The sequence below is a fragment of the Hypanus sabinus genome, chromosome 2 (assembly GCF_030144855.1).
Source record: "Hypanus sabinus isolate sHypSab1 chromosome 2, sHypSab1.hap1, whole genome shotgun sequence".
Lineage (NCBI taxonomy): Eukaryota > Metazoa > Chordata > Chondrichthyes > Myliobatiformes > Dasyatidae > Hypanus > Hypanus sabinus.
In genome coordinates, this window is record NC_082707.1 from 5,217,582 (window position 1) to 5,361,760 (window position 144,179).

Here is a 144,179-nt window from a genome sequence, read left to right on the forward strand (position 1 = left end):
GTTGAGGCACTCATGGAACCATACTTCCACAACTATGTGTGGTTTTTGGCTCCTTAATTTGGAAGGGATGACATGGCAGAGAGTTCAGCGAAGATTCAAAGAATGATTCTAGGAATGAAGGGGTTACCGTATGAGGAGTGTCTGGCAGTTCTTGGGCTGTATTCCCTGGAGTTCAGGAAAATGAGGGGGATTCTCATGGAAACGTTCCAAATGTTGAAAGGCCTGAACAGTTTAGTTATGGCAAAGTTATTTCCCATGGTTGGCGATTCTAGGACAAGAGGGCACGACTTCAGGATTGAAGAATGTCCATTTAGAACTAAGAAGTGGTGAAATTACTTTAGTCAGAAGTTGGTTAATCTGTGGAATTCGTTGCCAAGAGCGGCTGTGGAGGACAAGTCATTGGATGTATTTAAGACAGATATAGATAGGTTCTGGATTACCAAGGGTATTAAAGGGTATATGCGGTGCAGGCAGGGGATTGGAGATGACTTGAAGAAATCATCTGAAGTGTGAGTTTCGGGAGCTAGGCAGAATGCTGAAGAACAGCATATCAAGGGTGGCGCTCTCAGGATTGCTGCCAGTGCTACGTGATAGGAATGGTAAGAATTGTAGGAGATGGCTGTTGAATGCGTGGCTGAGGAATTGTAGCAGGGGGCAGGGCTTTGGATTTTTGGATCATTTGGGATTTCTTCAGGGGAAGGTGGGATCTGTCCAGATTGGATAGGTTGCAATTGAACGCGAGAGGGAGCAATATACTTTCTGATAGGTTTGATAGCATAGTTCGTGAGGGTTTAAACTAAATTTAAAGGGGGATGGGACCCGGAGAGATAGAGCAGTGCAAGAAGTGCATGGAGTAAAGATAGATCCAACATATAAAGAGGCTTTGAGGAAAGAGAAGCAGAAAAAGGGTGTAAAGGTAGGAAGGTAGAAGGGCTAAAGTGTGTGTACGTCAATGCAAGGAGCATGAGGAACAAAGGTGGTGAACTGAGAGCTCGGATACATACATGGAATTATGATGTAGTGGCCTTTACGGAGACTTGGCTGGTACCAGGGCAGGAATGGATTCGCAAAATCCCTGGATTACAGTGCTTCAAAAGGGATAGATAAATGGGGAAGGAGATGACAGATGCTATTACTGGTTAGGTATAATATTACAGCCGCAGAAAGTGTGCGCAATGTAGCAGGATCCACTTTTGAGTCAGTATGGGTGGAATCCGGAACAGGAAGGGAGCTGCAAATCTACTGGGGGTATTATATAGGCACCCTGATAGGAGCAGAGATACAGAGGAGCAGATTGAGGGGCAGATTTTGGAAAGGTGCAAAATTAATAGGATTTTTATCATGTTTGACTTTAACATCCCTAATATTGATTGGCACTTGATAAGTTCCAAGGCTTTAGATGTGGCAGAGTTTGTTAAGTGTGTCCAGGATGGCCGACTAGAGGGAATGCCATACCAGATCTAGTATTAGTTAACGAGCCGGGTCAGATCACAGAGGTGTCAGTGGGTGAGCTTCTGGGGGACAGTGATCACCACTCCATGGCCTTTAGTATTATCATGGAAAAGGATATAATAAGTGAGGACGTGACATTTTTTAATTGGGTAAATGCAAATTATGAGGTTATAAGGCTAGAACTTGCGGGTGTGAATTGGGATTATGTTTTTGCAGGGAAATGTGCTATGGACATGTGATCGATGTTTAAGGATCTCTTGCAGGATGTTAGGGATAAGTTTGTCCCGGTGAGGAAGATAAAGAACGGTCGGGTGAAGGAACCATGAGTGACATGTGAAGTGGAAAATTTAGATAGGTGGAAGAAGGCAGCCTACATGAGGCTTAGGAAGCAAGGATCAGATGGGTCTATTGAGGAATATAGGGCAGCCTGAAAGGAGCTTAAGAAGGGGCTTAGAAGAGCAAGAAGGTGCATCAGAAGGCCTTGGCGATTAGGGTAAAGGAAAACCCCAAGGCATTATTCAACTATGTGAAAACCAAAAGGATGACAGATGTGAAGGCAGGACCGATTAGAGATAAAAGTGGGAAAATGTGCCTGGAGGCTGTGGAAGGGAGCGAGGTCCGCAATGAATAATTCTGTTCGGTGTTCACCACTGAGAGGGAACTTGATGATGGTGAAGACCAAATGAGCGAGTTTGATGATCTGTAGCATGCTGATATCAAGGGAGAGGATGTGTTGGAGTTGTTAAAATACAATAGGACGGATAAGTCACCGAGGCCTGACGGGATATTGCCCAGGCTGCTCATCGAGGCCAGAGAAGAGATTGCTGAGCCTCTGGCTAGGATCGTTATGGCCTCGTTGTCTGGACTGGAGGGAGGCGAATGTTGTCCCCTTGTTCAGAAAAGTTAGTAGAAATAGTACAGTTAATTATATACCAGTGAGCCTTACATCTGCGGTGGGAATGCTGTTGCAAAAGATTCTTAGAGATAGGATCAATGGGCATTTAGAGATTCATGGTCTGAACAGGAATAGTCAACGTGGCTTTGTGAAGGGCAGATCGTGCCTGACAAGCTTGATAGATTTCTATCAGAGATAGAGATTGAGGGGGTGACAAGGCAAATAGATGAGGGTAGTGCGGTGGATGTGACCTACATAAATTTTAGTAAGGTTTTTGACAAATTTCCACACTGTAAACTTCATCAGCAAGTCAGAAGGCATGGGAATCCAGGGACGTTTGACCAGGTGGATTCAAAAGTACCTTGCCTGCAGAAGGCAGAGGGTCATGGCGGAGGGAGTACATTCAGATTGGAGGATAGTGACTAGTGGTGTCCCACAAGGATCTGTTCTGGGACCTATCCTTTCGTGGTTCTTATTACCGACCTGGATGTGGGGGTAGAAGGGTGGCTTGGCAAGTTTGCAGATGACACAAAGGTTGGTGGTGTTGGAGATAGTGTAGAGGATTGTCAAAAATTGCAGAGAGACATTGACAGGATGCAGACGTGGGCTGAGAAGTGGCAGATGGAGTTCAACCCGGAGAGTGTGAGGTGGTACACTTTGAAAGGACAAATTCCAAGGCAGAGTACAGAGTAAATAGCAGGATACTTGGTAGTGTAGAGGAGAAGAGGGAATCTAGGGGTACATGTCCACAGATACCTGAAATTTGCCTCACAGGTAGATAGGGTAGTTAAGAAAGCTTATGGTGTGCTAGCTTTGATATGTCGAGGTATATAGTTTAAGAGATGCAATGCAATGATACAGCTCCATAAAACTCTAGTTAGGCCACACGTGGAATATTGTTTCCAGTTCTGGTCGACTCACTATAGGAAGTATATAGAAGCTTTGGGAAGGGTACAGAGGAGATTTACCTGGATGCTGCCTGGTTTAGAGAATATGGGTTATGATAAAATATAAAGGGAACTTGGGCTTAACTCTTTGGAGAGAAGGAGGATGAGAGTAGACACGATAGAGGTGTACAAGATATTAAGAGGAATAGACAGAGTGGACAGCCAGCGCCTCTTCCCCAGGGCACCGCTGCTTAGTACAAGAGGACATGGCTTTCAGGTAAGGGGAGGGAAGTTTAAGGATGATATTCGAGGAAGGTGTTTCACTCAGAGAGGGTTTGGTGCGTGGAATGCCCTGCCTGAGTCAGTGGTGGAGGCAGATACACTAGTGAAGTTTAAGAGACTACTAGACAGGCATATGTAGGAATTTAAGGTGAGTGTTTATATGGGGACAGGATTTGAGGATCGGCACAACATTGTGGGCCGAAAAGCCTGTAATATGCTATTCTATGTTCTAAATGGATCAGCACATGACTTAGATAGCGGAGCGGACTCGGTGGGCCAAATCGCCTGCAGGCTGCAGGGACAGACTACAGGGAGTTAGTAAGGAAGTTGAGAAGCGGGACTACAAAGGTAGAAATCTCGAGATTACTGCCTGTGCTACGTGAATGTGACTATAGGAATAGAATGAGATGGAGGATATACGTGTGGCTGAAGGATTGGAGCTGGGGGATGCACTCAGATTTCTGCATCATTAGGATCACTTTTGGAGCAGGTGTGAATCTTTACAAAAAAGAGGAGTTGCATTTTAATCCAAGGGGGACCAATAACCTGGCGTGGAGTTTGGCTGAAGCTGATAAGGAGAGTTTTAACTAGAATTGTTGGAGGATGGAGCCGAAATAACGAGATTGTGGAACCGTCTGTTGGGTCACAAGTAAAGAAAGCTTGGAGACAGTGTGTGAAGGAGGATAGACAGGTGAGAGAAAAAGAACGCGCTCAGATCGACGGTTAACGAACGGAATATTGTGAACAAAGCAGATGAGATTGAAGCGTAGATCTTTACTTGTAGCCATAATTGAGACTTTGATCGCTCAGGGACAGGAATGGTTACTTTTAGAGTCGGGATTTTGGTGTTTCCGAAAAGGACAACAAGGGAGGCAAAAGAGTTGGGGGCGTGGCACTGTTGATCAGAGATAGTATCACGGATGCCAAAAAGGTGGAATTCATGGAGGGATTGTCTACGGCGTCTCTGAGGGTGGAGATTAGGAACAGAAATGGGTGAAGAAATCTACTGCATATTTCTTATCGGACGTCCCATAGTAACAGGGATATCGCAAAGCGGATAGGGAAATAGATCCTGGAAAGGTGTAATAATATCAAAATTTTCGTGGTGGTAGATGTTAATTTCCCATTATCGATTCATTGCATCTCTCCATAGCAAGGGGTTTAGATGGAGTGGATTCTGTAGGCGTGGTCAGGAAGCTTTCTTGACACAATCTGCAGTTAAGCCTAAAAGAGGAGGGACTATAATTAATTTGGTATTGGGAAATGAACCCTTTCAGGTGTCAGATCTCTCAGTGGGAGAGCACTTTGGAGATAATGATCATAATTCTATCTCCTTTAAAATAGCATTGGAGAGAGATCAGAACAGACAAGTTAGAATAGCGTTTAACTGGATTAAAGGGAATGATGAGACTATCAGGCAGGAACCTGAAAGCTGGATTGAAAGCTAGATATTAAGAAAGACGATGTGCTGGAACTTTTCGAAAGCAACAAGTTGGATAAGTCGCCGGTACCGGATGAGATGTACCCCAGGCTACTGTGGGAGGGGAGCGAGGAGATTGCTGAGCATCTGGCGATGGTATCTTCATTATTAATGGGGACGAGAGAGGATACGGAGGATTGGTGGTTTGCGGATGTTGTTCCATTATTCAAGAAAGGTAGTACAAGTAGCTGAGGAAATAATAGATCAATGAGTTTTACTTCAGTGGTTGGTAAGTTGATGGAGAAGATCCTGAGATACAGGATTTATGAATATCTGCAGAGGTATAATATGATGAGGAATAGTCAGTATGGCTTTGTCAAAGGCAGGTCATGCCTTACGAGCCTGAGTGAATTTTCTGAGGATGTGACTAAACATATTGAGGTAGGAAGAACAGCAGATGTAGTGTATTTGGATTTCAGCAAGACATTTGACTTCAAGCCTTCAAGACATTGAAAGCTTATTGAGAAAGTAAAGAGACATGGTATATAGGAGGTATTGCTTTGTGAATCCTGAACTGTCTTGCCCACAGAAGGAAACAATGGTTGTAGACGGGTCATATTCGGCACGGATGTCTTTGAACAGTGGTGTGCTTTAGGTTTCTGTTCTGGGACCCTTACTCAACGTGATTTTTATATGTTACCTGGATGAGGAGATGGAGGGATTCGTTAGTAGGTTTACTGATGGCACGAAAGATGGGGAATGTAACATCTGACAGGAAGACATTGATAGGATACAAAACTGGGCTGAGAAATGGCAGATGGAGTTCAAACCAGATAAGTGTGATGTTGTTCATTTTGGTAGGTCAAATATGATGGCAGTATTAATTGTAAGACTCATGGCATTGTTGAGGATCAGAGTGATCTTAGGGTCCTAGTCCACAAGACGCTCAAAGCATCTGCTCAGGTAGGCTCTGTGGTGAAGTAGGCATATGGTCTATCGGCCCTCATCAATTGTGGAATTTAATTTAGGAGCTGTGAGGTGATGTTGCAGCTATATAGGACCCTGGTCAGACTCAACTTGGCGTTTTGTGCACAGTTCTGGTCGCAGCATTAAGGGAAGAATGTGGAAAGCCATAGAAAAGGTGCAGAGGAGATTTGCTGGCATTTTGCCTGGATTGGGGAGCATGCCTTATTGAACTAGGTTGAGCGAACTAGGCCTTTTCTCCTTGGAGCGACGAAGGATGAGATGTGGCCTGATAGAGGTGTATAACATGAATATAGGCTTTGATCAACTGAATAGTCTGTCGCTTTTTTCCCCAGGGCTAAAAAGGCTGCCGCAAGAGGGCGCAGTTTTAGGTGCCTGGGAGTAGGTACAGAGGAGGTGTCAGGAGCAAAAGTTGAGAGTGGTGAGTAAGTTGAATACTCTGCCCGCAAAGGCGGTCGAGGCGGATGCGATAGTGTCTTTTGAGAGACTTTTTGATAGGTACATTGTGCTTAGCAAAATAGAGGGCTACAGGTAACCCCGGTAATTTCTAAGGTAGGGACACATTCAGGACAACTTTGTTGGTGGAACGGCCTGTATTGTGCTCTGGCCTTTCTAAGTTTCAATGTTTTATTCTCCAGTCTGCACCAACTGGGCGTACAACCGGAATACACAGTACAACAAACATTGATTAAAACTAATCATATTACATAGATACCTGAAACAAATCATCAAAATACATTACGTAAGGTTCTCAGTAATATTAACTGTAATGTTAAGTGTTAACTGTTAAAAATAAAATGGGTTTTGTGAAGTGTTGCAATGAAATGGCTTCTCTGTGATGTTATCTGATGAGATAATGTTCTTTGGAGCTGAAAAGTTTGAGTTATACGTATGGATATCGGGGAAACAACCAGTGGAATCATGTTATTCTAAATGTATCTGTGGGAATTTACTTGAGTGCGAAGGAGATCGGGAGAAGAACCGAAGAGGAAGGAATTACTGGAAGTGCTCTGGTAGACCACCGTGGTCGGTCCCAGTGCGAGGGACGCGGAGGTCGAAGGAAATCGAATGGTGGACTGAGGATATTGCGTGACGTCCACCTTTGCACACGAACTGTCTAATTATTATTCTTGGCGCCTTTTTACTTTATATGTGCTTCTCTACTAATCCCATAGTCCCAGAAATATTTATCAAGAGCAATTGTTTAATCTTACATGGTGTACTGTCAAATATTTTACATTGTGTGTTTTACTGGGGTGTATTACACAGCATTTACAAAAGCTTGAGACAGAGTTTGGCGGGCAGACGGCGGTTTCTTGCAGAAGAACGTGGGTTGATAGAGCGGAGTGTTACAATTATAAAACATCTAAGAATTCAAGAGAATTAATGCGCTTGTAACTCCCGGTTTGGCTAGCGGCTTAATTAAGTACAGTTGTGATAGCCACAACTGCATTTCTGAGATGGTGTGCGGCTGCGAAGGAGTCAGAGAGCAATGCGTGCTTGTTACGGGAATGCTTCGAGGTTTGAGTGGGGTTAAAGATTTTGGCAAAGTGGTGATTGGACAGCGGAACATTGATTTTGAGACAGGTACAGACAGAATGTTGGTACACACAAGTGAGGACAATAAAACGGTGGAGTTGCCAGAGGAGATTGGTATCGCAGTGGAGGCGGGAGCATGGCGCTTGCAAATTGTCGGGGAGGGAGGGGCCGGAACTCAGCGAGCTGAGTCGCCAGCGGATGAGTGAGGGGTTCTTAAGGAACTAGTTCTCTCGTTACTGAAGATTGAAGTGAAGGAGTGTCCAGAATTGTGGCATCAACATCTCCCAAATGATCCGCCACCCGTTTCTGCCCCACTTTCCCCTCTGCCTTCACGGTGATGACAAACTGACACATGACCTTCACCCCGGGGGCATAAACGCTCTCCCACTCCTCGTTCCCGTCCAATCCCTCATGCACCTGTCGGGACAAAGCATCAGCATCAAAATTAATGCTTCCCGGCCGGTTCTTCAGCCTGAACTCTTAGGCAGACAATGCCTCCAACTGCTTTCTGTCTGTGGCATCAGGTTTCGACGAGGTCAGGATATACGTTAGGGGGCTGTTTCCATTACTCAGCTTATCTACCACCACCAACTGGAATACCAGAAATTCAATCTTGCGAATGGTATAGTTTTTTTTTTGGAAAACGACAGAGTTCTGCTAACAAACGCAAAGGGTCTCAACACGGTTCCCTGATCCTCATACAGGAAATCCCCTAAGTCCTCTCGGCTGGCATCCGTGTACAGCATATAGCAATAGGGGTCCGCAAAAGCCAGATCCGGCGCCTGCGTCGGCAGCTCCTGAAAGGCATCTTCACATTTTGCATTCCATTTCGATACAAAGGGCAACGACGGGCTAAGGTGCTCTCCCATCCTCCTGTCCTTTCCCATTCCCTTTCTTCCCCAAGGGAAAGTAACCGCACAGAAGTTGTTTCAACTGTTGGCGCACTTTCGCGTAGTCACTTATGAACATCCGATAGTAACTACAGCCCCCGAGCGCGCAAATTCTGGGGTCTTGGTCAAGTGGTCACCGATCTACCTTAGCCGGACATCCATCCCATGAGACTACATGCTCAACATTGCTAACAGACTTTGGCAGAACTGGCATTTGTCTAGGGAAAGATTTAACCCTTCAGCTTTCAGGCAGCTGAGAAATTTTAGCAACCGCGGCTCATCTTCTTCCTGGATCCAAACACTGTGAGGCTATCCAGATATACCAACACCTCAAGTAAGTTCAAATCTCCCACAGTCCTCTCCATGACGCGCTGGAAATTTGCAGGGCCTCCCAAGATGCCGTGTGACATCCTTTCGAACTGAAACAGTCCCAAGGAACATATTGATTACGTCTTCTCTTTGTCAGCCTCACTCACAAGGTTCTGACAATATTCAACTCAAATCTGGCACACTGAACCACTTGAGGCAGGACATCGCGTCTTCCATCCTTGGGAGTGCATTCTAGCCAGGGTGGTTGCGTCTGTTCAGACTCCGATAGTCCATACACATCAGCTACTTCCCATTCCTCTTTCTACTATTGGCCACTGCTATTGGGGCCGCATACCCGGTGGCTCATACTCCTTCTGGCGTGACACCTGCTGCCAGCAGATTCTCCGTATTGTTAGTCCCCTTGGGGGATCGGCCCCTCATCACAGCCATCATTTGGGGGCGGGCACATAACTGCTGAAAACAGACGACATATCTCTGTTCTCATCTCTGGCAGAATCTCCTGTATCACTCCCGGATAGGCTACCGGTGGAACCACAGGGGACCACTACCGAGGGCTATATCCTGCGGACCGAGGCCTCAAGCTCCACCGACGAATTCTCATCATCCAGTACCTCTCTGATCAGCTCAACATAAGTTGGACAGTTTTACGAGACTGTCCGAGACCCCAAATAATCAGGCATTGGGACGGTGCGCCCCTGGCTATCAGGTACACTCTTAATTGATTCATCACCTTTGCCTGAATACCCCCTCTGCGCTGTAATCAATTTAGCCGCCTCTCTAACCGAAAAAATATAAGCAGAAAGCGTCACCCCCTTCTCCGGAAGCATGTTCTGAATCCGCGCCACAAGCTCATATGGCTTCCTGTCAGGTGAAAAGCATTGTCCAGTACTTGATGTAATTGACAGCTGTCGCGGACTGTCAGAAGACCATTCAAATTTTCAACTGATATCTGTCATTTACGTCATCAGAGCACTGCCACTCATCTAACAACTGAGAGGTTCGCGCCGCCCAAGTCTCATACTCCTCTTCCCCTTTAGCCGTGGGCGTTATTCCAGAGAATAGGCGGAGCTTTCCAGTGTTGGGACTTTGAACTGACGCATTTTCTCATTTATTCGTCAGAGAGCTAATGGCCAATACGAACTCAGAAATCTCACTCCTCACCGTGGGATGTGGACTAACTAGACATGCGAATTCCGACCACTCCTTCGGCTCACTCTTCAGAAAGGATAGAACCCTGTCTTTGAAGTATCAGCCCAGTGTACCGCAACGTCAGCGCTCCTCTGCATTGAAACGAGAGAGGCGCCCGTCAGTTTATAAAACCTCCTCCCACAATTGCAGCTTTAATAGCAGTATTTAACAGGGGAATTAACAATTCATCCGAAGTACAAATATTAAACCCACTGTTTCAATGCTCAGGGTAATCACACAACATCCAAAAAAATCAACGCCAAGCGTTGACCCAAAATTTAAATTCCAGTTTGGCTAGCGGATTTATATCAGGGATAATAACCCCCGGACGGCCAGACGTAAGAAATCTTGTTTGGGTGGATGTTACGCGATGTGCCCTCTGTTACCACGAAATAACAAACTGTGCACAACATGCGATTGGACGATTGAGCTTAATACTTAATTTGACTATATGATTAGTACAGGAACAAAAAAGAAAAAGAAAATGACCCATTCTGATGATACAATTTAATGCGAAAACTTTGGATCTTATTGATAAGACCGTTCGACAGCACCGATACCCTACGATCGTCGCTGACCTTCGGACCGTCGCTCCAAGAATACTCCTTCCGTTAATCTACTAGCTCTCTCTATTCGCGCCTTCTCCCCTCATCTCCCCCGGGCAAAAGATCGCGAAATCGCTGCTTCCAGTATCACGCAGTTGAGAAACTGCTAGAAAATTCATCAGTCTAATGAAGAAGGAGGCAATTAGAAGTGTGAGAGGACACTGACTTGGTTTCAATAACACTTTCAATTGTGACCTTGAGAGAGAGTGTACGGAGCCAGCTGAAACACGAGCTGGGAAGTCTCCATGGTAATGGCTCAGAGTGTTTAATCTAACGGACGGATGGAATTTCGAAGGGATTATAAAAAGGTTGAGGCTTTTGGTCTGATAGCAGACGGCAGATGATGGTTTTGAACATCCGGTGGCATACTTTTCCAAAAAGTTTAATTTGCACCAGAAAAATTACTGGACAATAGAAAAAGAATTGCTGTTCCTCATTTTTTCATTACAACAATTTGAGATTTACGTCCGTGCTGCACAAAAGCCGTTAGTGAAGTACAATGACCACAACCCTTTAGTGCTTTTAGATAAGATTAAAGATCGAAATCGGCGTTTATTAAACTGGAGCCTGTGTTTACAGCAGTTTGATATCGAGATAAGATACTTAAGTGTTACGGACAATGTCATTGCGGATTGCCTATCCCGCTGTTGAAAAAATGCTGAAGAACTGTGTAAATGCTAAATGTACGCTTTGTGAACTAGAATGTAGTGCTTGATGTGTAGAATCTGTGAGTGACCAAAATTTTGCTCTAAGATAAAAATTTTCCCAAAAGGGGGAAGGTGTCACGCAGGTTGCAAACTGCTAGAAAATTCAGCAGTCTAATGAACAAGGAGGCATATTAAAAGAGAGAGAGGACTGTGACTTGGTTTTGATATCAGATTTAATTACGACATGGAGGGACAGAGAGTACCGCGCCAGCTGAGGCACGAGCTGGGAAGTCACCATGATTACCGGTCAGAGCGGTTGAGTGGTCGGACGGCTGGAATTTCGAATGGATTATAAAATGGTTGAGGCTTTAGGTCTGATAAAGGCAGAGGAAACAGGACAAGGGAGAATTGCGGAAACTACCCGAGAAACCACTGGTGGAGGCCACGGACCAACTAAATTCGACCCGTGATTACCAGTCTGAGTAAGAACTTGCTTGTGGGGGTCTGCTGGTGGTGAACCCGTGCCGTGGGTTAGTAGACTGTTCCCTATAAGGGGCTCTGTTCATCTGTGTCTGTGTGGGGTTCACACGAAGTGACTCTAAAGAGTTCGGAAATAAGAACAACTAAAGCTTCCAACGTAAACAGCAACACAATTAACCCTCTCTCTCTCCATCAATTCAACACGACGCAACACAAAGTGAACTGAACTGCTTAAACTTACCTGAAACCGTAAGACTGATATCTACCTCTAAGACTATTATCTTTGTATCCACACACACACACATTTACGGAGATGTCTCTATATTTTATAGTTTATAACCTGCATGTTATTATCAGGTTTTAATGATATTAATTCGTAGCAGTAATAAATATAGCGGTAATTTATAGTAAACCAGATTTCAGGTGTGTTCCATTTCAGCTGGTCCTTTTCAACTCGTCACGGGATTGTAACACCAGAGACAGAAAAAAAAAACAACATCCCGCTTATTGGCTAGCATGTCCCGTTATTTCTATTCATTACCCAAACATTGCTGCTACGGTGAAACCTTTACCTTAGCAGTGGACCATTACAGAAAAGCCATTACATTGGTCTCAGCAGTGAAACATTACAGAGAGGTCAATCTGTTAGTAGTGAAACTTTATATCGTGCTAAACAGAAAATGCCCGAGAAAAAAGCCAATGAAGTCCCCTCTCCGTTAGAGTTAAAGCTAAACATCAACTTGGACGCACGTAGATAGGGCTGGAGAGCTGTGGAAGGAGACCTCTTATCTCAAATCGCCGCTGCCTTTGCGGCGAGACCCACGAATACAGAATGTTTCGGGAGAATACCCTAGGAAAACTCTGGAGCTGGACTCCGGGAGTTAAATACTGATTGGCTGTTCATGTGTCGCCTCTGCACCAAACTGTATCATTCTCCAGAGTTACTTTGGATTCATCAGCTGCATGAATGGACTGCGGGGGAGGCTGGCAGCACGGGTGATGTGTTGCTCTCTCAGATCCTACTGCCCTGATCTGTGTACTGGTTAGCGTATATAACGTTAGCAGCTAAGCATTAACGTCTGTGGTCGACCACGATCAAAGAACGGCTTTAATCTATCTGGAGTAAACGATTTAACTTGTCATCATTCGTTCCTAACAGCTGACAGCAGCACGGGAAAATTTGCAGACACCGGGATTCCAAAGCAAAAGTAGAACCATAGAACATGATAGTATGTTCTAGCGCAGAAACAGGACTTTTGGCGTTTCTTGGCTATGCCGAAAAATTGATCTGCCTATTTCAACTGACTTGCATCTGGCCCATATCCCTCCATACACCTCTCATCCATGAACCAGTACGTTTTTCTTAATTAATAAAAGTAAGCCTGCATTTACCACTTCATCTGGCAGCTCAATCCACACTCCCACTACGCTATGTGTGAAGAAGCTTCCCACCACCAATGTTCCCTTTAAACCTTTCCCCGTTCACACATAACCTATGTCTTCTGTTCTCTTTGTCCCCTAGCCTCAGTGGAAAAATTTAAAAAAAACTGCTTGCATTCACTCTATCTATAGCCATAATAATTTTATATATCTCTATCAAATATCCTCTTATTCTTATACGCTCTAGGGAATAAAGTCCTAATCTCTACAACATTTCTATGTAACTCAGTTTTCTAGCCCAGGCAACATCCTTGTAAACTTTCTCTGCACTCTATTAACCTTATTAATATCCTTCCTGTAATTCGGTGACCAGAAGTGCACACAACACTTGTGCAACACATGCACAATTCTGGGTGAACTCAGCAGGACAGGCAAAATCAATGGAAAAGAGTAAATATTCGATGTTTCAGGTCGCAACCCGTCATCGGGAGTCGAAGGGAACGGGGAAATAAGTCAGAATAAAAGATTGGGGAGTTGTGTAAGAAGTATAATGCTGCAGGTGATAGGAGAACTGGTTTAAGCCAGTTAGAAAATTGGGCTGCACGATAGCAGATGGAGATTAATGCTGATAAGTGCGAGGTGCTTCAATTTGGTAGGAATAATCCAGATAGGACATACTTGGTAAATGGTAGGTCATTGAACAATAAAGTAGAACGGAGTGCTCTAGGAATAATGGTGTATAGTTCCTTGTAGGTGGAATCTCGTGTGGATAGGGTGGTGAAGAAAGCTTTTGGTATGCTGGCCTTTATAAATCAAGGAATTGATCAAACTATAAATTTATAAATCAAGGAACTGAGTATAGGAGTTGGGATGTAATCTTACAATTGTACAAGTCCTTGACAAGCCCGAATTTGGAGTATTGTGCACAGTTTTGCTTACTGGCTTGTAGGAAATATTTCAACAAAATAGAGAGTGAACAGTGGAGATTTACTAGAATGTTAACTGGGTTTCAGCACCTAACATACGTGGATAGGTTAAACAAGATATATTTTTATTCTTTGGAGCATAGAAGTTTGAGAGGGGACGATATAGGTATTTAAAGTTATGAGGGGGATAGATAGGGTTGACGAGGATAGACATTTCCCATTGACAGTAGGGGAGATACAAACAAGAGGACATGGTTTGAGAGTTATGGGGCAAAAGTTTAAGGGTAATACGAGGGGGAATTTCTTTACTCAGAGAGTGCGAGCTGTGTGGAACGAGCTTCCATAGAAATGGTAGAGGCAGGTTCGGTATTGTCATTAAAAGGAAAATTGGATAGGTATATGGACCGGAGCGGAATGAAGGGTTATGGGCTGAGTGCGGGCCAGTGGGACTAGGTGAGAGTAAGCGTTCGGCACGGACTAGAAGGTCCGAGCCGGCCTGTTTCCGTGATATGATTATATGGAAAACGGGAAGGGCAGGGGTCTTAAAGTACAGAGCTAAGAAGTAGATTGTTGAAAGAGATAAAGGGCTGTAGAAGAAAAAAAAATCTGATAGCCGAGGACGGAGAGCCAGTGAGAGGTGATGGGCAGGTGAGATTGGTGAGCGTGAAACAAGAATGGGGAACCGTGAAAGAGTGGAGGGGTTTCGACATATTTACGTTTACGCAATCGGTTTGGAGTTGGCGCACAGAGAATATAAGCTGTTTCCCCTCCTGCCTGAGTGTGGCCTCTTTGTGGCAGAAGAGGAGGCCATTGACTGACATGTCGGAACGCGAATGGAAAGTAGTATTGAAGTGAGTGGCCACCGGAACTTCCGGTATTTGTGACGGATTGAGCGAGTGTACTCGACGAAGTTGTCTCCCAGTCTACGTCGGATCTCGCTGATATACTGAAGGCCACAACAGCAGCACCGGATGCTCTCAATGACGCCAAAAAGATTAGCACCTGCACTTATGCCTCATTTGGAAGGTCTCTTTACCGCCAAGACTGGAATGACGGTGTGGTGTAGGGCCAGGCGTGGCACTTGTTCTACTTGCAAGAATAAGTGCCAGGGGGGAATTCAGATGGGAGGGAAGAGTGGAGAAGAGGATCTCGTAGTGCGGAAAGTGGAAAATTTGTGAAGAGGAGAGATGTACTTGGTGGTGCAATCGCGTTGGAGATGGCGGTAGTTACAGAGCAATATGCACTGGATGGCCAGACGTGCAGTGGTAGGCGAGGACAAGTGGAACCCCATCCCTAGGATGGCATCGGGAGAAAGGCGTGAGATAGATTGCGCGAAATGCAATATATGCGCACAGAGCAGCTTTGATGGTGGTGGAAGAGTAGCCGTTTTCGTTGATAAAGCTGGACATCTCAGTTCTTCAGAAATAAAAGCATCGTCCTGAGAGTAGAGAAGGTGAAGTCGGAGGAACTGAGGGAAGGGGATGGTGAATAAGAAAAACAGATCTAGCACATAATTCTCCGTGTCTTCACCAAACTGAGCTCAAAAGTAAAGAAAATATATCAGTGGCAAAACACACTTAAGGTGTACACATAATAACGTTCTTTTGTGTGTGTGTGCCATACTCAGCCAGAACCTCGGCGACCACTTATTTTTTCAACTGGTTGTCTTGGATTCTCTGAGTGGTCCCCCACGTCCTTCTCGTAGCGCTTTTTTCTTCACGTGGCCGAGTTGCAAACTCGACACTAACCAGGCAGAGCGTCCGGGCGCAGCTCTACTGGATTCGAAGTCGAGAAACTTCGCTCCGGAATCCTGCGCTGATGACACTGCGCCACCTGTTGGCCGTAGTAACGTATAACTTCCGCATAATATCTGGCTCCGAAAACGATTTTGGAAATTAGCAACAAAAAGTATATATTAACTGTTATAAAATACCTTCTAAACTACCAAACGCTTAGCTTAACACGACCTAGGATAAAAGGAGGAAATGAAATAACAGACAAGGCTTTTAAGGACATACTTTCTTTTACAAAAACAAGTTTCCGTGCTCCACGAGAACAAACGCAATTCTGATAGGAAGTACACTACATTAAATTTAAATGCACGTAAAATGCAGAAAAAAAAGGTAATTATGACACATCACGGTGTCATATGAAGACGGACTCAAATATCTCGCTGATCTTGCACACAGCCAGGAGCCTCACTTTTAATAGCATATTCTGTCTTCAAATTTGACCTACCAAAATGAATCACTTCACACTGATCTGCGTTGAACTCCGTCTGCCACTTCCCTTCCCAGTTCTGCAACCTCTGAAATGTCCCACTGTAACCTCGGACAACACTCCAGGCTTTCCACAATTTCCACAACTTTTGTGTCATCAGCTAACTTGCTAATTCACCATTCTGCTTGTTCATCCAGGTCATTTATAAAAATCTGAAAGGACACTACAGGTCCTTGTGGAACACCACAGCTCTCTGTACTCTATGCGGAATACGAACCATCTACAAGCACACATTACCTTCTCTGGACAGCCCAATTCTGGATCCATAAATCAAGGTCTCACTCGAACTCATGCTTCGTTATTTTCTGAATGAGCCTTGCATGGGGAGCTTTACCAAAGACCATTTTGACAGCCATATGCAAAACATCCTCTGTTCTTAGTTCATCAATGTGATTTGTTACATCCTCAAATAATTCAATCAGAATATGAAGGCAAGACCTGCCCTTTCTAAGCCAGACTGACTATTCCAAATCAGATTAACAAATACCTCAACACCTCATCGTTACTAATATACCCCAAAGGTTTCCCAACCACCGAGGTTAAAATAATAGGCCGATCATTTCCGTTCATTTGCTCTATTCCCTTCTTAAAGTGTGGGGTAAACTTTACAATTTTGCTGTCCTCATGGACCATGCCAGAATAAAGAGTCTTGAAAGATCAGTACCAATGCATTTATTGTCTCTTCAGCAAGCTCTATAAGGACATTGTGATATAGTCTATCTGTCTAAGATGACTTGCTTCCCTAAAGACTTTAAGTATTCCTAGCAGTTTTTCATTTGTATAGCAATGATGCTCACTTCTGGTCCCTGACACTCACGGAGATCTGGCACACTGTCTGCGTTCTCCACAGTGCAGTCAGACGTAAAGTATTAATTAAAATCATATACCCATATATGTTTCACTTTCTTCCATCTTGAGGCTCCGTGTTTTAAACTATTAACTCTGATGCACTTTACTTTTTAAATAATGATTTGCACTTATCTGGTACTACCATAATATTCATTTATTTAGAAAATCGTCCTGCCATTTAAGTTATTTGCTTAGCTTTACTGATGAAGTAACGTCTAATTTCAAATAATCTATTATTATAAAACTTTTTTTTATCAACTTAAACTAGTAATCCGAGGTACAGGCTGAGTCATGCATGCTCATATCTCAAGTTCTGCGAACATTCGGATGATACCAGTCGCAGATATTACAGTCAGGATCATGTCTTTCAATGTCCTCTTTTAACTCAGCATGTTTCTGATGTTTTTCACTGATTGATTTCTCTGTGTACTTAGAATGCTTATATCTATTAAGAAAGTTGTTCTTACTTGTTTATCCTCTGTTATGTTTATTTATTAAAACATGTCTTTTTCTCAGTCCAAGCTGGGAAATCCTGAGGTGCAGGCCTAGGCAAGTACACAAATAGCTCAAATACTAGCAACTTTCGGACAATATTAAGAGGTGCTTAAATTTGGGGCTCATCATCATCGGTGTTGATGGTGAGCCCTAGTTGTTTAATGTTATTTTTATTAATATTGTTGCTAATATTTGTTAATGGATTTATTGTAAAGTTACTTATGTTGTGTCTGTGAGTTTTATGTGTGTCTGTGCATTGTGCATCTTGTTCGGGAGGAACGTTGTTTCTTAGCGCAGTAGAAATGTATACTATCGAGTAACCATAAACGTGAACATGAACTTAGAGTTACTTACTTAGAATGTTCTGAACCAGCATGAGAATACACAGCAGCAGCATTCGACATTTTTGTATAGTCATGAAAGAGAACGTGACTAACAAATCTCTGTGGAAAATACTGCTCAGTTCAATTATAAATCAATAATACTGATGCAAAAGTCTGTTTCGCCAGGTACCAGACAAATCCTGTGAAAATAAAAGGCCTAACAATTAGTTCAGTAGGGTTTAATGCAGATTAACAGAATTGAAAAACTAATAGCAGCATATCTTCCCATTTCACACAAAACAACATATCTGCAATTTAAAGAGATGAGATCTGTCGGAAAATGTTGTTGGAGTTGCCTTTTGCTGCTGGGGTTAGTCGATCGAATATTTCCGATTATCATATTGAACAATTATCCTGACGTGGCTACGAAAGAGTTGCTTTCAAGGGCCAGAGAAAACAATCCAACTGCAGATGAATAAAATGGAGAAAATCTTACCAAAAAATATGTAGCATCTCAAAGGTGACATGAACGATAGGATATTAGTCAGTGGATTCCTAATCCATCTTTTATGCACCCAATTCATTTACCCAGGAGCATCTGCTTTCTATGCACTGCTTAACATATTATTTATCCAAATTGTTTTATTTCCATGTAAAAACAAGCTCCTTGGCTCACATTTAAAATAACAGCTGATATATTATTCCATATAAACATATAATAAATATATAACAATTACAGCACGGAAACACGTCATCTCGGCCCTTCTAGTCCGTGCTGAATGCTTACTCTCACCTAGTCCCACTGACTCGCACTCAGCCCATAACCCACCATTCATTTCCTGTCGATATACCCATCCAATGTTACTGTAAATGACAACACTGAACCTACCTCTACCACACAGCTACCACTCTCTGGGTAAATAAATTCCTCCTCGTGTTACCCATAACCTTTGCCCCCTAACTCTAAAACCATGTCCTCTTGTTTGAATTTCCCCTACTCTAAATGGAAAAATACCTATCCATGTCAACTCTATCTATCTCCCTCATTATTTTAAATACCTCTATTAAGAACCCTCATCCTTCTACGCTCCAAAGAATAAAGACTTAACTTGTTCAACCTTTCCATGTAACTTAGGTGCTGAAACCCAGGTAACATTCTAGTAAATTATCTCTGTACTCTTTCTGTTTTGTTGACAGCTTTCCTATAATTCGGTGACCAGAACTATACACAATAGTCCAAATTTTGTCTTACCAATGCCTTGAACAATTTTAAGATTACATCCTAAATCCTATACTCAATGCTTTGATTTATAAAGTCCAACATACCAAAAGCTTTCTTCAACAGCCTATCCACATGATATGCCACCTTCAGGGGACTATGCACCATTATTCCTAGATCACTATGTTCTACTACATTCTCCAATGCTCTGCCATTTAACTTGTATGTCCTATTTGGATTATTCCTACCAAAATGTAGCACCTCACACCTCTCAGCATTAAACTCCATCTGCCATCGTTCAGCCCACTCTTCCAAGTGGCCTAAATCTATCTGCAAGCTTTGAAAACCTACTTCATTGTCCACAAAGCCAACTACCTTAGTATCATCTGCATACTTACTAATCCAATTTACCACCCCATCATCCAGATCTTTAATGTATATGACAAACAACATTGGACCCAGTACAGATCCCCGAAGCACAACACTAGTCACCGGCCTCGAACCTGAGAAACATTTATCCACTACTACTCTCTGGCATCTCCCATCCAGCCACTGTTGAATCCCTAACGATTAAACCTTCCTAACAAACCTTCAGTGCTGAACCTTGTCAAAAGCTTTACTGAAATCCATATAGACAACATCCACGACTTTACCCTCGTCAACTTTCCTCGAAACCTCTTTAAAAAATTCAATAAGATTTGTCAAACATGTCCTTCCACGCACAAATCCATATTGAATGTTCCTAATCAGACCGTGTCTATCCACATCATTGTATGTACCGGCTCTATGAATACGTTCCATTAACTTACCCACCACTGACGTCAAACTGACAGGCCTATAATTGCTAGGTTTACGCTGACAACCCCTTTGAAACAATGGAACCACATGAACAATACGCAAATTCACCGGCACCATCCCCGTTTCTAATGACATTTGACATATATCTGTCAAAGCCCCTGCTATTTCTACACTAAACTCCCTCAAGGTCCTAGGGAATATCCAGTCAGGACGCCGAGATGTATCCACTTTTATATTCCTTTAAAACGCCAGTACTTCCTCCTCTTTAATCTTCATAGTTTCCATAACTTCCCTACTCGTTTGCCTTAATTACCACAATTCAATATCCTTCTCCTTAGTGATGACCGGAGGAAAGAAATTGTTCAAAATCTCCCCCATCTCTTTCGGCACAACACATATCTGTCCACTCTGATTCTATAAAAGACCAATTTTACCAATGTTTGCCTCTCACATTCAACTATATGATGTTCTTGTGTACCTGCTATATTCAGCGCATTTTCCCGTTAGTGAAATCGCCGTCTTTCTGCAGTATAATGTTGGAGAACAGAGCGATCTTGCATAAAAAGAACAGAATATCAGAGAAATAGAACACAGATGGAAAAGACAGCCAGTAAGGTGTATGCTGTGCTTGCATTCATCAGCTGATGCTTGTGGTCATTTGTCGTGACGTCGTGTTTCAGTTGTACAAGTTGTAAAGTTATCGGTTAGCCTGCATCTCCGTGTAGGTTTGCTTTCCACAGAGCATAAGACATGTGATTAAGCTGCTGTGGTGCAGAAAGTATTCAAAAAGATTGTCCCTTTTCCTGATTGACTCATGTTATCAGAAGAGATTGGATTGGCGAGGTATTCATTTATTGTAGCAAATAAAGCGTAGATATATTTGTGGATAAAAAAGTTATGAGCGACCTAGACTGTCTTTATCTTCAATGGTATGGGAGGTCTTTAGCTCGGTACTGAATTTTGATGCGAGAATGGAGAAATTTAGAAAGAGTCAAAAGGATGCATATTTCACCCAAAAGGTATTTTATTTCTGGAATGACCTGCCAACGGAGGCTCTAATGCTGGAGACAGTAGCATCTTTTAACGGACATCTTGATAATTATTTGAATAATTAGACCCCAGAAGTATACGTAATTAATGCAGCAACAGACTAGTGTAAATAGGAATGATAGACGTCACCAAAGTGGTAGCCTTGTAAATGTTGGAAGTTATTTTGCTCTCGGACTACACAGAAACGCACATAAAAATATAAAAGAGGATATCATTTTTTCATGTATATAAAGTAAACGATCTAATTACAATCTGATAAATTGACAGGCTTAGTGGTATTATCCCTCAATATATTCATGGTATTCCTTTATCAGCCCAACATGTAATTGCATTCGTTACATTATTGGTCAGAAGGGCTATTTTGTTGAAATTAAAAGATTCGTCTGCTCTTACTTTGATACAATGTTTCTCTCAGCTGATGCTATGTCTTAGTTTGGAGAAAATCAGAAGTGCAACTTTTGTTCGTCGATTGGATTTTGTGAAAGGAAGGGGTTTATTTGCCCGCTACTATCATCTGATTTGAGTTAATTAATATGATTTCCTTCCGATTTTTGTTTAAATGGATTTGAGGTGACGGATTGACGTTTTCCTTCTATGGAATCTTGTATGATATCCAGCTCCGGGGTTGTGCTCCCAATGTTTTTTTTTTGTTAGTAGGGTTTATTTTTCCTCTTAGTAAGTATGGGTCCTTTTTTTTTCAAAAAAATCTTTTTAACACAATTTTCTTCTTATTATTGATATATTGCTTTATTTGTTAATTAATTATTTGCTAATTTGATTCTTCATTGTACATAATGACAATGACTTAATAACCTTAATGTATTTTTTTATCTTTAATAATCATTAATAAAATGACTTTAAAAATGAGATAAAGTAAACGATCGACGAGGATGGATAAAGGACAGCTGAAAAAGTGATGCCATAGAGGTTGTGTTTTGGAAGATATCGGAGTGTATTCTTATAAACATTTTACCATAAGGGAAAGGGGTAGAGTAAAGGCATTCAGCCCATCGATTCTGCCCTGCCATTTCATCATGTGTGATCTCGGATCCCACTCCACTCGATATACTTTCCTTCTCAACAGATCGTTTGATGCCTGACCGATTCGGAAATGATCAATTTCTGCCTTACCTATACGCACGGACTTGTCCTTCACCGCAGGCTGTACCGAACATTGCTCAGATTTACTACTTTTTGGCTACACCATGCCGCGTTACCTCTGTTACAAAGGATCGTCCCTCAGCTCTGAGGCCGTGTCCTTTGGTTCTGTATACCACAACCACATCTTCTCCACATACGCCCTATCTAGTCCTTTCAACATTCGGTAGTTTTCAATGGGATTCCCCGACCCCCATCCCGCAATCTTCTAAATTCCAGTGAGTACAAGTCCAAAACTGCCATACGCTTCTCATACGTTAACCGTTTCATTCCCTGGAACATCCTACTGAACCTCCTCTGGGCACTCTCTACTGACAACACATCCTTTCCGAGATAGGAGGCACAAAACCGTTGACAATACTCAACATGCCACCTGAGCAATGTCAAATAAAGGTTCAGCATTATCTACTTGCTTTCTTATTCTATTCCCGTTGAAATAAATACCAACATTACATTTGTTTTCTTTACCTCGGACTCAACCTGCAAATGAAAATTCTGGGAGTCTTGCACGAGGACCCCTGTTCCTCTGTATCTCTGAACCTTCCACCTTTTCAGCATTATCATACGCCACCCAACCATGTATTCCAGCAGCTAGTTTTTTTGTCCCTTTTCCCAATTTGTCTAAGGATGAGGTTCTAGAGTACTTGGATGGGCATGATAAAATAGGCCAATGGCAGCATGGTTTACTGAAAGCAAATTTTGTCGGACTAATATTTTGGAATTCTTTGAGAAAATAAGAAGTAAGGGAGACAAAGCAGAGTCAGCGAACGTTGTTCAATTGGATTTTCAGAACGCCTTTGTCAACTTGCTGCACATGCAGCTATTGCATTAACGAAATTTTATTTGCATTGATGACGATTGGCTGATTGGCGAGAAGCAACAAATGCAAATAAAGTTATCCATTACTGGTTGGTATTCAGCAGGGCTCAGTTTTGTGTCAGCGACATTTCACGTTACATATTAATGATTTCGATGTCGACATTGATGGCTTTGAGAGCAAGGTTACCGACAAAACGAAGTTAGGCGGAACGCTAAGTGGTGCTGAGGAATCAGGGAGTCCAGAGAAGGACTTAGATAGATTGGGAAAAGTGGAAAGAACTGGAACATAGAATATAGTGTAGGAAGACATGGCCATACATTTTTGTGCAAAGAATAAAATCTTTTAAATTCCAGTGAGTAGAAGTCCAAAACGGCCTGACGCTGATCATACGTTAAACCTTTCATGAAAACACTTTCATGTTAACCTTTTTATATTTTGCATGAAAATGCAAAAAATCAGAGGTGCAAAGGGATTTTCCTTAAGATACGTTGGAAAGCCTATACTATTCAAGAGATAAGGTAGAAACTGCTTACAAATTACGTCAAAACTGAATCCCGAACTGCGACCTTCCGGGCATTTGAAGTTTTATTTCCGGCTGAATTATACAGGATGAATGATGTCGGACTGAGTTGCTGTGTTTAAATCCGTGTAGCATTTGGAACAAGGTGGTCGAACTTAATGCACATTTAGACGTTGGTCAGTATGACGATATAGGCATTATTGAGTCATGGGTGAAAGAAGGCCACTATTGGGAGTATCGGAATGCAAGAGAGGGAATTTGTTGAATGGCTACAAGATAGCTTTTTAGAGTAGCATGTGCTTCTGCCTACTAGGGGTAAGGTGATCTTAGCTACTACCGTAAAGTAACCCTCAGGATGCAGTGATCACAATATTATTGAATTCATACTGCAATTTGAGAAGGAGACGCATAAGTGACATGTATCACTATCGCAATAGAATAAACGGAATTATAGCAGAAAGAGAGAGGAGCTTGCCAGGGAAGGCTATGTAAACTACCAAAATTCTGTTGGAAATTCGATGATTGTGAAGTTTTTAAAATCCAACAAAAGGCAGCTGAAGCTAAAAGGAAGCTTTAAGACGGGAAAAGTTAAACCATGAGGACCAACTAGCCAAAATATAAGGATAATATTTTTTTTCAGTAAAAGAAAGAGTAAAAGGGAGGACAGAGTTGATATTAGACTGGAAAATGATGCTGCTAAGTTAGTAATGGGGGACAGACAAATGGCTGATGAACGTAATGAGTACTTTGTTTCAGTTTTTATTGTGGACGACACAAGCATTGTGCCTGAGATCTTAGAGTGTCAGGGACAGGGGCAGGTGTCATTGCAATTGCAATGGAAGTGTTTCCAGGACAGGGGTCAACAACCTTTTTTTCCCCGCGGAACGGTTTAATATAGAAAGTGATTTGCGGACAGGCCTACCGGGGAGTGGGGGCTGTCTTAATGACGACCGGAATATAGACGATAAGACAACTACAAGTCACTTATGTGACTAAAACCCTCAATTTCCTTTCTAAATTGGTTTATCGAACGAATTTAATATTAAACACAAAGCTCATAATTTTCCTCGTTTGAACATATAAAATCGTTGCAAGGTGCCGAAGCAGCTTAGAGGACATCATTGCCTTATTGCAACTGGGCCCGAACTCCAGCCTCCGCCCACCCGCCGCCAGACGTCTTGGCCACTTGCGGCTGGTCGTGGGTGGGGTGAGTGGACAAACTACGGTCCGGAGGACCCGTACCGGGGCGCTGGGAGTCGCAGTCCGGAGAGAGCGATCGACCCAGCGAGGAGTGCTCGCTCCGTAGGTCGGAAGTTAGAATCTATCGGCTGACAAAAGTTTGGCTCGATGGATGACTTTCAGTAGATCGTAGCGAGGTAGCTGTTCTGCTACTTACGAAACCCTGAGCCCGAATTGGATGGTCTGCGAATATTTTAGCACCGGGTTCTCCACGAACATTCCGTGTACTAAACGGGTTTAGAGGCGGCGCCCATCTGTCCGTGCACCAGGACAGCATCAACAACATTTTTGGTCGGCTGCGCGAGGAGGCCGGTTACCGGAGGCCAAACAGTGATCCCTGGCGCGAGGGTATCGCTGCGTTTAGGAGACTGATGATTTCACGTGGGTAATGATTTCGTGTACGTATTGACCTCACGTTTGTTCAAGTTCAACATTGGGAGTGATAGGGAAGGCGGAAAGCTGCAGCTGATTCATATCATTTCATTTCGTCAAATCATATAGTTTCCGAGCGGCCCGATAGCACATGCTTTGCTCGTCGGTACCAGTCCTCGGCCTGGTGGTTGGGGATCACTGTCCTAGGATATCTGAAAGGTCCTAAGATGTATAAGTCACTTGGGCCAGATAGAATGCATCCCTAAGTCCGGAGAGATGACGCAGAAGAGATAAAGAAAGGGTTAGCCATGATCTTTAAAAGAAACACTTGATTCTGGTATGGGCTCGGAGGCCTGGACAAGTGGAAATACTAATAAATGACCTTTCACTTCTAAAACTGCTCGTTTTTTCTAACAGTGGGAGAGTTTAAAAAGTGAGCAGACTGAGAAGGTAAGGTAATTTCTTCGGCAGTTTGAACGGGGCACGACTGCGCAAGCGCGTGAAGTTCGGCCTGTCAGAATAGCTGCAGAGTTTAAAGAACGAGCAGATTAACGGAGTGAGCGTTGCAAGAGCGGGCGACGGAGTGGTGGAAGTCAAAGGGCGCAGAGGCGATTTATTAGGATGCTGTCTGATTTAGAGTGCACGCATTATGATCAGAGATTAAGGGAGCTAGGGCTTTACTGTTTGTGGAGAAGGAGAATGACAGTAGACATGATAGAGGTATACAGGATATTAACAGGAATAGACAGAATGGACAGCCATCGCCTCTTTCCCAGGGCACGACTGCTCAATGGAAGAGCAAATGTCTTTAAGGTAAGACATAAAAAGAAGATGGATGAACTCAGCAGGTCGGGCAGCGTCCAGAACTGCTGAATTCATCCAGCTCGTTTGTACGTCCTGATTTGACCACAGCGTTTGCAGTGTACTTTGTGTTTGCTTTATGTTAAGAGTTGGGAAGTTCAAGGGGGATATTAGAAGAAAGTGTTCTACTCAGAGAGTGGTTGATGCGTAGAATGCACTGCCTAAGTCGGTGGTGGAACGAGATACACTAGTGAAATTTAAGAGACTACTAGGCAGGTATATGGAGGAATTTAATGTGGGAGGTTATATGGGTGGCAGGGTTTAAGAGCCGGCACACAATTGTAGGCCGAAGGGCCTGCATGGTGTTGCACTATTCTATGTTCTATAATCCAGTCTTCAAGACGAAAGCAATATAAACTAAATTACAGGCCAGTTAGTCTAACCTCAGTGGTTAGGAACTTGTTTGAGCCTTTTACAAAGAATGACGTTGCGGGGTACTTGGGAACATGATAAAATACATCAACGTCAACATTGTTTCTGTTTCAGGAAATCTTTCCTATAAACTCAGCTAGAGTTCTTCCAGGAAGTAACAAGCGTGGAGGAGAAAGAAGCGGCAGTGGATGTCACTTGCTTGGATTTCCAGAAGACATTTGATAAGGTGCTTCACATGATGCTGCTTAACATTATAAAATTCTATGGCGTTACAGGAAATATATTGCTATGTATAGAGGAATGGCTGACAGGAAGGATTCAACGAGTAGGAATAATAGTCAGCTTTTCTGTTTGGCTCCCAGTGACTGGTGCTGTTCTTCGGGGATCATTTTTACATTGTTTGTCAAAGATTCCATATTGAAATTACAGACTTTGGTGAGGTTTGCAGATAATACGTAGATAGACGGGAGGGTGGTTAGTACTGAGGAGGCAGTGCGATTGCAGCAGGACTGTGACAAATTGGAAGAATGTTCAAATAAGTGGCAGATGGAATACACTGTTGGGAAGTTACTGATAATGCATTAGTGTGATAAGGAGCAATAGCGTGGACTATTATCTAAATGGTAAGATCATACATGTACAGAGGTGCAAAGGGATTTAGGAATCCTCGTGCAAGACTCCCAGAATGTTAATTTACAGTTTTAGTCTATGTAAAGAAGTCAAATGCAGTGGTTTGATTTATTTTCAGAGAATAGAATATTAATGCCAGGAGGCAATATTAAGGTTTTATAAGATACTGGTCACAACACATTGTATTATTTTCAGCATGTTTAGACCCGATATCTCAGAAAGAGTGTGTTGTCATTGGAGAGAGTCCAGAACAGATTCCAGAAATGAATGTGTTAACACATCAAGAAAGTTTGACGGCTTTGGACCTGTATTCATTGCAATTTAGTAGAATGTGGGGGGATCTCATTGTAGCCCACTGAATGATGAAAGAGGTAGATAAGTTGGATATGGGGAGAATGTCTCCTCTGCTGCTGCTATGGTTGGGGGTGGGGAAGTGGAAATTGGACTCCCAGAAGAGTGATCGCTCCTTTCGTATTTCTGACTTCCAGCCATATTAACAGCAGATGATCCCTTCACGACGTACTCCGTATCTGCAGCTATGACAGCACGCCTGACTTGTATTGCCACTTCGCACTTTCTTTGCCTCTCTCCACTTCTGTTTCTGCCCTTGTAGCTGTGGAGCCTTTGTGATGATCGCGTCATTGTAGCTACACGTGCTTACCAATCTCTAATTTCATCACACTTTTTTTGGAAACTCCTCTGAAGAAAGTAAATATATATCAAACCACCAATCGGACTGTATTTATGCCCTAACCACTGACTATACTTCCTCTCAGTCGTTCTGTAGGTTCCTTTACACCCAAATTCCATCATCGACTTGTCATTCCGGTCAGCTCACAAGGATGTTATATCATCGAGCTCAGGTGTAACCCGTCCATATTGCGTAGATCATGCATTCCTCATAGTATAAATTCAATGATCCGTATATATGATGAAATTTACCTTTCTTTCAAGAAGTATGGGATATTACAACTCCCAGTCCCAGAAGACAGGAAAGTACAGACCAACTAAATTGACCTAAATGGTTGGGATGGTATTGGATTTTATTTTTCTTAAGGATATGGTTTCGGTGCACTTGGAGGCACGTGATCAAATAGGTTGTTTCCTTAAGGAAAAATCTTGTCTGACAAATCTATTAGAATTTGTTGCAGAAATAACAAGCAGGATAGACATATGAAAATAGTATTGCATTTCAGAAGGCTTTTGAGAACATGCCACTCCTGAGGATGCCAATAAATCAAAAGCCCATGGTATTAAAAGAAAAATATTAGCATGGATAAATCATTGAGTGAATGGCAAGAGGCAAATTTTGGAATAAAATGAAGTTTTTATGGTTGGTTGCTGGTGAGCAATTGTGTTCCACAGAGGTCTGCGTTCGGACCGCTTATTTTTAAATTTTGTACAATGACTTGAATGAATGATTTGATGGCTTTCTGTCCATGCTTGCGGATCAGCCGAAGATAGCTCGAGTGGCCGGTGTTTTTGAGGAAGCAGAAAGTCTCCAGAAGGACTTAGACATGTTAGAAGCATAAGCCTTGAACTTGCAAATGGAATACTGCGTATGCAAGTGTATGGTCATACTCTTTGGTAAAAGCAATAAAAAACATAGATTAAATTTTAAATGGAGAGAATATCAACACCTGCTGTGCAAATGGACTTGCGAGTCTTTTTACAGGATTCGCTAAAGGTTAATTTGCATGTTTAGTCTGTGGTGAGGAAGGCAATTGCGAAGTTAATTTCAAGACAAATAGAATCTACGCTCAATTATGTCAATTCAAGTTTTATTAAGCACAGGTGCGGTCTCATCTGGAGAATTGTGTACAGTTTTGTACCTCTATCTAATAACACCATTTGAGAGTTCAAAGGTGTTTCATGAAAGCAATTCTAGGGATTGAAAAGCTTGTCATATAAAGAGGTCTCTACTAATTGGAAATCAAAGGAACAAGGGATGACCGCATAGAAACCTGTCGAATGTTGAAAGGCCTTGATAGCTTGGATGTGGAGTGATGGTTCCAATGATGAGGAGTCTACGAACCGACACCTCCTCAGGATAGAAAGCCTTATTTTACAACAGCAGAGAGGAACAATTTCTTCAACAGTGAGTGTCGAATCTGTGGAATTCGTTGCCACTGACGTCTATGTAGGTCATGTCTCAGGATACATTTAAGATGAAGTGTGATTATTTCTTGATTCGTCAAGAAGAGGTGGGCTAGGTGATGATGGCGCTAAACGGCGATTCCTTTGTTCCATCTTTGGAAACAGCTTTATTTCTGTATTTGATATCTCATTTTCACTTTCCAGGTTCTTCGGAAGACCCCGACACATAGTTACACATTGACTTCTGTTCTTTGCGGGTAATGGACCGGCTGTCAGGGCCTCACGACCAGCTGCTTTTCGATATGCCAAGGACGCGGCCTAGAAGACAAACGCTGCTTCAGTGTGCCGGATTTTCGTGGATCTGGAGGCGGTCGAATTCAAGGCTGGTGTCGCTGCCTCCGACGGATGCATCGTGGAGAACAAGGCAGATCGAGAGCAGCAGGCCCATTGTCCAAAGGCACCGAGCTCGGAGAAAGCGATGTAACAGAATTTTAACACCATAAAGCAGCGAGTTGTTTTGTTATGTTTCGCCTGTCGCTGTGAAACAGGGACACGTCATGTTCCCTTATTAGGGAGGGAGAGAGCCTATGGTACAGGGAAAGATTGAACAGGTTAGGATATTATTCCTTGGAGCGTAGAAGAACGTGGGGAGATTTGATAGAAGTTTACAAAATAATGATGGGTATGGGCAGAGTAAATGCGAATCGGTTATTTCCACGTAGATTAGGATAGATAAATACGAGGGGATGTGGTTATAAGGTGAAAGGGTAAAGTTTTATGGGGAACATAATGGGGGAGCTTCTTTACTCCAAAATTGGTGAGGAGTGCGGAACGAGCTGCCATTTGACGTGGTAAATGTGGGCTTACTCGTAAGTTTTAAGAACAAATTGGATAGATACTGTTACGTATTCAGGCAACAATAAATACATGAGTTCGGCAAGGGTTTTTTTTATAACAAACAACACGTTTATTAAACACAGAAAACAAACCCCCCAAAAGTAAACAAACACTAACGTAACCGGAAATTAACTGCTGTGCGGCAGCTCAAACAGTTCTTAAAGCGATATTGCAAAAACAGTTCTTTAAAATGGTATTGCCAAAAGTTCGATATGCTCACGGTCCATTTAAAAAGGAGAGGCTTTATAAGACGATTTAAATTCTCTTTCACGTCGTTTTGCTTCGATCCTCGACGTCGAACTTCCCACGAAGAATTTACGAAACGGAACGTCTTAAAGGTACTGATCTTTCCTTCCTCACTATGCTCAATCGTTACTGGTAATCCCAGGGATTAACGCGAGAATAGTCAACGATATCCTTCCGAATAAAGATCAAACAAAGGCCGGACCCCTTCCGTCATAGAAATCGATTCCCCTCGATCTTTAACTCCCGAACTCTGATCTTCACTCTCCACTAATTCTCGAACTAGTAGAATTGTAAAGAACCTGCTGGCAATGACCTTCTATACTTTAGGCATTAGATAAAACTTCATCCTTCAACTAAACTGCGTCATCACATTAAAACACGCAGCGTCATGAAGTCAACTTGGCAAATCCAGCCACGAACTGCCCCTCCTCACAGGGTGTTGTCTTCCTTTTATAACCTGAAAAAAAACTGTCACATAATCTCTACTGTCGGGAAAATGACGTCACTCCTTCATCACAAGACCATTACCTCAAGTCCAGTATAGCTTCAACCCCAGTCACGAGACAACCGTACCACTGTCATGTGTCACGAGTACGTAACACCTCCCTCCAAAAAAAAAAACATTTTTGGTCGGACAAGAACAAAAAATTTAGCAATTGCTTGCAAGAAAAACATAGGTATAAATTTTATAAAATACACAATATACAATATCATCATATAACAGCTTATAACTCACAAAACAGTACGTGTTACAATTGAAAAAAAAAAACACACCATAAAAAATGGCATTGTTCATTCAACATCTAGATAGACAATCAGCAACCACATTATCTTTACCTTTAATATGAGTTATCACAATATTGTACTCTTGTAACATCAAACTCCAATTTAATAATCTTCTGTTTTTGTTATTCATCTTAGTCAGATAAACAAACGGATTATGCTCAGTGTAAACATTAAGTGGTTTTTGAGTTGTACCAAAATGTACCTCAAAATATTCCAAGAGATAACAATTCTTTCCCTATTGTCGAATAGTTTCTTTGATGCTTATTAAATTTCTTACAAAAGTAAGCTACTGGGTGATCAACCTCATCACCCTTATTTCTTTCAATTAATCCTGCTCCTGCAGCCTCATCACTAGCAACTACAGCCAATGAAAAAGGTTTTTCAAAGTCAGGTGCCTTAAGCACAGGTTATTGACATATCATTGTTTTCAATTTTTCAAATGCTTCTTGACAAGGCACTGTCCACACAAACTTCTCATTCTTCTGCAGAAGGTTAGTTAATGGAAGGGCAACATCAGCAAAATTCTTACAAAATTTTCGATAATATCCTACCATTCCCAAAAATCTTCTGAGAGTTTTTTTTTTCCCCCATTGGAGTCGGAATCTCTAAAATTGCCTGAACCTTTGCCTGAACAGGAGCTACCTTACCTTGACACACAACATAACCAAGGTAAGTCACAGTGTCATGTTCAAATTCATTCTTAGCTAAATTAATAGTTCAGTTAGCTTTTGAAAGCCTTTCAAACAATTTCTCCATCGCAGTAATGTGTGCTTCCCAAGTATCATTTCCTGTCACGAAATCATCAATATAAGCATCAGTATCTTTCAATCCCTGAATCACAGAGTTAATCATCCTCTGGAAAGTACCTGGGGCATTCTTCATCCCAAATGGAAGAATATTATACTCATATAACCCAGATTGAGTTACAAATGCAGAATTCTCTCTACCTCTGTCCGTTAATGGAACACACCAATACCCTTTCAATAAATCAATCTTTGTAAGGAACTTTGCTTTTCCAACTTTATCTACACAATAATCTACTCTAGGTATTGGATGTGCATCTGTTTTCGTTACAGCATACACCTTCCTATAATCCGTACAAAACCTAATACTACCATCTGGGTTTGGCACCATAACACATGGCGAACTCCAATTCGAGTTAGAATGGCTAATTATATCATTCTCTAACATATATTCAATTTCTTTCTCAGCAATTTCACTTTTTGCTATGTTCATTCTATATGGATGTTGTTTAATAGGTTTGGCATCTCCAACATCTACATTATGAGAAGCTATGGTAGTCCTTCTCGGAATATCTGGAAACAACTCCTTATATTTAAAAAATAACTCCTTCATCTGTTGTTTCTGCTCTAGCTGTAAATGTGCTAATTTCTCATCAATATTTTCAAGAATGGTTGAATTTGTTAACCTAACAGAAAGAATGTTGGATTTAGAATGAAAGTCAGATGAATCATCTATCATGTTCCTAGTTAAATCAAACTCATCCTCACTAACCACAACAGTTACAGTATCAGATTGTTTCTTAAAATATGGTTTTGTCATATTTATATGGCAAAGTTGTGTTGACCTTCTATGATCTGGAGTTTATATCACGTAATCCACATTATTGATTTTAGACACAATTTCATAAGGACCATGAAATCTAGCTTGTAAAGGATTTGTCTGCACTGGGAAAAGAACCAACACCTTATCTCCAGGCTTAAACATCCTCATCCTAGCTTCTTTATCATACCAAGTCTTCATTTTCTCCTGAGGCAACTTTGAATGTTCCTTAGCTAAGCTACAAGCTTTATGTAACCTGTCCTTAAATTTCAAAACATAGTCCAACAAATTAGTGTGTACTTCCTTACTAATCCATTGTTCTTTCAATAAAGCTAAAGGTCCTCTATCTCTATGCCCACACACAAGTTCAAATGGACTAAAACCTAAAGATTCCTGTACCGATTCCCTTACTGCAAATAAAAGGAAATTTATACCCTCATCCCAGTCACTTTCATTTTCCACACAAAATGTCCCAATCATATTCTTGAGGGTAGAATGAAACCTCTCCCGGGCACCTTGCGATTCTGGATGGTATGCAGACGAAGTGATTTGCTTAGCTCCCAATTTATAAACTAACTGTTGAAACAGTCCAGGCATAAAATTACTGCCTTGATCAGTTTGTATCTCCTTAGGTAATCCAAAATAAGTAAAAAAAAACATAAGGGCCTTTGTCACAGTTTTAGCTTTTATATTCCTAAGTGGTATTGCCTCTGGAAACCTAGACGAAGTACACATGATAGTCAACAAATACTGATAACCAGTTTTTGTCTTTGGTAATGGACCAACTCAATCTACAATAACTTTAGAAAATAGTTCACCAAATGCTGGGATAGGTTTTAATGGAGCTACTGGTGTAAACTGATTTGGTTTACCCACAATATGACAAGTATGGCACGTTTTACAAAACATCGCCACATCTTTTCTTAGACCAGGCCAGTAAAAATGTTTTAAAATCTTGTCCACAGTTTTCCTTACCCCTTGATGTCCACCTAAATGCACACTATGAGCTAAAGTCAAAATCTCATTTCGATACACTTTCGGGACAACTACCTGGTAAACAACATTCCAATCCTCACTTGCCGGAATTTTAGGCGATCTCCACATCCTCATCAACACTCCTTTTTCCAAGTAATATCCTACTGGCACATTCTCAATTTCACTATCTGGTAAAACCTGCTCTCTTAATTTTATAATCTCAGAGTCTCTATTCTGCCCTGCTATCATCTCCTTCCGAGACTGAGATAAATCTTTATAGTCAGACTTACTCCCAGAATCTTGTTCAAACAACGAAGATAAGAAAGTCTCTGACACATCCTCAAAACTCGATTCCTGAGTTGAACAGTCCTGAGTAACAACCCCATTCTGCACATCAATCTTTTTAGCCATAGCTCTAGTCACAACACAGGAAAAATCTGTGTTAGAATTCAACTCTGGTTCCTCTGAATCCATTGTCAAATGAACTTCAGGAAAAACTTGTCCACCTGCCAAGTCATTACCTAACAATAAAGAAATAGCCTGCACTGGTAGGCTATGCTGTAATCCTACTTTAACAAATCCTGTAACTAACCCTGAGTTTAAATTTACTTTATGTAAAGGTACAGGCAATAAAATCACTCCCAACACCTCTTATGTAATTTACCTCCCCAGTATCAGACTCTACATTAAACTTCAACACACTGTCTAAAATCAGTGATTGAGAAGCACCAGTGTCCCTAAGGATTTTTGTTGGCACCAGAGTAGATCCTTCTTTCAAGGATACAAACCCTTCAGCTACAAAATGATCATATCCCTTTCTAACTTGGTCACACTCTAACAAAGCCTCATTTGTGTTATCAAACCCTGTAACTTTACAGGTGATTCATGATGTTGCACACAAGCATCTGGAACTGCTTCCTTCTCTTTCTTTTTCAATCTGAAACAGTTAGCTATTACATAGCCAGGCTTCTTACAATAGTTACAAATAAGACCAAAGTGTCTTTCCTTCATAGGCTTACCTTCCTCCTTACCTTTCTCATTAACCTCTGATTTAATTTTTGATTTACCTTGAGTCTCCATGTTACTTTTCCTCTTAACGTTTCTGCCCTGAGGAAATTTATTCTTATGGATTAAAACATACTCATCAGCTAATCTAGCACAGTTCTGCAATTCATCAGTATCCCTCTCATTTAAGTAGGTCCTTAATTCACCAGGAATGCTTCTTTTAAGTTCCTCCATTAAAATCAGCTCTCTCAATGTATCATAGTCCCCATTTACATTTTTAGAAGAAACCCATCTCTCAAAACACATAGCTTTATCATAGGCAAGTTCCACATAGGTTTTTTTCCGCAGACTTTTTCAAACTTCTGAATCTTTCCCTATAAGCTTCTGGGTCTAATTCGTATGCGTTTAGGATATGCATCTTCACAATTTCATAATCAAGTGCTTGCGCAGCAGTTAAATCTGTATAAACTTGTTGTGCTTTGCCTTTAATTACACTCTGTAACAAAACTGACCATTTATCTTTCGGCCACTCTGACATCCGAGCAATAGTTTCAAAATGTTGAAAATATCTTTCCACTTCTGTTTCACTAAATGGAGGGACCAATTTAATTTCTTGACTAGCATCAAACGGTTTTCTTGAACCAGAAGACTTATTCCCAGACCTTAATTCCTCCATTGCATATTCAATTTCCCTCTTCTTTAGATCCGTCTCCAATTTACAACGCTCCAATTCAGCTTTACTTTGTTCCAACCTCATTTGTTCGAGTTGCAACTGCTTCTCCTTTCTTTCTAAATCTTTTTATTAGTATTAGTAATATGGACAGAATACAAATGATATATTGATAAAGAAATTACCAACATACACATTCCATTACATATGAAAAAAAAACATACATAATAGTTACAATATATATGAGTTTACCAAGACCTAAGCCATAAGATATATGTATGGACATAGTAAATCTAAATATTTCATAATGTATAATATAAAGAAAACCGAAAAGGAAAGAACAAAAAAACAAAAAAATTCTAATGCAAAACTAGCTAATCTAATAACTATAACTAATAAGTAATATAAAAGAAAAAAAAAACAAAAAAAAGAGAAGGAAAAAAAAAGCGGGCTGTTTATAATATTTCACAAAAATAAGTATTCATCAATGCCGGCACTTCCGGTCCTCTCAAAATACATAAGCTAAAAGCTGGGAAATCAAATGAACTTGGCACAGGGTCATATTACATCATATGAAAATGTTGAATAAATGGTCTCCATAACTTTTCAAATTTAATAGAAGTCTCAAAAGTACCACTTCTAATTTTTTCTAAATTTAAACATAACGTAGTTTGAGAGAACCAGTTAAATACAGTGGGAGGATCAATTTCTTTCCAATTCAACAATATAGATCTTCTAGCCATCAGAGTTAGAAATGCAATCATTCGACGGGCTGAAGAAGATAAATGCAGTGAGTCTAACATTGGTTAACAAAAAATTGCGGTAATAGGATGAGGTTGTAAATCGATATTCAAAACCGCAGAAATAATATCAAAATATCTTTCCAATATTTCTCCAAAAATGAACACGACCAAAACATATGAGTTAAAGACGCAATTTCAGAATGACATCTATCACAAATAGGACTTATATGAGAGTAAAAACAAGCTAATTTATCCTTGGACATATGGGCCCTATGTACGACCTTAAATTGTATTAGTGAATGTTTGGCACATAACGATGATGTATTAACTAATTGAAGAATTCTATCCCAATTCTCACTAGAAATACTAAAACTAAGCTCTCTTTCCCAATCCTTTTTAGTCTTATAAAGAGGCTCTGAACGTATCTTCATAATTATATTATAAAGTTTTGAAATAAGCCCTTTTTGAAAAGGGTCTAATTCAAATAAACTCTCCAAAGTATCTGAAGGCACAACATTTGGAAACATAGAGAGTACAGAACTTAAAAAATGTCTAGTCTGTAAATATCTAAAAAAATGAAATCTCGGCAAGTTATATTTGTTGGATAATTGCTCAAAAGACATGAAAGAATTATCTAAAAATAAATCAGAAAATCTTAGTAATCCCTTAGTTTTCCAAGCCGAATAAGCTTGATCTATAATGGAAGGGTGAAAAAACAATTAGATACAATAGGACTATTTAAAACGAATTGAGTCAACCCAAAAAATCTCCGAAATTGAAACCATATACGCAAAATATGTTTAACTATCGGGTTGTCAAATCGTTTCGGCAATTTAGAAAGAGCAAAAGGGAGAGAAGTCCCTAAAATAGAACCCAGAGCATAAGCTTATACCGATTTAGTTTCTAAACTCACCCAACAAGGGCCAAAAGATCCACCCCCAGCAACTGCTTCTCCAGGTTACTTATTGGAAACGACTCTAAAACCGAATCATCAAAAACACCCGAATCCACGGAGCGTGACGCGATTTTCCTCTGTATCACCGGCTTTGATGTAGACGTCAAAATACCTTTATGTTGCAATTTATGAGCTGTCTCAAACAGCTCAGATTTTTTTTTCAATTTCGCCAACAACCCCGCATCTGGCGAAGCCAGAAACTCATCAATATTATTTGGTGCCGAATACCACTCACAAGACAATCACAGAAAAGAATCGAGTATTCCCCTTTTCCAAAAAAAAAAACACGATTCAAAAGTTAGCAAGTATATAAACTGACCATCCAGTCCCGGACGAGCCCCCATATTTATGTTACGTATTCAGGCAGCAATAAATATATGAGTTCGGCAACGGTTTTTTATAACAAACAACACGTTTATTAAACCCAGAAAACAACCCCCCCCCCAAAAGTAAACAAACACTAACGTAACCGGAAATCAACTGCTGTGCGGCAGCTCAAACAGTTCTTAAAGCGATATTGCAAAAACAGTTCTTTAAAATGGTATTGCCAAAAGTTCGATATGCTCAAAGTCGATTTAAAAAGGAGCGACGTTATAAGACGATTTAAATTCTCCTTCACGTCGTTTTGCTTCGATCCCCGACGTCGTACTTCCCACGAATAATTTACGAAACGGAACGGCTTAAAGGCACTGACCTTTCCTTCCTCACTATCCTCAATCTTTTCTGGTAATCCCAGTGAGTAACGCGAGAATAGTCAACGATATCCTTCCGAATAAAGATCAAACAAAGGCCAAACCCGTTTCACAGCAGAAATCGATTCTCCTCGATCTTTAACACCCGAACACCGATCTTCTCTCTCCACTAATTCTCGAACGAGCAGAATTGTAAAGAACCTGCTGGCAATGACCTTCTAAACTTTAGGCATTAGATAAAAACTTCATCCTTCAACTAAACAGCGTCATCACATTAAATCACGCAGCGGCATGAAGTCAACTTGGCAAATCCAGCCACGAACTGCCCCTCCTCACAGGGTGCGTCTTCCTTTTATAACCTGAAAAAAAAAACCTGTCACATGATCTCTACTGGCGGGTAAATGACGTCACTCCACTGTCACAAGACCATTACCTCAAGTCCAGTCTAGCTTCAACCCCAGTCACGTGACAAGGGTACTTCTGTCATGTGTTACGAGTACGTAATAATACATGGATAGGAGAGGTCCGGAGGGTTATGGACTGGGTGTAGGTCAATGGGACTAGCGGAATCAATTTTAGAAACAGACTATGAGGGCCAAATGGCTTTTTTTTCTGCGCTGTAGTGTTCTTTAGCGATGTCGAACTTATTTCAATTACACGCTCTGAACATGGAGAGTCCCAGGCCCGGCTCCGAACGCAGGAGTGTTAGGAAGCCCATTTCGTAAAGAGACTCAGAGGTAAAGAAGCAACAACAAAAGCACCAAAGATCTCATCCCTGGGAGAGGAAAGATCTTCTGCTTGAAGATGGGCTAATGTGTAAACAACTTGAAATCAAGACGTAGGACAGAGGACTCTAGCGAGAGTCTGTCGGTAGCCCATGCCCTAGTACGTGTGTTGGGCTTAAGCGGGTCGTCTATTCAAAAAATAATCAAGAGACGAGAAATGTATTTCAGCAAATGTATTTCAAGGACCGATGCATACATTGAAGGAGCAATGGTCAGAAAAGCTGCATGTTTTGTAGAATAAGCCTTACAAAATATAACGTCCTAGAAGATTAGCTGTGTAAAGTAATGAGATATTTACTGACAGCGTCAAATTCAAATTAAAGCCATTTTACATTTTGCATCACTGGCATCTGCCAAACTGTTCAGAATTTATGTTTTGTTTTCTGCTAAAGGAAGGATCTCACTTCAAATCGCAGAGGGGGATTGAATGCCACTTACAACTTTACATGAAATGAATTAAAAAAAAAACATAAGGGGAAATTGCACGGTGGTTGCAAAAGACCATAAAATGTTTAATCTAAATTATTGTAATTCGCATTTCTTCATGCACAATTATCCAATTTCGTCATATTCTTCTCCGAAATTTTCGTCAAGCGACACAGGGGATTCTGAAAAATGAGAGACAATTCCTGAGTGTATTGCAAAATATGCTGCCACAACACAATAAATAATGAGAAGTTAACTGTCTAACCCTTTAATTATCCATTCGGCTCATTCTCAAAGATGAGCTACCAAGAATTTTTTCTTTCTCTCTCTTAAACGGTCGGCCCTCTATTCTGATGTTGTGCTTTTTGGTTCATGACTCACACCCCTCCAGAGACTTCTACCGAGACTTCTCAGCATTCGATATGTTTCAATGAAATTCGCTACCCCATTCTTCAGAACTACCCTGTATATTCCGGAAAGACAAAGAGCTCTTAATGCGTTAACCATTTCATTCCCGGAATAATTCTCATGAACCTCCTCTGCAGCTTTTCCAAAGCCAGTGCATTGTTTCTTAGATCAGCAACCTAGAACTCCTCACAATACTCAGCACGGTCTGACTAATGCCAGTAAAACCCTGCCATTATACACCATTATGTCCTTGTTCTTACTTAGTGCTTTACAAAATACTTCATCCCATCAGCAGCCGGAAAATACTCTCAAGCCCATTCGAATTGCATTTTACAATGTAATGCTGAGACATGGCATTGTATCTTTCTCGTTCTGCTCTGAAATCATGAACAAAATTCTGCTCTCAAACTTCTGCAATGGAGGTTCCCAAGCACGGCTGCGGAAGTAGGATGGTTCGATATTATTTTAACAAACCCATCCTGAAATCCTTCAGAGCTAGAGAAACGTGAACAGAAGCCAAAAAGCCCTTATACCTGCGAGATAAAGGATCTATTTCTAGAGGGGATACAGCCGGGGATTACCTGAAAGACTGGCACAGTACTGACAGCTCTTACAAACTTTGTCAGCAGCCTATGTCCCAGCAGGGTTGATGGGCTTAATGAACTGTTAATTAATTAATTAATTAATTGATTTCACGACAGGATTGCACAGTAGCCGGAGCGAAATTATAGGGGTGATAGTAGCTGTATCAGTTCCTTTTATATTTGGTGATATAATTGTTGCATTAGAGCGCTTCTGTCGGAATAACTTTGGCAAGAAAAATCAATTGATGTAGCAACAATCCTTGCATAATGCTCATGAAACGTATCACTGCTGGGGTTGGAGTTATTCAGTCAAAGGGACTCCTATTGTATCGATGCTGTCGTCAGTCTGCATCATTGTCAGAGTAGCTGGTATCCAGGTAAATATAATGCATTCATTTTACTAATCATTTATATACTGCGGACAAATTTTGGAGCTCTCTTCGTCGCAGATTTGTCCGTCACCTTTCTACCCTTCTGGTCAAACGGTATATGTGTAAATCAGTATGTAGTGTCTAACTAAAGCAGGGATAATGCTGAGCCTGATTTTGGGAATGAGACCAATCAGGTGACTAACTATTCAGTAGGAGACAATATACGGGGAAATGCCCAATTTCAAGTTTGAGGTAGCCATGGGTAAAATGATCACTGTCCTTGCCTGAGATCATTAAACAAGACGTAGCAAAGTACAAATTGATTAAGCAAGAACTGGGGAGAGTTAATTGAGAACAGCTATTTTAGGGCAAGTCCATGTCGCAGATGTGGAGGGTGTTTAAAGACTAACTGCACTAATAACACCCCAGTAAGAGGGAACTCCAGGATAGTAAGACAAAGGAACCTCAGATCCCGAGAGAGCTAGTATGTTTAGACAAGCAAAGAAAAAAAAACTAAAATTAAATGGATCCCTTCAAGGCAACCTAGAAAATGGGCTCTATAGTTTTGTGGTGTTATATATTACCTCTATGTCTTTCTGTATTTTATGGCAATCTAGAGAACACAATTCTTTGAGTTGTGTCTACTTACGTAATTTGTGAATAAAATGAACATTTGAATCTTTTAAAATAGGAAATAACTAATGAAGGGGATTAGGAGATCCACACAGAATCATGAAATGGCAATGACAAGCAAAACTGAAGAAAAATTTAAGATATTTTATATAGACACCAAGATCAAAAGGATTACTAGGGAGAGGTTTGAACCTCTCAAAGATACAGGCGGAGATATGTACTTGGAGGTGGAGGATGTGTAATTGATTGTGCGTTGGTATCGACAAAGGAGAATGACGTGAAGGATAACATGTTTCCTAATATGCTATAGCATGTCGATAGGAAAAGAGACGTATTGTAAGAACTATTGAAGAAGACGGCGGTAGATAATTTCCAGCAAGTACGCAGAGAGATATACCACATATTGAGAGAGTTACGATGGCCAAGGTTTTCCTGTCCTTTCTAGAGCAAATGATGTCAAAGCAAACTGAAATTAGTTAATGTTCTGCTATTCAGTAGAGGGCATAGGAAAAACCTTGGAAACCATAGACCTGTGACCGTCACGTAAGTTGCAGGAACGATATTGGAAAACATTCATGGGGATAGGATTTATCAGCACAGTCTAATTGGGAAGAGCTATCTTGACTTACTGCTAGACAGGCTATTCACATTGGACTCATAATTTCGCATAGGCAAAGATAATAGGTTGAGGTAGAGCTGAGGAAGTTGTCTGTATTGGATTTATAGTGAGGCGTTTGACTATGCCTTACATATTGTGCTTATCAGGAAGATTCAAGTGGATATGATCAATACTGTTTTTGGTTGTTTTCGTTCGGAGGGGCTTGTCCATTGCACACAGGGAAACAGAGTAAAGTGTTCCTTGGAACATTTAGGCTGGAAGTTTAAATATTAATTTAGTTTGGCATAAAATCATGAAACAAAAGTTCGTCTGCTGCACTTTTGCACGTTCTATGGCCCATTGAGTTGACTACGGCTAATGGTAATCGGATATGTAGCGATTATGCAGCCGTTGAAAGTACACTTCTTTTTTTTACATTCTTTCTTGCGAGGCTGGGTTAATATCACAAGACATTTCTGGCAGTCTCTTTATAATGCATCGTCCAAGGTAGGCAGGGATAGTTTCTTCGATCATATCTTTAAATCTATCGCCCATTGTAATGAGTTATTTTTGTGTTTGAGCAAAGTAATTGCATTTTAAAGTCTACAGTAAAGCATCCGAGATAAAAGCTGCAATAACAGTAGTAGTTAATGCGTACATCTTTGAAAATAAACGTGATCGAATTATGTACATGCTAACGAGATTTGAATGCAAAAACTTCTGTATTTCGATTGCGATATTCCTGATGAAACTGTTTCGATCTGAAATATTTTCTGAGCTTTTGTTGTTGTCCTTTTTGTTCTTTATTTTTGTGGATATTGTCAAATGATTAGATTTCCCGATGTTTTCCATACTTATTTTGGTAGTAGACTCGATGGGCAGAAAGGCTAAAATCTGTGTGTTGCTGTGTGTCGTAATGTCCTGGCGTCTGGTTCCATGACCATGACTTATTTTGCTGTCTCCTGATGAGACTATTGTAGGATAACATTTTATTGAACTTACCTTCCATGTTTTCATTTTTGTAGCCATTTAAATTATTGTCGATATCATATTCCAATTTATCGGCTGAGCTGATCGATTGCGAATCTCCTGATGAAAGAAAAGCCTAGATTTGATAGAATATAATTCACTCCCATTGAAAGATAACTGATGCATAGAGTTTAAATATAATTACCGATTCCAGACCAAGTCTCCTGAATGGCGATCTCCTCATAAATAGGTTCAGCAATTTTGTGTATAGAAGGCCGTGACTTCTTATCGCCTGACATACCAAAAAGGGAAATTTATCCGGTGAACAAAACAGTCAGAAAATTCATCTATTATTGTCCTCTTTCAGCAGAGGGAGGAGAGAGTAACAGAGAGAAAGAGCGAGCGAGAGAGAGAGAGAGAGAGAGAGAGAGAGAGAGAGAGAGAGAGAGAGAGAGAGAGAGAGAGAGAGAGAGAGAGAGAGAGAGAGAGAGAGAGAGAGAGAGAGAGAGAGAGAGAGAGAGAGAGAGAGAGAGAGAGAGAGAGAGAAAGGGAGGAGCAACGCGCACCCTTGGTATGCAAGCATCGTTATTTATATATTAAGCACACATTACTTTGTTAACATCCTTTCATTTTGTCATTTCATTAAAATATCCTAGAAACATTCTTCGCACCCTTCGTTTGCGTGATAGGATTAAAAATAAAAACAGCTATATTGCTCCTGCTATCATCAAATTCATCTGCAGAAGTTTCAAAGTCCAGGATCCACTCCTCAGGGAACCATCAACGTTTACATCATCTCAACCACACTGAAATATTTGACTGTTCTAACTGCTCTCTGTTAAGCAGACTATCTTAAAGATGCAGAGGTATTCAGGATTGTCTGCTAAACATTGGGTAAGAGGACTAGTACTTTCTCTCTGTAATAAAGGACGATAAGAAGTGGCTTGTTGGAAGGATGCAAAGTAATAAGAGGCATTGATCAAGTGGATATAATGAGTATTTAACCCAGGGCATAAACTGGATTTACGAAGGAGCGTAATTTTAAGGTGAGTGGGTGGAAATATAGGTCAGTTCTTTTTCCACAGAGCGGCGAGTGATAACTTTTAATACGGCTGGTGGTGGTGGCAGATACATGAGGGATACATACAAAACACTTACATAAATATGCTTATGATGGAAACAAAAATAGAGGGCTATGTGGGCTTGAAGGTGTAAATCGAAATTACAATAGGTTAAATTGTTGCAACAACATCGTAGGCGGAAGGGCCTGCACTGCGCCGCAATGCTATGAGTTCGGTAAGTAATTTCATCCCAATACCCAGAATGTGTTCCTTTATGTAACAACCTTCGGATTACTTCCATACGTTTTTTTTTTTTTTTTTTTCCGTTCATCCAGCGAGCAGATAAGACTGACAGCTTTATTTCGCTTTACATGCGCTGCATGCAACATAACGGTCCAAGCTCGTTGTATCACCGTCATCTATTTTCTTGCTCATCGTAACAAGGAAAAATACATTTACATTCCACGCCTAAATAGTCGAGACCGGAGTATTCTCAACAGCAATTTAAAGTGTATTTATGCTTTTTCAGACTCTCAATTTATGGAACATACCGTATAGCTAGTAATCGACATGACGAATTTTAAATTAGTTCACAGCTATTCCTCAAGGCTCATGAGAAATAATTTACCAACCATGCTGGAACTGTCCTCCTTTGCTTTTGATCAGGTAGAGAGAAACGATGACCAGAAGAGAACCAAGAATGAAAGGGATTGCGTAAATGAAGGATCTCAGATTACTAAAAGTGGGAGTATGTGGCTGGTGATCTGAAAGAAAGACGTTAAACAAATGTAACTATATTTTGTCAGGAAAAGCATCGAAGCGCCTAGTGCCGGAAACCTCGGTTCAATTCCACTGCTGTCTGAAAGTAGATTGTACCTACTCCTCCTGATAGCATGGGTTTTCTTAGACTCTCCGGAGATGTGGAGTTTAGTAGATGAATTGGTCACCTGACCGTAATTGGGCGGTGCCGTTTTGCTGGGCCAGAAATGCCTGTGACCGTGCGATATCTCATAGTAAATGAAGATTACAAAACATGCCTTTCAATAAATCACGGATTCAGCTTCAGAGCAGACAAAATTTGTCAGTCTGTATTAAGTGACATTTCCATGCGTTTGTCAAAATTTGATATTAATTCTGAACATTATGATGTTAAATGTAAACTTAAAAGTACTTCTCAGTGAGGATAAAGGCATATAAATATTAATCTCAGCCAGGCTTGTTCCGGGAAGTTCGAAGTACGGCAAACATCTCAACTCGAACACCAGCGGCAGAACAGGGGTGCAAATAGAGTGTAAAATTTAAAGAGGTAAGAGATGGGACGCTGGATTTAAAGCATGAGTTTGAAGGAAAATAAATGCTCAAATAAAATTACAGATATGTAGAGGAAGAAAACTGCGTTGAACATCGATGTAGAACGGCACCGGCAGCGAAGGACTAAACATAGGAACATAGAACCACTGCAGCACAATACAAAAAGATCCACAAAGCAAAGCAATGTCCCTGTGGACAACCAATGCAGGAAAAGTTAATTTTCTGTTACCTATTCGAAGATATCAAGGTTTCTTCTCGGGGAGTGTTACGGTGATAGATATATGACGTGAAAAAAAAGAACTGGAATTGACGGCAAGTAGAAACATAATTCGATTACTGACCTGAACATATCACACTGACTGTTTCTTTGTGCCCACAGTCATGTCGATTCAATGCAGAAAATTGGCAATCCCACAGAAAATTCTCTTTCCCTTTGCATTTGACCTCGTCCATCCAAATATTGCCGTTTCCAGGGGGGAATAGCATCCCCACGGAAGCCAGGACTGGATCCCCACAGTTTAATTGGCGACAGACGACAGCAGCATCGTATCTGTCCCACGAATCGTCGCACACCGTTCCCCACGTCCCACTGAAGAAAACTTCAATTCTTCCAGAGCAATTATCGAACCCGGCCACGAGCCGCAGGTCTGAAACAAAAATGCACATGATCTTATTTGAGAACTAAATTGTATTGGAAGTCCTATGTACTCACTTCTCCCTCTCAACTTCCAGGGATGAGTCATGTGTTTAATGTTTTGGGATGGGAATTGTTACTGGATGCTTTCAAGCAATAAAATAGAAGAGCAGTACGTTCGATAGAATATGTTGATCCAGTCTGATATTTTCAATAATTTCATTCGGTAATAAATGGAATCAGTATTGTTGAAAAGAAATAGGCATACAGGTGTGCAATATCCTATATTGCCCTGTCACTCTGGAATTCTGATCTTAGAAAAGGATGAACCAGGAATTGAAATGGCGGCATTATATTCTTTGCATTCTGGACTGAAGTAATTTTTTGACAACACAGCCATACACCGGTAATGTCTCGCACACAATTTCAGTCCTTCTGCAGCTAAACATTGCTATACTCTCAAAACTTAGTCAATCTCTAACTTTTGATTGCAAAGCGTTGAGCAAGAATGTTCTATTGTTTTTTGTTAAATCAGCGATTTGGCCTAAATTGTACTTAAATATTCCATTGCACTGACGCGACAAGAAATGCAGTGACGGTAGAAAATTGAAATTGTGGGAGAAAGAGTCTGCATCCTTCAGCGATCAGGAACAGAGGAATCTCCTCATAAGAAGTAGCATGAAAAAAACGCAAATGCATATATGTTAAAATATCAGTAATTACTGGAGGATTTTTGAAACGGGTTGATTATCTTCTCATTCTTGCCCTCCTCAATTAGCGGTTTCACTGGTCGCATTTCTGTAAAACATTCAATTCATAATTTCAGTGAAATATCCCAAATGAATGTCCTTAAATTTATAAATAAATAATATAATAAATATAAGAAATAACTTTGTCAGAGTTGAGAAAAAATGTCAGTTATGCTGTCAGGATTTGAGGATATGAATTTTAGGGAAAGGGTGAGCATGTTAGGCAGTTACACCCTAGAACGTACGAAAATGAGGTGAGATTTGTTAGAAATAACGACCATTATGAGTTGCTTACAGAGGATTCATTCAAAAAGGCTTTTTTACTCAGGTTCAGGTTGACTAGAACTACGGCTCATGGTTTAAGCGTGAAAAGGTGAAGTCTCTAAGGGAAATGTGAGGGGATATTTCTTCACTCAGAGTGTGGAACTACTACTCTGTGGAATTGTTGGAAAGGGTTTATTTGAAATTTTTAATGAAATTTGTTTCGGTCCGTGGATGGGAAGGAAACGAAGGGCTATGATCCGGGTACGATCCAATGGGGTGAGTGAGATTAATACTTTGGCTCTGGTAGGTGGGCCGAGAGTCCTGTTTTGCAGTCTATAACGCTATGGCAATATAGTTACCTGAACAACTGATCCCAACATCCTCCTGGTGTCTGCAGTTGTGCTGGCCCCATGCTGAAGATGGGCATTGCCATAAAAGTGAGTCGCCCAACCGACATCTCACGTCGTCCAGCCAGATCTGTCCAGTCCCTTCTCCAAATGCAGCGCTGTTGTCGACTAATTTTGCGGAGCCGCAGTTAAGCTGGGAGCAGACGACTTGTGCATTCTCCATGCCAAACGAATCAGAGCAAACCGTTCCCCATGTTCCATTAAAGAAAACCTCAAGTCTGCCCTGGCAGGGATTTTTGCCATCTGCCAACCTTATCATCCTGTGATCTGAAGATCAAAGAACAAACCAGATTATTGATTATTGCTTCATGCTAATAATTAATTGTGATGTGGGTTTATGGTGATCCGGGACGTGCAGTACCTCTAACGATGGGGCTTATGATGTCCGAACTCACCTTTGGACACTCAGCTATCACCAAAGACTCGAAGTAACTGTTTGCAGGCGACACTGGTCAGACATTGGGGCATCGCTTCGACAGGCAAGCTAAACCAGGCGATGAGAGCCGGCGGGACCCGTATCGCAGAGAGATATTCGCATGCCTGCGCTGGCATGTGAAGACAGCTCTGGCAGAGTGGACGTTTAAGATCTACAGAGCGATCGAATGGCCAGGAAGGGTGCAATAGTTCAATTCAAAGCCAGTGTATTATGCCTGAACAATGTGATGAGGGAGGATTGCTCGTGTAGATTGGGAACACAGGCTATACTGTGAGATGGTTAAGGGACAGTGGAATGCTGCAAAGCCATTTTCACCGTGCTCAATAAAAGGATATTCCGCTTAAAAGCAAAGACAGTAAGGGTGGGGAGAAGAAGCCTTGGATAACTTGGGAAATGAAGGAAGGCATCAAGCCAGATGCTAGAGCACTTAAAGTTGTCAAGACTAGTGGGAAACTGGAAGATTGGAAAAACTGTAGAAAGCAACAAAGAATCAGGAAGCGACCAATGACTAAAGGGAAGCCAGATTATGAAAATAAAATAGCACAAAATAAAAACGGACAGGAAAACTTTTATAATTATATAACGCGTAACAGAGTGGCTACAGTGAACATAGGTCTCTTGGAGGACAAGAAGCCGGAATTTATTTTGTGGAATGACAAAACGGTAGAGGCTTTGAACAAATATTTTGTGTCAGTATTCATGGTGGAGGATACGTATGGCATGCCAAGAAGAGAAGTTATAGATGCAATGGGAGATGAGGACATCGATACCACTAAGGAGATAATACTGAGTAAACTTTGTGGCGTGAAGATAGGGAAGTCCCTCGGTCCTGATGGAAGGCATTCTCGGATACCGAAAGAAATGGCAGAGGTTAAAGTGAAAGCTTTGTTGAAAATTCTCTGCAGCCTGGGGAACTCCCGGCAGATTGGAAAAAGACGAATGTCACGTCACTGTTAAAAATAGAATGTAGGAAAAAGGTAGGCCAGCTATGTTAACATATTTAGTTGGGAAAACGTTTGAAGATATAATTGAAGAAGAAATAACGTGGCATCTGGAAATAAAGGGATCCAGCAGGCAGACGTTACGTGGGCTCAGAAAAGTCGGGTCCTCTTTGAGGACATAACGAACGCAATGGATAGAATGGAAGAGATTAGCATTATTTACGTCGATTTCCAGAAGGAGTTTGATAAGTTACCAGATAAAAGACTTATGCATAGAGTTGGAGGTGACGTATTAACATGGGTGGAGAATAGGTTAGGTAATAGAAAGCATCGAGATGGGATACGTGTGTGTTACTCTGATTGGTAAACAGTGGAGAGCAGTGTGCCTGAGGTGTAGAGGTCATGATATGTATTACGGATCCGGAAGAGGAGACCAAGTGCAGTGTATCTAAGTTTGCTGATGGTACCATATTGAGCGGAAAAAACAAATGTTGCAGAAGACACAGAGCGTCTGCAGAAACACAGAGATAGGTAAAGCGAGTGGGCGAGGGTCCGGCAGATGGCGTTCAATGTTGGTAAATACGAGCTCATCCACTTGAAAAATGGAAGAGCAGATATTATTTATATAATAAAATCCTGCAGCACGCCGCTGTGCAGCCGGTCTTAGGAGTGCTTGTGCATGAATCTCAAAAGTTCTTTTGCAGGTACAGTCGATTATCAAGAAGGGAAATGGAATACTGGCCTTATTTGCTCGAGGGATAGAATTTAAGAGCAATGAGGTTATGTTGAGTATTGATGAGGCCAGAGCTAGAGTACTGCATGCACTTCTGGTCTTCCTCACTGGAGGAAGGATATACTGAATGTGGAGGTGGTGCAAGGTAGGTTTACCAGGTTAATTTCTTTCCACTTAGCATGATTAGTTTATTATTATTTAATTATTTATGGTTTTGTATTGTTATATTTCTTCACTATTATAGGTTGGTGCTGCTGTAACGGAACCCAATTTCCCCTCGGGGTCAATTAAGTATGTCTGTCAGTCTGTCTGTCTGTAATTGCAGAGATGCAGGGGTTAAACAAGGAGGAGATATTGAGGCACCTTGGACAGTACTCCCTGGAATTCAGAAGAGGAGATCTTATAGAAATATATAATGTTTTGAAAGGGTTGATACGATAGAGACAGGAAAGTTGTTTGCACTGCTAGAAGATACCAGAACTAGGGGACATCGTCTGAAGATTCGGGGGAGTAAATTTACGACAGAGATGAGGAAGGGCTGATTTTCTCAGTGAGTGGTGATTCTGCGGAATTAACGGCCCACTGAATTAGTAGAGGCTCCCGCATTAAGTTTATTTGTGACAGGTGGGATAGATCTTTGCATAGCATGGGACCTAACGGCTTTGGAATAAATGCAGGACGGTGGAGCTGAATGCATGGCCTGAACAGCCATCATCTTACTGAATGTCGGAGCAAACTTGACGGGCCTGATGTCCTACTCCTGCTTCTATTTCTTGTGTTCTTATTCTCCTATGTTCAAAGGTAATGACCAGGCACAGAACTGGTCATTCTCTGCAACTACAGAAGACCAAAGCTTGTGCGAGTACTAGTACCACTGGACACGGACTTCCGAGTTCGAAAGAATAGAGTTGTGTCAGTGCAACGACTTTTCAATTAAAATAATACTCTCCCGCACAGGTTTCCTGTCATTGTTGGAAGGGCAAAGAACAACCTTAGACGATAACGAACTTTAATCTCAGAAGCGTAGGAAGATTTATATTTTTGATTCAAATTTCCAGTCTTTGCACCGTCAAGTTGTGAACTGCAGTCTTTTGGACCAAATGTATCTTAACTGCGTAATCAGATTTAATGCTGCGTTTTACTGAATATATTTCCATAAAGTCGTAACCTATACTAGCGGAATTATAAATATGAAAAATTCTGTCGATGCTAAAACTCCAAATCTACACACATAGTTTTCTGGAAGAACTCATCAGATCAGGAAGCTTCAATTGAATCAGTCGACATTTCAAGCCCAGACCTTCCTTCAGGACATTTGCAATTTTCCAGTCTTCTGGAGCCATTCCAGATTCCACTATATGTTCAGCAAACTCTTTCTGAACACTGAGATGTACACCATTTGGTCCAGGTGGCATGCACCTTTAGACATTTTAATTGCACAAGAACCATCTCTCAATTTTCGGTAAGTTCAAACACTTCATGACCACCGTCCCCTTGAACTTCCACCATAGCGCTAACGTCTTCTGCAGCGAAGACTGATGAAAAATGTTTATTCAGTTCGTCTGCTATTTTGTTGTTGCCTGTTGCAACTCTGCAACATCGTTCACCCAGTCTCACCTTTGTATAACACGTTATGCATCTGAAGAAAAGGTTCCTAGACTCTTTAATATTATTGGCTAGCTTGTGTGCTTATTCCATGTTTACCTTCTTAATGACTTTTTACTTGCCTTATGTTGTTATTTGAACGCTTGCCAATCCAATAGTTTCCAACTATTTTTTGCTCTATTATATGCCCTCTCTTTGGCTTTTATGTTAGCTTTGACTTTTCTTGTGAGCCACAGTCGTGTCATCTTTCCTTCTCCTCTTTGAGATTTATCTATCCAGAGCGTCCGAAATTCTTCCAGAAATTCCAGCCATTGATGCTCTGCCGTCATACCTTCAAATGCTTTTTCGAGTCAATTCCGAGCAACCTCTCCCTCAAATCTCTGTAATTCCCTTTACTCAACTGAGATACTGATACATCTGACTTTAGCTTCGCAATCGAAAATTTCAGGATGAATTCGGTTGTATTGAGATCACTTGCACTGAACTGTTCTTTGATCTAATGTCTCAAATCAGCTCTGGTTCATTGCACAACCCCCAATCCACAATATACGATCCTCTAATGGACTCAGCTACGATCTGCTGTAAAAATGAATCTCGTTACCGCTCTAGAAATTCCCCCTACTAGAATACAGCAGCAACCTGATTTTCCAAATATGCCTGCATTTTGAATTACGATTTTAATACTGTACTTTTGGCATTCATTGTCCATCTTCCGTTAACATTTGTAGGCCACATCCTTATTACTGTTTTCGGGTGTGTATACAAATCTCATCAGTGCATTTTTACCTTTACAGATCCTCAGCTTTATCCACAATGATTCAACACCTTCCGACTCGATGTCTTCTCCTCCTAATGATTTGAATTCAGTTTTAACCAGCAGAGTTATGCCACCCAATCTGACTCCCTGCTTGTCCTTCAATGCAATGTGTATCTTTGGATATTATGTTCCAGCTATAATCGTCTTTCAGCCATGATTTTATGACAGCTAAAACTTCCTACCTGACAATCTGCAATTGTGCTGCAAGTTCATCTACCTTATTCTGTGTACTGTGTGCATTCAAATAATCTATCTTCAGTGCTGTATTCAACCTTTTTCGAGTTTGTCCACCATTCACGTTGCAACTCTTCCTGGTGATTGCAATTTTGCCGTATCGACAGCGTCCCCCTCACCTGACTACACATTTGCTCTATCTGCAAACCAGTGACGACATCTCCAGCACTATTATCCGCCTTGCTTCCGATACATCTTGCACTGAAATATATGCAGCTCAGGAAACTAATCACACCATGCTCCTCCCGTTGATTCCTAACTTTGTCTGATTTCTTCCAACATATGCCTCCACATCCTCTCCACTTACTTTTCTGGTACAGTGACTCCCATCCATCGACACCTGTGGTTTCAGCCCCACCTTGCAGGATGAACAAATCATTCTGCTAGAATATTAATCCTCCTCTAGTTCAAGTGTAATCTATCACTTCTGTACAGGTCACACCTCCCAGAACACAAAGATCCATAAGTCCTATGTCGCCCTCTTACACAATCTCCTTAGCCACGTATTAAATTGCATGGTCTTCCTGGAGATGCCCTTACCTGCGCCTGACACGGGTAGCAATCCTGAGATCACAACGCGGGAGGTTCTGCTCTTTAACATTCACATAACCCCCTGACATCCCTAATCAGAATCTCGTCACTCGCCTTGCAAATGTCATTAGAAACTACGTTGACAACGTCATTCAGTAGTTCTGCTTCTCACTACATAATGCTGATATATCTTAGATCCTGGCACTTGGGAGGGAACATACCATCCGGTAAACTTATTCTCGCCCACGGTACCTTCTCATTGTTCCCCTAACTAACGAATCCCCTATCACTGCAGCATGTGTCTTCTTCTTCCTTCTGTTCTGAATGACAGGGCCAGACTTAGTGGCAGTATGTACAAACCAAAACGGCATACAACTGGATCAGCAGAGTTCGATAACAAAAAATCCATGCACCAATTCGTGCCGATGAAACCTTGTCCCGAAATCACAATTTCTGCACCTTCCTCCAGCAAGGGCAAGTGAGAGGGAGAGGGGCCTCGCTCAAATGCTGAAAGACAATGTCGAACATACCGCTCACGTCTTCTCCCTCGAGAGGATAGATCAGTATCCTTTCCCTTTGGATTACCTCAGGAATCCAAACGAAAAAAAAAACATAGTATTACTTTTCGGTTTATTTGTGGGTAACTCACTGAACCTTTGTTAGTTTTGTGGTAGAGCTGGGGGGTTTTCAATAAGAGAAATAATGCCAATCTTATCGATTTTCATTCCGAAATTATCTTCCAACGGTATGTAAAAAAAAATCATCACAGTGAGAGAAAAACATGTCTCATGCATTAAGAAACTCCTCACCCGAACAGATAACTCCTGCGTCTTCTTTGTGAATGCAATCGTTCTCTCCCCATGGTCTCGCCGGACATTGCCACAAGGCTGTATTATTCGCTGAACACCTGAGGTTGTCCAACCAGATTGGACCTGAGCCTTGACCAAACCAACTGGTCTTGGTGGCATCTACAGCATGTCCACAATTCAGTTCCTTGCAGACAACATCAGCATCTATTAAATCCCAAGCATCATCGCAGACGGTCCCCCAGATTCCTTTGTAATAAACCTCTACCCGTCCGGCACAACGACTTCCACCATTCACCAGCCTTACTGGAATATCATCTGCAGCACGAAATAATATCATTAAATGAATTAGCTTTCTGGAAACAACTGGACTAAGTTTTACAATCAAGCAGGATGAATAGATAATTGTCAAGAGTAACTCCATTACTCTGCTTAATATAAATTCGCAAAACATTGCTCATTTATAAGAAATGAGAGGTCTGCGTTATGGATACTTAAAATCTTTAAGCCGAAGGTGAAGTTCAAGATTGTTTAATTTCGTTTCTAGTACACAATTGAATAATAAATTTTCTGCGGTTGCGATGCACCAGTTAAAAACTAAAAAAAAAAACATAAGATAAAGTACACAATAATAAACCAGCAGAATAAATATAAAAGTGTCTATAATGTGACGCAAGGCACAGGACTGTTTGTACATAGGTTACTTTGACAGGAAACGACAAAGCAGTGGGATCTAGGTGTGCAAAAGGGTCAGTTGGTGACTGGAGTTGTTGAACAGCCTGACTGCTTGCGAAAAGTAACTAGTTTTGTGTCTGATGTACCTGACATGGATACTACGTAGCCTCCTCCTGATGGGAGTGGAGTAAACAGTCAATGAGCAACCACCTTGAGCAAACTGTTCCTTGAGCAACTGAGGGTATTTGCGATGGATTACGGATTGATCATATTCATTCAACATTCCTCTGCACTTTTTTGAAAGTGCAATCCCTCTGTCTTCATTTATTTGTGATTAATGTGATGGTGAACTTGAATTAGATCAGTTTGGGCCGATGTTCAATATTACGTGTTTCAACATATTACTGTAAGTAAATATAATTTTAGATTGTGTATACATAAGAGGTTCTGCTGGAGGAACTCAGCAAATCAGGAATCATCTTTACAGGAATACAGCGTGTTCGTTTCTGTCTGGACTTTTCATCACGACTGCCTAGCGGAAAGGCTATCAGTAACTGTATTAGGCAGATATTTGCCTCCCTTACATAAATGGAAACGGGGAAACAAAAGGGCTAAAGTGGTCATAAATTAACCTTCGTTATCATAACTCAGTGCGGAAGTCGCGTCTTTTAAACCTGATTTCATTGTTCAAAAGGCAAAAAAATGTCACAATTGCAGTTTGATCTTGAAGTCCACAGCAAATTGATCCATGTGAATGACATATTAGCAAGAAGAATACACACTCTATGAATGTACAGAGTATATACTTTATGAAGGAACAGAATGTTCTTACCAGAACAAAACACACCAACATCACGCAGAGGTAAATGGTCCGTTTGTGTGTAAGTGCAGTTCCAGAGATAGGATTCACTTCCAATGCAACTGACGTTGCTCATGATCACAGGCCCTTTCCCGTTTCCATACTTCTCGTGGTTGTAAACATTTACTGCGGAGCCGCACTTTAACTGTCTGCATACCACATCTGCATCTTTGAAATCCCACAACTCATCAGTTACTCTTCCCCAGACACCGCTGTAATAAACCTCCACTCGGCCATCGCATCGGCCCTCTCCAGCAGTCAGCCGCAAATGCCAATGATCCACTGTAAAATATAATTGGTAATCGATGTCCTTCGACCTTCAGCATCAGCATATTGTAAACAACAATTACACATCCACATGTGTTCAAGCTGGTCAAAATTAATTAAATTAGAAATTGTTGCAGATATGTTATGTGACTGTTACTGGAAAGAAACAGAATAACATGCTTATGCTCTAACGTACTGTAAGAACATGTCCGAACTGCGGTGGCAGAGGAAACCTGGCAGACTCAAGGAATGTGATGATTTAGATCATCTTGAAGGGAAGGTTGGCCGGAGATTCATGAATCTCTGATGGGGCTGTTACTAGAAATATGCACAAAGGTAGCAAGTCAGGTTACTTTGTTCCGTCCCTCAGAAAATAATTGCTGAAGACAAAACTGAATTTCAATAGTATCTGCTGTACTCTTTCCACAATAACTTCATCCATGGAGGACAACCTGCTGCTGATGTGAATTGATTGGATGAATAACTACTTTGTCATTTTAGGAACATTTGCTTAACAGAGATATTTACAAATTTTAAACGCTGCAGCTGCGCCGAAAACTCCTTGAAATGGCTTTTGTACGCATGGGATACAATTATTAAAATTAACTTGTGCATTATCTTGAAATTATTGTTAATTAACGGCCAAGAATGCAACTTGTATATTGCCAATGTGGATTATAGATAATTAGTATTCAATAATCATTTTCTTGCGAAGTTTCCACACGGAGCATTCTTCATTTATTATCATACGTAACTACTTAACGTTAATATAATTTTCACTTGATCTACATTCTTATTTATATATTTCTTTATTTTTATATATATTTTATTTTTTCAGTTTAACATAAGTTACAATAATTCATTAATTAATAGTGAATAAATTGTTCTCAATATTTGTAAATCATGGATGAACCACTGAGATTTTCGGTTTTATTATAAAAGCATATCAGCAGGTGCATTCTTAATCATTGCTGTATATTGGTTAGTGAATTTCAGAATTGTTTCCATGTCGCAGCGTCTTAGTTTTTCCAGTAATTACACAGTCACAGTCCCGTAATAACTTTAACGCCTTGTCACATGAGAATGTGTTCAGAGATGTCTTGTAAGCTACATCTTTGTAAATATATAAAACCAAGGGGAGGGATTGCTGGGAAATTCCATGTTTCACAGGTAGAAACTCGTTTGAGGTATGCCAAAAGACAGATTTCCACACTGCTGTATCTGTTTCAGTGAATATTTTATGTAGTGTACCAGCGCTGATAAGATATTTTCTGAAGATCACAGAAATAATCTAGACCACGTGACTTCAGACTGTATTCAGGATTTCAGTTTGTGTATAAAATTTTTCAATTGCCAGTCACTTAAAGTCGTTCTTTTTTTGCTTGTAAAGCAAATCATGCAAAAACAGTTTTGCATGTTAATTCTACTTTGCACAAATATATTGGCCTTGGTTGCAGATTACATAACAAGCCGATTATAGCGCACGACTATTCTATATTCTAAAATTACGGAAATCTTTTATTTTAATTTGCATTGTCTTGCAAGTTGCAGACGAGTTGCATTTGTTGCTGCGCACAACTAAAGCTGTTTTCACAATTAAGAACCCATATTAAATTACACACCTCGTCTATATTTGATAACTTCATGCCACAAACCCAGATTCCCTGGCACTTCAGCTGCTCAGTACGTTTGATAACAGTTTCAATATTCACTGATGTTTAAAAACATCCAACATGAACTAACCAAAGTCTCGGGGCAGCCACCTAATGTTTTCATACATGCCGGCGCCAGTCTACCATGCCCACAATGCTGGGCAGAACCACTGAAGCAGCAACAGCAAAAACAAAAACACAATAGCAAAGCACCTTCCCTTATTACGTTCAGCCTACACTCTGCCGCACAGGCCTAAATCGCTACGATTTCTTTAAAGAGAAATCTTGCCTGAAAAATCTGTTAGAATTCTTCGAGGAAGTGACAATCAGACTGGACAAAGGAGAGGAAGTAGATGCCCTTTACTTGGATTTCCAGAAGGCCTTTGATCAGATGCCATACATGAGGCTGCTAAACCTGATAAAGTACTTTAGCGTTCAGGAAATAACCTGGCACGGATGAGGAATGGCTGACAGGTAGGAGGTAGTGAGTGGGAATAAAAGGGACCTTTTCTGCTTGTCTGCCTGTGACGAGTGGTGTTCCTCTGTGGTTTTAATTGAGACCGGTACCTTTCAATAGCTACAGTTAATGTCAGAGAAATGTGTACAATATACATCCTGTGGACGTTATGAACAAACGTGGAGGGATAGATAGTACTGATGAAGATAAACGATTGCAGCAGGACTCAGACGAATTGGAGCAATGGGCAAAATAGTGGAAGATGGAGAACTGTGTTAGGAAATGTATGATAATACATTTTGATAAAAGGAACTATAATGTGGACAATTATCTAAATGGGGAGAAGATTCAAGCATCAGAGGTGTAGAGGCACTTAGGACTCCTCGTGCAAACCCCTTTGAAGATCAGATTACAGATTGAGTCTGCAGTAAAGTAGGCAATACGACAGTGGCGTTTGTTTCTAGAGGGATAGATTGCAAATACAAGGAGATAATGCTGAATCTTAATAAGGCACTTATTAGACCGCACGTTTAGTAATTTTGAACCCCATATCTCAGAATGGATGTGTTGTCATTGGCGAGAGTCTGGAGGAGATTCCGGAGTAAGGAGGCATTCGTTTCGCCTGAGAACAGTGAACCCGTGGAATGCTCTACCGCACACTGCGACAGAAGCCAAATTCAAAGGCATAATTAAGACCAGAACACCATAAGATATAGGAGCAGATTTACCACCCTCTGACTAAAGAAATTTCCCCGCATTTCTGTTCTAAATGGACGTCCTTCACCTTCCTGCGACGGGAAATGTCATTGGCAAATATAACCTGTTCAGGCATTTTAATAATCGGATTTTGTTTCTATGAAATCCAGCCCCCTCATTCTCCTGAACTCCAGGGAACACTGCCCAAGCGCTGCCAAACTTCCTTTCTTCGGTAATCCTTTCATTCCCGGTATCGTGAATCTTTTCTGAAGGCTCTTCAATGCCAGTATTTCCTTTCTGAAATAAGCAGCACGAAACTGCACACACTTCTCCAAGTGTGATCTTTCGCCTGCTTTATTGAGCCTCAACATCACTTCTTTGCTCTTACATTCTGTCCCTCTAGAAATGAATGGCAACGTTGCATTTTCCTTCTTCACCGCCGACTTAACCTGTAATTTAAACTTTCGGGTCTCCTGCAGAAGGACTGTCACGTCCCTTTACATCTCTGCATGTTAAATTATCTTCCCTTCTAAATAATAATCTGCCTGTCTATTTCTTTCACCAACGTCAATGACCGTACACTTTCCAACATTGTATTTCATTTGCCACTTCCGTTCCTGTTCCGCTAAACCATCTAAGTCTCTCCGCAGGATCTCTGTTCCCTCAGCACTACCCAGTCTTCCACCTAGCTTTGTATCATCGACAATTTTAGCCGCAAATCCATTAATCCCATAATATATACATCGTAAAAAGCAGCGGTCATAACACCGATCCCTATGGAACTCCACTGGTAACCGGCAGCCAGCCAGAGTAGGATCCCTTGATTCCCACTCTCTGTTCTCTACGGATCACCGAATGCTTCACCCATGCCAGTCGCTTCCCTGTAGTTCCATGGACTCTTAACTTGCTAAGCAGCCTCATGTGCGGCACCTTGTCAAAGGCCTTTGGAAAATCCATGTACGCCGCATCTACTGCATCTCTTTTGCCTATCCTGCACGTAATCTTCTCAAAAATCGTTGTAATTAGCCAGGTAGGATCTTCCTTTCAAGAAACCATGCTGGCTTTGGCCTACTTTGTCATCTGCCTCCCGGTACTCCGTCATCCTACCCCCAACAATCCATTCCAACAGATCCCCAACTACTGATGTCAGGCTAATAGTAGTATAATTTCCTGTCTGCTGCTCCTCACCCTTCTTAAATAGAGTAGCATTTGTAATTTTCCAGTCAACCTGTACAATGACAAAGGCTATCAATTCCTAACAAATCATTGAGAATGCCTCCGCAATCTCTCCTGCCACTTGCTTCAGAACCCGAGGGTGCATTCCATCAGGTCCAGGAGATTCATTCGCCCTCAGACCATAAAGCACGCTGACCAGCTTCTCAGTCGTAAATTTCACTGCACGTACTTCACTTTCAAAAACCCTCTTGAAAATACTGCAGATGTTTCCCACTGTGAAGACTGATGCAAAATATGCAGTCCGTTGTTCTGCCATCTCTGCGTCTCTCATTACAATATCTCCAAAGTTGTTTTCTATTGGTCTAATAAATACCGTCAACTCTCTTTTCCACTTCTTATATATTAAAAACAAATTTTTAGTGTCTTCTTTGATATTAATCTCCGGCTTTTTTTCATAATTCATCCTTTCCTTGTTCAGGACCTTCCTAATTTCCTTCTGCAAGTTTTTAAAATCTTCCCAATCCTTTATCTTCCTGCTGGCTTTGGCATACTTGTATGTCCTCACGTTTGCTTTTACTTTGTCTCTGACTTCCCTTATCAGCCACGGTAGTGTCCTTCTTAAATTCGAAAAATTCTTCTTACTTAAGGCGAAATTTGATTAATTTCTGATCGTTCAAGGCATCAAAAGTTATGGCGAGAAGGCAGCTGTATATGGATTCAGGCATAATTGAATGGCGGAGCAGTCTAGATGGGCCTATTGTTTCTCTTTTATCTTATGGTCTTATTGTTTTACACTTGTTCTCACACACACAGGAAGTCTCTTGGACAGACTGTCTTTGGGCCTTCAACATCCATTGCTGGGCAATGGACCCTAGGACTCACAGATATTAGATTTTGAATCGCAAGTCTCTGGCTGGCCTGTGCTCATAGTCTCAAAGACACTTCACCATGAAATGTAACTACAATCACGAAACGATCGATGAAAGTACGCTTTTCACCTGGATAGTCAGGGACTTCATTCTCATAGATATTCCCTGTATCACTTCCCAACGCTCTGCTTACTTTACCGTAACACAATGTTTTTTTTTTCATGTTTCCAGAGCTGATGAAGGGCCATTCAATGCGAAGCCGTACACCTTTTCAGCCAACTCAGGTGCTACACGAGGGGCTAAGTTATCAGCAGAATTCCTTTTTTTCAATTTCAGATCTCCAGTAACTGCAGTTTTCTTCTTTCCGATTTTCTACTTCTTATTCAGGACAATGCAGAATGATTCAATATCCTGGAATCCCAGGTGCATACCCCTGTATTACGCAGACGGACTTCCAGGATATTTAACCTCACATAATTTTCTATCAGCCCGGAGCACAGTTAGGAGGAATTCATTTAGCCAGATGAATTCATGGAATTAATAGTCACAGACGGTCGGGGAGGCAAAATCATTGGACATATTTAATGCAGAGTTTAAATGGTTCTCAGTAAGTGTGTCAACTGCTGTGGGTAGAAGACCGGAAAATCTGGCTTGGAGGGATAATAAATCAGCCATGATGGAATGGAGAATAGGACTTGGTGGGTCGAATTGCATAGTTCTTCTCCATTATCTTACGTTTTTATCAGGTCTGCTGTTTACACGCCTTGCAGCTCTCAAGGTATTTGAATATGTAGAGGAAACGGCAATTTCCATCGTCCACCAGTAGTTACTGCAAGGCAGCTATTTCTATACATTTTTATTATTTTTCTCAGCTCAATCTAGTAAAATCTGACGTAGAGGCATAACCAAGAAAATTCATTTCTCAACGTCTAAAAACGTTCGAAATATTCAAGTGGTGTTCCTTGGAGCGACGGAGGATGAGAGGTGACCTGATAGAGGTGTACAAGATGATGAGAGGCATTGATCGGGCTGATAGTCAGAGGCTATTCCCGGGGCTGAAATGGTTGCCACAAGAGGACAAAGTTTTAAGGTGCTTGGGAGTAAGTACAGAGTAGATGTCAGGGGTAATTTTTTTACGCAGAGTATGGTGAGTACGTGGAATGGGCTGCCGGCAACGGTGGTGGAGGCACATAAGTTATGGTCTTTTAAGAGAATTTTGGATAGGTACATGGAGCTTAGCAAAATAGTGGGCTATGGGTAAGCCTAGTAATTTGTAACGTAGGGACATGTTCTGCACAACTTTGTGCGCCAAAGAGCCTGTATAGTGCTCTAGGCTTTCTATGCTTCAATGATTCTATGTTTAATATTGATTCTGTCTGGAGATATATGTAGATTTTGCTGTGTAGATTTTGGCAGCCAACCAGAATGGGATCCGTTTATTCCCAGTCTCTGTTTCCTGCCAATCATCCAAAGCTCTATCCACGTATCTAACTTTCCCGCAATTCCATGGGCTCTTATCTTGTCTAGCAGCCTCATTTGCAGTACCTTGTCAAAGGCCTTCTGAAGACACAAATACACAACATCAATTGCATCTCCCTTGACTAGCCTACTGGTGATTTCCTCGAAAAATTGCACTGGGTTTGTCAGGCAAGACTTTCCTTTAAGGAAACCATGCTGAGTTCTGCCTCTCTTGTCATATGCCTCCAGGTACTCCGTAAACTCATACTTGACAATCGACTCCAACTGCTTCACAACCACAGATGTGAAGCTAATAGGTCTATAATTTCGTTTTTGCCTTCCTTGCCCCTTCTGAAATAGCGGAGTGACATTTGCAATCTTCCAGACCTCCGGAACCAGGCCAGAATCTATCGACTTTCGAAAGATCATGGCTAATGTCTCCGCAATCTCCACTGCTACTTCCTTCAGTGCACGAGGCTGCATTCCATCTGGTCCAGGAGATTTATCTACTATTCAGCTTACAGACTACTTTCTCTGTCGTAATTGTGACTGCGCATATTATTCTTCCCGACACCCTGAATGTCCGGTATATTGCTGATGCCTTCCTCAGTGATGAATGATGCAAATTCCTCGTTCTTTTCCTTCGCCATCTCCTTATCTCCCATGACACATTCTCCAGCATCATTTTCTATCGGCCCTATATCTACTCTCTGCAGTCTTTTACTCTTTTTATACCGGAAGAAGCTTTTAGTATCCTCTTTGATATTATTTGCTGGCTTCCTTTCATAGTTTGTCTTTTCGCTCTTAATGACCTTCTTAGATTCCTTTTGTCAGCTTTTAAAAACGTCTCTATCATCTGTCTTCCCACTAATAATTGCTCCCTTGTATGCCCTCTGCTTTGCTTTTACATTGGCTTTGACCTATGTTGTCAGCCATTTGCATTCTTTTTCCAATCGAAAATCTCTTCTTCTTTGGAATATATCTGTCTTTCTTCTTCCTCAATTCTCGCATAAACTCCAGCCACTGCTGTTCTGTCGTCCTTCCCGCTAGTGCCCCTTTTCAGTAAACCTTGGCCAGTTCCTCTCTCATGCCACTTTAATTTCCTTTACTCCACTGAAATACAGAGACATTGGATTTAGACTTCTCTTTCTCAAATTTCAACGTGTACTCAATCATGTAGTGATCACTGTCTCCTAAGGGTTCCTTCACTTTCATCTCTCTAATTACCTCTGGTTCGTTACACAATGCCCAATCCAGTACAGTCGATCCCGGAGTGGGCTCAACATCAAGCTGTTCCTAAAAGCCATCTGGTAGATATTCTACAAGTTCTCTCTCTTGAGATCCAGTTCCATCCTGATTTTTCCAATCCACTCGCTTGCTAAAATCCCCTACAATGATCATAACACTGCCCTTCTGGCAAGCCTTTTCTATTCCTTGTTGTATTTCGTAGTCCATATCACTGCAGCCGTTTGGAGGCCTGTAGATAACATCCATCAGTGTCCTTTTAGCCCTGCGATTTCTTGGCTCAAACCAAAAAAAATCTGTACCTTCCGATCCTATGTCAACTCTTTCTAATGATATAATATCATTTCTTAACATTAAAACCACGCCACCCCCTCTACTTATCTGCCTATCCTTCCGATACACTGTGTATACTGGGACGTTCAGATCCTAGAGACATGCATCCTTTTGCCACCTCTCAGTGATGGCTATAATATCATACCCGCCAAACTGTAACTACACAACAAGATCATCCACATTACTTATGCTGCGTGCATTTAAGTATAACGCATTAAGTCCAGTATTTGGAACTTTTTGCATTGATTGCACTACAACTTTATTGCACTGCAACTCATTCCAATGGCTGCAAATTTGCTCCATCAGCTACCTGCTTGCCCTTCCTGACATCCTTACTGCTCAGTACCTTAGATCTATTTCTGTTTTCCCTCTCCTCCGCTCCATCTTTCCGGTTCCAACTCCCCTACAAAACCAGTTAAAACTCTCCCAAACAGCTCTATTAAACCATCCCTCCAGGATATTAGGGTAGGTACAGCGCAAGTGTGTGTTGGCTTTGCTATGTTCTTACAGTTGGGTTCTGTCTGGCAGACTGTATTAACACTTGGGGTAAATTCTGTCAAAAATTTTCCTTTTTCGCATGGGGATGTATTTCCATTCCTGATGGATGCCCCATATATTTATTTATTTTTATATTTATCAATCGGGTTTATTGGATTGTAACACTTACCCAACAGGCTGGTATATGTCTAGAGAGAAAGGAGATCCATCCACTCACCAACCCTACCACCCGTACACGCAGGTGCTATGAGAATCAAGTTTATGCGGTGTGCACACACACCATGTCAAACCCACACCAGATACCGTTATGGAATTCAATTTAAAGATTTTACTAAAACATAAAAGAATTCTGTGCAATACAATATCTATGAAGGAAAAGAAGATAATATAAAAGGAGCCAACTTGTTAAAGTTCAGTCAGTTTAGTGCACATCGTTGGAGCTCAAACATCGAACCATTCGACCCCCGTCACATTCCTCCGACATCCACGTCTCGCACCTGGGACCACCCGGGTGGTCGACCGAGCAGTGCAGCGCACGTCCACCTTCCTCGGTGTCTTCTTCCCGACTACCATGAAAAGACCACGAAACCCCCGCTCCCAGACGCACAAGACAAAATAACATACCGCATTGGTCAACAAATGAATACACACCCTATATCAGCAAGTATAAAGCTAAGCAATATTTATGTTTAATATTCTGTATGTTTCTAGTCCGAAATCCATGTTTATACATTTCCGAAACAGTTCTAGTATTTGGATTAATTGCTTTAGCTTAACTGATGAAGAAGCATGTAATTTCAAATCTCCATGTATAAAAGGTCTGTTAAGGAAAAACTCACATCGTTGTTTCTGATTTGATATTACGAGTATTAGTATTATTATTAATATTACGTTCAAATTATTATTATTATTATTATTATTATTATTATTATTATTATTATTATTATTATTATTATTATTATTATTATTATTATTATTATTATTATTATTATTATTACGGTAAGCTTATCCCACACTTAATGGCAAATCACCTACCGGAACAGATGACGCCGGCGTCATTGTTGTGTGTACATGGTTGGTTTCCCAATGATGAAATGCGGCACTCACTCAAACGCATTTCATTACCGCGACATTCTGCGACGTCTTTCCAAATCAATCCATTTCCCTCACCAAAGAATGCTCCCGCTTTCGCTGATAAAACCTGTCCACAATGGAGATGATTGCAGACGACGGAGGCAACTTTTACGTCCCAGAAAACACCACAGACTGTTCCCCATGTTTCACCGCGTAATACTTCCACTCTCCCCGAACACCTGTCCATGCCAGCAGCTAACCGCAGTCCTTTTTGACCTTATAAATAAAAAGAATTGTGGAATACTGTTAAACTGTCTACTAATTCCACGCACCGACCTTCCCCCCCACCACAGCTTTATTATTTCCTGTCACTTTATGTACAGACACTCACGTGTCCAGAGTGCATTTATTGACATACAATCAATCCATATATAAAACCTGAGATATTTTTATATTTGTTGTGTTTTCTTTCATTGTGTTTATTTTCCGTCGCAGCGGTTCTGACAGAACACGTAATTCCTTCTCCATTACTGGAAATGACATCAAACAACCTTGAATTTTGAAGCTTGCATTGAATTTCTCTCTGCCTTCTAGCTACCTTATAACTGTCAAAAGGCCAGTCTGGATATTGTTTCCTGAACTTGAACAATGCATCACTTTTCCTCTTGTCAAGCATGAAGCCTGTACCCCACCTTCTGCTGACTATTTCAATGAAATAACACATATCCAGTATCCCATGCAAATTCTCGAGATACTACCTCCGTATTTCTCTTCTGCATTTCCATGAGAACATCTACTCCAATGTAGCACAAAAAGTATCCCTCGCTCATTTAAATATTATTCCACCCCTTCTGCTGATAGCTTTATACACGATTGTGCTGAAAATCAGCTGCGGTCAGCATCTCATACATGCTGAACCCGAGCATGTGTCTTTGCCTGGTACTAGATTCTTTATTGCCTCTCCTCTGGACTTCTTGCCCGAAGTACTGTTTCCAGGATCCTTCATGGACAGTACTAACAAATTACGACCTTAAACTATTGGAGCAGAATTCGGCCATTGGGCCAATAAAGTCTGCTCTGCCATCTCATTATGGCTGATCCATTTCTTTCTCATCTCCATTCTCCAGGTATAATGAGAAAATATTCTCACCGGCCTTGGCGGGATTGTAACAGAATTTGACTTCATCCATGATGACCAGACACTTCCAGGCTGTGAGGAATTTGCTATTTGGTATCAGCCATGACTCTGTCGTTTCTTCCTACAGTTCTTATACAGGCATGAATGATTTCACTTAGATCAACACTGAACTGATCACTGAAATTTCAAGGGCATTACAACCTATGTGCTCAGAATAATGTATTTCTTAATACATTTTTCTAGTTGCACAGTTTGTCTTATTTTGCACATCAGTGGCTCATGAGCTCACGCAAGACAATGAATCTTAGCGCTGTACTTGGAACTTTGTTAATAAAGGTACTCTGAACTTTGAACTTTGAAATGCGCATTTCGTATATAGCCCGTCTCGTCTGATCCATAGAACAATAGAACACAACGGCACAGTACAGTCCCTTCAGCCCACCATGTTGTGCCGACCCATTATAATCCTGAAAAATTAACTAGCCCTCACTACCCCCTAATCCTCCATGTTTCTTTCATCCATATGCCTGTCCAAAAGGCTCTTAAATACCCCTAATGCTTTAGCCTCTAGCACCATCTCTGTAAGTCATTCCAGGCAATCACAACCCTCTGTGTAACAAACTTACCCCTGATGTCTCCCCTAAACTTCCCTCCCTTAAACTTGTAACTATGCCCTCTGGTGTTTGCTATTAGTGCCCTGGGAAACAGGTACTGCCTTTCCACCTGATCTATGCCTCTCATAATCTAGCAGACCTCTATCAAGTCCCCTCTCATTCTTCTACGCTCCAAAGAGAAAAGTCCCAGCTCTGCTAGCATTACTTCATATGACTTGTTCTCCAAACCAGGCAACATCCTGGTAAATCCTCTCTGCACCCTCTCCATACCTTGCACATACTTCCTAGAATGAGATTTTCAGAATTGAACACAATACTCCAAGTGCGGTCTCACCAGAGATTCGTAGATTTGCGACATGACCTCTCAACATTTGAACGCAATCCCTCTGTTAATGAAGCCTAGCACTCATGGGTCTTCTTAACTACCCTATCAACCTGTGCAGCGACCTTGAGGGATGCATGGATTTGAACCCCAAGGACCCTGTAAATCATCCAGACTCTTAAGTAACTGACCATTAATCCCTTACTCAGTATTCTGGTTTGTCCATCAAAAATACATCAGCTCACATTTGTACGGATTGAACTCCGTCTGCCATTTTTCTTCCCAACTCTGCAGCCTGTCTATATCCTCTTGTAACTTTCCAGCGCCTACAGATCCATCCACAACTCCTCTAATCTTCGTGTCATCCGAAAACTTACTCACACATCGGCCCATCTCTACATCCAGGTCATTTATAAAAATCACAAATAGCAGAGCTCCCAGGGCAGATCTCTGCGGCACTCCACTAGTCAACGACCTCCAGACAGAATACTTTCCTTCAACAACTACCCTCTGCTTTCTTCCTTTAAGCCAGTTTTTTTTTATCCAAACAGCCAATGTTCTACTTATCCCATGCCTCATGACTTCCTGGATGACTCTCTCATCAGGGACCTTGATAAGTGCTTTGCTAAAATCCATGTGGACCATATCCACTGCCGTACCCTCATCAATTTCTTTTGTTACCTCTTCAAAAATTCAATCAGGCTCGTGAGGCACCATCTTTCCTTCACAAAGCCATGTTGACTATCCATGAGTAGGCTGTGCTTCTCCAAATGTTCGTAGATCCTATCCTTAAAAAATCGTTATCTGTTGTTTTCAGACCACCGACGTAAGACCCACCGGGTCTATAGTTCCCAGGTTTCTCTCTATTACCTTTTTTAAACAAGGGAACTGTATTTGCTATTCTCCAGTCCTCTGGCACATCCCCTGCAGGCAAAGAGGATTCAAAGATCATAGCTAATGCTCCTGCGATCTCTTCACTTAATTCCCACAACAATCTCGGGTGTATCATATCTTACCCTGGGGATTCATCAATCTTTATGTTTTTAAGAAGATCCAGCACGTTTTATTCCCTAATCTCCACCTTGTCCAGCACACAGGCCCGCTCTACTTCGACCTCATCTTGATCAAGATTCTTATCACTTGTAGATACTGAAGCAAAGTATTCATTTAGCACCTCCCCACCCTCCTCCGCCTCCAGGTAAATGTTGCCCTCTTTACCCTTTAGCAGTCCCATCTTCATTCTCGTCATCCTCCTAGTCTTCTCATATGCATAGCATGTCTTGGAGTTCTCCTTGATTCTACATGGCAAGGCCTTCTCATGACCTCCTCGAGCTATCCTAATTTCTTTCTTTAGCTCCTTCCTGGCTACCCTATATTTCTCATAAGCCACTCCTACATCCTGCTTCGCATATCTAACATATGCCTCTTTTTTTTTTTCCTTTTGACGAGTTGCCACACATGTTTCGTCAGCCACGGTTTCCTTTTCCTACCATTTTTTCATTGCGTCAGTGGGACAATGCTATCCTGAGCCCAGCTCAAGTCGTCCTTAAACGTCTCCACGTTACTTGTTTCTTTCCCCGTTGAACATCTGTTTCCAATTTACTCTCGCTGGCTTCTGCCTCATCCCTTCAAAGTTAGCCCTTCCTGAGTTAAGCACTTTACCATTTTGTCTGATTTTATCCCTTTCGAAAGCTATACTGAAGCTAAGGGAGTTGTGGTCACTCTCACCAAAATGCTCCCCCACCAAGAGTTCTGTCACCTGACCAAGTTCATTACCCAGAACTAGATCCAGTGTAGCCTCTCCTCTTGTCGGCCAGTCCACCTACTGTGTCAGGAATCCTTCTTAAAAACACCTGACAAATTCAGCCCCATCTATACCCCTTGCTCTATAGAGGTGCCAGTCAATATGAGGGAAGTTGAAATCACCCATAACTGCTACCCTGCATTTCCAGCACTTTTCTAAAATCTGCCTGCGTATCCGCTGCTCGGTGTCCGGAGGGCAATTTGGGGGCCTATAGACTACTGCCAGCAGAGTGCTTGATCGCTACCTATTTCTGATTTCCACCCAGGCGGACTCCGTGGACACTCCTACTGCAACGTCCTCCCTTTCTATTGCAGTGATACTATCCCTGAAAAGCAATGCCACTCCCCCCCCACCTTTTCTTTCCCCCCCAGCCTATTCCTTATAAAACACCTCAACACCGGGACCTGCATCATCCAATCCTGCCTTTCGTCCAACCATGTTTCATTAACGGCCACAACATCGAAATTCCACGTATTAATCAATTCTCTAAGTTCATCCGCCCTCTTCCCAATACTCCTAGCATTGAAAGAGACACTTTTCAACCCCTTTAACTGGCTATAGTTATGTTCTGTCCCCTGCCTTTCCATCCTCATCAACCCAGACTTGATGTTAAGTTTTGTGTACAAGAGTTCGAAATAAACCGCGAAAAATATTGCAAACTCTTTGTTAATAGTTTTATCCGCTCTCTAAATCCAGCCGTATCAACAACTAAAGTACTTACCTGAACATATAACACTCACATCACTTCTATGCGTGCAGTTATGTTTATTTCTTGAAGTGGTTGGGCAATCCCAGAAAATAGTCTCATTGCCGTCACATTCATAGGACTCCTGCCACACGAGACCGCTTCCCTCACCAAAGTATGCCCCTCCGATTACTGAGATCACGTCCCCACATTTCAACGATCTACACACTACGCGTGCGTCCTGGAAATCCCAATTTGAATCGCACACAGTGCCCCACGTCTCTCCATGCTGTATTTCCAACCTTCCAGAACATTCGTCATATCCATCAACCAGTCTGGGCATTCTGTGTTCTGCGGTAAATTAGCAGAAAGTTAACTCAAGAATCAAGGGTTATTTGTAAGATTAACCCAGCACAGTAGCTGAATTCATTTGGAGTTTCAGAATACATAGCATTTCAGAGAAAAATAGAAAACCTACAGCACAATACAGGTCCTTCGGCCCACTAATCTGTGCTGATCATATCCTTAACCCGGAACTACCGAGGCTTACCCATAGTACTCTATTTTACTAAGCTTTATGTAGCCATCCAGGAATTTCTTAAAAGAGCCTATCGCTTCTGCCTCCACCATCATTGCCTGCAGCCCATTCCATAGCCTCACCATTCTCTGCGCAAAAAAAACTGTCCATGACAGTTCCTCTGTACCTAGCTCCAAGCACCTTAAAACTATGCTCTCTCGTGCTAGCCATTTCAGCCCTAGGGAAAAGCTTCTGAATATCTACACGCTCATTACCTCTCATTATCTTGGACACCTCTATCAGGTTACATCTCATTCTCCGTAGCTCCATGGAGAAAAGGCCGAGTTCACTCAATCTATTCTCATACAGCATGTTCCCTATTCTCAAGCAACATCCTTGCAAATCTCCTCTGTAACCTTTCAATGGTTTGCAAGTCCTTCCTGTAGTAATTCGACCATAAATGAGCATAGTACTCCAAGTGGTGTCTGACCATGGTCTTTATCTGACCATGGTCTGCAACATTACTTCTCAGCTCTTAAAAACAATCCCACGATTCAATAAGGCCAATGCACCAGATGCTTTCTGAAACACAGTGTCAACCTGCGTAGAAGCTTTGAGTGTCTGATGACAACAAGATCCCTCTGATCTTCCACACTCCAAGAGTCTTAGCATTAAAAATATATTCCGCCATCATATTAGACCTACCAAAATTAACTACCTCGCACCTATATGAGTTGAACTCCATCTGCTGCTTCTCAGCCCAGGTTTGCATCATATTAAATTCTCATTGTATCCTCTGGCAGCCAGTCACACTATCCACAACAATCCCAAATTTTGCGTCATCAGCAAATTTACTAACACATCTCTCCACTTACTCATCCAGGTCATTGATAAGAGTCACAAAGAGCCAAGGTTCCAGAACAGATCCCTGAGGTGCACAATTGTTTACAGTCCTCCATGCAGAATATGCCCCGTCAACTCCATTCTTTGCCTTCTGTGAGCAAGCCAGCTCTGGATCCTCAAAGCATTGTTCTCTTGTATTGCTTGTCTCTTTACCATCTCAATAAGTCTTGCGTGGCGTACCTTAACAAATGCCTTGCTAAAATCCCTATACACTGCACATACGGCTCTACCTTCATCAATAAGTTTAGTCACATCCTCAAGGAATTCAGTAAGGTTCGTAAGTCACGGCCTGCCTTTCACAAAGCCATTGTGACAATTCGTACTCAGATTATACCTCTCCAAATGTTCATAAATCCTACCTCTAAGTATCTTCTCCATCAAATTACCAGCTACTGAAACAAAACATAATGGTCTATAATTTCCTAGCCTATTCCTACTCCTTTTCTTGAATAGGGAAAAAATATCCGCAACTCTCCAATCCTCCGGAACCTCTCCTGTCCAAAATTAATGATGTATAGATCATCGCCAGAGGTTAAGCAATCTCTTTCCTCGCTGCCCATAGCAGACTAGGGTACATTCCTTCCGTCCCGGCGACTTATCCAACTTGATGCTTTCCAAAAGCTCCAGCCCATCCTCTTTTTTAAAATCAAGATTTGCAATATCCTTTTCCGTAGTGAATTCTGAAACAAAGTATTCATTAAGTATCTTTGCTATTTCGTCCGGTTCCATACACACTTTTCCACTGTCACACATGATTTGTTCTATTCTCCACATCTTATCCTCTTGCACTTCACATACATATAGAATGCCTTGAGGTTTTTCTTAATCCTGTCCGCCAATGCCTTCTCATGGCCCCTTCTGGCTCTCCCAATTTCATTCTTAAGCTCCTTCCTGTTTGTCCTGTATTCTTCTAGATTCCTATCATTACCTGTTATTTTAAACCTTCGTAAGCTTTTCTTTTCTTGTCGACTAGATTTACAAACGCCTTTGTACACCACGGATCATGGACCCTAAGATCCTTTACATGTCTCATTGGAAAGTACCTACACAGATCCCCACGAAAATGTCTCCTGAGCATTTGACACATTTCTTCATTTTGTTTCCCTGAGAACATTTGTTTCCGATTTATGCTTCCAAGTTCATGCCTGATAGCCTCATATTTCCCCTTACTGCAGTTCAACATTTCCCTAATTTGTCTGTTTCTATCCCTCTCCAAAGCTATGATAAAGGAGATAGAATTGTGATCACTGTCTCCAAAATGCTCTCCCATTGAGAACACTGACACCTGACCAGGTTCATGTCCCAATACGAGACCAGGTACAACCTCTCCTCTTCTTGGTTTATCGATGTATTGTGTCAGCAAACCATCCTGAATACATCTAGCACACTGAACTCTATCCAAAGCCCTTACTCTAGGGAGCTGCCAGTAAATATTTGGGAAATTAAAATCTCCCACCACATCAAACCTGTGATTATTACTCCCTTCCAGACTCTGCTTATCTGTCTACCTATATGCTCCTCGATGCACCTGTTACTATTGAGTGGACTATAAAAACACCCTGTAGAGTTATTGCCCCCTTCTTAGTCCTACCTTCCACCCACAGAAACTCCCTGGACAACCCTTTCATTACTTTATCCTTTTCATCAGCCGAGACGCTATCACTGATGTAGAGTGCAAAGACCTCTCCTCTTTTGCCGCCCTCCCTATCCTTTCTGAAACTTTTAAAGCCGGGTACTTGAGGTAGCCATTCCTGCCCCTGCACCATCCAAGGCTCTGTAATGGCCACATAATCATAGATGGAAGTGCTCAGCCACGCTCTAAACTCATCTGATTTTTTGTTGATACTCCTCGTATTAAAATAGACACATCTCAAACCATCGGACTGCGCGCTCCCTTCTCTATCACCTGTCCATCCTCCCTTTCGCACTGTCTCGAAACTTTTTCTATTGGTGAGCCAACATTCCTTTCCACCGTCACTTCAGTTCGGTTCTCACCACCCCGCCCCCCAGTAATTCCACTGTAAATTTTCCCGAATAGCGTTAGCAATTCTTCCTGTCAGGATATAGGTCCCTCTCAGATTCAAGTGCAAGCCTTCCTTTTTGTACAGGTCACAAGCGATACAGAAATCGTCCCAATGATCCACAAATCTGAATCCCTGCCCCCTGTTCCAATCTCTCAGTCACACATCTAACTTCCACCTCATTCTATTCCTATGCTCTCTGTCACGTGGTACAGGCAACAATCCCGAGATTACTGCCCTTGAGGTTCTGCTTCTCAGCTTCTTTCCTAACTCTCTGTAGTCAGTTTTCAGAAACTCCTGCCTTTTCGTACATATGTCGTGGTATCACGACCTCTGGCTGTTCTCCACCCCATTTCAAGATACCGTGCACGCGATCAGAAACAACTCCGACTTTGGAACCTGAGAGGCAAAGTACCATACGCGTTTCCTTCCTGCGTCCACAGAATCGCCAAATTGACTCCCTAACTATAGTGTCTCCTATCGCTGCTGCCATCCTCTTATTTTCCCTACCCATCTGAGCCACAAGGCCTGACGCTGTGCAGAGTTTCCCTTCCCACAGGTAGACCGTCCCCACCAACTGTAACTGTAATCAAGTAGGAATACGTGCTTATTGTTAAGAGGAACAGCCACTGGGTACTCTCTAGCACCTGCGTCTTGTCCTTCCCTCTCCTGACTGTCACACCAAATTCTCTTGTATTTTTCTTTCGATGTGCTGTGGAGTGTATTTTGACTGTTTGTATGCAGATCTGGTATAGAGGGGCCATTTCTGAATATCGAAAGATGTAGGGAATTTGTCAACTTAGCAGGGGCTCTATCCTCTATCTCACCGAGGGCATCTTTAAAGAGCGATGATTCCAAAAGGCTACATTCCTCACTGTCATCACCATCACAAGATTTTTTCGCACTGTTGAGGGTAGTGCACCAAAGAGGATAATCATAAACCGGAAATTATGAGGGAAGCAGGAGGCACACTCCTTACTGACGATCAGGCCTGCAGCATTCACTGACCTGTACCAGAAATCCATATACGACCTCCGGAGGGTTTTCTGTCATGTCAAGAGACAGCACTACTCAACCATCGACTGCCTATATCCTATGCTGGTCAACCGTCTGGCATATTTCCAAACTCTTTACTCCCTCCTTATTGTAATCCTCTTCCAGCGAATATTTTCCTGTATGTATCACGGTGGCATGATATCTGGTCTGCCGCTAACACATATGATCTCTCACAAATACCGAACACAGTCAGCATGTCTCTTCTAAAATGCTGCATCTGGCTTCACAACTACTTCTGCTTCCAGAAATGTAAATTGGACTATTTATTTGTAATAATTTCTCTGAGACATTACACAGCATTTAGTTAAGTGTTTAGAACTAAATGAGTTACTTATATTACACAATGTTTTCCCTTTGACAGCGCGTGTTTGTTTTAAGTGCTCCGATTTCCTCCCACAGTTTAAAGACGTATTGGCTTTCAGGTTAATGTATCATCATAAAATGTCTGTGCTTCCCCCAGGGTTAATGAGTTGTGTGACTGTGCGGTGTGGCTCATTGAACAAGAAGGTTCGTCTAAATGAATGAATGAATGAACGAATGAAGAAATAACTAAGTAAATTAGTAATTAATAAACAAACAAAACATACCAGCAAGCAAACAAACAAATAAATAAACGCCCAATAATGCCTCCCTTAACTGTATTTAATGCATGGTTAATCACACTGCTGTGTTGACCTCTGTCTTCTGTGTTGAGGTTAAACATCTTCTTTCCTCTGCTTCGTTTTCCTGCATCTTTACATTGCATTCAAAATTAGTGACTAGTCCAGAGATTGATTTTTAGAAATTGCTTCGTTACAGTTAAAGGTTCACCTGAAGCTACGAACCAACATATTGATTGGAAGACTATGTGTTAATTTAGAAGGGTATTTTCTTATTTATTTACGCCCGTCGGTGTTCTGGAGAAAAGCCGCTAAATTCTATTTTTTCCTAGAATATCAAACAGGAAATTACCCGCACAAACCACGCCAGCTGCTTCATTTTCCTTATAGCATGGATGAGCTAACTGTCTCCTTTCACACGTCCATGGGTCATTCTCGGGACCATTACAACGAAATTCAGTTTGCAGAACTTCCCACTGTGAATGACCAAATTTTGAATTTCCTGATGACGATACAGCGTTACCGCAGCCGACAAATTTGCACACGACCTCAGCTTCATTCATATCCCAATTACGACCGCAGATACTGAAGAATACAGGTGGGTAGTTGGTTGCCTCCACTCTCCCAGCACAAGGGCTGCCACCATCTGACAGAACCATTTCTGTTCTACCTATTGTATATATAAAAATTGCATCGAGTTAGTACTGCTCAGATAGTGCCAAATTGAGACAGTATTCAAATGGTTCAGACAAGCAGCTTTATTAGCTGACGGAACTACATGTGCTTTATAAATAGAGATAAAATGATAGATCAATAAGACTCCACAACATAAGAACTAAATTTGTCTACACGGTTAGCGATTCTGTTCCAACAAATGGCTGATATATAATCCTCGCATACCCCATTCTCCTGTTTTCTCCACGTAACCTTCGATACTGTACCTAATTAAGAAACTTCTAACCTCTACATTATATTCCGTATATCTAATAATATGGCCTCCACAATAATCTGAAGCAACATACTCCGCAGATTTACTGCACTTTGGCGAAAAAAAATCCTCCTAATCTCGGTTTTAAATGGTCGGTCCTCTATTCTGAAGCTGTTGTCTCCGATCGTCGGCTTGCCCGCTATTGGAAACATTTTCACCAAATGTACTTATCTAGGCTTTTCTTTATTTTGGAAGTTTCAATACGTTTCCCCCTTCTCACGCATTCTTCTGACTTCCAGCGGGGGCAGAGCTATCATGCGCTTCCTACCCTTTTATTTCCGGGATCGCTCTCGTTAAACTGCTCTTGGCGCTCTTCAATGCCAATACATTTATTGTTAAACAAGTGTCGAGGAAATGCAATAAGTGAGGAGTGACTAACGCCTCACATATCCTCAGCATGACATCATTACTTTCATGCTCCATTCCTCTGGAGATGTTTGGTAAAATTGCATATGCCATGTTGAGATCCAGGTCACCGAAAGAGTACGGGTGAACTATACTCCAACAAACTGTCAACACAGTTATTATTTTCTATGTTTTCAGAGACACTGTCGACTTGAACACTCGGCCTCTCAATTTTTTTTTCTGGATATGGTGCCGTTTTGTGGACCAAGGGATGGAGCAGGTGGAGCCACCAGCGGAGAGGAAAATCGAGCATTTCGAATCCAGACTGCTCCACCTTAAATTTTGCTTTTATTTTCACAACGCCCATTTCAAATGTGATAGGGAGATTGATCATATCAGCATATCAACTAAGGACTAACAGGTTGTAAGCAAAATCTTAGAGTAACAACATTTCCACAAAATAAAATCACAAATGTCTATTACAAACAAAAATGCCGGAGATGCTCAGCAGGTTAGGTACCATATGGAAATAGGCTCGTTATCGGGATTGGCACGCAAGTGCGGAGACGTCAGGCTACAGAGTTGGGGCGAGAGGAAGGTGGATAGCTAGAAGGTGATGGGGAAGTTAAATGGATAGAAAAAATAAAAGTGCTGGAGAGGAAAATATCTTATGGGACAGGAGAGGGGACCATAGCAGAAAGGGAAGGAGGAGCGGAGCTAGCAGGAGGTGACCGGAAGTTGAGAAGAAATAAGAGGCCAGGCAGGAGAATAGAAGAGATAAAGCACCCACAATTCTGGAGGAACTCAGCAGGCCAGGCAGCATCTGTGGAGAAAATTTTCCCGCCCAGACCTTTCTTCGTGTTTACTCTTTTCCATTGATGTTGCCTGCCCTGCTGTATCCTCCAGCATTTTACCTGCCTTTGCTGGGATTTGTTATTGTTTGGAATGCGCCGATGTGTCGGAACGGGCTCAGAATATTTTATCACCGGGAAGTTCTACATTTGGAGATCCAGCGGATGTGCTTGACGATGCAGTCCGTCAATTTACGATGGGTCTCAGCAATGCAGAGGAGGCCGCTTCGAGAGCACCGGCAGACCATCAGTTTCATAGGTGAAGTGATACTATATTGAGCATGGCTATTTTAGTTTGTCAATTAGCAGAATGAACGTGGAGAGGATGTTCCCTTTAGCAGGGGTGACCAAGACCAGAGAGCATACTTTCAGAATAGAAGGACGTCCATTCAGAAACGAGGTGTGGAGAAATTTCTTTAGCTAGGGGGTGATGTATCAGTGAAGTGTATTGCCACTGACGGTTGTATAGACTGAGGAAGTTAGCATATCTAAAGCGGAGGATGTCGGCTACTTGATGAGTCAGAGTTTAAGGAAAAATGCAGGAGAATGTGATTGAGACAGTTAATAAGGAGGCAGTTTGGATTAGCGGAGCACATTGAATCTGCTGAATGTGATAGTCTTACTGCCTTGGAATGCAAGCGGAAATTTATTCTTTATGCAGCCGCTGCTGCATAACACATCGGTTTGTGTCCTGCTGCCGACTAAAATGCAGAAATGAAAACAGCAGTTTGTGACAAAGGTACACCATGAATTGGATTTTTCCACAAACGATTAGAATAATTTAAAGAGAGTAACTAAATTGCATAGCTCAAATGCCTTTTCAGAAAATGTTTGCAGAAATCCCAAAACTGGCATTTTTCTAAACCGGTGAACAATCTGGTAGGAATTCTATTAGCTGGGTGGAGACTAGGGTCCGTAATGCGGACATTGAGAGGTAACAGGACAGTCAGTTCCTGACACCGTTTGATTCGGAGTCCTCATATATTCGCCACACAGCTAGACAACAGAACACGGATGGGATTTGTGTGGGCTGGCCAGAAGAATGTGAACAGCGACTTCTGAAAATTGTTCGTGAATTTCCTCGAAGCCTTACCCCCATTAGAGACCATCAGCGGGAACAGAAAATGGAAACTGACGGAAATATAAATTTCTTCTCCCGAAAGCCGCTTAGAGCAGGATACGATTTGCTTTTATGAGATAAAGACTAAAACTTATCTCACGTTCTGCATCTGCCATGTCCAGAACTTTGGTTTATTTGGTTAGCATGACTATAGAGCAAATGGAAGAAAGTTAGCTTGCAACAAAGTTACGAATTACTTTGGCGATGTTAATCGAAGGATCAAAGTCAGTGAACGAGAATATTGAACAAAATTGCAGAGCGCAAATACCTTTACAGTAGGCGTTTACGATTGCCCCAGATCGGCATTCCTCCTGGTTTGAAACAGTGAACGAGCACTTCAATAAAGATCTCTCATTTCCCTGGCACTGAATGTTGTTCAGTAGGACGGGTCCGTCTTTGGGTGAAACAGGTCTGATCACTAATTTGTCGTAAGAACCGCATCCAGTCTGCCTGCAGAGGATTTCCCCATAGACCGGATTCCATTGACTGCTACAGACTGGCAGCCATTGATCTTTGAATTTAATTTGTAAATCTCCTACGCAACGACGGTGCTGTCCCACCATTCTGACTTCTCCGAAATCTTAAAAAAAAGAGATATTGGTTATTTGTGCAACCTGAGTCCAAATGATGCTTTTAGATATTGAAACAACACATTACAGGCAGAACGTAGACTACGTAAGTAACTGGCGTGAATATGTTCCACACATCCGTGTTATTTCTTGCTCTCAGAAAAAGCTGGAGGTTCTCAAAAGGTCTGGCTGCATTTAGAGTCATGGAGTCATAGAAAAGTACAGAGAGATGTAGTACCTTCGGCCCGTCTATTCCATGTCGAAAGATTTTAATCGCTCTACTCCCATCGAGCTGCTTCTCGACCAACCTGTGCCCTCGATACCCCTATCACCCACTTACCGGTGAAACTTCGATTAAACCTTGAAATCAAGCTCGCATGGAAGCCGTTGCGCTGACAACTCGTTCCACACTCTGAGAACCTCGTAGTGAGAATGGTTTTCCTCTCATGTTCCACTTGTTCCACTTAAATCGTTCACTTTTCACCATTAACCCATAACCTCTGGTTGCAGTCGCATCCAACCTCAGTAGAGAAAGCTTGCTTGCATTTACCCTTTGATAATCATGCATACTTCTCTCAAATCTCCTCTCAGTCCTCTACCTGCTTTATTCTGAGGCTGTGCCCTCTGGTCCTAAGCTCACCCACTACAGGACTCATCATTTCACATCCACTCTATCAATTCCTTTCAACATTCCCTATGAATCTACAAGATCTTCATTCGTTCCTGTAATGCCAGCAAAACTATCAAACTCTCCTCATATGATAAACGTTTCATTCCAGCAATAATTCCAGAGAATTTCCCGAAAGTCATCAATGCCATCACCTCCTTTCTTAGATAAGGGGCCCAAAACCGCTTACAATGCTACAACAAGGCATCGCTCGTGCCTATAAATACTCAGCGTTATATTATAGGCTTATCAGCTAGTCCTCACGAAATGAATTTGCCTTCCTCACCACTGAATCAACCTGGAAGTTAACTTGTATGGAATAAGAACATAATAAAATAAGAAATTGGAACAGGAGTAGTCCATCCGGCCCAACCAGCTTGCCCCACCTTTCAATAAATTCATGGCTGATCTGTCCGGAATCTCCGCTCCATCTCCCTGCCTTTTCCCCATAACCATAAATTCCCTTACTATTTAAAACCCTATCGAACTGTTTCCTAAATATATTCAGTGAATTAGCCTCAACTGCTTCCCTGGGCAGAGAACTCTCAAGTCCTGTTGCACATTGCATTTTAAAAATTTCGGGTCGGATAGAAAATTGTTTGCGTTTTTACTCCTTCTATCAAAGTGCACGAGCACACACTTCTCGTCATTTTATTCCACATTCAATAGCGTTGCCCTCTTTCCTAATCTGTCTAAGGCCTTCTGCAGTCCCCTCGCCTCCTCAGCAATACCTGCCCTTCCATCTACCTTCGAATCTTCTATAAACATGGCCACAAGGCCAGCAATTCCATCATTTAAATAATTTACATACGACGGTAAAAGTAGTGGTCCCAGCACAGGCCCCTTCAGTTCAATCCTACTTACCGACAGCCAACAAGAAAAAGCGACCATTATTCCCAGTCGTTGCCCCCTGCCAATCAATTAATTTTCTTTCAATACTGCTATCTTTCCTGCAATATCATGGGCTTCTACCATGTTTAGCAGCCTCAAGTGCGGCACTTTTACTAACGCCTACTGAAAATCCAAGTATATATCGTCCACCGGTTCTTCATTGCTTGTCCTGACTGTAATTTCGTCAAAGAGTTCAAACATTTGCCAGGCAAAATTTTCCATTAAGGAAACCCTGTTGACTTGGACCTAGTTTATCATGTCTCCACGTACCACGACCTCATACTTCATCTTCGATTTCAACATCTCCCCGACCACTAGGATTAGGCTATCTGGCGGATAATTTCCAGTATTCTGCCTCTCTCCCTTCTTGAAGCGTGGAGTGACATTTTAAATTTTCCAACTGTCTGAAAACATGCCTGCATCTAATGCCTTCGCACCCTCCTCAGCTACTGCGCTTTGGACCCTTGGGCGTCGTCCCTATGTTCCAGGTCACTCAGCTACAATCAGACCTTTGAAGATCCGAATCACAGTCTCCTTAGTAATAACCATTGCAGTCACTTTGTTCCTACTGACACCCACGAAGTTTTAACGTATTCCTTGCGTCCTCCAAGTAAAAGGGAGATGCAAAATTGTTTATTAAGTTCGTATGACATTTCTTTGTTGCCCCATTATTAGCGCCCCGGCGTAAATTCCAACATTCCAATATCCACTATTGAACCTGCATTGGTCTTGATATATCTGGAAATTTAGTGTCTCCTTTGGCATTATTTGCTAATTAACATCTTAAATGTTTCCCTACTTATGGCTATATAGTTCCTTCTGTTAGTCTTAGAGAACTTTCTTATCCGGTAACCTCTCACTAATTCTCGTATTGCTCCTTTGCTTTTATGTTACTTTTGATTTTACTTGTCAGCCACTGCTTCGCCATTCTTTTGGAATGCCTCTTCTTTGGGACATTTCTACGCTGCATCGATCTATTCTGAATTTCTTTCAGAACTGTAGTCTATGCTGCTCTGCCGTCAACCCTGCTCGTGTCCCCTTCATTCAACTTCGGTGATCTCTTCTCACGTGCCTCAACAATTCTCCTTCCCAACTTAATACTGATTGCTCTTATTTCAGCTTCTGCTAGTCAACTTGCAGGGTGAAATCTATCATGTCATAAGCACTGGCTCCTAGGGTCTGTGCCGAAGCTCCCTATTCAAATCAGGGTCATTATGCCCAATGCCGAATAAGCATTCCCCTAGTGGGCTCAACCACTCACTGTTCTTTAAAACCAAAATCAGAATGATTCTACAAATTCCCTCTCTTGGGATACAACACTAAACTAATTTTTGAATCTACCTGCATATTTACATTTTCCATAACTATCGTAACGTTGCCCTTTTGAAGCACTTTTTCTATCTCCTGTTGCAATTTGCAGCCCACATCATGGATGCTCTTAGGAAGCCTGTATATATCTCCCATCAGAGTGTATTCAGCCTTGCAGTTTGTTACCTCTAACCGCAATGATTGTACATCTTCGTTCACTTTTCATCTCCTACTGATTTATTTTTTACAGCAGAGCTACACACTCAACTCTTCCTAATTGCCTGCCCTTGTGATGTGATGTTTATATTTGGTAGTTAAGCTCCCATTTATGACCGTTTAGACACGACACAGTGAAGCCCAGGACGTCGCACCTGTCAATATCTAAGTGCATTACAAAATCGTCTACCTATATTCCGTTTACTGTGTGGACTCACACGAAACTACTTCTTTCCTGTATTAGTTAACAATTTCGCTTTTGAGTCCATATTTACACTTCAACTCATCCCAATGACTGCATTTTTGCCTTATCATATGTGTGACCTTCTGGAGCTGACCCCTTCCTGTCCATTCCTGAAGAAATGTCTCTGCCCGAAACGTCTACTATTCGTTCATTCCTGTCAATGGTGCCTGGCCTGCTGAGCTTCATCAGCCTATTGTGCCCATTGCCTTGGATTTCCATCAGCAGCAGTATTTCCAGTGTATAAGATATGTCTACCCTTTTTAATAGTCTCATTGGACAGTGCATCTAGTTGTATATTAACTGCCTTCATCAGAACTATCAAATTGGTTCGCACAACCATGGCAGATTAATTTAAACCATTTGCAACAGCTCCAGTAATACTGCCTGCAAGTAAACTCGTTGAACTCCAGTTCTGATGTATCTCGTCATTTTTGCACAGGTCATACCTTCCCCATAAGACATCCTGGTGATCCAGAAATTGAATCCCCGACCCCAGCACTAATTCCTCTGCCACATATTCTTCTGCGAAGTTATTCCTTTGTTAACCCCACTGTCCGTGCGACGGGCAGCGATTCATAGGTTGCTGCTCTGGCGTTCCTGTTTTTCAGGTCTCCACCTAACTCCCTAAATTAGCGCTTCAGCTCCACCTTCCTTTTTCTACCTTCTGTATGACATTGGTGCCATATGTACCAAGACATCTGGCTGCTTATGCGTCCCTTTTATAATGCTATGTACCTGATCCGAGACGTCCTTGAGCCTGGCATTAGCACGAAACATAATATCCGTACAACCTGCTTTATCATGGTGATGTGCTATAAATTAATATGGGCACGTTTAGTTGAAAGGATCAATAACTGTTTTTGGACAATAGCTGTCCTATCATATTGTCTGAATATGATGAAACCCGTGATAATGGGCACACAGCAGTCAGAAACTTCAAGTGCTGGAGTCCTGGGTATACAACGAAATTTCACGCTAAACATGGCGGAACTCTCAAATCTCGGTTCTGTTTTAGCCGCTAATGCAGCGACTAATGCATGCGTATGCAAAAATCACAATTAGATCAGATAAAGGTAGACTCTGGGACATACTACTGTCATCGTCCACTATATTGTCTCGAATGTGTGGGTGAATTTCATTAGAAGCTGGCCTTACTTCACTAGAGTCGTTAGATTTATTTAACAAATTGACCCCAATAAATAGATCGGAGAGTCTTACTTAAAACTGAACGGCGCGTGTTAAGTGCGGCTGGTGGATATCACAAGTCATGGTTATGCGATCACTGACGTCAGGCATACAATCCCTGAAGAGTGGCTGGTGTCATCCGCTTTGAAAAGACTCTGGCCTGCATCAGACAATAGCAACCGCATCACTGGAAATATTTGTCAAGAACAATCGTGGACCATGATCGGTCCCGTTATACTTCTTCCTGTAGAAGTAGTAGAGGCCAGTTCTGTTGTGTCATTTAAGGTAAAATTGGATAGGTATATGGACAGGAAAGGAGTGGAGGGTTATGGGCTGAGTGCGGGTTCGTGGGACTAGGTGAGATTAAGAGTCCGGCACGGACTAGGAGGGCCGAGATGGCCTGTTTCCGTGCTAAGATTGTTACATCGTTATATGGTTATATAATCATGATGATGATATTATATCTTTACATGCCCAAATCGAGGCAACTATATTTACCTCTGATTCCATTACGATCTATTAAAACACTATTAAAACCAGCTATATGGAATAGGTCTCGATTTTCACTGTCTATCATTTTAATTTCGAAATCGTATTCAGAAATTAACCTCTCAGATTGCGTTGTTCAGCAATATTTCACGCATTCTGTGTACCTCAGATTAAAATTATTGTCCCAGACGTGAAAAATGTTTAAAAGATGCAGACTAACAAAGTGGAATGAAGTCTGTATTAAGTCTGTTGAATAATCAACAAAACCAACTATTTACTCCCCTCCACAGGTGCTGCCTGACCTGCTGATTTCCTCCAGCATTTAGAGTGTCTTGCGCTAGAGTTCGAGCATCTGCAGAATTTTATGTGTTTTCTAAACGTCCAGGGACATCAAGAGTCATAGAAAAAACATAAACGTTAATCTATGTTGTAAAAACTAACATGACAATCGTACGATCGTCTACAACGGACCGTACCCTATACGGAAACTGTTGGATGGTCTTTAAAGGAACAATCAGAAGAAAACGGATATTAGTGTAATTTCCTTTCATAACATCTCTAGTCAATAATCGGCCAAATGTAACAAAACAATCCGAAAAATAGGTTGCAATATCCCTATTAATCGCCCATGTCCCATCAGAAAAAAAAATCCAATGAATTCCAAACATTACCTTTAAAAATTATTTTCCGATTCTGCTCCTATATGCTTTGCGGGAAATCATGAACACAAGAGATTCTGCACATGCTGGAAATCGGGTTCATGTACAATCTTTCACACTTGTACAAGCCATACTTCTCTTAGAAGAGATCCCAATGACCGTAGAAATTAAAGTCCTGCCTCCTGCACAAACTTCTCACCCTCTGAATTATTTGCTAAATCATCGTGTTTCTGTCCACAACAATCCAGAATTACTTCCCTTTAACTCTGCTCAATTATCTCCCCACTCTCCGATACAAGCCGAAGGTCACCTAACTGCTGTTCAGACACGGTCTTCAAGGAACTGCTGCGAGCTGATCCACACAGATACAGTTCACTAGCAGACTGTGGGTCTCCCTGGACTCTAACACCCGCCATGAAGAATACGCAACGGCCATGTACTACACTAGGTAGAAGTGTCCTGTGAACCAACTTATGACCCTCCTCCCAGAACAAACAATGGCCGCCCTAACAATGACCGCCTTGCTTGACCTTTCTGTAGTTTTAAACAAGCGTCGCCGTCTTGCGAGAAGCTTCGTCGCTGTGGGTTGCTTCTGCTGCTTAATGGGTCGCCTGAGTGAGATCGTACCCATATAAACCATATAACCATATAACAATCACAGCACGGAAACAGGCCATCTTGGCCCTTCTAGTCCGTGCCGAACCCTTAATCTCACCTAGTCCTACCTACACGCACTCAGCCCATAACCCTCACCTCCTTTCCTGTCCATATACCTATCCAATTTTACCTTAAATGACACAACTGAACTGGCCTCTACTACTTCTACAGGAAGTTCATTCCACACAGCTATCACTCTTTGAGTAAAGAAATACCCCCTCGTGTTTCCCTTAAACTCCTGACCCCTAACTCTCAAATCATGTCCTCTAGTTTGAATCTCCCCTACTCTCAATGGAAACAGCCTGTTCACGTCAACTCTATCTATCCCTCTCAAAATTATAAATACCTCGATCAAATCCCCCCTCAACCTTCTACGCTCCAATGAATAGAGACCTAACTTGTTCAACGGCGAAGCTCTCCTCTTGAACAAGTGTTGCCGACCTCCGTGAAATAAAATCGGTGTGGTTTGCTTCTGTCGCTGATTGGGCAGCCTAAAACAAATTAGTTTGGAACGGAACTGGTCGGTATAACATACTATGGAACTATCTTTGGCAAAGTAATATTTGCGCTCCCGGAATGAAATACGTGGAAACAATCGAATGTAAAGAGGATATTCACGAATTATTAGTCTGTGTCTCCACAGATTTAGCAGGGAGTGTCAATAACTTGCGTTACTGCTTCAATGTTCCATCATCTACATTACTTGTCAACGGACCACACAGTTTCCAAACGGAAATAATCTGCTTCTACCAATAATATTCAGGAATTTTGTTATTCAAAATTGATGTTGGATTCTATTGAACGGAGCGGTGTTTCGCTCATTAAAGCAGCCTAATGTCGGTGAAGTGCGTTGTATGGTTGCCACCCAAGTTCTTTTTAATCGCACTAAGATATATACTCAGCATCAAAGACACCTTCAAAAGTTAATTCTTCAGATGGTGACATCCATCGTTAAAAGCCCTCATCACACAGGACAGGCCCTCTTCTCATTTCTACAATCGACTTGGACATACAGGGTTCTGGAAGCACAGGGTCAACGATTCATGAACAGATTCTTCCCCAATACCATCAGATTTCTGAAGGAACAAATAACCTTTAACACTAATTCCCTCCTCTTTTGCTCTTATTTTACATTGCGTATGTGAGTTAATTATATATTTAATAATTTATCGACATTTTCTTATGGTTTGAATAAATTAGGGTTATATTTAACGGAAAACACGAAATATCATGACTTATGTCAGAAATGTTTAGCCTGATTCTGAATTTAAAGAGAAAATTTGAACAATATTCATTATAAAATAGGTCACAAAATTTCTTTGGAGTGGGGTTTTCTAACCACTTTTTAAGGAATGGTTCAATTCAATTATGCAACAGGTCCGTATACCCGAGGTTCGAAACCCGTGCTCCAGGGAAAGGGAGCTCAAGCTGGATTGTTCATGGAGAAATGCAGCATTTGGACCAAAAGAGACTACTCCACTATTCATTTTCACTCTCAGCCCCATTCAAATGTCTTCTCCCCATCGTCCTTGACGCCGTTGTTATCCTAAATTAGTCGATGTATATAGAAAACAATTTCGTGGGGAATGATATGGTAATTGGACAGAACAATGTAAAAATAAAGCAATACATTCAACTTCCTAATACCGATTAAATGTACCCTTTCCAGAACTTTATCTCCGCTCGACGTAGTGGAAAATTTGGCTGAAATTATCACCAACATTGAAACAATAATTATTCTCTGTTTTTACCAATTTACTTATAAAAATAGGTTGTAACGAGAGACTTCTCAGTCTCTAGTTATAACCGATGTCAAAAATGCGATCAATGCTTTAAAGCGGCAAGGTTTTTAGAATACATCAGCCTTAAGCCTCCTGAGCAGGCAGACCCATGGAGTAGCATTCCAGATAAATGCACAGAATGAGGAAAGGACTATTATGGACATCTACTCTTATATCTCTTAACAACGAGCCGTGACTGTATGATTCACACTAACATTCGAGTGAAGGAGATTAATATGAGTTTAAAATCTATAATTGTGGATGGACTCTACATGACCGATTCCTGCAATGATAGTTATATGCTAACCAGTCGGTCCATCGCATTATCCACTTCAAAATAAAATTAAACAGTGTGTATGCTGCTTTTCTTTACGCTCCACCATTTGCATCATCCACAGTAGAAAGAAACATTTCCTAATCGAGGCCAGCAGAAATATTTCAGCAGTGGTCTAACTGATAAAACGGCTCAAAGCAATACAATTCAGAGATTTTAACATCTTGAATTGTGAGCAGTTCAAGGAAAGCGGAAAATAATGTTACTTACAGCTTGGAAAGTGCAGGAACAACACGGTAATCCACAAAATCTCCATTTCACTTTATTGAACGTTGATCAAGAAGAATTCCACCGATAGATTTCTGGAAGAATAGCTGTTCAGTTTACGGCTCGATTCAAATTAAAGTAAGTCTCTTAAATGACCGAAAGATTACAGTACTCTTAAACAGATGACAATGAGAGCAGGAAGCGTTACTGCAGATCACCAGAATCGACACACCAATAGCAAACATGGTTGCCATTTTAGGCAGTAAACCTTACAACAGTACTCTTTGAAGGGGTGGGTCTGGTGTCAGCTCTTATTACCGCAGACCTCAAAATGTTCCAATTCTTCATGTTTAATAGTAAGCTGCCTTCACCTAATTAACTTTCCAGAAAAGAGATGCCCTCCTCTTTTCCGCTCCAAAAAAGAAACTATTTGTAGCTCATGAAATTATGCTCATCATATTTGAAAAGTTGTTTATTTGGGTTTGCATCCCCAATTCCGTTTGGAGCATTTTCATTCCATTTGGAAACCTGGAGCATTTTTCCAGTATTCTCCTTGCTCGGCCTTCTGCTCCATGTTTTGGGAAGCAAACAAAATTCAAGTACTTGCTACGTGGACTTTAATTAATTGACAGTTCGACCACTCTTCTGATAATGAGTACGCGCCTCAGTACCAATCAGGATCGACGTTTAAGATTCCAAACACACTCAAAGCTAAAGCTACAAACTAGCAAGTAAAATTATTATCAAAGTACTTAACTGTCATCATGTACAACCCTACAAATACACTGTACAATAGTAATAGCAGATTGATTACAATACAACATTTTTGTATCGTCAGAAAGCCACAATACTAAACACCACTAGAATAGTCCAGAAGTTCCTAGATATTGAGAACTGAGCGTGATCGGCTATGCTCATGTCTTATGGAGCTGAGAGAAAAAAAAGATAAATAATAATATCTTGGACGACTTGAAATTATATGTTCATTTATCAGTAAATCTGGAAAATTAATTCAAATAGTGCAACTATTGTCTAAAAGTATAAACATGAACGTTTGATTAAAGTGCAGGATATTAAAATATGCAATAGAGCAAAATGAAGACAAAACAGAGCACCAATGCAACTGGTGAATGAACATGATTATACTAAGCGTCTCGGATAACAACAAAGAAAGCGGGTGATTGTGTGATAAAGGGACAAACTTTGCCAGAATTTACTTCAAGGCTTCAGAAAATCTGGCAAGCAGAGGACAGCAGTAAACATGTAGGAAATTCAATAAGCACTTTCTCTATAATCATATTATGGTGTTCTTTTGGCATAATATCTTGATATGAAACCGATCAAGAATACTTACTCAGAAAAATAACATATGATATGACAAAGTTTAGAAAAAACGATGTACACTCGAACGCATGTGGATTAACACCAATTTGGACAGAAGGAGGTGGAGACATAACAAAATTCCAGGACAGTCAGATAAAACTTCTAAGGATATATTTGCATCAAGTACAACAGGCTTCAGGAGCCAGTGCGAGCATATCAGATTCTGATAAGAAATACATACCGATAAACTTAAATGAAAGCACATACCAAAAAAAAAAGTCACTGTAGAAGACGACATCCCCACCTTCTGAGTAAACAAAGTGTCAACACGAAGGCGTTGAACTCCTGGCTCAGAGTTGGACACCTCTTCCAAGAAACAAAAGGCTTCATTGTGGCATTAGAAGACGAGGTGGTTAAGGCACAATGCAAAAATGCATAATAAAAGACACACCGATTCAAGGAACTAAATGTCGAATACACCAAGGGAATCATAAATAATCGAAAGCATTGCAGGATCATGCAAGAGTTTACCTCAGTCTGATCACTTACCCAGGATCAATCTAGTAATAAACATCATTCATCAAAATCTTGCTTTAAAATACAAGAACATGAAATAAATCATACCTTATTAGGAAAACGTGCATGATCAACTTTTTGAGTCAGCATTCCACCAATTATATAAAAACGGAACCGTGACTACATCTAGGTCAATCCATAATAACTTTCTGGATATGACTTCATAGATATAGATTTTCGAAACACACGTGACGTAAAAAGTCAATGTGAGGAACGACAGAAATATGCTGAAGTAAAAGAAGAAACTGGAAGTCTATAGAACAGGGACAGCGTATGTATACATTCCGAGCAATTGACAATTGAGCGTGTATGGTTATGTCCTTACTCTCGGTTTTATCAGTTTGAGCTCAGATAAAATAACAGCATCAACAAGAACAACAACAAAAGAGCAGCAGCAACAACAACAACAACAACAGTAATATTATTATTATTATTATTATTATTATTATTATTATTAATATTATTATTATTATTATTATTATTATTATTATTATTATTATTATTATTATTATTATTATTATTATTATGATGATGATTATTATTATTATTAATAATAATACTTTTAGTGTCAGAATACCAGTAAAAACCTTATTACCGAAGCGTCATTACAAGACAAACCATAATAACCGTTCCAGACGATAAGCAAACAAAGACATATTATTTTAGAGGCAGGTTAATTCCAAGCACATATACAATGGTATGCAAATTTCTGGGCACCGCTGGTCATAATTACCGTTACTGTGAAGAGCTATGTGAGTAGAACATGAACTGATCTCCAAAAGTCATAAAGTTAAAGAAGAAACAGTCTTTTCAAGATTTTAAGCTAGATAAGTGTATTATTTTTATTATGTACAATTTTAGCGTGAGAAGAAGGAAAGGAGCACCATGGAAAAGTTTGGGCACCTCAAAAAGTTTGAGCTCTCAGATAGTTTTACCCAGGTATATGACCTTATTTGGCTTATTACGGCTATGGCCTGTACACAAATATTGTTAGGAAAGGCTAGGTGATGCAAATTTCAAAGCTTTATAAATACCCTGACTCCTCAAACTTTGTTCCAACAATTAGCATCCATGGGCTCCTCTAAGCAATTGCCTAGCAGTTTGAAAATTGAAATACATAATGCCCACATAGCAAGAGAAGGCCATAAGAAGATTGCAACACGCTTTCCGGTTGCCGATACCTCAGTTAGTAATGCAGTTAAGAAATAGCTGTTAACAGGAACGGTGGAGGTCATGTTGAGGTCTGGAAGTTCAAGAAAACGCTCCGAGAGAAGCTGCTGATAAGACTACTAGAACAGCAAATCAAAACCACCGTTTACTGCAAAATACCTACAGGAAGATTTAGCAAACTTTAGAGTGGTCGTGTACTGTGCTACTGTGCAGTGACACCTACAGAAACATGACCTTCATAGAAGAGTCATCAGAGGAAACCTTTCCTGCACACTCACCACAAAATTCAGCATCCAAAGTTTGCAAAAGAACATCTAATAAAGCCTGATGCATTTTAGAAACAAGTCCTGGGGACTGATGTGGTTATAAATTTCTGGCCGCTTTGAGCAAAGGTATGTATGGAGAAACAAAATACAGAATATCATGAAACTAACAGCTGTCCAACCGTTAATAGCGGGGGTGGATCGATCATGCATTGGGCCTGTGTTGTTGCCAGTGGCACGGGGATCATTTCACTGGTGGAGGGAAGAATGAATTCAATTAAACTCTAGCAAATGAACACCAGCAAATTAGATTGAACTCTAGCAAATTCTGGAAGCAAACATCACACCGTCTGTAAAAATGCCGAAATGAAAAGTTGATGGCTTCTACAACAGGATAATGTTCCCAAGCAGGCCTGAAAATCCCCAATGGTCTACCACAAGCTGCACAAACTGAAGGCTTTGTCATGACCCTCACAGTCGCACAACCTAAACCTCATCGAAAATCTGTGGGTAGACCTCAAAAGAGTAGCGCATGCAAGACAGCTGAAGAATCTCGCAGAACTAGAAGACTTTTGCAAGGAAGAATGGACGAAAATACCCCACACAAGAATTGAAACACCGTTAGCTGGCTGCAGAAAGCGTTTACAAGCTGTGATATTTGCCAAAAAGGGTGTTACGAGGAACTGGCCATGCAGGGTGCCCAAATGTTTGCTTAGGGACATTTTCAGTTTTCTTTTATTATTTTGAAACTGTAAAAGATAGAAATAAAAAAAAAGTAATCGTGCTTAAAATATTAAAGAAATGTGTTATCTTTAACTTTATGCCTGTTGGAAATCATGCCATCTTTTTAGTTATATATATAAAGAAGCAATATGTATGAATCACATCTGTGGAAGAGTTATTGGAAGTGCATCATTTGATTGTTGGATGAACGGAGTGAAAATATTCCCTCTGGATCAACAGCCTGATAGTTGTGCGATAATAGCTGTTCATGAATTCGCACTTGTTATGCCTGATGATATTAGCCCTGATGACTGATGAAATTTTACTTTCATTCTCAGTCTCCTCCTTCTCCCCTTCCCCTTTCATACCATGACTAATCAAGTATCTATCATCCTTTGTTTTCAATATACATAAAGACTTGACCTCCACAGCTGCCTGTGGCATTGATTCACTTCTCTGTGGTTAAACAAATTCCACCTCATTTCTGTTCTAAAAGGACGGCACTCTATCTCGAGGCTGCGTCCTTTGGTTATATAGTCTCCAACCAGAGCAAACATTCTCTCGGCATTCACTCGCCATGGGCCTTCACCATTCGATAGTTTTTTTTTAATAATGTCACCGCTCTTTTTTTTCTGAATTCTAGTAAACACAGTCCCAGAGCCATCTTATCTAACAAGCCATGTAATTCAAGAAGCATTTTCCTTAACATCTATTTAGCCGTTTACAGTTCCAGCAAGTCCTTTCTAAAGAGCACAAGCCTGCTCAGGATACTCCAAGACAGGACACTGCAATTCTTCATAAAATTTCAAAATTACATACTTGCTTTTATATTCCAGTCCTCTTGAAATGAATGCAACCCTTCCACATTCCATCCTCACCACAGTCTCATACTGCAAATTAACCTGTAGTGAATCCTGCACAAGAATTCGAAAGTCTCTTTGCTGCTCAATTTGTTTTATATTTTCTTTCTATTTAGAAAAACGGTCAATCCTTGCCTTTCTGCTACCAATGTGCATTTCCATACACTTCACAATATTCCATTCGATCTGATATTTCATTGTTTATTCTCCTAATATGACTGTCTTTTCTCTTTCCCCAAAACTAAATATCCCTCCATCTATTGTCAAATCGACTGCAGTATTTGTAACAATGGCGCAAGTTCCATTATCAAAATCATTTGACATTTCACGTAAGAGGAATTGATCCCAACGCAGAAGCCGTGTGGAACACCAGTTGCCGCCGGCTTCCGGTCAGAAAGGTTCCATTAAATTCCAATTCCCATTCTGTGCTGTTGACAATCAGTGAGTGCTTCATCCATTCTACAATCTTTTCAGCAATGCAATGGGCTCGTAGCTTGTTAAGCAGCCTCATGTGTGGAACTTTGTCAAAGGCCTTCTGGAAATCCAGGTACCATAAAAAGATTCCTCTTTGACTATCCTAGTCGTTATTTCTTCAAGTAATTCCAACAGATTTTTTTTCAGCCAAGATGTCCCCTGAGGAAACTATACTGACTATGATCTATTTGCACATGTTCCTACAATTAGCTTGAGAACTCATCCTGTGTAATAGACTCCATAATCTTGCCAGTCACTCAGGCTAGACTATCTGGCCGATAGTTTCTTTTGTTCTGCCTCTCAACCTTCACCAAGTATGTGGAGACATTTGTTATTTTGCAGCAGTCTTTCCCTGCCATTCCAGAGACTAGTGATTCATGGAGATCATTACTAATGCCTCTACAACCCCTTTCTGAATCCTGTCGTGCAGATCATCTGGTCCAGATGGCTTATATACCGTCAGTCCTTTCAGTTTCCCCAAGAACCTTCTCTTCTAGTTATGGTAACTTGATCGACTGCATGCCCTCTGATACTGGGAACATCCTCCATACTGCTGCTGTCATCCACATTGAAGACTGATGCGAAATACTTATTCACTTTGTTCACTATTTCGTTGTTCCCCAATACCACCTGCTCAGCATCGTTTTCCAGCGGGCCGATATCCAGCCCCGCCTCCCTTTTACACTTTGTGTATCTGAATAAATAAAACGTTTTAAGTTCTGATGTTCTGTATCTCTTCGCTGACAGAGCCTTCCGGGTTCGTGTATGCACTTACCGTATATGTTTTCTTTATCTTGCTATATGATCTGTCCTTGCAGAACAGCTGTTGTCAGAGTAGATGGTTGTTATCTGTGAATCTTTCAGCTTTTCCGGCATCAGCTGCAGAATAAGATTTGCACACATGCGCTTGTAGTTTTATCTCCGAATCGCTGAGCGACAGTCGTGTCCATTTTGGACACAGAAAACAGTGAATAATTTTATCGCAGTTAGATTTTTCGACACCCAGTAGCCACGTTTTGCGTTCTCGCCAGCGCGGCTGCTCAACGCTGCAATGTGAAACAGAGCAAGCTGAAAGAAACAAATCGATCAAAACCATTGCCAATCCCCAACCTCTAAATTCCCTCCAGGAAATATTTGCATTCAGGCAGATAAATTTATGGAATAAAGTTAAATAGAACAAAGGGAGTCGCAGTGTAGACGAGTAAAATTGACTTGTCAGAAATAAGGAAGTCATAAAGGACAACTAAATGTGGGGTGAACTAAAGAAACATCTTAACATTATCTGCCGACCTAAAGCATAGGAGCAGAATTAGGTCGCTTGGCCTATTGAGACTGCGGTGCTATTCAATCATTGGCTGATCCTTTATTTTCGCCTTCTCCGCCCGTTCTCTGGTCATAGCCCGTATCGTTTGATGCCGAGGCGAACCAAGAACATCATTGCCCGCATTTAAAAAACATCCAACGACCTCGCCTCCATTGCCGACAGTGGTAACAACTGCCAGAAATTCACTAATCTGTGGCTAAGGAAATCTCTCTGCGACTTTGTTTTAAAAAGACGTTCCTATTTCCTGAGGTTGTGCTGTCCTGACTTCCGGACCATTAATCATCCTTTCCGCGTCGGATCTGTGCAGGACCTTCAACTTTCAAATAGATCCGCCCTCTTCCTTCTAACTTCCAACGAGTACAGGTCTGGAGCCATGAAACCTTCCTCCTATGACAACCCTTTCATTCCCGGAATCATCCTTCAGATCCCCTCTGAAACTTCTCCAACGCTAGCACATTCATTTTTAAACTCAAAGTAATGCCTGCCCAGTATCTAATCAAGCCTCGGCATCAAATACCTGCTCTTGTATTCTCGAATTCCTGAAATGAATGGTAAAATTCTATTCCCTTGCTCATCACGGACTCATCCTGCAAGTTAACCATTCGAATGTTTTGCACAAGTACCGGCAGTCCCTTTGCAACTCAGATTTTTGGATTTTTCTCTCTGCTTAGAAAAGAGCCTGCACAATTATTTCTTCTACCAAAGAGCACGACTATGCATTTTATAACATTGTAATGTGACACTTTCTGGCCCGTTTTCCTAATATGTCTAAGCCCTTCTGCATCCGACCTGTTTTCTCAACGTTATTTGCCCGTCAACCAAGCTTCGTATCATCTGAAAACTTGGCAACAATACCATTCTATTAAATCATCTAAATCAGCACAGTAGAAGCGTTCCGAACACCACAACGCACTGGCAGCAAAAAGGAAATGCGTCCTTTGAATACCACACTGCCTACTACCAATCAGCCAATGCTTAACGTATTTTACATCAGACTTCACCGTGGGAGTCATTTGCAGTATACATGGCATTCAGGAGTGCCAGGGAAATGAAGTTTGCGCAATGAAAATTACGACTGAGAAGGGGCTCAGGGAGATTAATGGTCTGAGATTGGATAAATCTGCTGGACCTGATGGAATGCACATTTGGTTCTGAACAAAGTCGCTGGAGAGATTGCGAAGGATTAGCAATGATCTTTTAAGAATCGATAGTGTCTGGCAGTAAACCGGATGACTGGATAATTTAAATACACCGCTATTTCTTAAGGCTGCGAGGCAGCACAAAGGAAGCTATAGGCCTGTTGGCCTGACATCAGTAATTGGGAAGTTGTTGGATTCGACTGTTAGGCATGACATTGTGGAATACAAGGTGGCACATGACAAGATAGGACAAAGCGAGCATTGCTTCCTGAAAGGAAAATCATGCCTGACTAGCCTACTGTAATTTTCTGAGGAAATTACAAACAAGTTAGACAAAGGAGATGTAGTAAAGGTGGTATACATGGATATTCAGAAGACCTTTGATAAGATGCCGCAGATGAGGCTGCTTAGCAAGATAAGAGTCCATGGAATTGCAGGGAAGCTACTAGAATGGGTGGAGTATTGGCTGAAGAGCGGAAAATAGAGAGGGAGTGCAGGTATCCTATTGTGGCTGGCTGCCGGTTACCAGTCGAGTTCCACAAGTGTCAGTGCTGGGTACTCTGCCTTTTAAAATGTTTGTCAATGATTTGGAATCCGGTATTAATAGAGTTGTGGCTAAATTTGCCGACGAGACAAATAAAGGTGGAGACGTGTGTAGTGTTCAGAAAACCGAAATCCTGCAGACAGACTTAGATGGTTTTGGGGAATGGGTGAAATAGTGACAAATGAAGTACAATGTTTGAAAGTGTACCGTAATCCACATTAGGGAAGAAGTATATAGGCAGACTATTATTTGATGGGGACAACATTCAAAATGCAGCGATGTAATGGCCCTTGGGATTTCTTGTGCAAGATACCCTAAAGATTAAGCTCTAAGTTGAGTCAGTTGTGGATAAGTCGATTGCAAATTTGGCATTATTTTCTAGAGGTATCGAAAATAAGAGCAGAGATGTGATGTTGAGACACTCGTGGGACCAGTCTTGCACTATTATGTGTGGTTTTGGGCTCCTTATTTTGGAAAGAATGACATGACAAAGGGTTCAGGGAAGGTTCAAAGAATGATTCCAGGATTGAAGGAGTTACCGATGAGGAGGTTCTGGCAGTTCTTGGGTTGTATTCCCCGAATTTCAGGAGAATGAGGGGGATTCTCATGGATACGTTCCCAATGTTGTAAGGCCTGAACTGTTCAGATATGGTGAAGTTATATCCAATGCTAGGCGATTCTAAGACAAGAGGGCACGACTTCAGGATTGAAGGAGGTCCATTTAGAACTGCGATGCGGTGAAATTACTTTAGTCAGGGGTTGGTAAATCTGTGGAATTTGTATCCACGAGCGGCTGTGGAGGACAAGTCATTGGATGTATTTAAGACAGAGATAGATAGATTCTGGATGACTCAGTGTATTAAAGAGTATACGGGTGCAGACAGGGGAGCGGAGGTGACTTGAAGAAATCATCTGAAATGTGAGTTTCGGGAGCTAGGCAGAAGGTTGAAGAACAGCATATCAAGGGTGGCGCTCTCAGGATTGCTGCCAGTGCTACGTGATAGGGATCATAAGAATTGTAGGAGATGGCTGTTGAATGCGTGGCCGAGGAGTTGTTGCAGGAGGCAGGGCTTTAGATGTTTGGATCATTGAGATTTCTTCAGGGGAAGGTGAGATCTGTCCAGATTGGATAGGTTGCAACTGAACGCGAGAGGGAGCAGTATACTTTCAGGTAGGTTTGCTAGTATACTTCGTGAGGGTTTAAACTACTGTGCAAGGGGGATGGGACCCAGAGCGATAGAGCAGTGAAAGAAGTGCATGAGGTAAGGCCAGATCTCACATAATAAGAGGTTTTGAGGAAAGAGAAACAGAATAAAGGATGTAAAGTTAGTAAGGTAGAAGGGCTAAAGTGTGTGTATATCAACGCAAGAAGCATTAGGAACGAATGTGATGATCTGAGAGCTTTGATACATACATGGAATTGTGATGTAGTGGTAATTACGGAGACTTGGCTGGCACCAGGGCAGGAATGGGTTCTCAATATTCCTGAATTTCGGTGATTTAAAAGGGATAGAGCGGTGGGGAAGGGGAGGAGGGATACCATTACTGGTTAGGAATAATATTACAGCTGCAAAAAGGGTGGGCAATGAAGCAGTATCCACGTTTGAGTCAGTATGGGTGGAATCCGGTACAGGAAGCGAGCTGTTACTTTACTGGGGGTATTATATAAGCACCTTGGTAGCATCAGAGATACAGAGGAGCAGATTGAGAGGCAGATTTTGGAACGGTGCAAAAAAAAAAAAACACAGGAGTGTTATAATGGTTGACTTTAACTTCCCTAATATTGATTGGCACTTGATAAGTTCCAAGGCTTCAGATGGAGAAGAGTTTGTTAAGTGTGTACCGTATGATTTCCTGTCACAATATGTTGACAGGCCGACTAGGGGGAATGCCATACTAGATCTAGTATTAGTTAACGAGCCGGGTCCGGACACAGAGCTGTCAGTGGGTGAGCATCAGGGGGACGGTGATCATCACTCCATGGACTTTAATATTATCATGGAAAAGTATAGAATCAGAAAGGACCGGACAATTTTAATTCAGGATGGGCAAATTATAAGGTTATAAGGCTAGAACTTGCGAGTGTGAATTGGGATTATGTTTTTGCAGGGAAATGTGCTATAGACATGTGGTCGATTTTTAAGGATCTCTTACAGAATATTTGGGATAAGTTTGTCCCGGTGAGGAAGATGAAGAAAGGTAGGGAGAAGGAACCATGAGTGACAAGTTAACTGGAATATCTAGTCAGGTGAAAGAAGGCAGTATACATGAGGTTTAGGAACCAAGGATCAGATGAGTCTATTGAGGAATATAGTGTAGCAAGAAAGGAGCTTAAGAAGGGGCTGAGAAGAGCAAGAAGGGGCATGAGAAAGCCTTGGCGAGTATGGTAAAGGAAAACCCCAAGGAATTCTTCAACTATGTGGAAAACAAAAAGGATGAGAGGAGTGAAGGTAGGACCAATTAGAGATAAAAGTGGGAAGATGTGCCTGGAGGTTGTGGAAGTGAGTGAGGTCCTCAATGAACACTTCTGTTCGGTGTTCACCACTGAGAGGGAACTTGATGACGGTGAGGACAATATGAGTGAGTTTGATTATCTGAAGTATGTTGATATTAATGGAGAGGATGTGTTGGAGTTGTTAAAATACAATAGGACGGATAAGTCCCCGAGGCCTGACGGAATATTCCGCAGTCTGCTCCACGAGGCGAGAGAAGAGATTGCTGCGCCTCTGGCTCGAATCTTTATATCCTCGTTGTCTACAGGAATGGTACCGGAGGATTCGAGGGAAGCGAATGTTGTCCCCTTGTTCAAAAATGTTAGTAGTGATAGTCCAGGTAATTATATACCAGTGAACCTTACATCTGTGGTGGGAAAGCTGTTGCAAAAGATTCAAAGAGATAGGATCTATGGGCATTTAGAGATTCATGGTCTGATCAGGGATAGTCAAACATGGGTTTGGGAAGGGCAGATCGTGCCTACCGAGCCCGATAGAGTTCTTTGAGGAGGTGACAAGGAAAGTAGACGAGGGTTGTGCAGTGGATGTGAACCACATGAAAGTTAGTAAGGTTTTTGACAAGGTTCCACACGGTAGACTTATTCAGCAAGTCAGAAGGCATGGGATCCAGGGAAGTTTGGCCAGGTGGATTCTGAAATACCTTTCCTGCAGAAGACAGAAGGTCGTGTTGAAAGGAGTGCATTCAGATTGGAGGGTAGTGACAAGTGGTGTACGACAAGAATCTGTTCTTGGTCCTCTCCTTTCGTGATTCTTTTTACCGAATTGGATGTGCGAGTAGAACGGTGGCTTGGCAAGTTTGCAGACGACACAAAGATTTGTGGTATTGTAGATAGTGTAGAAGATGGTCAAAGATTGCAGAGAGACATTGATAGGATGCAGAAGTAGGCTGACAAGTGTCAGATCGAGTTCAACCCGGAGAAGTGTGAGGTGGGACACTTTGGAAGGACAAACTCCGAGGCAGATTACCGAGTAAATTACAGGATACTTGGTAGTGTGGAGGAGCAGAGGTATCTGGAGGTACATGTCCACAGATCCCTGAAAGATGCCTCACAGGTAGATAGGGTAGTTAAGAAATATTATGGGGTGTTAGCTTTCATAAGTCGAAGGATAGAGTTTAAGAGACACGATGTAATGATGCAGCTCTATAAAACTCTAGTTTGGCCACACTTTGAGTATTGTGTTCAGTTCTGGTCGCCTCACTATAGGAAGGATGTAGAAGCATTGAAAAGGTACAGAGGAGATTTACCAGGATGTTGTGTGGTTTAGAGAGTATGGATTATGATCAGAGATTAAGGGAGCTTGGGCTTTACTCTTTGGAGCGAAGGAGGATGAGAGTAGACATGATAGAGGTGTACAAGATATTAAGAGGAATAGACAGAGTGGACCGCCAGCGCCCCTTCCCCAGGGCACCTCTGCTTAGTACACGAGGACAAGGCTTTAAGGTAAGGCGATGGAATTTCAAGTGGAATATTAGAGGAAGATGTTTCACTCAGAGAATTGTTGGTGCGTGGAATGCCCTGCATGAGTCAATGGTGGAGGCAGATACACTAGTGAAGTTTAAAAGACTATTCGACAGGTACATGGATGCATTTAAAGTGGGGGTTTACATGGGAGGCAGGGTTCGAGGGTCTGCACAACACTATGGGCCGAATAGCCTGTAATATGCAGTACTATTCTATATTCTATGTTCGTAATGGATCAGCACATGACTTATAATGCGGAGCGGTCTCGGTGGGCCAAATCGCCTGCAGGTTGCAGGGACAGACTACAGGAAGTTAGTAAGGAAGTTGTGAAGCGGAACTTCAAAGTTAGTAATCTCGGGATTACTGCCTGTGCTACGTGAATGTGACTATAGGAATAGAGGGATTGGAGCAGGGGGATGCACTCAGATTTCAACATCATTAGGACCTTTTTTTGGGGCAGGTGTGACCTTTACAAAAAAGAGGAGTTGCATTTGAATCCCAGGGGGATCAATACCCTGGCGGGGAGTTTTGCTGAGGCTAATAAGAAGAGTTTAAACTAGAATTGTTGGAGGATGTAACCGAAATAACGAGATTGTTGAAGAGACGGTTGGATCACAAGTAAAGAAAGCTTGGAGACAGTGCGTGAGTGAAATAGACAGTTGATAAAAAAAAGGTATGCGCTCAGATCAACAGTTTCAGATGTGTGTATTTTAACGAACGGGATATTGGGAACAAAATAGATGAGCTTAGAGCGTAGATCCTTACTTGTAGCTATGATGTAATGGCCATAATGGAGTCTTGGATCGCTCAGGGACAGGACTGGTTACTTTTAGAGCCGGGTTTTAGGTGTTTCCGAAAGGGAAACAAGGGAGGCTAAAGGGTTGGGGGTGTGGCTCCGTTGATCAGAGATAGCGTCACGGATGCAAAAAAGGTAGAATTCATGAAGAGAATGTCTACGCAGCCTCCGCGGGTGGAGGTTAGGACCAGAAAGTGGTGAAGAAATCGGCTGGATATTTCTTATAGGACGTCCAATACTAACAGGGATATCGCAGAACGGATAGGGAAACAGATCCTGGAAAGGTGTAATAATATCAGAATTGTTGTGGTGGGAGATGTTAATTTCCCAATATCGATTCACAGCATCTCCACATAGTAAGGGGTTTAGATGGAATGGATCCTGTAGGGGTGCTCAGGAAAATTTCTTGACGCAATGTGAAGATAAGCCTAAAGGAGGAGAGACTATAATTGATCTGGTATTGGCAAATGAACCTTTTTAGGTGTCAGAGCTCTCAGTGGGAGAGCACTTTGCAGATAGTGATCATAATTTTATCTCCTTTAAAATAGCATTGGAGAGAGATCAGAATAGACAAGTTAGAAAAGCGTTCAAATGGATTAAAGGGAATTATGAGACTATTAGGCAGGAACCTGGAAGCTAGATTGGGAACTGATATTCTCAGGGTAAATTAAGGGAGAAATGTAGCAAATGTTCCGCGGATATTTCTTTGGTGTACAGCATAGGTACGTTCCAATCAGGCGGGAAGTTATAGCAGGGTACAGGAACAGTTGTGAACAAAGACTGTAGTAAATCTAGTCAAGACGAAAAGAATATAACCATATAACAATCACAGCACGGAAACAGGCCATCTTGGCCCTCCTGGTCCGTGCCGAACACTTAATCTCACCTAGTCCTACCTACACACACTCAGCCCATAACCCTCCACTCTTTTCCTGTCCATATACCTATCCAATTTTACCTGAAATGACACAACTGAACTGGCCTCTACTACTTCTACAGGAAGCTCATTCCACACAGCTATCACTCTCTGAGTAAAGAAATACCCCCTCGTGTTTCCCTTAAACTTCTGCCCCCTAACTCTCAAATCATGCCCTCTCGTTTGAATCTCCCCTACTCTCAATGGAAACAGCCTGTTCACGTCAACTCTATCTATCCCTCTCAAAATTTTAAATACCTGGATCAAATCCCCCCTCAACCTTCTACGCTCCAATGAATAGAGACCTAACTTGTTCAACCTTTCTCTGTAACTTAATTGCTGAAACCCAGGTAACATCCTAGTAAATCGTCTCTGCACTCTCTCTAATTTATTGATATCTTTCCTATAATTCGGTAACCAGAACTGCACACAATATTCCAAAATTGGCCTTACCAATGCCTTGTACAACTTTAGCATTACATCCCAACATCTGTACTCAATGCTTTGATTTATAAAGGCCAGCGTTCCAAAAGCCCTCTTCACCACCCTATCTACATGAGACTCTACTTTCAGGGAACTATGCACAGTTATTCCTAGATCTCTCTGTTCCTCTGCATTCCTCAATGCCCTACCATTTAATCTGTATGTTCTATTTGGATTATTCCTGCCAAAATGTAGAACCTCACACTTCACAGCATTAACCTCCATCTGCCAACGTTCAGCCCATTCTTCTAACCGGCATAAATCTCCCTTCAAGCTTTGAAAATCCACCTCATTATCCACAACTCCTCCTACCTTAGTATCATCGGCAAACTTACTAATCCAATTTACCACCCCATCATCCAGATCAGTTATGTATATTACAAACAACATTGGGCCCAAAACAGATCCCTGAGGCAACCCGCTAGTCACCGGCCTCCATCCCGATAAACAATTATCCACCAGTACTCTCTGGCATCTCCCATCTAGCCACTGTTGAATCCATTTTATTACTCCAGCATTAATACCTAACGACTGAACCTTCTTAACCAACCTTCCATGTGGAACGTTGTCAAAGGCTTTGCTGAAGTCCATATAGACTACATCCACTGCCTTACCCTCGACAACATTCCTCGTAACTTCTTCAAAAAATTCAATAAGGTTTGTCAAACATGACCTTCCACGCACAAATCCATGCTGGCTACTTCTAATCAAATCCCGTCTATCCAGATAATTATAAATACTATCTCTAAGAATACTTTCCATTAATTTACCCACCACTGATGTCAAACTGACAGGTCTATAATTGCTAGGCTTCCTTCTAGAACCCTTTTTAAACAATGGAACCACATAAGCAATACGCCAATCCTCTGGCACAATCCACGTTTCTAATGACATATTAAAGATCTCCGTCAGAGCTCCTGCTATTTCTACACAAACTTCCCTCAAGGTCCTGGGGAATATCCTGTCAGGACCCGGAGATTTATCCACTTTTAAATTTCTTAAATGTGCCAGTACCTCCACCTCTTTAATTGTCATAGGTTCCATAACTTCCTTACTTGTTTCCCACACCTTAGACAATTCAATATCCTTCTCCTTAGTGAATACCGAAGAGAAGAAATCATTCAAAATCTCTCCCATCGTCTTCGGTTCCACACATAGCTGACCACTCTGATTCTCTAAGGGGCCAATTTATCCCTCACTATCCTCTTGCTTTTAATATAACTGTAGATACCTTTCGGATTTACTTTCACCTTATTTGCCAAACCAACCTCGTATCTTCTTTTAGCTTTTCTAATCTCTTTCTTAAGATTCCTTTTACATTCTTTATATTCCTCGAGCAATTCCTTTACTCCATGCTGCCTATATCTATTGTAGACATCCCCCTTTTTCTGAACCAAATTTCTAATATCCCTTGAAAATAGCTTACTAAAATTTCAGAGAGCTGGGTAATGTTAGAGATCTAAAATATTATTTGGCTAAAAGGAAGGAAGTTAAGAACGAAATTAGGAGAGCCTGAAGAGGCGATCAGTAAGCCTTGATGTACAGGGTGAAGGAAAATCCAAAGACATTCTTAAAGTATGTGCAGAGCAAGATGATAAGACCTGAAAGAAGAGGACCTATCTAGTGTGACAATGGGAAACTGTGTATGGAACCGGAGGAAATAGCAGAGGTACTTATTGAATACTTCAGTATTCACTATGGAAAAGCATCTTGATGACTGCAGTGATAACTTGCAGCGGACTGAAACGCTTCAGCATGCAGATATTAAGAAAGACGACGTGCTGGAGATTTTCGAAAGCAATAAGTTGGATAAGTCGCCGGTACCGTATGAGATGCACCCGAGGCTGCTGTGAGAGCGGAGGGGGGAGATTGCTGAACCTCTGACAATGGAATCTGCATTATTAATAGTTACGGGAGAAGATCCGGAGGATTGGGGGTTTGCGGATGTTTTCCCTTATTCAAGAAAGGTGGTTAAAAAGTCGTTTAGAGAATTATAGAACAATGAGTTTTACTTCAGTGTTTGGTAAGTTGATGGAGAAGATCCTGAGATACAGGATTTATGAAATATTTGGAGAGGTATAATATGATGAGGAATAGTCAGTATGGCTTTTTCAAAGGCAGGTCGTGCCTTACGAGCCTGATTGAATTGTTTGAGTATGTGTCTGAACATATTGACGGAGGAAGAGCAGTAGATGTAGCGTATATGGATTTCAGTACGAATTTTGACTTCAAGCCTTCAAGACATTGAAGGCTTATTGAGAAAGTAAGGAGGCATGGGATATAGGAGGCATTGCTTTGTGGATCCTGAACAGTGTTGCCCACAGAAGGGAACAGTGGTTGTAGACGGGACATATTCTGCACGGATGTCGTCGAACAGTGGTGTGTTTTAGGGATCTGATCTGGGACCCTTATTCGTCGTGATTTTTATATGTTACCTGGATGAGGAGGTGGAGAGATGCGTTAGAAAGTTTGCTGATGGCACTTAGGATGAGGGTGTAACATCTGACAGCAAGACATTGATAGGATGCAAAGCTGGGATGAGAAGTGGCAGATGGATTTCAACCCAGATAAGTGTGAGGTTGTTCATTTTGTTAGGTCAGATATTATTGCTGTATTAATTGTAAGACACTTGGCCAAGTTGAGAATCAGAGTCATGTTATGGTCCGAGTCCATAGGACGCTCAAAGCAGCTGCTCAGGTTGGCTCTTTGGTGAAGTAGGCATGCGGTGTATTGGCCCTCATCAATTGTGGAATTGAATTTAGGAGCTGAGAGGTAATGTTGCAGCTATATAGGACCGTAGTCAGACTCCACTTGGCGTATTGTGCGCAGTTCTGGTCGCCGCACTACAGGAAGAATATGGAAAGACATAGAAAAGGCGCAAAGGAGATTTGCAAGCATTTTGCCTGGATTGGGGAGCATGCCTTATTGAAATAGGTTGAGCGAACTCGGCCTTTTCTCCTTGGAGCGACAAAGGATGAGATGTGGCCTGATTGAGGTGTATAAGATGAATATAAGCATTGAACATCTGAATAGCCTGTCGCTGTTCCCAGCACAGAAAAGGCTGCCACAAGAGGGCGCAGTTTTTAGGTGCCTGGAAGTAGGTACAGAAGAGGTGTCAGAGGTAAAAGTTTATTATGTTGAGAGTGGTGAGTGCGTTGAATAGGCTGCCCGCAAAGGTGTTCGAGGCGGATGCGATAGGGTCTTTTGAGAGAATTTTTGATAGGTACATTGTGCTTAGCAAAATAGAGGGCTACAGGTAACCCGATAATTTCTAAGGTAGGGTCATATTCAGCACAACTTTGTTGGTGGAAGTGCGTGTATTGTGCTCTGGCCTTTCTCATTTTCCATGTTTTATTCTCCTGACTGCACCAACTGGGTGTACAACCGGAATGCAGAGTACAACAAACAATGATTAAAATAATCATATTACATAGATACCAGAAAACAAATCACCAAAATACATTACGCATAGTTCTCAGTAATATTAACTGTAATGTTAAGTGTTAGCTGCTAAAAATAAAATGGGTTTCGTGAAGTGTTATAATGAAATGGCTTCTGTGTAATGTTAACTGATGAGATAATGTTCTTTGGAGCTGAGAAGTTTGAGTTATAGATAACGGGGAACCAACCAGCTGAATTATGTTATTCTAAGTGTATCTGTATAAATCTGCGTGAGTGCGAAGGAGATCGGGAGGAGAACCGAAGAGGAAGGACTTTCTGGAAGTGCACTGGTAGACCACCATGGCTGGTCCCAGTGCGAGGGTCGTGGAGGTCGAAGGAAATCGACTGGTGGACTGAGGATATTGAGAGCTTTAACTTTGTGCACAGACTGTCTAATTGTTATTCTTGGCGCCTTTTATTGTATATTTGCTTCTCTACTAATCCCATAGTCCCAGAAATATTTATCAAGAGTAATTGTTTAATCTTACATGGTGTACTGTCAAATATTTTACGTTGTGAGTTTTACCGGGGTGTATTACATAGCATTTACAAAAGCGTGAGACAGAGTTTGGCGGGCAGACGGCGGTTTCTTCCAGATGAACGTGGGTTGATAGAGCGGAGTGTTACAATTATAAAACATCTAAGAATTCAAGAGAATTAATGCGCATGTAACTCTGGGTTTGGCTAGCGGCTTAATTAAGTACAGTTCTGATAGCCACAATTGCATTTCGGACATGATGTGCGTCTGCGAGGGTTTCAGAGAGCAATGCGTGCGTGTTGGGTAAGGGGATACTTCGAGATTTGAGTGGGGTTAAATCTTTTGGCAAAGTGGTGATTGCATCGCGAAACTTTGATTTTGAGACAGTTACAGACAGAGTGTTAGTACACACAAGTGAGGATAATAAAACGTTGGAGTTGCCAGAGGAGATTGGTATCCCAGTGTAGGCGGGACCATGGCGGTTGCAAATAGTCGGGGTGGGACGGGACGGAACTCAGCGAGCTGAGTCGCCAGCGGATGAGGGAGGGAATCTTAAGGAACTGATTCTCTCGTTACTGAAGATTGAAGGGAAGGAGTGGCCAGAATTGTGGCATCAGAAGCTCCTAAATGATCCGCCACTCTATTGTGCTCCACATTTCCCTCTGCCTTCACGGTGATGGCAAACTGACACATGACCTTCAACTCGGGAGCATAAACGCTCTCCCACTCCTGGTTTCTGTCCAATTGCTCATGCATCCGTCGTGAAAAAACATCAACATCAAAATTAATGCTTCTCAGCCGGAACTTCAGCCTGAACTCTTAGGCAGACAATGCCTCCAACCATTTTTTGTCTGTGGAATCTGATTTCGCCGAAGTCAGGATATAAGTTAGGGGGCTATTTCCATTAGTTACTCTGTTTATCTACCACCACCAACTTTAACACCAGAAATTCAAACTATTGAACGGTATAGTTTTTTTATTATCGGAATGCGACAGACTCCGGCTAACAATCGCAAAGGGTCTCAACACGGTACCCTGATCCTGATATCGGAAGCCCCCTAAGTCGTCTCGGCTGGCTTCCGCGTACAGTGCATACGGCAATCGCGGTCCGCAATACCCAGCACCGGCGCCTGCATCGGCAGCTCCTGAAAGGCATCTTCACATTTTGTATTCCATCTCGGTCCAATGGGCTCCGACGGGCTAAGATGCTCTCCCATTCTCCTCTCCTTTCCCACTCCCTTTCTTCCCTAAGGGAAGGTAACCGCACAGAAGCTGTTTCAACTGTTGACCCACTTTCGCGTAGTCACTCAGGAACCTCCGATAGTAACTACAGACCCCGAGGAACGAGCGTAGAGCGCTCACATTCTGTGATTTTGGCAAAGTGCTCACCGATCTACCTTAGACGGACATCCATCCCATAAGACTACATGCCCAACATTGCTAGCAGACTTTGGCAGAACTGGCATTTTGTCCAGGGAAAGATTTAACCCTTCATCTTTAACGCAGCGGAGAAATTTTAGAAGCCTTGGTACATCTTCTTCCTGGATCCAAACACTGTGAGTTTATCCAGATATACCAATACCTCAAGCAAGTTCTAACACCCACCGTCATCTCCATGACCCGCTGGAAATTTGCAGAGGTTCCCAAGATGCCGTGGGACATACCTTCGAACTGAAAAAGTGCCAGGGAATATATAGATAACACCTTCCCTTTGTCAGCCTCACTCACAGCGTTCTGGTAATATTCACTTCTCAAATCTAGCACGCTGAACCACTTCAGGCATGGCATCGCGTCTTCGATACTCCGGAGTGTATTCTAGTCAGGGTGGTTTGACTGTTCAGACTCCTATAGTCCACACACATCATTAACTTCCCATTCCTCTTTTGGGCGACTACTATTGGGGCCGCATACCCTGGATCTCATGCTCCTTTTGGCGTGACACCTGCTGCCAACAGCCCCTCCGCATTGTTCGTCCCCTTGGGGAATCCGTCCCCCATCACCTCCATCATATGGGGGTGGGCTCATACCCTCTACAAACAGACGACATATCTCTGTTCTCAACTCTGCCAGAATCTCCTGTATCACTCCCCAGATTGGCTTCCGGTGGCAATTCGCCATAGGGTACCACTTCCGCGTACTATATCCTGCTGACCATGGCCTCAAGCTCCACCGAAGCAATCTCATCTTCCAGTACCTCCCTGATCAGCCCAACAAAAGTTGGACAGTTTTACAAGACTGTCCGAGACCCCAAGCAATCAGGCCTTGGGACTGTGCACCCCTGGCTATCAGCTACAGTCTTAATTGATCCATCTCCTTTGCCTGAATACCCCCTCAGCGCTGTAATCAATTTAGCCGCCTCTCTAGCTGAAAAAATATAAGCAGAAAGCGTCACCCACTTCTCCTGAAGCATGTTCTGATTCCGCACGGCTAGCTCATAGGGCTTCCTGTCAGGTACAAAGCATTGTCCAGTGCTTGATATAATTGACAGCTGTCGCGAAGTCAGTCAGAACCCCATTCAAATTTTCGACTGATCTCTGTCGTTTACGTCATCAGAGCAGTGCCACATCTAACAACTGAAAGGTTTGCGCCGCCCAAGTCTCATACTCCTCTTCCCCTTTAGCCGTGGGCGTTATTCCAGAGAATAGGCGGAGCTTACCAGTGCTGGGTCCTTGAACTGATGCATTTTCTCATTTATTCGTCAGAGAGCTAAGGGTCAATACTATCTCAGAAATCTAACTGCTCACCGTGGGACGTGGACAAACTCGACATGCGAATTCCGACCACTCCTTCCCTTCACTCTTCAGAACCGTTAGAACCATGTCTTTGAAGTATCAGCCCAGTCTACCGCTACGTCAGCGCACCTCTGCATTGAAACGAGAGTGGCGCCCGCCAATTTATGAAACCTCCACCCACAATCGCAATTTTAATAACTGTAATTAACAATTCATCCGTAGTACGAATATCAACCCCACTGGTTTAATGCTCAGGGTAATCACACAAAATCCAAAAAAATCAACCCCGAGCTTTTGCCCAAAATTTAAATTCCAGTTTGGCTCGCTGCTTAATATCGAGGATAATAGCCTCCGGACGTCCAGACGTAAGAAATCTTGTTTGGGTGGATGTTTCGCGATGTGTCCCCTGTTACCACGAAATAACAAACTGTACACAACATGCGATTGCACGATTGAGCTTAATACTTAACTTGACTATATGATTGGTACGGAAACAAAAAACAGATAGAAAATGAACCATTCGCATGATACAATCTCATGCGAAAACATTTGAGCTCACTGATAAGGTCGTTCGACAGCACCGATATCCTCCGATCGTCACTGACCCTACGGAACCTCACTCCAAGTCTACTCCTTCCGGTGAACTACTAACTCTCTCCATTCGCGCCTTCTCTCCTCATCTCCCCCGGGCAAAAGACCGGGAAATCGCTGCTCCCAGTGTCACGCAGGAGAGAAACTGCTAGAAAATTCAACAGTCTAAAGAAGAAGGAGGCAATTTAAAGAGTGAGAGGACACTGACTTGGTTTGAATAACGCATTCAATTGTCACCTTGAGAGAGAGTGTACGGCGCCATTTGAGACACCAGCTGTGAAGTCACCATGGTAACGGTTCAGAGTGGTTGAGCTAACGTCCGACGGCTGGAATTTCGGAAGGATTATAAAAAAGGTTGAAGCTTTTGGTCTAATAGCAGACGGCTGATTATGGTATTGAACATCCGGTGGCATACTTTTCCAAAAAGTTTAATGTGCACCAGAAAAGTTACTCGACAATAGAATATGATAGCATGTTATAGCGCAGAAACAGGCTTTTGGCACTCCTTGGCTATGAGGAACCATTTATCTGCCTATTTCAACTGACTTGCATCTATCCCATATCCCTCCATACAACACTCATCCATCTGCCTGTACATGTTTTTCTTAAATAGTAAAAGTAAGCCTGCATTTACCACTTCATCTGGCTCCTCAATCCACACCCCCACTACACTATGTGTGAAGAAGCGTCCCTCCGCCAATGTTCCCTTTAAATCTGTCCCCGTTCACACCTAACCTGTGTCTTCTGTTTTGTTTTTTTTTGTCCACTAGCCTCAGTGGAAAAATAAAAAAAAAAACTGCTTGCATTCACTCTATCTATAGCCATCATAATTTTATCTATCTCTATCAAATATCCTCTTATTCTTATACGCTCCAGGGAATAAAGTCCTTATGTATACAACCTTTCCATGTAACTCAGTTTCTCAAATCCAGGCAACATCCTTGTTTGTACTCTTTCAAACCTATTAATATCCTTCCTGTAATTTGGTGACCAGAAGTGCACAAAACACTTAGGCAACACATGCACAATTCTGGCTGTACTCAGCAGGCCAGGCAACATCAATGGAAAAGAGTAAATATTCGACGTTTCTGATCGCGACCCGTCATCGGGACTCGCGTGGAAACGGGAAAGAAGTGAGAATAAAAGATGGGAAGTTGTGTAAGAAGTATAATGCTGTAGGTAATAGGTGAACTGGTTAGGGCAGTTAGAAGAGTGGGCTGCACGATAGCCGATGGAGATTAATGCTGATAAATGTGGGGCGCTTCAATTTGGTAGGAATAATCCAAATAGGACATACTTGGTAAATGGTAGGACATTGAATAATACAGTAGAACAGAGTTTTCTAGGAATAATGGTGTACAGTTCTTTGAAGGTGGAATATCGTGTGGATAGGGTGGTGAAGAAAGTTTTTGGTATGCTGGCCTTTATAAATCAGAGCACTGAGCATTGGAGTTGGGAAGTAATGTTGCAATTGTACAAGGCATTGACAAGGCAGAATTTGGAGTATTGTGTACAGTTTTGGTTACCGAATTATAGGAAAGATTTCAACAAAATAGAGAGTGTACAGTGGAGATTTACTAGAATGTTAACTGGCCCTCAGCACCTAACTTACAGGGAAAGGTTAAACAAGTTAGATTTTTATTCTCTGTGGCATAGAAGGCTGACAGGGGACTTGATAGAGGTATTAAAAGTTATGAGGGGGATAGATAGAGTTGACGTGGATAGGCATTTTCATTGAGAGTAGGGAAGATACAAACAAGAGGACATGATTTGAGAGTTAGTGGACAAGAGTTTTAGGGTAACACGAGAGGAAATAACTTTACTCAGAGAGTGGTAGCTGTGTGGAACGAGCTTCCAGTAGAAGTGGCAGAGGCAGGTTCGGTTCTGTCATATAAAGGAAAATTAGATAGGTATATGGACAGGAAAGGAATGAGCGGTAATGGGCTGAGTGCGGACCAGTGGGACTAGGTGAGAGTAAGCGTTCGGCACGGACTAGAAGGGCCGAGCCGGCATGTTTCCGTGCTGTAATTGTTATATGGTTACATGGAAAGCAGGAAAGGCAAGGGTCCTAAAGTATAGAGTTGAGAAGTAGATTGGTGAAAGAGATAAAGGTCTGGTGAAGAAAAAAAATCTGATAGACGAGGACAGAGAACCAGAGAGAGGGGATGGGCAGGTGAGATAGGTAAGAGTGAAACAAGAATGGGGAACTGTAAAGGAGGCGGGGGGGGGTTTCGACATATTTACATTTACGCCATTGGGTTGGAGTTGGCGCACAGAGACTATAAGGTGTTTCCCCTCCAGCCTGAGTGTGGCCTCATCGTGACAGTAGAGGAGGCCATTGAATGACATGTCGGAATGCGAATGAAAAGTTTTATTGAAGTGAGTGACCACCGGAACTGTCAGTATTTGTGACGGATTGAGCGATGGTACACGACGAAGCTGTCTCCCAGTATACGTCGGGTCTCGCTGATATACTGAAGGCCACACCGGCAGCCCCGGATGCTCTCAATGACCCTAAGATATTAGTAACTGAACTTCCGCCTCATTTGGAAGGAGTCTTTACCGCCAAGACTGGAAGGACGGTGTGTTGTAGGGGTAGGCGTGGCACCTGTTCTACTTGCAAGTATAAGTGCCAGGAGGGAATTCAGATGGGTGGGAAGAGAGAAGAAGGGGATCTCGTCGTGCGTAAAGTGGAAAATTTGTGAAGAGGAGAGATGTACTTGGTGGTGCGATCGCGTTGGAGATGGCGGAAGTTACAGAGAAATATGCACTGGACGGCCAGACGTGCAGTGGTAGGCGAGGGCAAGTGGAACCCCATCCCTAGGATGGCGTTTGGAGAATGGGGTGAGATAGACGTGCGCGAAATGCAATATATGGGCGCAAGAGCAGCTTTGATGGTACGGAAAAAGTAGCCGTTTTCTTTAATAAAGCTGGGCATCTCAGTTCTTCAGAATTAAAAGCATCGTCCTGAGAGTAGATGTGGTGAACTCGGAGGAACTGAGGAAAGGGGATGGTTAATAAGAAAAACAAATCTAGCACATAATTCTCCGTGTCTTCACCAAACTGAGCTCAAACGTAAAGAAAGAATATCAGTGGCAATACACACTTAAGTTACACACATTCCTGTCTGTCTGTGTGTGTGTGTGCCATAGTCCGTCAGAGCCTCGGCGACCACTGATGTTTTTCAACTGGTTGTTTTGGATTGTCTGAGTGGTCCCCCACGTCCTTCTCAAAGCGCATTTTTTTTTACGAGGCCGAGTTGCGAGCTCTACACTAACCCGGCACGGATGGACAGAATGTCCGGGCGCAGCTCTACTGTATTCGAAGTCGAGACACTTCGCTCCTTAGTCTTGCGCTGATGACACTGCGCCACCAGTTGGCCTTATTAACGTATACCTTTCGCATAATATCTGGCTCCGAAAACGATTTTGGAAATTAGCAACAAAAAGTAAATTTTAACTGTTATAAAATACCTTGTAAACCCGAAAACGCTTAGTTTAACACGACCTGGGATAAAAGGAGGACATTAAATAACAGACAAGTCTTTTAGGCATACTTTCTTTTACAAAAACAGGATTCAGTTCTCCACGAGAATAAACGCAATCCTGATAGGAAGTACACTATAATAAATTTAAATTAACGTAAATTGCAGGAAAAATAGGAAATTATGACGAAATCTTTTCACATATCACATTGTCTTATAAGACGGACTCAAAGATCTCGCTGATCTTGCACACTTTCAGGAGCGTCACATTTTATACCATATTCTGTCTTCAAATTTGACCTACCAAAATGAATCACTTCACACGTAACTGCGTTGAACTCCGTCTGCCACTTCCCTTCCCAGTTCTGCAACCAATATGTCCCGTTGTAACCTTTGACAACACTCCAGGTTTTCCACAACGTCCACAACTTTTGTGGCATCAGCTAACTTACTAACTCACCCTTCTGCTTGTTCATCCAGGTCATTTATAAAAATCTCAAAGAGGACTCCAGTCCAGAACAGATCCTTGTGGAACACCACTGCTCTCCGTCCTCTATGCAGAATACGAACCATCTACAAGCACACTTTATCCTTCTACGGACAGCCCAATTCTGGATCCACAAAGCAAGGGCTCCCTGGAACTCATGCCTCGTTAATTTCTGTATGAGCCTTGCATGGGGAGCTTTACCAAAGGCCATATTCGCAGCCATATGCATAACATTCTCTGTTCTTACTTCATCAATGTGATTTATTGCATACACAATTAATTCAATCAGAATCTGAAGGCACGACCTGCCGTTTCTAAGCCATACTGACTATCCCAAATCAGATTAACAGATACCGCAACACCTCATCGCTACTAATATACCCCAAAGTTTTCCCAACCACTGAGTCTCATACTCAACTCTCAAATGAAAATTCTGGCAGTCTTGCACGAGGACCCCTGTTCCTATGTATGTCTGAACCTGCTACCTTTTCAGCATTAGCATACGCCACCCAACACTGTATTCCATATGCTACTTTGTTTCTCGTTCTTCCGATTGGTCTAAGGATGAGGTTCTGAAGTACTTAGATGCACCTGATAAAATAGGCCAATGACAGCATGGTTCACTGAACGGCAAATTTTGCTGGAGTAATCTGTTGGAATTCTTTGAGAAAATAAGAATTAGAGAGACAGAGCAGATTCAGTGAATGCTGTTCAGCTGGATTTTCTGAACGCCTTTGACACTTTGCTGCATATGCAGCTGTTGTATTAAAGAAAAGATATTCGCACGGATGACGATAGACTGATTGGCAGGAAGCAATGAATGGGAATCATGTTATCCATTGCTGGTTGCTGTTCAGCAGGGCTCAGTTTTGGTACAGCTACAATTCACGTTATATATAAATGATTTGGATGATGAAATTGATGACTTTTTGACCAAAGTTGAGACGATACGAAGATAGGTGGAAGGATAAGTGGTGCATGGGAAGCAGGAAGTCCAGAGAGGTTGGGAGGAGTGAAAGGAACTGGCACATGAAATACAGTAGGACGGCATGGTCATGCATTTTGGTGCAATGAATAAAATCGTAGACTGTTTGTAAAGCTGTATGAAAATACAAAAATCAGAGGAGTAAAAGGGTTTTCCTGAAAGATTAGTTGTAGTCTGAGTCAGTTGTGAGGATGGCAAAGTCCATGTTCGCAGTCATTTCAGGAGGATTAGATTATAAAATGGAAAACTAGGTGTTAGAAGCTATTGGTCAGAATTGTGAGTTGCTTTGACCAGAAAAGTAATGTGTCATTAGGGAATATGCAGAGGATGTTCACACATACGAATCGGAGAACAAAAGGGTTAACTTACGATGACAGTTTAATGATTTTAGGTCTGTATTGAGAATGTCTGCTATAGTGGGTGACTATAGAACCAGAAGGCACAGCCGCAGACACAGGCAAGAGGGATGTGAATTTAAACGAGGTATGAGAATAACGTTTGTCCAGGGAGTAGTGAATCTGTGGAATTCTTTGCCCCAGGCGGCCGTGTGGCCAAATAAATGTGTATATTTAAAGCGGAGGTTTATAGGTTCTTAATTAGTCACGGCGATAAGGAAGGAAGGGAGGCACGTGCGACTGAGAGGAATAATAAATTATCAATAATGAAATGGCGCTGTCTCGATGTGCTGTACTTGCTAATTCTGCTTATATGTCCTCTAGTCTTTCTTGCCTGATGATATCACACAAGAGTGCCGCGCACGCAGACACACATATTTCCATTCGAAGGACAGCAAACGATGGACGTTGCGGGAAACGTTATGTTCCTCACATTTGTAAGGAGTGTTTACGCTCTCGCTTGACCATGTGGGTTTTTTTCTGTGTTCGTCTTTTTCTCGACTTAAAGGCAAATACCTTCCTAGTTTATTTGACCTCATGTGTAAAATTGGTTGGGTCGACTTTGCCGGATGGACGGTCTGCTACGAAGCAATTTCTATAAAGTTTCTCTCATCCATTGTCTTGGGGGGAGAAAAATATATACAATGCACGAGAGAACGTATAAACTCTTTACAAATGAAGTCAAAACTGAATCCCATACTCCGATGCTCCGTGTTTTCTTTTTTCGGCAGAATTTAAAAAAGGGTGAAGAATGAGTACTAAATTTTCTGTATTTACTTCCGTGTATCATTCAGAATAAGGTGGTCGAACTCATGTCACACTTACAACCGTATAAGCATATAACAATTACAGCACGGAAGCAGGCCATTACGATCCTTCTAGTACGTGCCTAACGCTTACTCACACCTAGTCACACCGACCTCAGGAGTTGAGGAAGAGCTTCTTCTCCCAGAGAGTTGTGCAGGTGTGGAATGCACTACCAACTACTAGGTTGATTCCTGGGATGTCAGGGCTGTCTTACGCAGAGAGATTGGAGAGATTGGCCTTGTACACACTGGAATTGAGGAGATTGAGAGGGGATCTGATTGAAACGTTTAAGATAATTAAAGGATTTGATAGGATTGAGGCAGGAAATATGTTCCAGATGTTGGGAGCGTCCAGTACCAGAGGGCATGGATTGAGAATAAGAGGTCAGTTATTTAAAACAGAGTTGAGGAAGAGCTTCTTCTCCCAGAGAGTTGTGGAGGTGTGGAATGCACTGTCTCGGAAGACGGTGGAGGCCAATTCTCGGGATGCTTTCAAGAAGGAGCTGGATAGATATCTGATGGATAGCGGAATCAAGGGATATGGGGCCAAGGCACGGACTGGGTAATGATAGTGAATGATCAGCCATGATCTCAGAATGGCGGTGCAGACTCGAGGGGCCGAATGGTCTACTTCTGCACCTATTGTCTATTGTCTATTGTCTATTGACCTGTACTCAGCCCATTATCTTCAATTCATTTCCTCTCCATATAGCTATACATTTTTTAAATGACAATAACGAACCTGCCTCTGCCACTTCTGCTGGAAGTTCGTTCCACACAGCTATCACTCTCTGAATAAAGAAGATCTTCCTCGTGTTACCCGTAATTCTTTGCCCCCTAACTCTTAACTCATGACCTCTTGTTCGAATCTCCCCTGCTCTCAATGGAAATTGCCTATCTTCGTCAACTCTCTCTATCCCCCTCATAATTTTAATTACCTCTATCAAGTCCCCCCTCAACCTTCTATTCTCCAAGGAATAAAGACCTAACTTGTTCAACATTTCTCTGTAACGTAGGTGATGAAACCCATACTGATGTCCATATTGACAACGTCCACTGCTTTACTCTCGTCAACTTTCCTCGTAACCTCTTCAAAAATTCAATAAGATTTTCAAACATGTCCTTCCACGCACAAATCCATGCTGACTGTTTCTAATTAGACCCTGTCTATCGAGATGATTCGAGAGGTATCGAGATACCTTCTCAAAGAATAACTTAAATTAATTTACCCACCTCTGACGTCAAACTGACAGGCCTATAATTGCCAGGTTTACTCTTTTTAAACAATGGAACTACATGAACAATACGCCAATCCTCCGGCACCATCCCCGTTTGTAATGACATCTGAAATATTTTTGTCAGAGCCCCTGCTATTTCCATACTAAGTTCCCTCAAGGTCCTACGGAATATCCTGTCAGGACACTGAGATTTATCCAATTTTATATTCCACAAAACCGCCAGTATTTCCTCTTCTTTAATCGTCATAGTTCCCATTACTTCCCTACATGTTACTGTCACCTTACACAATTCAATGTCCTTCTCCTTAGTGAATACCGAAGAACATAAATTGTTCATAATCACCCCATTTCTTTCGGCTCCACACAGAGCGGTCCAATCTGATTCTCTAAGGGACCAATTTTTCCCTCACTATCCTACTGCTGTTAATATGAATGCAGAAACGCTTCGGATTTATTTTCTCCTTACTTAGCAAAGAAACCTCTTATCTTTTTTTTTTGCTTTTCTAATTTCTTTCTTAAGATTCTTTCTTACATTCTTTATACTCCTCGAGGACTTCATTTACTCTATGCTGCCTATATTTATTGTCGATATGTCTGTATTTTCGAAGCATGTTTCCAATATCCCTTGAAATCTACGGCTCTCTCAAACTTTTAACCTTTCCGTTCAACGTAACAGGAACATAAAGATTCTGTACCCTCAAGATTTCAACTTTAAATGACCTCAATTTCTCTACTACATCCTTCCCATAAAATAAATTGTCCCAATCCACTCCTTCCAAATCCCTTCGCATCTCCTCAAAGCTAGCCATTCTGCAATCAAAAATTTCATCCCTGGGTCCAGACCTATCATTTTCCATAATTATATTGAAACTAAAGGCATTCAACTCGCTGGAACCGAAGTGCTCCCCAACACATACGTCCGTCACCTGACCAATTTCATTTCCGAACAGAAGATCCAACACTGCCCCTTCTATAGTCGTTACCTCTATGTATTGCTTCAAAACCCTATCCTGCACACAGTTTTACAAACTTCAAACCATCCAACCATTTTAGGGTATGGGCTTCCCAGTTTATGTGTGGAATTTGCTCTTCCAATTCTCGCTTCACATTAGCTGGTCTGTAATACACGGCTATAAGTGTTACTACTCCTTTCCCATTTCTCAATTCTAGTCAAATAGCCTCCCTAGACATGCACTCTAATCTATCCTGCCAGAGCACAGCTGTCATATTTTCTATGACAAGCAACGCAACACCTCCCACTTTCGTCCGTCCGATTCTATCACACTTGAAGCATGAGAATCCAGGAATACTTATTTGCCAATCACACCCCTCCTGCAACCATGTTTCACTAATAGCTACAGCATCGCATATCCAGGTATCAATCCATGCTATAAGCTCATCCACCTTTCTTGCAATGCTCCTAGTATTAAAATAAATGCATTTAAGAAGGTCTCCACCTCATCCTCTCTGTTTATCTCTAACAGTGCAAATAAATTTACATTCTTCTTTTCATTCCTTCTCCCATACATCTGTTCCTACACATTTGTTCCACTCCCCCCTCGTATCTACAAACCGCATTTCCAGAAAAGTTGGGGTATTTTCCAAAATGCAATAAAAACAAAAATCTGTGATATGTTAATTCACGTGAACTTTTCTTTAACTGACAAAATTACAAATAAAAGTTTTTCAATAGTTTTACTGACCATCCAAATTGTATTTTTTAAATAGACACAAATTTTGAATTTGATGGCTGCAACACACTCAACGAAAGTTAGGACAGAGGCAAGTTTACTATTGTGGTACGTCAACATTCCTTTTAATAACACTTTTTAATCTTTTTGGATCTGAGGATACTGATTGTAGTAGATTTGCAACTGGAAATTTTGTCCATTCTTGCTTGATATAAGACTTCAGCTGCTCAACAGTCCGTGGTCTCCGTTGTCTGATTCTCCTCTTCATGATGCGCCATACATTTTCAATAGGAGATAGATTTGGACTGGTAGCAGGCCAGTCAAGAACACGCACTCTGTGTCTACAAAGCCACGCTGTTGTAGCCCGTGCAGAATGTGGTCTGGCATTGTCCTGCTGAAATAAGCATGGACGTCCCGGGAAGAGACGTCGCCTTGATGGCAACATATGTCTCTCTAAAATCCTAATATACGCCTCAGAGTCAATGGTACCTTCACATACATGCAACTCACCCATGCCGTGGGCACTGATGCACCCCCATACCATCACAGATGCTGGCTTTTGCACCTTTCGCTGATAACAATCAGGATGGTCGTTTTCATCTTTGTCACGGAGAACTCGACACTCGTTTTTTTCCGAAAAATAGCTGAAATGTGGACTCATCTGACCACAGCACATGGTTCCACAGTCTTTTGGTCCATCTGAGATGATCTCCTGCCCAGAGAACTCGCCGGTGTTTCTGCATAGAGTTGATGTATGGCTTCCTCTTTGCATAATACAGTTTCAATTTGCATTTCTGGATGCAGGGACGGACTGCGCTACGTGACAATATTTTTCCGAAGTACTCTTGATCCCAGGTGGCTATAATTATAGCAATAACCTGACGGTTTCTTAGGCAGTGCCACCTGCGGGCTCGAAGATCACACGCATTCAACAGTGGTTTCTGACCTTGCCCTTTACGCACTCAGATGTCTGAATTCTCTGAATCTATTCACAATATTATGTACTGTAGATTTTGAAAGACCTAAATTCTCTGCAATCTTGCATTGGGAAATGTTCATTTTGAACTGACTATCAATTCTGTCACGATTCTTGGCACAAAGGGGTGAGCCACGACTCATCCTCGCTTGCAAAGTCTGAGCCTTTGATGGACGCTACTTTTATACCCAGTCATGATACCTCACCTGCTACCAATTAGCCTGCTTACTGTGAAGTCTTCCAAACTGGTGTTACCTGAATAATCTGTGCACTTTACAATCTTATGTTAAATCTGTCCCAACCTTTGTTGAGTGTGTTGCAACAATCAAATTCTAAATTTGCGTATATTTACAAAATACAATTAAGTTGGTCAGTAAAACTATTGAAAATCTTTCCTTTAGACTTTTGTCAGTTAAATAAAGTTTCACGTGAATTAACATATCACAGATTTTTGATTTTATTTCATTTTGGAAAATGTCCCAACTTTTCTGGAAATGGGGTTTCTAGTTTAAATCCTCTGGAGCCACTTTGGCAAACCTGCCTGCAAGAATATTTTACCCCTCCAGTTCAGATGTTAACCGTCCTGCCGGAACAGGTCCCACCTTCCCTGGAAAACTGACCAATTATCTATAACTTTGAAGCTCTCCCTCCTGTACCATGTCTTCAGCTATGTGTGGATCTGCACCATCTTACTCTTTCAGAAATCACCCGCAAGTGGCACTGGCTGAAATCCTGAGATTGCTATCCTTGTGGTCTTGTCATTTAACTTGGCAACTATCTCCCTGAGCTCATTTTTCAGGACGTCCTCACTCTGCCTACCCACATCATTGTTGCCTACATGGACCACGACATCTGGCTGCTCAGCCTTCCTCTTGGGAATGCTGAGAACGCGATCCGAGATATCACAAACACTTGCACCAGTGAGGCAACGGACCATCCGGGATTCTCGATCTCTTCCACAGAACCTCCTCTCTGTCCCCCTAACTATCGAATTCTCTATCACTTCTGCCTCTTTTCACTCCTTCCCTTCTGAGATGATGTCCAGTGCCAGAGATGCAACCACGGCAACTGCAACTTATCTTCGGTATTCACCATTAAGAGGGAATTTGATGACAGTGAAGACAATATGAGTGGGGTTGATGTTCGGAGCATGTTGATATGAAGGGAGTGGTGGTGTTGGCGTTGTTAAAATACATTAGGACGGATAGGTCCCCGGGTCCTGACGGAATATTCTCCAGGCTGCTCCATAAGGCGATGGAAAAGATTACTGAAACTTTGGCTAGGATGTTTAAGTCCTCGTTGTCCACGGGAATAGTATCGAAGGATTGGAGGGAGGCGAATGTTGTCCCCTTGTTCAAAAAGGGCAGTAGCGATAGTCCGGGTAATTATAAACCAGTGAGCCTTACGTCTACGGTGGGAAAGCTGTTGGAAATTATCCTTCGAGATACGATCTATGGGCATTTAGTAATGAGGCATTTGACAAGGTTCAACACGGTAGGCTTATTCAGCAATTCGGAAGGCATGGGATCCAGGGAAGTTTGGCCAGGTGGATTCAGTATTGGCTTGACTGCGGAAGGCAGAGGGTCCCGGTAAAGTGAATTTATTCGGATTGGAGTGATGTGATTAGTGGTGCCTCTCAAAGATCTGTACTGGGACCTTTGCTTTCGGTGATTTTTATTAACGTCCTGTATGTGGGGGTAGAAGGGTGCGTTGGTAAGTTTGCAGACACCACACATGTTGTTGTCGTTGTGGATTATGCAGGGGATTGTCGAAGATTGCAGAGAGAACATTGGTAGGATGCATAATTAGGCTGAAAAGTGGCAGAAGAATTTCAACCCGAATAAGTCGGAAAGACAAACTCCAAGGCAGAGTACAAAAAAAAACAAACAAAAAAAAAAAACTGCATACTTGGCAGTGTGGAGGAGCAGAGGGATCTTGGGCTACATATCTATAGATCCCTGAAAGTTGCCTCACAGGTAGATAGGGTAGTTAAGAAAGCTTATGGAGTGTTTGCTTTCATAAGTCGAGGAATAGAGTTTAAGGGTCATGAGGTAATGATACAACTCTATAAAACCCTGCTTAGGCCACACTAGGAGTACTGTGTCCAGTTCTGGTCGACTCACTATAGGAAGGATGTGGAAGCATTGGAATGGGTACAGAGGAGATTTACCAGGATGTTGCCTGGTTGAGATAGTATGCATTATGATGAGAGATTAAGTGAGCTAGAGCTTTACTCTTTGGAGAGAAGGAGGATGAGAGGAAACGTGATATATGTATGCAAGATATTAAAAGGAACAGATAGAGTGGACAGCCAACGCTTCTTCCACAGGGCAACACTGCTCAATGGAAGAGGACATGGCTTTAAGGTAAGGGTTGGGAAGTGCAAACGGGTATTAGAGTAAGGTTTTTTTCTCAGAGAGTGGTTGGTTCGTGGAGGCACTGCCTGAGTCAGTCGTAGAGGGAGATACACTACTGAAATTTAAGAGACTACTAGGCACGTATATGGAGGAAATTAAGGTCGGGTATACAGCAGAGGCAGGGTTTAAGGGTCTGATCTGTGCTGAACTATTCTATTTTCTATAATCCAGTATTTAAGAAGAATGCAATGTAAACGAAATTAACAGCAAGTTAGTCTAACCTCAGTGATTGGGAACCTGTTCGGGTCTTTATTCAGGATCAAGTTTCGGGATATTTGGAAACTTATGATAAAATACGTCAAAATCAAAATGGTTTCAGTATAGGGAATTCTTGCCTACAAAATCTGTTAAAGTTCTTCCAGGATGTAACGAACAGGGAGGGCAAAGGAGAGGCAGTGGATGTCATTTGCGTTTCTGGTTGTTTGCCGGTGGATAATTGTGTTCTACTGAGGTCTGTGTAGGGATCGCTTCTTTTCACGTTAATTTCCATGACTTAGATGAACGATTTCATTGCCTTGTGGCCAGGCTTGAAGACCGTACAAAGATAGGTCAAGCAGCAGGTGGTTTTAAGGAAGGCTACAGAAGTACTTAGACACGTGCGATGAATGAGTTATGAATTTGCAAATGGAATACATCGTCGTACATGCTCATACACTTTGGTAGAACGAATAGAAGCATATATTATTTTCTAAATGGAGAGAAAATTCAACGATCTGTTGTGTAAATGAACCTGTGAGTGCTCGCGAGTTTAGTTTGTGGTGGTGAGGACAGCAATTGTGATGTGAATTTCAAAGATATCTAGAGTATGCACGCAATTATGTCATGTCAAGCTTTATAATGCGCAGGTGAGGCCTCATTTGAAGAAAGTTGAGCAGTTTTTGTGTCTGTCTAATAAAACTATTTGGGAATTCAAAGGAGTGTCCTGAAAACGATTCCTGGAACTGAAAAGCTTATCATATAAAGAGGCGTCTACTCATTGAAAATCAGAAGAATAGGAATGACCTCATTGAAACAAACCTATCTAAAGTTTAAAGGCCGTGATAGCGTCGATGTGGAGGGATGTTTTATATGGTGCACAGTTTCTGACCAGACACGATCTCAGGACAGAGGAGCCTGATTTTAGAAACCAGGTGAGGAATAGCTTATTTAGCAAGGGAATGGTGTATTTGTAGACTTCGTTGCCCTAGGCGTCTGTGGAGGCCATGCCACTTGGTATACTCTCGGCGGAGGGTGTTAAATTCTTGACTCGTACAGAACATACTCAACCGACTGATGATGGCGCCAAAGGGCGACTCCTTTGCTTCCATCTTTGGCATCAAATTTATTTCTATATTTGATATTTTCTTTTCCCTTTCAAAGATCACCTGAAGACCCTGACGTGGAGTTAAAATCTGACTTCTGTTCTTTGCAGTTATCGAAATCTCACGAGCGGCTAATTTTACGATATGCTAAGGACGACTAGAAGAGTCGTGCCGGAGTTTCGTGGCTCTGGAGGTGGTGGGATTCACGGCTGGTGCCATCGCAGCCGACTGATGCGTCGTGGGAGAACAGGAAAGATGGGAAGCAGCAGTCTTATTGTTGGCTGTGTGCCCAAATGCACAAAGATAGGGAAAAAATCAACGTAACAGACTTTTAACACCACAAATTAGCGAGTTGTTTTATTGTGTCTCTCTTCTCGCTGTGAAAATGGGAAATCTCATTTACCCTTATTAAGGAGGGAGAGAGCCTGTGGCATATCGAATTCTGCGTGAACGTGTCATCTTTGGGGTACAGCAAGTCTCTGTCTTTATTGATGCGTGTTCAGGATAATATTATATACATTTCTTTGACATTAAATGTACCTATTGAATTTACTGAAACCTATTGCATGAGAGGATACGGGGGAATACCTTAGATTCGAGCTGAGAATGAGAATTGATCAACCACAATGAAAATGCCTAGCAGTCTCGACGGGACAAATGTCACATAGTGATCAAATATATGCTAGCATTCTTACTCTCATGGGCTGAAAGCACTGGTGAGATTATAAAGATCATGACCTGTATGTAGTTTCTTGTACTTGTCGCTAAAGGAAGGTTTTAACGTCCTCCCACTGGGAAAATGCTCTAGACTCTGCAGAGAAACTCGGCGAGTGAACGACTGCAATATCGCTCCTGATAGCTCCAAGGTGTCATTTACTTGACTTTAGGGCTTTAGTCCGTAAATCCTTTCTATCCTTCTCCAAAACCGTTTAAAAGGTAACAGAATTATTTTCTCTCGATCCAAAGTGCCTGATGACAATTACCTCCAACATTCGTTAAACTTTATTTTTTGGAGAATGTTAAATGTTATAAATTAGTAAAGGAAGCAGTCGCACACACATTTCACAAATTCTGCACTGTCCTAACTCTGAGTTTTCAAAAACATTATTATGAAATTCACTGATGTTTACGACTTAAATTTAGGTTCCCGTTCTTGGTTAACTGTCATTCAGCCACACTCGAATACAGCCAAACAAAACAGCGTTCTCTCCGGGCCAGGGTGCAAAACACAGTGCCAATAGTCACATACACCTCAACACAGATACGACACATCAGATAACGTAAGCAGTAAAAGATACAGTCAAATAAGAAGCTCAAATCCCTGACGATCGTCGCCTGTAATCAATGGAACGTGGAATGTTGTTCTTAGGCCACTATGCGCAAGAACAGATGCGCAGCAGTCTACATGACGTGCTCTGAAAGCAATCCAGCTTGTCTTCCACCGTGCGAACATGGAGAGCAACACGGACACTACAGTCTGTATAATTAGTCATTTACTAGAACAGCATGAAACAAAAAGCATGAATGATTAACCGAGATTATTGATGCTATTTCAATTAGGATGCCTTATAACATTTTCCTTTTAATTATGTTGCAGAAAAGATCATTAGTCGCGACTCTGATGTGTTTTTATGCGGGATGCTATGTCAGTTGACAAATGCTGGAATCTTCGATACAAATTAAAACCGAGATACCAGGAAGCCCGTCGGTGAATTATGAGACGGGTTTGGCTGATATTTACCTCGATGTGAGGCTGTTATTTACCTCAAATGTAAATTAGTTCCAGATGTTTGTTTGTTTTTTGAATAAAAGATCAATATCGTATTATCAAACTAAAATTTGAGAACAGTCTTCAAAATATTATTTTCAGATAACTCATAGGGAATAGAGAATTCTTGAGGCTTACGAGTGGAGAAGGTATTACTAAATAAAGAACTACAGAATGATATACTAATCATCTGGCAATTTGAAAATATATTTCACAATGTTATCTATCAGTGCATACTATTGTTAGGTTGAAATTATTTCCGTGATACGTCATTAGAAATGCGCCATGGAAGGTCCCAAGCCTGAATCCGTAAGCAGGAGGGTTGGACATAGTGTTAGCAACCCCGTTACTCAGAGCTAAAGAAGCACCAACAAAAGCTCCAAAGATGTCATCGCTGGGAGAGGAATAGTCTTCTTCTAGAACAACTTGAAATCATGGCCCAGGACAGAGAACTCCGGCGAGATACTGTCGGCAGTTTATGGCCCAGTCGGTGTGTTGGATTTAAGAAGGTCATCCATTCAAATATAATCAAGAGACTAGAAGCATATTTCAGCAAATGTATTTAAAAGACTGATGCATACATTGAAAGAAAGAAATAGGAAGAAATACTGCATCTTTTGTTGAATAAACCACTCCAATTATGAAGAATTAGAGGATTAGCTGTGTAAAATGACGACATATATACAGACAGCGCTAAAATCAAATTAAAGCCGTATTATATGTTGCATCACTGACATCTGCCAATCTTTTCAGAAGTTTTGTTTTGTTTTCCACTCACGGAAGTATCTCACTTCAAATCACAAAGGGTGGGGGTGAATTCAATTCAAAAGTTTACATTAAATGAATTACAAATCATATGGAGACTAGAGATGGGGCACCGTTGGATCTCCTGTTAGGGAATGCGATAGGTCAGCTGACAGATGTATGTGCTGGGGACCACTTTGCACTGGGGAGCAAAAGGATAGTGAGGGATAAAATTGGCCCCTTAGAGAATCAGAGTGGTCAGCTGTGAGTGGAGCCGAGGGAGATGGGAGAGATGGGAGAAGCATTGAGTACAGAATTTGGAATGTTATGTTAAAATTTTACAAGGCATTGGCAAGGCCAAATTTAGAATATTGTGTGCAGTTCTGGTCACCGAATTATAGGAAAGATATCAATAAATTAGAGAGAGTGCAGAGACGATTTACTAGGATGTTACCTGGGTTTCAGCACTTAAATTACAGAGAAAGGTAGAACAAGTTAGGTCTCTATTCACTGGAGCGTAGGAAGTTGAGGGGGGAGTTTTGGGCTGAGTGCGGGTAGGTGGGACTAGGTGAGATTAAGAGTTCGGCACGGACTAGGAGGGCCGAGATTGCCTGTTTCCGTACTGTGATTGCTATATGGTTATATGGTTATATTTTGAACGATTTCTTCTCTTCGGTATTCACTAAGCAGAAGGATATTGAATTGTGTAAGGTGTGGGAAACAAGTAAGGAAGTTATGGAACCTATGACAATTAAAGAGCTGGAAGTACTGGCGCTTTTAAGAAATTTAAAATAGGATAAATCTCCGGCTCCTGACAGGATATTCCCCAGGACCTTGAGGAAAGTTTGTGTAGAAATAGCAGGAGCATTGACGGAGAACTTTAAGGTGTCATTCGAAACGGGGATTGTGCCGCAGGATTGGCGTATTGATCATGTGGTTCCAATGTTTAAAAAGTTTTCTAGAAGTAAGCCTAGCAATTAAAGACCTGTCAGTTTGACATCAGTGGTGGGTAAATTAATGGAAAGTATTCTTAGAGATAGTATTAATAATTATCTAGATATACAGGATCTGATTAGGCGAAGCCAGCATGCATTTGTGCTTGGAAGGTCATGTTTGACAAACCTTATTGAATTAATTGAAGAGGTTACGAGGAATGTTGACGAGGGTAAGGCAGTGGATGTAGTCTATATGGACTTCAGCAAAGCCTTTGACGAAGTTCCACATGGAAGGTTAGTTAAGAAGGTTCAGTCGTTAGGTATTAATGCTGGAGTAATAAAATCGATTCAACAGTGGCGAGATGGGAGATGCCAGAGAGTAGTGGTGGATAATTGTTTATCGGAATGGAGGCCGGTGACTAGCGGGGTGCCTCAGGGATCTGTTGTGGGCCCACTGTTGTTTGAAATGATAATACATAAATGATCTGGATGATGGGGTGGTAAATTGGATTAGTAAGTATGCCGATGATAGTAAGGTAGGAGGTGTTGTGGATAATGAGGTGGGTTTTCAAAGCTTGCAGGAAGATTTATGCCGATTAGAAGAATGGGCTGAAGGTTGGGAAATGGAGTTTAACGCTGAGAAGTGCGAGGTTCTACATTTTGGAAGGAATAACTCAAATAGAACATACAGGGTAAATGGTTGGGCATTGAGGAATGCAGAGGAACAGAGAGATCTAGGAATAACAGTGCATAGTTCCCTGAAGGTGGAATCTCATGTAGATAAGGTGGTGAAGAAGGCTTTTGGAACCATGGCCTTTATAAACCAAAGCATTGAGTACAGAAGTTGGGATGTAATGTTAAAATTGTACAAGGCATTGGTAAGGCCAAATTTGGAATATTGTCTCCAGTTCTGGTCACCGAATTATAGGAAAGATATCAATAAATTAGAGAGCGTGCAGAGACGATTAAATAGGATGTTACCTGGGTTTCAGCACTTAAGCTACAGAGAAAGGTTGAACAAGTTATGTCTCTATTCATTGGAGCGTAGAGGGTTGAGGGGGGATTTGATCAAGGTATTTAAAATTTTGAGAGGGATAGATAGAGTTGACGTGAATAGACTGTTTCAGTTGAGAGTAGGGGAGATTCAAACGAGAGGACATGATTTGAGAGTTAGGGGGCAGATGTTTAAGGGAAACTCGAGGGGGTATTTCTTTACTCAGAGAGTGATAGCTGTGTGGAATGAGCTTCCTGTAGAAGTAGTAGAGGCCAGTTCACTTGTGTCATTTAAGGTAAAATTGGATAGGTATATGGACAGGAAGGGAGTGGAGGGTTATGGGCTGAGTGCGGGTAGGTGGGACTAGGTGAGATTAAGAGATCTGCACGGACTAGGAGGGCCGAGATGGCCTGTTTCCGTGCTGTGATTGTTATATGGTTATATGGTTATTACACGGTGGTTGCAACAGACCATAATATGTTTTATCTAAATGCTTGTAATTCGCATTTCTTCAAGTGCAATTATACAATATCGTCATATTCTCCGAAATTTTTATCAAGCAGCAAAGGGGATTTCAAAAGTGAGAGGCAAATCCTCAGTGTATTGTAGAAAATTCTGCAACCACACAATAAATAATGCGAAGTTACCTGCCAGTAATCAACCCCTTAATTGTCCATTCGTCTCATTCTCAACAAAATCTTTTCACTGTCTCCAGAGATTTGAACTGAGCACATGTTACAAACAGGGACCAAGTACAGAGGAAACTTCTATTCATCAACAGGTTAGGTAACAAAGACCGACAGAGGAACAAAGTTAATGTTGCCATAAAAGCATAAGACACAAGCGCAGAATAAAACCATTCTCCAATCAATTCGGCTCCGCCATTACACCTCCTCACTTTTTTCCTAATCTCCGTAACTAATCAAGAATCTATCAACCTTTGCCTTAAGTATACACAGTTGGTTGGCTTCTACTGCCGCCTTTGAAAAAGGACTCAGCAGATAGTCTGCCTTTTGGCTAAATATGTTCCTTCTTACCTCGTCTAAATGAACGGCATTCTATTCTGACGTTGTACTCTATGATACGTGACCCAGTCTCTATAAAACAAATCTCCATATACACTCTACTAGGCTTCTCATTATTCGATATGGTTAAGTCAAATTCCCTGTCCCCATTATTCCGAACCACCGCTTATATACGGGAACAATAAAATGTTCGTAATACGTTAACACTTTAATTCCCGGAATCATTCTCATGAAACTCCTTTGTTTATTTTCCAATGTCAATGCATCGTTTCTTCGGTAAGGTGCCTCGCACTTTTCACAAGACTCCACGCAGTCTCAATAATCCCTACAAAGCTTCAGCTTTGTATCTATGTTCTTATCTTCGTGCCCTCTCTGAATGACTGTTCACATTACATTTGTCTTCCTCACCAACGACTCAAGACGGAAGATAACATTTACGGAATCGTACACAAGGCCTGTAAAATCCCGTTATAACTCTGATTTTTCGAATATCATTTCTGTTCAGAAATTAGTCCTGGCATGTATTCCTTCAGGTAAGTTATTTCATCGATCACTATAAAAATCCTTCTTCGCATTTTCAGCAACACAACATTTCTCTCAAGCTTATTCCAAATTAAGTTTTACAACGTATTGTATCGCTGTACCCCTGCTATGAAATCATTAGCAAGCTGGTGTTCCCAAATCTGTGCATTTGAGGTTCCCAAGCTCGGCTGCGAAAGAAGAAGGCTTGGACATTGGATTAGCAAACCAATCTTGTAAATTCCCAGAGATGGCGAAACCGCAACAGAAACTAATATGTCCTTACACCTGGGAGAGAAAGGATCTATATTGTGAGGGGATACACCTGGGAATTACCAGAAAGTTAAATTTGCTCATGAGTCATATGCTGTGGACAAGCCTCGGGTGTCGCTTTGTCGCAGATATGTCAGTCTCCTTACTACTCTTGTAGGTACATTGAATATATGTCAATCAGTACGTCGAGTCTAACAAAGGAGGAACAATGTTGAACCTGATTTTGGGTATTGGATCAATCAGGTGACTCACTATGCAGTAGTAGACAATATATGGGGAAATACCCAAGACAATGTTTATGGTAGCCAGAGAAAATAATGAGAGTTAATTGAGAACAGCTATTTTAGGGCAAGATCATAACGCAGATGTGGAGGGTGGTTAAATATAAACTGCACTGGTAGCCTTAAGTGGGAACGACATGGTGGCAAAATAAAGGAACCTCGGATATCCAGAGAGTTGCTATGTGTAGTCAAGCACAGAAAGGAAACTAAAATAAAATCGATCCCTTCAAGATAACAAAGAAGAAGGGTTCTAGACATTTATAGTTTCCTGTATTACCACTACGCCTTTCTGTATTTTATCGCTATCTGGAGAAGACAATTCTTAGAGTTGTGTCTACTTACATGCTTAGATCATAAAATGAACCTTTAAATAGATAAAGATAGAAAAGGACTAATGAAAGAGAATAGGGGGCTCAACAGCAATTATAAAATGTCGTTGACAACAGAATTAAATAAAAACTTAAGATATACTACATATAAACCAAGAGCAAAAGGATTGCCAGGGAAAGGTTTGAACCTGTCAAGGATACGGGAGGAAATATGTGTTTGGAAGTGGAGAATGTGTAATTGACTTGTGCGCTGGTATCTACAAAGTAGAAGGACGTGATGTATAAGATGGTTTCTAACATGCTGTTACATTTGGATAAAAAGGAGACGTATTGTTGGATCTATTGAAGAGGATGAAGTTAGATAAATTCCACCAAGCACGATAGGAGCTATGCGACATGTTGAGAAAGGTACCATGTCCAAGGTTTTCATTTCCTTTCTGTAGCAAATGATTTCGCAGCAAACTGAAATTAGTTAATTTTCTGCTATTCAACAGAGGACACAAGAATAACATTAGAAACCATAGACCTGTTACCGTCACGTTCGTTGCAGAGAGGATATTGGAAAATATTCATCGGGATAGGATTTATCAGCACAGTCTCATTGGGAACTGTTATCATAACTTACTGCCAGAGAGGCGGTGTCTTATTTGACTGAGATTTTCGGGTAGGCAAAGTTAATTGATGAAGGTAGATCTGAGGAAATTGCTTGTATGTAATTTATAGAGAGGTGTTTGACTATGTCTCACATACTGGGCTTATCTAGAAGATTAAAGTGGGTAAGATCAATGGTGACTTGTCTGTATGGATTCGGAGTGGTTTGCCGATAGAACACAGTGAAAAAAGAGTGCAGTGTTCGTTGGGACATTTCGGCTGGAGGTATAATCACTACTTTAATTTGTTTGGCATAACATACTAAACCTGAAACTCGTCTGTTGCACAGTTCCATGTTCTATGGCCCGTCTAGTTGACTACGGCTAATGCTAATAGTTTGCGTAACGATTATGCCGCCGTTGAACGTACTCATTTTGTTTTTACAGTTTTCCTTGCGAGACCAGGTAAGCATCATGAGACATTTCCGGCAACTTCTTTAATATGAATTTTTCAAAGAAGGCAGGGAGAGATTCTTCAGTCGTAAAGTTAAAACTATCACCCATTGTAATGAGCAAACGTGAGGAAATCTGCAGATGCTAGAAATTCAAGCAACACACACAAAATGCTGTTGGAACACAGCAGGCCAGGTAGCATCTATAACGAGAAACACTGTCGTCGTTTCGGGCCGAGACCCTTCGTCAGGACTAACTAAAAGGGAAGATAGAAAGTGATTTGAAAGTAGTGTGGGGGAGGAGGAATTTCGAAATGATAGGAGAAGACCGGAGGGGGTGGGATGAAGCTAAGAGCTGGAAAGGTAATTGGCGAAAGTGATACAGACCTGGAGAAGAGAAAGTATCATGGAACGGGAGGCCTCGGGAGAAAGAAAGGTGGAGGGGGTAAGCACCAGAGGGAGATGGAGAAGAGGTAAACAACTAAATATGTCAGGGATGGGGTAAGAAGGGGAGGAGGGGCATTACCGGAATTTAGAGAAGTCAATGTTCTTGCCCTCAGATTGGAGGCTACACAGCCGGTATATAAGGTTTTGATTCTCCAACCTGAGTTTGGATTCATTTTGACAGTAGAGGAGGCCATGGATAGACATATCAGAATGGGAATGGGACGTGGACTTAAAATGTGGCCACTGGGAGATCCTGCTTTCTGTGGCGGACCGAGCGTTGGTGTACAGCGAAACGGTCTCCCAGTCTGAGTCGGGTCTCACCAATATATAAAAGGCCACACCGGGAGCACCGGACGCAGTATACCGCACCAGCCGTCCCACGGGTGCTGTGTCACCTCACCTGGAAGAAATTGTAATTACCCATTGTAATGAATCATTTTTCTGTCTGAAGAAAGTAATTGCATTTCAAAATTTACGGCAAAGCATCAGAGATAAAAGCATCAATAACAGTAATAGTTAACGGTTACATCTTTTAAAGAAATCGTGATCGAATTGTGTGTATGCTAACGAGAGTTGTGACCAGAAACGTCTGTATTTCTGTTGAGATATTCCTGCTGAAACTGCTTGATCTGAAATATGGTTTCAGCTATTTTCTTGTCCCTGATATTCGTATCTTTTGTAGCTATTGGCAAATGATTAGGCTAAAATCTGCTCTAATTTAAGTTTCCTCTATCTGCACCTTGATTGATTCCATTTTAAATATTTTCGTTGTTGTGTGTTGCAACGTCCTTGCGTCTGGTTCTAAGACCATGACTTATTTCGCTCTCTACAGAGGGGACTAGTGTGGGGTAAATTTTTATCGAACTTAACGTCCATGTTTTCATTTTGAAAACCAGGCGAATAACTGGCCAGTTAATATTCCGATTTATAACATAGATTACATAGAATAGTACAACACATTACAGGCCATTCGGCCCACAATGTTGTGCTGACCCTCAAACACCGCCTCCCATATAAAGCCCCAACGTAAATTCCTCCATGTACCTGTCTAATAGTCTCTTAAACTTCACCAGTGTATCTGCCTCCACCACTGACTCAGGTAGTGTATTCCACGAACCAACCACTCTCTGAGTGAAACACCTTCCTCTAATATCCCCCTGGAACTTCCCTCCCCTTAACCTAAAGCCATGTCCTCTTGTACAGAGCAGTGGTGCCCTGGGGAAGAGGTATTGGCTGTCCACTCTGTTTATTCCTCTAAACATCTTGTAAACCTCTATCATGTCGCCTCTCATCCTCCTTCTCTCCAAAGAGTAAAGCCCTAGCTTAGCCTTATCTGCTGAGCAGATGAATTGCGAAACTACTGATGAAAGGAAAATCTGGACAGAATATGGATTTATAAACTAACATTGAAACACACCCAGTGCATTCTGTTTAATCATAATTACCGACTCTTGGCCCAGTCTCCTTAATAGCGATCTCCTCACAAAACGGTTCAGGAAACTTGGGTATAGAAGGCCGTGACTTCTTATCACCTGAAATACCAAAAGCAGTGAAGATCATCCGATGAACAAAACAAACAGATACTTCACTCGTTATTTCCCTCTTTTTCTTTACATCCAGCGGCATCTGATCGTTCAGAATAATCATCAGGGTGGTTTTTAATATCAATCGTATATACCATGAAATTTGTTGCTTTGTGGCAGCAGTACTTTGTAATACATACCCGTCACAAATATTATATTGCAATAAAAGTTGATTGAAAAAAATATTGCAAAAAGAGAGGGAACATAACACACGAACCCATGACTCTGTGATTTCTTTCCTTCTTCTTTCTTACGTCGACTCAGTCTTAGGGGCCGGCGACGGGCACGATAATGGACTCTCCACTCCTCCCTATCCCTCATCAGTGTGCTCAGTTCATCTGCACTACGCGGCTATCTTCTCGGAACGTATTGACCATAGTCTTGGGAGGAAGCCCAGGTTTCATCTTACCCTGCTTGGGCTTCCATGTGCTGACTAGGCTGCCAGGTAGCTTAGTGTAACGTAGACAGTTCTCCGCTAGTTGCAGTCTTCTTGTCTCGATTTTAGCAGTGAGCATCCGTAGGTCGTCACAGATTTAGCTGGACCTATGTATCGGCAGAAACCAGATCCCTCGGCTTCTGCCGTTGCTAACCTGCTGAGGATTCGATATTCACTTGATAATTGATTTTGGGTGAATAACCTTCCGAGCTCACACACAATAAATGCATAACTCAGAGGTTATCATTTCAATACCCTGCATCACATATCTACATTCTTCCTGAGTCCTCTTCACTTAAAATTTAAATACAAGCCACCCACTTCCGCTCCTCTTCTTTTTGGCATCTTCTCAAATATTCCAGTCCTGATGAGGGGTCTCGGCGCGAAACTTAATTTATTTTTTCCCTCTTTGGATACTGCTTGACTGACCTAGTTCCTCTAGCCTTTTTTGTTGTCCCTCTGCCTTATCAGTATCCTTAGAATCACTGCGATATTTTATGCTGTTGCTTTATTACACCCTCAAAGATCTCACAATCCAGAAAGTTATAATGACTGGTAGTTAAATTTAATGCGATTGGGATATATGTGCCCTCTGTGCCGGCTGGAATATCTAGGCTACTATGTACACACCAGTATCATAGAAACATAGAACAGCAGAACACAGGCTCTGGGCCCACAAAGCGGTGCCGAACATGTCCTTACCTGAGCAATTATCTAGGTTTACCGATAGCCCTCTATTTTTCGAAGCTGCATTTACCTGTCCAGGAGCGTCTTAAAAGAACCTACCGTATCTACCTATAGCACTGTCTGTGGCCTCCGTCTGTCGTGGTCGACCATGGAAACTGCGACTCTGGTAGTCACTTGAGCAAAGCTAGAGCGGCTTTTCCAGGGCTCAAGTCAGAGTAGAGTTGGTATGGAGGTCCGCCTGTTGCCCATGCAGAGGGACGCCGCTCTCCATGCTGATGACAGGTCCAAAGGAGAGACGAAAGTCGATCAGTTTGGTGCCAGCTACATCACAGGTGTTGCCGTGCCAGTGCCGGGTACAGCAGCAGGCCGTCTTCGGGACTCCGACTCCAGAGTTTTCCTCAGTGTTTACTCTCAAAGACTGTACCGTGAGCGAGTATAGACGCAAAGCAGCGCAGGTTTGAAGTCGGATCTTCCCCCTCTTTGATGAGCTGCCATCAGTGATTAACGAGCCCCATCTGCCCAGAGGATCGGGTTTTAAGGCGCTATTGGCCCGTCTTTGCCCCTTCTCCGAACAGTGAGAATAGATCCGCCGGGAATAAGAGCAATACCACACTGAAGGCCACAAGTTGGACTTGGTTGTGAAAGGGTGTTTGAGACGCACGCCTTTGTTTGCAGCGGGATCTCGTCCCCACTACCACCCTTCGGCTATGACTACCACCGTCGCCGGCAGCCCATTTCACTCACCGGTAGTCCGTTCCACGCACACTGGGGATAACGAGAAGGAGGTGGACTTTGATCTCCCCGATGTCCTGACATCTATCAAGGCTGATCTGATTGCAGGCTGAAGTCCGTATTCCTGTCCGTTGTTGGCAGTTACACCACTGTATCTCCCCAATGAACATACACAAACATAGATATATATGGAGAGAGAGGGAGAGTGATAGACAGAAAGACAGACAGTCAGACAGATAAACAGTCAGAAAGGGAAACAAAAGCTCACCAGCGCAAACATGCAGACATATTCAAATATTAAGAATACATTACTCAATTAACATCCTCCGATTTTGTGATTTCATTAAATTGTCCTAGAAACATTCTTCGCAATCCACCTTTCTGTGGTAAAATTGAAAATAAAACCAGCACATCATCTGTGCTTCATCAAATTCGTCTGCATAAGTACCAAAGTCCAAGATTCGCTCTCAGTGAATCAATAATCCTTACATCATCTCAACAACATTGAAATATTTGTCTGCACTAACTGCTCTGTCTTAAGCATTAATGCTTCAACATGCAGCAGCATTCAGGATTATCTGCTAAACATTGTGTAAGCGGATTAGTGTGTTCTCTCTGTAGTGAAGAGCGATAAGAAATGGCTGGTTGAAAGCATGCAAAAATGATAAGAGTCATAGATCAAGTAGATATATTGAGTACTTATATCAGGGCTGAAACGGGAAATATGAGGTAGCATACGAGTTCAGAAATAATGTCATCCCAATTCCCAGAATGTGTTTCTATCTGCAACATCCTTCTCTTTACTTCCATGTGCAGTTTCATCCGTCCAGATAGCCAGCAGATAAGCCTGACAACACCATTTCTCTTTACATACTTTGCATGCAACATTAACCTCCAAACTGTGTTGTTGCACCAACTTGTATTTTCTAGCACATTTTACAGGGAAAATGCATTTACTATCTACGCATAAATAGTCGAGACCTGTGTATTCTAGACAGCTCCCTAATGTCTATTTATGCGTTTTCAGTTTTTTAAATTCATGGAACATACCATATAGCAATGAATTAACATGATGAATGTTAAATTAGTTCACAGTTGGTCATCAAGACTTATGAGAATAGTTTCACCAACCATTCTGTAACATCCTTCGTTGGCTTTTGATCAGGTAGAGGGAAACGATGAAATAGACTAGAACAAAGAATGAAAGGGATGTCGTAAATGTAGGCTCTCAGACTATTAAAAGTAGGAGTATGTGGATGGTCCACTGAAAGAAAGACGTTAAACAAATTTAAGTATATTTTGTGAGGAGCAGCACGGAAGCACATAGCGCCAGAAACCTCGGTTCAATTCCAATCTTGTCTGAAAGTAGCTTCTACCCACCACCACCCCTCCCCTCCCGACAGCGTGAAATTCCTCCGATTTTACAAAGATGTTGCGGTTATACGGTGAATTGGACACCTGGGTGCAATTGGGCCAAAAATGTTTGTGACCGTGCTGTATCTCTTAGCAAGTTAAAATTACAAAATATACCTTGCATTATATCAATGATCCCGCTGTCAGAGTAGACAAACATGTCAGTCCGCTTTGTGACATTTGTCACTTTGCGTTTGTCAAGATTAAATGTTAATTCTGTACATTATGATATTAAATTTAAACTTAAAAGTACTGCTCAGTGAGGATAAAGGTATATAAATGCTAATCTCACAGGAATATGGAAGTATTATAAGGATTTCAATTGGAATAGCAACATTGACACGGGTGCAATACTGCGTAAAAATTTAAAATGTAAAAGATTGGAAGTTGGATATAAGTCACGGGCTTCAAGGGTATATATGCTGAAATAAGAAATACAGATATGCAGAGGAAAACAGTTGTGTTGAACATAGATGTAGAACGGAACAAGCAGCTGAGGACTAGGGCAACCAATGCTGGAAACGTTATTTTTTCATATCTATTCTAATGTATCAGGGTATCATTAATGGTTTGTGTTACAAAGATAGAGATAGAACGAGAGAATAAGTGGAATTGACGAAAAGTAACAACATCATTTGATTACTGACCAGAACATATCACACCGACGGTTTCTTTCTGTCCACAGTCATGACGATGCAATGCAGAAAACTGGCAATCCCACAGAAAATTCTCACTCGCTTTGCATTTGACCTCTTCCATCCAAATAGTACCGTTTCTAAGAGAGAATAGCATTCCCCCGTAAGCTCGGACCGGATCCCCACTGTTTAATTGGCGAAATACGACAGCAGCATCGTGCCTGTCCCATGAATCGTCACATACCGTTCTCCACGGCCAAATGAAGAATACTTCAATTCTTCAAAAAGAATTATCGAACCCCTCCTCGAGCCGCAGGTCTGAAACAAAAGACACGCAAGTACTTATTTGAGAACTAACTTGCACTGGACGTCTTATGTATCCACATCTCCTTCTCAGCTTATTCTGTTGAGTCACGTATTTAATGTTTTGAGATACTAATTGCTCCTGGATGAATACGAACTATAAAGTAGATAATCAACACGTTTGACAGAATATATTGATCCATTCTGCCAATATTTTAATTTGGTATATAAGTGGAATCAATCTTCTTGAAAACATATGTGCATATAGGTATGTATTGTCCGATATTACCCTGTCACGCTGGAATTCAGAATTATGCATAAGATGCAGTAGGATTTATAATGGCGCCATTATGCTCTTTGGATTTAACGGTGAATTACTTTACAAACGACTGAGCCATACGCTGGTAATATCTGATACACACATTTCGGTCCTTCTGCAGTTAAACGTGGCGATGCTCTCTAAATTTTGTCTATCTCGAACTTTTGATGAAAGAGCCTTCTGCAAGGTTGTTGCATTGTTTCGCTATAGCAACCAATTGGATCACTGCATGGCCTACATTGTATATCAATGGTCTCTTGACAGAAGAAAAGAGAAATTAAGGGAGGAAAAGTGTGCATCCTTCTGAGACCAGGAACTAATAAAACGCCTTAAAACAAGAAGCATAAAAATACAATGTATAAATGTTGCCTATTTTGAATAATTAAAGTATCAGTAATGGAGGCTTCTGGAAATTGGTTGGTTGTCTTCTCATTCGTGGCTTCCTCAATCAGCGGCTTCGATGGCCATATTTCTGTAAAATAAATTAATCTCATCATTTTAGTGAAATATTCCAAATGCAAGTCATTACGTTTATAGCAATTAATGTCGAACTTTACACACTAGAATGTAGAAGAATGAGTTGAGACTTGTTAACTATATTCACCATTCTGGGTGGCTTCGACAGGATACATTCAAGTAGACTTTTTCCATTGAAAGTGGGGGAGAATAGAACTCCACGTGGAAATCTGCAGATGCTGGAAATTCAAAGAACAACACACAAAAAATGCCTGTGGAACACAGCAGGCCAGGCGGCATCTATAAGAGAAGCACTGTCGACGCTTAAGTGTAAGAGATGAAATTTGTAAAGGAAATATGAGGGGATATTACTTCGCTCAGTTTGGGGTGAGAGTATGGAACGACATGCCTTTGGAACTGGTGGAAACAGCGTCGTTTCAACGTTTTAGATACATTTGGATAGGTCAGTGGATGGGAACGAATTGAAGAGCTAAGAACAGGGTATGAACAGATCGGGCTAGGAACATTCTTAATTCGACAGGGGTCGATGGGCCGAATGGTCTGTTTCGCCGTCCATAACACTATGACGACATAATTATCTGAACAAATAATCGCAACATCCTCCTCGTGTTTGCAGTTGTGTTGGCCCCATCCTGAAGATGGGCATTGCCATAAAAGTGAATCGCCCAACCCATAGCTCAGTGGACAACAGAAGCAAGTTGACTGCTGAGGCCTTTAACTTTGGGAACTCTCCACTGCCGCCGGGTTGGAAGCAAGGGCGGGTCGAGAAGATTTTGATCCTGGAAGGTGTTTTTTCTCCCCCTTGGCAAGTTTGATGTGGGTTTTTACAAGAACACTCGCCACACCAACCGGGAGACTGAGGACATCCCGTTTCGAGGGAGTTCGCGGCAATTGGACTCTGCAGATGTGGAAGATATGCGACGGCACTTGAGAAAGTTGAAGGAACCTGGGATCATTTCTGAATCCCGAAACCCTTATGCGTCCCTAATAGTAGTGTCACGGAAGAGGAACGGACATGGTACACATGTGTGTGGACTTTAGGACCCGAAACAGGCGGATCGTCCCTGAACAGTATACGGTCCGAATGGTCGAGGATGCGCAGGCCTGTCAGAGAGAGGCAAAGTGGTTTAGTGTGCTGGAAATGAGGAATGAATATTACCAGATCCCGATGAGTGAGTGCGACAAAGAGAAGGCGGCATTTATATCCCCTTTGGGACTTTTCCAGTTCGAAAGGATGCCCCAGGGCATATTGGGAGCTCCTGCCTCCTTCCAGAGGGTCACGGAGAAGACGGTGGGGAGTATTAATTTGCGCCAAGGGCTGTTGTATTTGTATGACTCGTTAATATTTGGATCTCCTTTGGAAGAACATTAAGCAAACGACTCATGGTGCGAAGCGGACTGATGGAGGAAGGGTTAAAACTTTCTGTGCACAAGTGCCAGTTCTGCAACACGGCTGATAGCTATGTTGGGCACATAATCTCACAGATGCAGTAGCTACAGACAAGTGCAAGACACAAAGTCCAACCCAGCTGTCCAAGGCAGTGACGGAGCTGCTCAGAACGGTAGGTGTCACACTATGTTCTTTATGCTTTCCAGGTACACCAAACTTTCATATGAAGACTCGATCTCCGGGCAGGTTTTGGGAGAACTTCACCTTCTGATCATACTTCCTCTAATTTCCTTGATTCTGCTTGGCAGCAGCGCCCCCGGTTATTTTATAGCACATTTCCAGCTCTCTGCTGATATCAGACACATACTTCAGATAAGCATGTGTCTGATATGACACATCAGAGTTTTTAGAAGGTCAGGATTCGCGACCTTTTTTCTGTTTTTAAAGCGTCCAACCAAGTGAAAACGGAAGAGCTGCAGACAGCCGGTCAGCTGGAGGAGTATAAAAGAAGTTTCGTCTAGCAAAGCGGCCATCAGCAGAGCTTGAGAAACAGACGGTTCGCATTTCTTTTTCAGTTTTTTTAAACGGCCAGCCAATTGGGAGCGGAGGAGCTGAGGACAGCCGGTCAACTAGCGCACGATACAAGAAGTTTTGTCTAGCGAAGCGTGTAACATCTTTACTGCCGTCTTCGTAGTGGACTGAGTCAGAGTGGCTTTTGACTCAACAGGCTTTGGCGAGAACAGGCAGAGGCCATGGTAGATTCCGGTAAGTTACTGCTGTTTTTTTTTCTCATTCGATTTCTTTTTTTAACAAGGAGAGAATGCAAGGCAGGATGTTGGAAAGCTCCTCTTGTAAGATTTGGGTAGTCAGGGAGACCTCCGTTGTCTCTGATAACGACAACTGAAAGAAGTGCATCCAGCTGCTCCTCCTAACAAACTGCATTCGGGAACTGGAGCAGGGACTGTATGGCTTCCAGATCATCTGGGAGAATGAGGAGTTTATAGATCGTCGTTTCAGAGAGGTAGTTACGCTAAAAGAGCAGGGCACAGGTAATTGTGTTACCGTCAGTCGAGGGAAGCGGAAAGGGCAGGCAGAGCACGGTTCCCCTCTGACCATTCCCCTCAAAAACAAATAAATCGATACTGCTAGGTGGGATGACTTACCTGGGACAAGCGGCTGCAGCCGGATCTCCGGCACAAATTCTGGTTCTGCAATGCAGAAGGGAGGGTGGAAGAAGACGAGAACGGTGATGATAGGGGACTCGACAGTGAGAGGTACAGACAGGAGTTTTTGTTGTCGTGACAGAGACTCCTGTGAGATTTGTTGCCTCCCGGGGGCCTGGATCAGGGATGTCTCTAATCACGTGCACAGCAGTAAGTGGAAGGTTATACACCCAGATGTCAAGGTACATATCGGTTCCAACGACAGAGGAAGAAAATGTGAGGAGGTCTTGAAGAATGAGCACAGAGAGTATGGTACGACGTTAAATAGCAGGACCGAGCGGCTCGTAATCTCAGGATTTCTACGTGGTCCATGGGCCAATGAGAGTAAGTGTAGGATACTCTGGAGGATACACACGTGGCAAAAGAACTGGTGTAGGGGGCAGGGTTTCAGAAGTTTGGATCATTGGGACATCTTCTGGGGGAGGTGGGACCTGTGCAAGACAGACGGGCTATACCTGAACTCCAGGGGGACCAATATCCTTGCACGGAGGTTTGCTAGCTCTATTGGGGAAGGATTAAATTGGATTTTCAGGGGGATAGGAACCAGAGTGCCAGAGAAGATAGCGGAGCGTGACTGAAAATAAAAGATATTCAAAGTTCATGCAAAGTCAGAAATAAAAGGGTTGGGTGTGGTGATAATAATCTTCTCAGGTTTGTCTATTTCAATGCGAAGATTGTTGTTGGGAACGCAGACGACTTGAGGGCGCGGATGGACACATGGAATTATGAAGTTACAGCCATCAGTGAAATTTTGCATCAAAAGGGGCAGGACTGGCAGCTGAATGTTCTAGGGTTCCGATGTTTCAGACGTGATGGAGGCAGAGGGATGAAGGGTGGACGAGTGACATTGCTATTCAGGGAAAATGTTACAGCAGTACTCAGAGAGGACACATTAGAGGGCTTGTCTACCGAGGCTATATGGTTGAGCTGAGAAACAAGAAAGGTATAACCACATTCATGTGGTTGTATTATAGACCACCCAATAGTCAGCGAGATTTGGAATTGCTAATCTGTAGAGTGATAGCAGACAACTGCAGGGAACATAAACTTGTGATAGTAGTGGATTTTAATTTATTGACTATTGATTGGGTCAACCCATACTGTTAAAGGTCTAGAAGGGTGAGAGTTTGTAAAATGTTTTCAGGAAAGCTTTCTAAATCAATATATTGAGGTACCAACTAGAGAGGATACCGTATTAGATCTATTAGTAAACGAGTTAGGAAATATGACGGAAGTATGTGTGTAGAGGAATACCTTGGGACTGGGTATTGGGCGATCATAACGCCATTTGTTTCAACGAGGTCATCGATACAGATACATTTGGTCCTCGGGTTGAGGTACTAAACCGGAAAAAAGGCCACATTTGTAGAAACGAGATAGAATCTAAAAACCGGGTATTGCGGAAGGCTATTCTCTGGGAAGGATGTGATTGGTAAATGGATAGTTACAAAGGAGTAATTTTGAGAGTGCAGAGTTTGTATGTTCCTATCAGGATTAAAAGCAAAGTGAATAAGAATAAGGAACCTTGGTTTTAGAGGGATATTGGAAATCTGATAAAGAAGAAGAGAGAGAAGTATGAGAGATACAGGCAAGTATTTGGTAGACAGGGACTTATTCGGGAGAGTCAACATGCTTTTGTGCATGGTACGTCAATTTTAACGAATCTATTAAGCTTTTCGAGGAGTTTCTTAAATGGTTTGTTTGGGGGATTGACGCTTTTCTTCTATGGAAGCTTGTATGATGTACCACGCTGGGGTTGTGATCCCAATGCTTTTTTTTTGTTAGTAGGGATTTTTTTTCACTTTTTTTTATTTCAAAAAATGTTCTTAACACTATTTTTCTTATTATTATTGATATATATTCTTAGCTTTGTTCATCAGTTATTTGCTAATTTAATTCTTCATGGTACATAATGACATATTGACTTAATCACTGTAATGTATTTAGCTGATCTTTAATAATTAATAAAAAGATTTTAAATGAAATGAAGTAAACCATCGAGGAGCATGGACATTGGGCCGCTGAAATAGTGACGTAGAATTTGTGGTTTGCAAGATGTTGGACTGTATTATTAAGACCATTAGACCATAAGCAAAGGGGCAGAGTTAGGCCATTCTTCCCATTGAGTATGGCCGCTATTTCATTATGTTTATCCCGAATCCCTCTCAACTCCGTATACTTGCCTTCGCGATAGATCCTTTGATGCCCGACCTATTCGGAAACGACCAACTTCCCCCTAAACTATACGCATGGACTGGTGCGCCACCGAAGTCTGTGCAGATCATTGATCAGATTTAACACATTTTGGCTAAACCATTCCCCGTAACCTCTGTTCCAAAAGCTGTGTCCTCGAGTTCTGTTTACCGCCATCACATTTTCTCCACATCCGCCCTATATAGACCATTCAACATTAGGTGGGTTTGAATGAGCTTCCCCCAACCACCCGGTAATCTTCTAAATTCCAGTAAGGGCAGGCCCAACACTGCTATGCGCTTCTCATACATGAACACCTTCATTCCATGCAACATCCTCCTGAACCGTCTCTGGGCACTCTCCAGTGACAACACGCCCTTTCCGAGATAGGAGGCCCAAAACTGTTGATAATATTCCACGTGCGGCTTGAGTAATGTCTCATGAAGTTTCAGCATTATCTTCTTGCTTTTTTATTCTATTCTATTCCCGTTGAAATAAATAACATTATATTTGCTTTCTTTACATTAGACTCAACCTGTAAATGAAAATTTTGGGAGTCTTGCATGAGAATCTCTGTTCCTTTGGATCTTTGAACCTGCTACTTTTTCAGCATTATCATATACTATCCAACACTGTATTACATCTGCTACGGTTTTTGCCCCTTCCAACTTGTCTAAGGATGAGGTTCTGGAGTACTTGAATGCTCATGATAAAATAGGCCAATGGCAGCATGGTTTACTGAAAGGCAATTGGTTTCTGACTAATCTGTTGGAATTCTTTGAGAAAATAAGTAAGAGAGCCAAAGCAGAGTCAGGTTCTGTTGTTCAGTTGGAATTTCAGAACGCCTTTGACAACTTGCTGCACATGTAGCTGTTGTATTGATGAAAGGTTGCTGCCATGGATGACGATTGGCGGATTGGCAAGAAGCAGTTAATGTGAATAAAGATATCCTTTGCTGTTTCTTATTCAGCAGGGCTCAGTTTTGGGACAGCGACATTTCCCGTTACATATGAACGATTTGGATGAATAAATTGATGACTTTGTGACCAAGGTTGCAGACGAAACGAGGATAGGTGGAACGGTAAGTGGGCATTAGGAAGCCGGGAGTTCAGGGAAGGCGTTAGATAGATGGGGAGAAGTGAAAGTAACTGGCACATGGAATATAATGGCCATGCATTTTGGTGCAAAGAATAAAATCGTAGACTGTTTTCAAAACGGTGTGAAAATACAAAAAAAATCAGATATACAAAAGGATTTTCAATGAAGGTTGATTTGTAATTTGAGTCAGTGGTAAGGAAAGCAGAGACCATGTTCGCAGTCATTTAGAGGGAATTGGATACAAGATGTAAAACGATGTGTTAGAGGGTATTGGTCAGAACACACACAGTATTGTGAGTTGTTTTGACCACTTCATACAGACGTGTGTCATTAGGAAATACGAAGAGGATGTTCACACATTTGATTCGGAGAACGAAAAGGTTAATTTACAATGACAGTTTAATGATTCTAGGTCTGTATTCAGAATGCCTCCTAGAGTGGGTGAATATAGAACCAGAAGGCATAGCCGCAGCCGCAGGCAAGAGGGAAGGAAATTCAAACGAGAGATGAGAAGTAAAGTTTGGCCAGGGAGAAGGAAATCTGTAGATTTCTTTGCCACAGGCGGCCGTGTGGCCAAATAAATGTGTATATTTAAAGCGAAGGGTGATAGGTTCTTAATTAGTCACGGCGAATCGGAAAAGAGACACAAGAATGCGACTGACAGGAATAATAAATTAGCAATAATGAAATGGTGCAGACTCGATGTGCCGGACGTGCTAATTCTGCTTCTATGTCCTATGGTTATTATTGCCTTCTGAAATCAGACGAGTGCGTGTGCGGACGCAGACACACACTTACACTGCCAATCGGGATCGCAAACGGTGGACGTTGCTGGAAACGCCGCTTGTTGTTCTGCAGCTGCTAAAAGCACCTAAATTCGAATCTTCACTTTTATTGAATTACTCAGAAATAGAAATATGCAATTTCCTCACTGCTTTCTTTGGTAATATTGATTACAAGACTCAGCCTCCCTGGTCCTTTCACGCTACTGTTCCGAAAAATACTCGCATAGACACTTACTCCTCCCTCTCTGGCTTCCTCTCCGTCTCGCTCTCCCTCTCCTTCTGTGCGTGTATATTCCTCTCACGTCTGTAAGCAGTTTTTACACTCTCCCGTGACCACGTGGATTTCCTCTATAAGCGTGGTTTTAGCTTCTCATCGTAAAGACACATGGCTTCGCAGTTTGATTTATCACATTAGTGTAAAGCGTGGTGTAACCAGTATTGTTCCGCAGGAGTCCTTGTTGGGGTCGCTTCCTTTTACGTTGTATATAAATGATTTGTATTATGGATTAGATGGCTTTGTTGCTAAGTTTGCTGATGATACAAAGATAGGTGGAGGGGCCTGTAGTTCTGTGGAAACATAGAGACTTGGATAGATTGGGGGAATGGGCAATGAAGTGGCAAATGAATTACAATGTCGGAAAGTGTACGTTCATGCACTTTCGTAGAAGAAATAAACGGGCAGAAAATTGTTTAAATAGAGAGAGAAT